Source organism: Gigantopelta aegis, chromosome 3, assembly GCF_016097555.1.
Source record: "Gigantopelta aegis isolate Gae_Host chromosome 3, Gae_host_genome, whole genome shotgun sequence".
NCBI classification, from domain to species: domain Eukaryota; kingdom Metazoa; phylum Mollusca; class Gastropoda; order Neomphalida; family Peltospiridae; genus Gigantopelta; species Gigantopelta aegis.
In genome coordinates this window covers 36,297,670-36,418,581 of record NC_054701.1, presented here as the reverse complement: position 1 = coordinate 36,418,581, position 120,912 = coordinate 36,297,670, and the positions used below count along the sequence as shown (strand labels likewise).

General features: G+C 38.4%; 1 protein-coding gene and 1 long non-coding RNA gene across 3 annotated transcripts; one reads left to right on the top strand and one right to left on the bottom strand.

Annotated features, from left to right (window-relative positions):
• The first annotated feature begins 36,485 nt into the window (after window positions 1-36,485).
• LOC121367961 (protein Wnt-7b-like) lies at window positions 36,486-97,812 on the top strand. The gene is made up of 4 exons (XM_041492431.1): window positions 36,486-36,684; window positions 41,420-41,649; window positions 61,522-61,793; window positions 96,240-97,812. The coding sequence occupies exons 1-4, from the start codon at window positions 36,611-36,613 to the stop codon at window positions 96,720-96,722; spliced, it is 1,059 nt and encodes a 352-aa protein (XP_041348365.1). The 5' UTR covers window positions 36,486-36,610; the 3' UTR covers window positions 96,723-97,812.
• On the bottom strand, window positions 84,462-109,154 carry LOC121367962. 2 transcript variants are annotated; one of them, XR_005957461.1, is made up of 4 exons: window positions 109,043-109,151; window positions 92,878-92,951; window positions 85,419-85,496; window positions 84,462-84,935 (listed from the first exon to the last, which is right to left on the bottom strand). It is a non-coding gene; the product is annotated as an uncharacterized LOC121367962 (long non-coding RNA). The 2 variants fall into 2 exon arrangements; XR_005957462.1 differs by lacking the exon at window positions 92,878-92,951 and having other exon boundaries at window positions 109,043-109,154.
• Window positions 109,155-120,912: the final 11,758 nt, after the last annotated feature.

The window sequence follows — 120,912 nt, the reverse complement described above, 5'->3', positions numbered from 1 at the left end:
TGTCATATACTTTGGAGGCTTTCACCCCTCTTGAAGAGTATGGCAGACGGCAGAAAACTGCATTTATTTTGCCCTATGCTATCTCAGCGAAGTCGACACTGGCAACATCGTTACAGTCTCATATTAGGAATCTGTGTCACTGTAATGGTGTTTTCTCAGCTTGTGTCTGAACAAAAGTTGGGGGAAATGTAACGGTAATTAAAGGTAGGAGAGTAATTTATTGTAGTTGTTAACGATTTGGCTCGGACTTTAGTAAATTTATACATTAGTTAAAGTTTGTTTTATTTAACGACACCAATAGAGCACATTGGTTTATTAATCAGAGAGAGAGAGAGAGAGAGAGAGAGAGAGAGAGAGAGAGAGAGAGAGAGAGAGAGAGAGAGAGAGAGAGAGAGAGAGAGAGAGAGAGAGACTGATTGCAAAGGTACGAGAAGGCTTACCATTGAAAAAGACCCAATTGATTTAATTATTTCACAATTACTAAAAGTTAATATGTGAACCACAACATATGTTAAAATTAGGAACTATAGTGGACCATTATGCCATGATGAATGAACTCTCACCCGGAAGTGAACTGTGTAGTGAGACCTTAGCTGACTCGCACTTTGTCTTATTTTTGGACTATCTTTGTGTCGCAAAATTTTATTATTACATCACACCTAATACCATATCTTACACCTTCGCAGCGTTTACAATAACTTAACTTTCAATTAAAATTACTAATAATTACATGATCATTTAGATAAATATAGAATACTAAACGAGCTTGCCTGTCATACCGTTTTTATGAAACGAGTGAACAGTTATGGTATCTGGCAAGCGAAATAAATTTTATATTGTTTTGATGTGTTACTCGGTGAATATATCAATGCATATTATTATCATTGTCAAAATTCTTTTTGAAGGCAAATTCCCTTTAAACTCTGCAAGATGTATTAATACGTGTTCAGCATGCGTTACTGGTCAGAGGTCGTGTGTAATGTACGCCTTAAAAACGTAAATGATTTTCAATGAAGGTTCAAGCACGCTTGGTCAGTGGTTGGTGGTTAGTGGTTAGTGAGAGAGAAGTCGGCGTAGTGGGCTTACACTTATAATTATAATTTATAATTACATTTATAATTAAGATGTTAAAACTCGCTCTAGGTGGGAGTCGGTTCTTTATGCTGAACAGCACATACCACTACCTTTTATAAACCACTAATTACCATGGGAAAACCCAATATCTCCATCGAGCGGAGATCGATCCTACGACTTATCGCTCCTCAGGCAAGAGGCTGTTACTGAACTACATCTCGCCTGTAGAAATCAGTGATGCATTAATTTAATTACTACCGGCCTTGGTGGCGTCATGGTAAGGCCATCGGTCTACAGGCTGATAGGTACTGGGTTCGGATCCCAGTCGAGGCATGGGATTTTTAATCCAGATACCGACTCCAGACCCTGAGTGAGTGCTCCGCAAGGTTCAGTGGACACGTGTAAAACCATTTGCACCGACCAGTGATCCATAACTGGTTCAACAAAGGCCATGGTTTGTGATCCTGCCTATGGGAAGCGCAAATAAAAGATCCCTTGCTGCCTGTCGTAAAAGAGTAGCCTATGTGGCGACAGCGGGTTTCCTCTAAATAACAGTGTCAGAATGACCATATGTTTGACGTCCAATAGCCGATGATAAGATAAAAAAATTCAATGTGCTCTAGTGGCGTCGTTAAATAAAACAAACTTTAATTTAATTTAATTACACTTCAGACCAATTTTCACAATTACCATATGTTTGGCACTCAGTAGTACTATTCTTCTCTTTGCGAGATGGAACGTAGTTCAGTGAGATTCGCTCGCCTGATGCGCGATCGATCTAACATATAAAACCGATCCCCATCGGTGGCCCCATTAGCCTATTTCGCGTTCCAGGCAGTGCTTCGCAACTGGTGAAACATAGGTCGTGGTATGTACTATCTTATTTTTGGGAAGGTACATATAAAATATCCCATGCTGCTAATTGAAAAGAATAGTACATGAAATATGGCGGGTGCGGGTTTCCTCTATCAATATCTGTGTGGTCCTTAACCATATGTCCGACGCCATATAACAGTGAATAAAAGTGGACTGAGTGCGTCATTAAATAACACTCTTTTTTGTTTTGCTATCCTGTTCGTGAGACTGTTTGCATAAGACTCCTTGATACCAAAAGTAGCTGTGTAGCACTAGCGGGTTTCTTCTCTCATTTTTTTTGAGACAATGTAGAATGTAGTTAGAAAGGAAACGTTTCTTTCTAAACTAAATTGCATGTCCGTGTCCGTGTCCGTGTCCGTGTATATCAATCGGTAGAGCTCTCGTCTGAAGAACCTTGCTTCGTAGGATCGAACCACCTTAGGGGCCCATTTCCTGATTGGATTTTCTTCCTGTCCCAGCCAGTGCCCCGCAACTGGTATATCAAAGGCCGATGTATGTGCTTTCCTGTTTGTGAGAAAATGCATATATAAAAGATCCCTAGCTGCTAATGGAAAAAGATAGCGGGTTTCCTCTTAAGCCTACCAAATTTATTAACTGTTTGACGTCCAATAGCCGATGATTAATAAATCGATGTGTTCTAGTGATGTCGTTAAACAAAACAAACTGTTTTATGTGTGTTCGTGTATATAGTGGTATCTCCAACCATTCATAACGCGACCTACCTGCTTGGATAATGAAACAAAGATTCCAACGCCAAGACACGCCATCATAAATTACTTCTCGTTAATATATCGTCTATTTACCTAAATGGTGGTGGGCCTAAAACACCAGGTCCTTTGAGAGTGCGGCTCGACAGTACTTGAGCAGGGCATATTTATTCTGTTAAGACGGATCTTGGCTTGAAATACAACTCAGAACTTTTCCCAGGATTCGAGAGATCACGCGAAGGCTTTACTCGTTGCATAGTCTTACAGTTGGAGACATCGGGTACTGAGTTTGTGGATTGGTCTTATGAAACGTCATGGATTTATTTGAAATTTGATTTGTTTTCTCGCACTCAGAACCTAGGTTTTCAGCTTCATAAATCAAGTCTTCTATGCGCTGATACAGAGTCTTACCTACTGGAAAGGAAAAAAAGTACAAATAATCCCCACGTGCTTGACAGGTAAGACTTTTGAATGGGTCATGCAGACAGGATGCGATTTGCATTTCGTAATTTCTTATATTAGGTGAATTATGATACAGACAGCGCAAACAAACATGTTTGAAATAATAGGCTATCGCAGTAATGAAACTACCAAACGGGAGCGCGGGAATCTTAGCGGATGTCGTCTGCTCGTCTTACAGAGGAGCGCTCATCACCAGGCACCGATGATTGGGCACAATTATTTCGATGTGTACCTGCTATCTTGGATTGCCCCCCGCAGACGTGTGTCATAAAACTTCCCACTGGCAAATATATTATGCGGATTCCGCGACTCGTGTTTGTGTGTGGATATAGGTTACATACAAATTGCCGGACAAGATATATATGTCGGGAATGACTTGTTTGTTCTGGAATGGTATTAGTATACCAGAAAAGTTAAACATTTAGATCTGTGTGACACTTCACAATTTAACATAAATTTAATCTCTTCATTAAGACAAGGTCGTTTCATCAACAGAAGTTTGTGCCTCTTCACTATCAACGCTTTATCAACAGATATGAAATTAATTTTTTCATTACAAGAAGTCTGTCCGCTTCATCAACGGATATTTTGTGACGCATTACCAACCGAAATTCGATTCGCATTATCAAGAAAAAAAAGAGTTCAATAAATCCACTAGCCCTCGGTCTTGTCTAGTGAATGTTTCGTCTGGGCAAGTGGAAATTATCAACTGTATTTCTATAATACACAGAACACTGGCCAAAGCTTCCTTTGAGGGCTAGTGACTTTCTCAAACATTTGTCGAACACCGAAGAAAACACTGGGGAAGCTTTGGCACAGATTTGTCGCTCTATCAACAGATACTGGGATGTTTCATCAAAAGACATTTTATGATAACTTCATAAAAACATTTATAACCAGTGCTGAATGAAAACCAACATTATGGTTATTAAATAAGGTCTTCAGAAAAAAAGGAGATGTTTTATCTTAAGAATCAATGTGATTGGATGACTCCGAGCGGATGTCTTGTAGATTCAGTTACTTCTCTTCCGTGGGAGGGTTCTAAGCCGACCCATCCAACAGCCAGGTAAAACCATCGATGTACGTAACGCTCAACATTTGCTACCAAAAACACCCACACTTAAAACGCTTTTTATATTCATCTTACGTCGGAATGATGACGTTTATGTTATTTTGCGCTGAATAAGGAATCATTCAAAGAAAATATCAACAGCAAATGGTAGTGAGAAATATTTCGAAACACTATCTATTATTTTACCCTGAATAAATACTTATTTTGAGAGAATATTACAAACTAATTCCGAAAAGGATTTAGCACTAATATCTCTTTTGTGTTCAACAGTGAATTATTAGAAGAAAATATTACCGATTTGTATCGACAATAATTTTATATTAAATATTCACATTTTGTGCTGAACAAATACTGATTTTGAGCGATACAGAACTGATTTCGAAAGGATTGTGCATTGAACAAAAACAACATATTCTGAAGGGGCGGGAAAAAGACATTGGTATTTGGTACCGAATAGGATTTGCAAATGATATTCAAATAATGTGGCGCTTAGTGGATAAATATTTGGAGAAAGATATTACCAGTTGGTACGGAAATGGATTTACGACAAATTTTCAGATTATTTGTGTTGCTTCTGAAAAACATTGATGCCAAAAAGTATATATAATTAACATTCAGACTAGTTTCTGCTGAACAGATACTTATTCTGAGAGTACATCACCAGCTCTACTGTTCTGCAGTGAATGATGATGCTACAGAATGTTCACATCGTCTGGATCATACTGCTCATCAACGCTGGAATAGGACGACTCTGTGGACATAGGTAAGGTTGTGTTTGGGGAACGGATGAGGGGGTTGAGGCGGACTTATGCTTATTCTACGATATTTAAACTCCCTATAGGTCCATGTGCTAGATTTTCCAGGAAAGGGTGTTTATATTTCTTTTCTAGAAAAGGGTTCTTGATGTTTCTTTTCCAGGAAATGGTGTTGATGTTTCTTTTCCAGGAAAGGGTTCTGGATGTTTCTTTTCTAGGAAAGGGTTCTGGATGTTTCTTTTCCAGTAAAGGGTTCTGGATGTTTCTTTTCCAGGATAGGGTGTTGATGTGTCTGTTCCAGAAAAGGGTGTTGTTTAATTGCTTTGCGAGTCACTGTGATTACACGGCCTCTCACTAACCACTATCAACAGATGGCTGAATTGTGTTCTTCAAGTTCTTTATTGCGTTGCGTTTTGCAACTTATCAGCTTTATTACAATGAAATACAATATTATGCACAATAGTGGGGAACAATGGTGGAGAATGACTTACATAAATGCATACACATATACCAATAAAAACAATCCATCTATATCTATATATAAACAATCAGCAATATGAGTCACACAAATATAGGTATATTAAGTTGTTTGTAGTAACAGCATATCCTTCATTTTGTTCGCCTGTAGTAAGCATTTGCCAAGGTTATTTATCTCATTGTTTGTAGTTGACAATAGCTGTATTAGTTTAAAAGCACTGGGTTTCTTGGAGTAGTATTTCTTAATAAATCTATTTCTTAACGTTTTGTATCGTGGACACTATAGAATAAAATGAAACTCATCCTCTATCTCATTAATATTACATAATGTACATACTCTTTGTGTTCTCTAGATATTTTGTACCTACCAGCTTCAATATTTAGCCTGTGTGCACAAATTCTCATTTTTGTTATTTCTTTTTTATTACGTGAATCATTTGGCTTCGTCAGATATGTCTGTAATTGATATTCCTTCATTAAGTGTTTGTATAGTAATCACTTTGGCGACGCTGTTATTATACTGCAGGACTTTTGTTTAAATACATCAAATATTCTTTCTTTAATTATGTTATAAAAACAGATATGGGTATGGGTCGATTTCCACATATAACTTAGCCCAAGCGTATCTAATTCCTGCTTAATATTCGTTAGCCAAATATCGCCATACTCATACATTTCCTCGTACACAGCTTTTAAAATGCAATTACTGGTACTACCAAGGTTTATCCAATATTTAAACATTCTCAGCTTTCTTATAATAGCTAGTGGAAATCATCCCAATTCTCTATAAACAAAGTAATTACAAGTTCTTTTATGTACACCCAATACACGTTACAAAATTGTATATTCACTTTTTCGATGTCGTGTGCTGAGTGAAAACCCCAGACTTCCGATCCATAATTAAGAACACTATTTACATAGGTATAAAATACCGCTAACTTCGTTTCAATATTAAAATAGTTCTTATTACAAATATTCATGATCTAGTATTATGCTTTACGTCCTTGTTCTGCCAGTCTTTTCTGTGCCTGATTAAATTTACCATTATAATTTAGTAACAATCCAAGATAGCTAAATTCGTCTACAACCTCCAATTGGTGACCCTCATAATCCCATTTCTCGTTATCTTTAAGTTTACCCCCATTTCTAAAGAATATGTAATATTCAAGGGTATTTAACATAGACTGTAACCTTTCTGGCGTCTCGGAAAGAAGTACCATGTCATCAGCATACATTAGTAGAAATATGTTTAACATTTGTATTTCAATATATGGACAACTGTCTGATATGAATTGCATTTCACAATCAGTTACATACATGGAAAATAATATTGGTGATAACACCTCACCTTGCAATAGGCCACATACTCAGAGATTACGTTATTATATTTCACACAGTATTTAACGTTGTCATATAAAGATCTTACAACTGCTAACATTTTGCCTTCTGTGCCCTGTTTAATTAGCTTGTACCACAAATTTTGTCTATTTATAAAATCAAAAACCTTTTTATAGTCTACAAAGCAGAAATATAATCGTTTCTTATTTTTCAGTGATCGATTTATCAAAAACTGTAATATAAAAATAGAATCAACTGTGGACAGTTGTTTTCTGAAACCAAACTGCGCATCAGAAATAACGTTATTTTCTTCATCCAATTTTAGAAGCCTGTCATTTAAAATAGAAGTGAACATTTTTCCTAAACAGCTGACCAGGGTTATACCTCTTTAGTTGTCGGGGTCGTTCTTAACTCCTTTCTTAAAAACTGGGACGATACAACCTACTGCCCAACTTTTGGTCAAATACCCCGCTTTAAAAATGCCATTGAACAATAAAAGTAAACATGGCATTAAAACACCTATACAATTTATAAAATATTCATTTAAAACATTGTCATGACCACAAACTTTATTCTTCTGCATCTTATATATTGCATTAGCTATTTCGTCATCCGTGATTTCACTATCCAGTACATTGTCATTAGTGTCACTAGTACTGTTATCAAAACTGGATAAAAATCGTCAATCTCATTATGAATATTTGATTCATTCGAAGCAAGGTTACTAAAATGTACGAAAAACTCGTTATTATATGCCCAGGACATCGCGCTTGTTTGAACCATATTTGGGTATGAGCACCAAAATCAAACTGAAATGAATGTATGAATGAATGAATGATGAATGAATGAATAATAATGTTATGATTAAATATGTTTGTTTATACATTATACGTATAATGAGTACTAGTAGCAATAGTAACACGTTATTATGATATACATGATTATGAACGAAACAAGAAGACGTTATTTCTATTAACGAATAATCATACAGATTAGGTAAAATAACATTGATGGGAAAACCATTACATATACAACTAATACTGTCAAACCTATTCTGTTCTCTTTTGTTCTGTTCTGTGGATCTTATGAGTAGTTGGGGGCTGGATCTATCTTAATTTGTAGAGCGCTTGTCTGAGGTGCTTGGGACATACTATGACTCATAGCATCGAACGCCTCAATGGACCCATTTTACGATTAATTTTGTTTCCATGTCCCAACTAGTGCCCCACGTCTGTTATATTAAAGGACACGGTATGCTGTCCTGTTTACTGATGGGGAAATGCAGCGGGTTTCCTTTAACACTGCATGTCCTAATTACAAGCCGACTATGTATTAAACAATGTGCTCTAGTAGTATCGTTAAGCAAAACCAAATACTAGCTAAGCCCTATGTACAGGTTAAACTATGTTTTGGCCTACTCGTATACAGAAGGAACACATTTTAAGTGTCCTTTATATTCAGGTAGTTGTTTTATAAGATGCCTTTATAAAAATTGGAAATAAATATTTATTCTATAGATCACCTATATTAAATTCTATTGTCTTTACTGTCCAATCTGCGGGAAGTTCACATAAAAGAGACCTTCCTGAAATATCTTATGTATATGTAGCAGTTTTCGTCTTTAACATTCTACACCACAAGTTAGACTATCGTTTACATAAAACTGGGAAGTTGCTAGAAATGCGTTCCTTTTCTTAATTTGAAACGAAATATTTCATGTATGAAGAAGCTAATGGTAACCTGAGAACAATTAGCATAATTCTTCACAATGGCGCCATCAGACTGGAGTTGACATTAGTTTAATTCACTGACAGAGTACAGCAGTAGAACAAGCGACAGCGAAAAGACATAAATAAAGGAAATACAATGGCTAAAATTGGCCAACATGTTACATTACATCTCTAAACATTTTAAAAATAAATGTGTCGCCTTTTTTTATTTCTTTAAATGAGTCACAATGTAAGTGGACATATATTTTTTGTACCAAATTCTTCACCTGTTTATCTGTTTTACCATCATAGGATTTTATGTTTTTATTTTTAAAGGTGTGGCATATTTATGTCTTAAGTCAGTCTGTCTGTCTGCCTGCCTGGCTCACTGACTGTGTGTGTGGGGGGGGGGGGGGGGCGTAGCTTAGTGGTACAGCGCTCGCCTGATGCGTGATCGATCTAGGATCGATACCTGACGGTTGGCCAATTGGGCTATTTCTTGTTCCAACCAGTGCTCCACAATTGGCCGTGGTCAGTCTGTGGGATGGTGCATATAAAATATCCCTTGCTGTTAATCGAAAAGAGTAGCCCATGATATGGCGACAGCGGGTTTCCTCTCTCAATATCTGTGTGGTCCTTAAGCATATCTCCGACGCCATATAACCGTAAATAAAATGTGTTGAGTGCGTCGTTAAATAATAATAAAAAAACATTTTCTTCCTTCACTGGCCGGCTGACTGATTGACTGGCTGGCTTGATGTTTACGGATGGATGGATGGATGGATGGATGGATGGATGGAAAGATGGATGGATGATGGATGGATGATGGATGGATGATGGGTGGCTGACTGGCTGAATGGATGGCTTCCTGTTTGCAAGGCTGTCTGTTCTCCTGGTTCTTCTGTTAGATACAATATAACATCATCATTCACTTATGATAATTGTTTTATTTTTTTACTCCCAAATGTTTTTTCCATATATGAAGCCTTTGGGACCACAAAACAGTCATCACACGTGAGTGATGATATTATATGAGCCTGGAAAGCGAAGACGAGAGCCATACAAATCTAAATATGACTTCTGAGTCTTAGTAATGCCAAATTATTTAGTGTTATCTTCTTAATAGCTGGTGAGTGGAAGAACTTGTTTTTATGTTGTTGTTTGGAGTGTGTTTTGGATTGATTATTTTAGTGTGTGTGTGGGAGGGAAGGGGTAGTGAATTACTTGATTTATTTGGATGAAGGACTTTAGGGATTTTGGAGTGGGTTGTGTTGGGTGCTAGTAGGTTTTTCTTTGTTTCCTTTTTCTTTTTTTTACTTTAAGTGTATTTTTTTTTAATTATCATGATACTAGTATAGTGTAATATTAAAGCTATTTTAAACAACAACAACCAAAACAACAACAACAACAACAATAATAATAATAATAATAATAATAATAATAATTATTATTATTATTATTATCATCACCATCACCATCATCATCATCATCATCATCATCATCATCTTCATCTTCATCATCATCTTCATCATATAATATAACCAATGTTTAAATCAATTAGTTGTCTTTTACACTAGAAGGGGGAATATCACCATTCTGCATGATAGAAGATTCAGACATACGATATGGTATGGTAACAAGTGTCTCTTTGTTTGTCAACTTCCACAGTAACCGGGTGGTTGCTACCTTGGGTCAGCTATAAGATTCTATTAATATAGAAATCTCAATTGCCAGGTATTTATTCATTAGAACTTAATGAAACACGCTGTGAAAATTCCCCGTGTATGATATGTTGCTAATATACTCACCTCTCAGATTTATTTTTATCTGCACTGTTTAAATATATGGATCTTAAAATTACTGGACAAGGTATTTAATATTCGTGGTTGTCTGTTTACAAAGATAGAGGGAATAACTGGTTTCTGTCTTAGTATACATGTATTACCATTCTACCTGAACAGAAGAAAACTGATAGCTTAAGACAGTAATCAGTTAATTTATTTATCTTTACTTAATACGAAAGTGGCATGACGAAATTGCATCAAACAGTTACTAATGGTGTTTTTCTGACTTCTGGATTTCTGAAGGCTGCACAAAGTAGCAATGATTTGCGACTGAATGTCTGGCTTTTTGTGGTGAACACTGGACAGCATTTCTCCCGAATATTCCATGTTTCTTGCACAAAGCATGCAATCGCTGCAACAACTGCTTGGTTGCATTTCTTTGAGCTGTTTCATGCACATTTTCTCTGGTTTACATCCATAAATCCATTCACAAATGTATTACTCCAAACAATCCATGTCACAATAACTTTTGCCTTTGAGTATATGTGTTGAGTGCGTCGTTAAATAAAACATTTCCTTCCTTCATTAAACACCAATTTATTAATTTACTAGTATTCATCCCTTCTATATTATAGTGGCAGTTCACATATCTTAAACTAGATCTGTACAAACACTGTCTGTCTAGTTTACTTCAGGATAAACTCTTTGATAAGTTTCTGGGGAGGAACTCATAACAACGTGATGTTTGTGTTTAATATCGTGAACAACCGCCCCACAAAGTTAACAATAAGATAAGACTACTTAGTACTATGTCTACTATATCTAACGAATATGGTCATTAGGATATTTAATACTGAATACACATGCACGTGTGTGGGCTCTCTCTCTCTCTCTCTCTCTCTCTCTCTCTCTCTCTCTCTCTCTCTCTCTCTCTCTCTATATATATATATATATATATATATATATATATATATATATATATATATGGATGGATGGATAAATGAATGAATGAATGAATGAATGAAATGATGGATAGATGGATGAATCGATGGCTACATTGGTGGATGGATGGACGAACAGACGGACGGACGGACGGACGAACGGATTGATAAATGGATGGATGGATGCGGTATGGTTGAATTGAATACTAGGCTATATCAGTTCAACTTTTCTAAGAGACAAATTGTAAAAATACTACGTATCCAATAATATGTCCACACAGAATAGTTTCCTCGTGTATAAGAATAGTTCCCTCGTATTAAGAACTCGTTTACAGGTTGTTAAATTCCTCGTCGTGTGCTTGTTGACTTTAGTCTTCAAGGAAACAATTTATGGCAAACGATTATAAATAAAATACAGCAATGTCAGAGAAGGCAAGCGGGATTACGAAGCAGTGTGTTGAGACAGAGTGGTTTGTACTCGCGTCCCCCAATATACTGAGCGGGCAAAAACACGTATTATGTGCTCAGCAATTTGTTCATGAAATACAAAAAGGCCTAGCTATGCATAAAAATAAGAGAAATAATTTACATGGTCAGCTTAAAATAGATTGTATTCTAATGTCAGAACCTAGTAAAAAAAAAAAAAAACAAAAAAAAAAAAAAACATTTTTTATTTAAAAAACATATTCAGACAATTCTCGGTCTTGGTATGTTTTTGTTGTTTGGAAGGGTTTGGTTTTTTAGTGGTTGGGGTTAGGTTTTTTTTATCGTCCCAACCAGCCCCATAACTGGTATGTCAAAGAAAAAAAGTGCATACAAAATATTCTTTGCTGCTACTGGATAAATGTAGCGGTTTTTCTCTCTAAGACTACGTCAGAATTAGGCCTGACATTCAGTAGACGAAAAGTAAAGTTTGTTTTATTTAACGACGCCACTAGAGCACATTGATTTTTATCTTATCATCGGCTATTGGACGTCAGACATATGGTCATTCTGACACTGGGTTTTTTTAGAGGAAACCCGCTGTCGCCACGTAGGCTACTCTTTTACGACAGGCAGCAAGGGTCTTTTATTTGCGCTTCCCACAGGCAGGATAGCACAAACCATGGCCTTTGTTGAACCAGTTATGGATCACTGGTCGGTGTAAGTGGTTTACACCTACCCATTGAGCATTGCGGAGCACTCACTCAGGGTTTGGAGTCGGTATCTGGATTAAAAATCACATGCCTCGACTGGGATCCGAACCCAGTACCTACCAGCCTGTAGACCGATGGCCTAACCACGACGCCACCGAGGCCGGTTCCAGTAGACGATGATCAATAAATCAACGTGTTCTAGTGGTGTCGTTAAACAAAATAAACTTAAACTTTGGTTGCGATGTGTGCCTTAAATTATAACCAGTGCATCGCGGTGCAGCATGGCTGACATTTCACATGTATTAGTCTCACGACCTTCACTGTTAACACTGGTGACACGTGTATTCAAAAGAATATGGAGGCGAGACGTAGCCCAGTGGTAAAGCGGTCGCTTGATGCGCAGTCGGTTTGGGATCGATCCCTGTCGGTGGGCCCATTGGTTTATTTCTCGTTCCAGCCAGTGCACCACGACTGGTATATCAAAGGCCGTGGTATGTGCTGTCCTGTCTGTGGCATGGTGTTTATAAAAGATATCTTGCTACTAATGAAAAAAAATATGTAGCCGGTTTCCTCTCTATGTCTGTGTCAAAATGACCATCTGTTTGACATCCAATAGCCGATGATTAATAAATCAATGTGCTCTATTGGTATCGTTAAACAAAACAAACTTTTCTCTTTTTTTAATCAGTATATAATCTTTTTTTTATGTATTCATGAATGCAAACAAAACGTTGTTGGTTCTGTCCTGCAGAATATGATAATGAGCACGTTACGTTATGCAGATTATATCGAAGGCCGTGTTATGTGTTGTCATGTCTGTGGGGTAAATACATGTAAAAGATCCCTTGCTGCTAATTCAAAAAATGTAGCACGTGTCAGTATTACCAAATGTGTATCCAATAGCCGATGATTAATTTATTATTTTGCTCTAGTGGTAAATGTATTTATGTGCAGTGAGTGTATATAATATTTTATATCATCATTCGTTTGAACTTGACTAAGGTTCAATCATGATATCTTGGAAACATTCCCTAGTTACCTGGGTTGTCTGTCCAACACTTGGCCGTTGAACATCACTCTAGGTGGACGCCCATACAGGGATGCGAACCTAGTTCCTACTAACCTTAAGTCATTGCTGTTTAATTATTTTAATGCCCCTCTGTATGTAACTGGTACCCATTCAAAAACACTTCCCTGCGTTCAGGGAAAGCTAGTGACGCTAATGTTCGCAAACTATTTAAGTGGTTCCCGATGTTGTCATTCGGTTTAGCGTGACGTATAGCAAACATTTGTTTCTTCTTGGTCTGGCTGAAAACAACCTGTTATGTGTTCAGGAGACCGAGCGCTCGCGAATAATTTGCCTGAATTTTTTTTAATTATTAACGACACCACGAGAGCACATTGATTAATTAATCATCGGCTATTGGATGTCAAACATTAGGTAATTCTGACACGTAGTCTTTAGAGGAAACTCACTACATCGTTTCTAATGCAGCAAGGGATCTTTTATGTGCACTTTCCCACAGACAGGATAGCACATACCACGGCCATTAATATACCAGTCGTGGTTCACTGGCTGGAACGAGCAATAGTAATTTGACTGATACCCATCGTCTTCTATCATATCACATTCGTCTAACGCTAAGCGCAAAAAAAAAAACAATCTAGCGAGCGACCGCGATCTTTACCCCCTTCCCCCCCCCCCCCCCCCCCCTCCCTACGTTCAGCGACAGAGAAAAACGCTAATGTTCGCGAACTATTTTATTATTTTCCAACGTAGTCATTCCAGACCTTCCCATGAAAACTATAATTGAGGGGTGTGATTAATTGCTCCTCTCACTTAAGCTTGTAGCCATTTAAGTTATTACCATATTGATACCATTTAAATTCTCATGCTAAGTGGAGCTAAAAATTACTCTCTTTGGACATTTTCCATGGGAGCGTTCGTTAGATGCGCGGTCGGTCCAAGATCGATCCCCGTCGGTGGACCCATTGGGCTATTTCTCGTTCCAGCCAGTGCTCCACAACTGGTGTAGCAAAGGCCGTGGTATGTACTATCCTGTCTTTGGAATGGTGCATATAAAAGATCCCTTGCTGCTAATCGAAAAGAGTAGCCCATGAAGTGGTGACAGCGGGTTTCCTCTCTCAATATCTGTGTGGTTTTTAACCATATAACCGTACATAAAATGTGTTGAGTGCGTCGTTAAATAACACATTTCCTTCCTTCCTTCTTTTTTCTAATGGAGTGGTGGGTAGCGAGAGCGATAGTCTTTTGATTTACCGTGAAGCGCATAAACCAGTCTAGCGTGCGTTTTTCTGCTCGCTCTGGCTGAACGCAGCCCAGGTCTCTGGTGTCCATCATACATACCTGCAGATCCACCGTGTGGTTGTAAAATGAGTCTGTGAAATAATGCGGCTCGTGAAGATTTGGACGTTAATAAGACTTCTTCATCTCACATTCTTCAGATGAGCAATTCAGATAAGCGCTCTGACATGCAATGTGAGATGTCCATTTCGCATCACGTGATTCCGTGGACATTGACGCCCGGGCGTACCCTTTCATTACACAATGACACACCCTTGAAACAGATCGCTGTGCAAATCGATAAGATTGTTCATTTCAGGGACGAGCAATTGTCATACAATCTTTGGTACTCCAAAACAGTATAAAGGGCGCGTGCAGAGTGTAGCTTGTCCAAGCTATTGTCGGTGACAGACAAGATGGGAGAGGGACACTCGTGTTTCTAAAACGACATGCTTAGGTAGATGCACGACTTGTCGGACACAATAGACACTACAGATGGCACAACAAGTAGTTTATGTGTGTTTAAATCTTTATAAACACGCCAAGGCCTACGAGCTTGACATCTCATACAAGATGCAATGAATTGCAAGACTGTCCAGTAATAGGATTGACGTAGGTGACATGCTTGGTTAAGGTATTGCAACTAGATTTGCGTAAGATGTGGAACTATATCCCTTTATACGTCCAAGTCATGTGTGGCCCATGGAAAGGGATGTTCCAAACTGAACTATGAATCAATCAATCAATCAAGCAAGCAAGCAAGCAAGCATTTTGACACGTGCTTACATCCACTGAAGGTTTAAGCACGTCTGCCTTAAGCATATTCTCCAAATTTCCCGGCGAATATATCTTAGACAGTTGAATGTACAGTGGAATTTGATTTGGTACTGTGCACTGTAACGGTAATTTAAAACTAAAGTTTTCTTTTGAACAATTCACAGCTTGTCTATTGGTATCCGAAATGTTTTTTGTTTGTTTTTGTGTTTTTTGTTTGTTTGTTTAATATGTCACAAAAGTGCTTTGCATTCTCAGGTAGACATACTAAAAGCGCTAGACAGGGCAATGTGCAATGGAATTTGATTTGGTGCTATACACTGTAAGGGTAATATAAAAACTCCTACGCTAACCAAACTTTTCTTTTCAACAATTCACAGTTTGCCTATTATAATCCGAAATGTTGTTTTCTGTTTAATATGTTACAAATGTGCTTTACATTCTCAGCTAGATATATCATAAGCGCCGGTCTTAACTCGATCACAAACTTCGGTTACTCCAGGATACATTATTCTTAAGAGTCCTTCAGGTAGTCACAGCAACTACATCAGGTCCTTCGGGGTCATCATCAAGTACCCTCAGCCCTCTTGAGAGGTGTCACCAAGTACCGTCAAGAGCAATAACAATCTAATATTCGCAGTGATTGGGAGCAAATCTCCCTGGCGGTCGTCACCTGTGTCGCTTCTACCCGTGTGATCGGTTAACTTGTGACGGTAATAATCTGCAAATCAACAGTTGCTGGTTGCCTAGAAAGTTGCTCTGTGCGAATTTGACGAAGCCTGATCTCCTACTGTGTCTAGACTCCCGTCAACCGATTGAGCAGATGTAATGTTGAGTGTGAAGAGCTGCTTATGATCCAGTTACAGTTCAAGCATGCTTTTTTGGATACACACTTCAGCTGTCTGGGGTAACAGTCCAGGACAGTTGGTTAATATATAGGTGCTGTTAGTGGTTAGAATTACCATTTGGTTTTATTAACGACCTCACTAGAGCACGTTGATTAATTAATCATCAGTTATTGGATATTAAACATTTAATAATTCAGAGGAAAGCCGCTACATTTTTGCATTAGCAACAGGGGTTATTTTATATGCAGTGTCAGCACATACCACGACCTTTGACATACCAGTCAAAAGTTTTTCCATTCAGATGCTTTTTGGTATACTACTACCAACAGCTAAAACTGGCAGACCAAATAGGTAATCATAGAGAATGTCGCATCAAATTCCATGCAGTAATTAAAAATGTAGATATTTACAGAATGTTGAGGTGGGTATAATGTCAGAGTACACTTTTAAAATAAATAAAATTGTTCATAAAACTATTCCGTACTTCTTCTTGTGCGTTCAGTTTCTTTATGCTCCTTGAATTCAAATCGTGAGTTTTACCGCCTCCGTGAACTCCACAGTCAGCAGCAGGTCGTCTCTTTCGTCTCAAAGTTTTTCTCCAATTGTTCTGGGTTGTGGCCAGATATTTCTCTGATACTGTCATATGTTGGACATTTTTGCAGTACATGCTCTGGAGTTTGGGGTTCATTGTTACAGTGGCATTGAGATGTTGTTGCCACTTTGAGTTTATAGAGATGTGCACCGAGTTTGCAATGCCCTGTCCTCAGTCTGAATATCATTGTTTGTTCTAGTCCGTTTAGGTGTATGATGGGGTCACTTGGATAAGTACTTCCTGTCCTTGTTTTCCAGGCTGTGTTGAACTTCCCTTTTATGAGAGTCATCATCTCTGGAAATTACATTCTGTGACGGTGTTGTTGACATTCAGATGCTTGTTTGGCTAGTTTGTCTGCAGACTCGTTTCCTGTGATTCCACAGTGTGCTGGAATCCATTGAAGTGCAGAATTGTTGGTTCTGGATATGATGCTGAGCTGGTGTTTGAAATTTCTGGTGGTATCATCTTGGAACTCATTTTGGACTGATTGAAGTACTGATTTGCAGTCGATAAGGAACGTGTTTGATGTGGCTTGTTTTATGAGAAGAGACATTGCTTGAGTGGCTGCTTGTTGCTGAGATCTGTAGTTTGTTGACAGCTGGCCTGTTGGGGCTGATAGTGACTTAATTGTTCCGTCTGGATAATGGAATATTGGAAGTATGCACCAACCCCTCCATTTCGGACTTCTGTGTCACAACTGATTGGTGTGCTTTTGTTTCGATGCCAGGGATGTTCAGGCAGACAGTGATGTCTTGGTTTTCCTTTTCATCTCTAATGTATGAAGTCAGGATTTCCCATTATTCTGGGTTTCTGGAGATGATGTCTTGATTTTCAGTTGAAAGTTGTTTTGATAGGTGTTTGAAGCTGCTGCGCCTGAGTCTGTTAAAAACTGGATCTTGTATTTTCTGATTCATTAGGTGCGTTTCTAGTCTCTTGTACAATAAGGTATAAGTACCTTTTCTTTTCTTCTTCTATGTAGGCTGTGCAGACCAGACATTGATTCCATGGCATTGATTGGTGTGCTTCACATTCCTTCAGTATAGAGACCCATATTCTAGATTTTTTTTCTAGATGTTGTGCATTTGGTTTGGCTGCAGTTGCAAAGGTGGATGATTCATATTCCATAACGGCGTACATTACCAATGTATACTTGTTTAAGGGTTTTGATGTCTGCTCCTCAGGTGGTCCCTGCAAGTGTTTCTTCAAGATCCTTAATTTGAGAAGTGCTTTTTTTCTGTGTGTTCTCAATGTGAGGTACCCATGTAAGGCGCTTGTCAAATGTGATTCCCAGATAAGTCGGGGTATCGTTCTGTGGTAGGCAGGTATCCTTTTAGGGTAGGCAGGTATCTTCTAGGGTCATTTTGTACTTTTCAGGCTTAGTGGAGAGTGAGAAGAGAGTTGTTGCCGTTTTGTTCTTGTTGATCTTGACTCCCCAGGTTTTGTCCCAGTTGCTAACTGCGTTGCTTGCTTCCTTACAAGATTAACATTTTCTTGTATGACTTTAGTACGTGTGTATTTGTGTAAGGGGTGGGGGTGTTACTAATGTTTGTACTCTTAGTACGCTTCTGAAAAATGTTGAACATTCACTAACGAGATTTTTTTAGAATGATTCAAAAGAAGCTTTACCCTCTTTGAAAGGAAATGGGTTTTTTTATTTAACGACGCACTCAACACATTTTAATTACGGTTATATATCGTCGGACATATGGTTAAGGACCACACAGATACTGAGAGAGGAAACCCGCTGTCGCCACTTCATGGGCTACTCTTTTCGATTAGCAGCAAGGGATATTTTATATGCACCTTCCCGGAAACAGGATAGTACATACCTCGGCTCTTGTTACACCAGTTGTGGTGCACTGGCTGGAATGAGAAATAGCCCAGTGGGCCGAGGGGAATCGATCCTAGATCGTTTGCGCATCAGGCACTGAGTTACGTCCCCCCCCCCCCCCCCCCCTTTGTCTTTGAGATGAAATTATTGCTGATAGAAACAGGTCTTAGAATGGCTTCTCGAGCGGAAAAAAAATAGCAAAAAAAAAAAATCTCAAAGCAAATCCATTCCCAAACACACTTATATGGTCTATTCCAAATGTTTAAATGTTACAAATGTACTCAAGATTACAACGTTAATTCGCTGTTATCTATTACCGTGGTGTTACAGTTGTCGAATCAGTACACCAGGCAGTGTTGTATTGCTCTGTGCACCAGGATCTGTTGAACAAGGTGTCGTGTTAACACCATCACCGGGTGCCAATCGATACAACTACATTTATAAACGTCGGGATTACTTGGGTGTGAGGAAATTTCGCAATGCAGCTGTCACAGTAATTAAACAACGTACTACACACCTACGCAGGGATCGAAATATTCTCTCAAAGCTTCTGTCTTAGTCCCGTGACTCTGAGATCTCCACAATATAGCAAAGTAAATCTGCAACATTGCATTCATTTCGTTTATAATAATTTTCGTACTTATATACAATTAAGGTTCAAGCACGCTGTCATGGGCACACACCTCAGCTACTTTCTGTCCAGGACACTGGGTTAGTGGTTAGTTGTTAGTGGATAGTGAGAGAGAGGTTGGTATAGTGGTCTTACACGTACTCACAAAGTCATTAAACTCGCTCTGCAAACGAATCACTACGCATTTTTACATGATTTACAACTAATTTTTAGGGTAGAATGGTGGAAACATATGGTAAAAAGGTCTGAATAGCTGTATTATTTTTGCTCGAACTTGAGGTTTTGCTTCAGCACTAGAGGGGAGACAGTTGACACCCCCATCCCTCCGCCCCCTGTCTCGTACGCTTATGTGTGTGAGCAGTCACACATCTATAACAATATTTCCAGCACTTCACAATCTAATTAAAATTAACTCCACTATTACATGTGGATCTAACAGCAGCCCGTTGAAGCTTATGTCCAGTTGGACCTTTCATTCGACCAATCAAAACCTTATTTGCAAAATCATGCCAGTGATTAGAAAAGAATTTGAAACATTCGGGATTATGCGAAATGATTCGGGTGAATTACGAAGTATGCCGGAAACTAATTGCAATATAAAACTTTATATAAAATTTGCATTCCCAGTCTGGAGCTCGAGGCGGTAAGACGTATTTTTGTGTGCTCGACTTGGGGATCCTTCATTTCGTTGTTTTTGTCAGCGAAATGACGTTTTCTACTGGGATGTATGCGGCCATTGGAACTGATTGAACGCTGGAACGCTTCTCATTTCGACAGCCTGCACCACCAGGTTGGATTCTTTTTTAGCGAGATTCCTTGCCTCCACGTCATTTCTCCGGTTGACTATGTCGACTTGTTTTTTCGTGACTCGTATGACGGCCATTCTGCAGAACGCCACGGTTGTTCGCGTTTAGTCTCTACATGTCCGAGCCTGTCCTAGCAGCACTGGAAGATTGACCGCCCCACTCTTAAGAAGAAATAGGAAGCGGGGTCAGTCCTACTATTCTTTTCTAGACTTTGCTTCATAGTGATACCATCTCGTATCCTCCGGAGCCGGGCCCGTCCGCACCACTATACCAACCCATGACGACTGGACTATACCCGTCTGATACTTTCTCTCGTTCAGACGGATCCGGCTTCTCAAGATCTGGACCCATATTCACAAAATATCGTAAGCCTAGTTTTACACGTAAACGTAAATCTACGACTGAAGAGCTATTCACGAAACAACGAAAACGTAAGTTACGTGTAAAGTTGGACGTAAATATAAGAGTGCCTCAGGTTGCAACTAACGCTGCACGTAAGTTGTGTACATATAATAAATCAAGAACTATCGCCGTTATTTACTATTATTTACGGAAACTAGCAGCATTTCCAATAAATGAAGCAGTTTGCTATGGCGAACGCCCACGGACTGAACATATTTTTGTTCGTGATCGAACGGATGTTTTCGACTTGGCCAATTTCTCCTGAGTTATCTTTTCCTTTTTAAGAAATGTCCTCAAGTTCGTACCAAAACGCGGATCCCCACCAATACCAAAATGCCATGGTTCACTGTTCGCAATGTTATTGTTAGCAGACGACAAACAAAATTGCGTTTTGCGCATTTGTTATTTACCCGGTAGCCATCGTTTCTAATATGTTTTTATTAATTACTCCAGTGAGAATGTTAAATCGTAGATTTACGTCCAACTAAGTTACGTTTACATTTACGACCATCTTTGAGAATACGGTGCTTCTTGCACGTAAACGTAAATCTACGGCACACGTAAGTGCTAGTCGTAGACGTAAATTTACACTTTTTTTGTGAATATGGGTCCTGTATTTCAGCACAGCACTACACCTTCAACGTCTAATGACTGTCAATCTAGGGATTTTCTTGATGGGATGCAACCCATCTCGTCCTTGTAAGCTGTGCACCCAAACGACCTTAACGAGACCACTCACGTGGACATACAGATCGGACATTAAACTTTTAGACCTTCGTTCAAACTTTTATGTCGAAATTTCTTTCTTTTTTAATATTATTAAATAGTCCGATCCTCTCTTCTTTCTCTTATTTATTTTTGGACTGTCCTTCTAAAATGCTCCAAATTATATAAATATTCGGCCGAGCAGTCAATTCTTTTTATTTTTGGCTTGTAACTTTTTATTAAAAAATTTTTTAATTCTATTAACTTTTTTACTAATTGCTATTTTCAAAATTCTGCCTATTTTCAACTCTACACACCCCCCCCCCCCCCCCCCCCCCCATCCCGAGTCAGGCCACCGATTTTATCGGAGGCAGGACTCGGGATGGGCGTTTTCGAAACCCTAGTGGTATATGGGCACGTTAAACTAGATATCTATCTATAAAATTCGTTTCCAAGACGAAAAAAAACCCGTGTTGGTATAGCCATAAAATCTGTTTATACGAGTATACAATCCAGTTTATTACTGCACTTTACCCCCTGTTTTCTCAATGTTGAAATAGACCAACAAGTTCATAAATAGTCTCTCCCGATATTTTTAGAATTTTTATGCTCCCGAATAACGCTATAACAGGCGAAGTGTAATTGGTCGATATTTAAATTGTTATTTTTAGATGAAATGTCACCTGGGCAATGCTGTTAGATCTACTGGTAGACCTAGAAGAGCTAATTTTAATCAGATTGAACACTTCACTGGGTTAATTGATAAAAAGGTGATCTTCGCTGATTGTCATAAGCTGCGTTCACACTTGCATTTTAACCTAGTATAACTAAACTGGTATAACTAAAACAAATTTAAAATGTAAGTTTCAAACCCATGTCAAAATGCATTGTGATTTGTTTCAAACCCAACATAGCTGTTTGGAAATAATGCAAATAATAAGAATAAATGTTGTAATCCAGATTCGGGCCTTTTCGTTTTAATTCGGACAAATATCAGCCTGCGCCATTACAAAAATGGGAGCCCGTATGCCTAAGCTTGGCACGTTTTAGAATGTTTGGATACGTTAACTGTTATCGTCCAACACGTTGTTACAGTAAGTGTGTTTTCGTGGAATTAGGAAATGGCCCACTTTGGCGTCTCGACGAACACTTCGCTCCGATCAGGTTGTTAAAAAAATACTTAGAATGTGTTTGTCGATTTAATGACATATAAAAACAAGTGTGTGAGAGAGAAAGGACTTGCTAATAAGGTCTGGCAAATCTTCGCCCACACAGCGTGATTGACGAAATTGTAAATACCCGACTGGGCAGGATGCCCTACAGATTTCTTTTATTATGCTCCTCTTTGAAATGCGGACTTTGATGAGCGTGGCTGTGAGAGCGAGAGAAAGCCGCACAAAGCGATAACTGTTTTAACTCATTGCCGTTTTAATGCCCTTATTACTTGCAAAATTGCTGCGCTGATCGGGTGTGTGTTTGGATCTTACCGAAGTCTCGCCGCCAGATGGCGTTGTTTTCCAATGCTCGAAAGCGATTGGATGATCCAGTGTTTGTAACAGAAACATTCTTCGCTTGCGGTTAATGAGAATGTTATACACTCATTTTGCAAATAATCACCTGTTATCGCTGCTAAAGAGAGTGTTTTCCAGGTATAAAAACCAAACAAACTTCCAGAAGTAGGTTGAATATCCTTGCATGTATAGACGATCTGCTCCAATATAACCAAAAACGAATCATGATATGTCGTTTTACGTCTCTCATTTGTAACAATGTGTACCAATTAAATAACAACATATAATGCTAATTTAAAGGGAAATAAAATTAACCGCGGCTATTTGGTGTCTAGCATAACGGTAACCACTACACATGAAAGAAAGAAGAGATAAAGACGGGGAGAGAGACAGACAGAGACAGACATAGAGACAATAGCAAAATAGAGAGAGAGAGAGAGAGAGAGAGAGAGAGAGAGAGAGAGACGAGAGAGGTAGGGAGGGAGGGAAGGAAGGGGAGAGAGAGATGAGAGAGAGGGAGAGACAGAGAGAGGCAGGGAAGGAGAGAGAGATAGAGAGACAGACAGAGACAGACAGACGTGGGTGGTATACGAGGACGTCACTGGCCACTTTCGTGTGCAATTTCTCCTAGGAAGGACATGACTGGCATTTGGTGTACCAGTCGTGGAACACTGACTGGGACGGGGTTAAAATCCGAGTCCATCGAAGGCGAATTATATTACAACTCATAACACAACCCGCGAGGTCTCACCCACTGACCTACATCACCTTCCTTAATTGATGGCATGCATTGTTGAAGTTTGTGATCATGGAGCAACGTTTATTGCTAATTGTTATTGTTGTGACTGGTGAGGAAGGATTTGCTTCTGTCTCGTGAACACCGGATATCATCACTATTATGACAGTGATTCATGAGTGCATGAAATCTCCAGTAAAGGATCTCCTCGGGAGTGGCTGTCCTGTTATATAGGAGGTACTAGATAGAGATTCATAGAATCAACCACTATGGTCTCACTACACAGATCACTTCCGGGTGAGAGTTCATTCATCACGGTCCACTATAGTTCCTAATTGTGGCACATGTTATGGTTCACATATTCACTTCTAGGAAATGGTGAAGAATTAAAACAATATGTATGTTTAATGGTAAGCCTTCTGGCTGTATTTTGCCCATGTTATTTTGTAATATTGTGCATCGACCTTTTGGGACATGGGTATATAGCGCAAGTCACAGCCGGAGTGAATCGGTTAATGAACCACCTGTTCGGACCGGTACTATAGCCAGATGCGGTTATATAGCAAAAAACTGAGACGGAAATGTTCACAATTTTGGAGTGAATATAAATGCTTATATAATGTATGTTCGCAATGGTGTATGTTGTTAGTGCCAACGAGAACCCGTTCTATGGGCAATCTTCGCTTGAAGTTGGGCAGTTTAACATGGGTTTCAATGGCAGATGACATCTGTGTAGTGAGACCATATGCTTCCAAATGCCCATTCGATTCTGTATTGTGTAGAGATACGACCCTAATCGTGTATTACAGTTTTGGCGTTCATGTTTGATGGCGACTGAGCTGGAAGCTAAATTGTTGATAGAGATGTAGATGGTTGCTGTGGTTCATGGTCATGGTGGTAGTGATGCGATGGTGGAGTGGTCATGATGGTAACAGTAGTAATGGTAGTCAAAAGGACAGTGGTGATGGTAACGGTAGTTTTTGTAGGTGGAGATGACTTTAAGTTTTGCGATTGTGTTTGTGATGGATGTTGATGTCAGCTGATTGTGGACATTGGTGGTCATTATGATAGCAATCAAATTTCAGCAATGTACTGACCAGGTGAAACAACGCCTTTTAACAACGGATCCTGTTATACATCCAAGTAATGACAGGCATACAAGTATTCGCTGCTCTGTTTTAAAGTTAGTGGCACTTCGAATTTTTGTTTCATCAGATAATATTTGGGCATAATATTTATTACAAAATACCCTATCACATAGCCAATGTCGAGATTGGAAATATCCAATGCTCTCAAGTTATGGTACTTCGAAACACTGATTCGGTCTAGCTACAAGGTCAAACTATTTATAACAGCATATCATGTCGCATAGATAACCCATGGCGTAAATGACAATATCCAATGTTCTAAAGTCATAACACTTCGAAACACTGATTCAGTCTGGTTACAAGGCCAAACTCTTTATGACAACACATCCTGTCGCATAGCTGAAACAAATGGCGGGCATGGCCACTATTCAATGCTCTAAAATCATAGCACTTCGAAACATTGATTCAGTCTAGCTACAAGACCAAGCATAGCTACAAAATTGCGGAAATTACAGTATTCAGTGCTCTGAATGCATGGCACTTCGAAACATTCATTCAATCCAATACTATTTGGTCTGCTGCTACCTACAAACAAAGGCACAATCTTATCCTGCAACATCCCAGTTTCTCCTCCAGTATCCCAGTCCACTTCTTTCACTCACTTTATACACACAACTCGAGCCTGCGACCAGGAACCTATAAACATTCTTGCCATCATTTTATTTGTTATTTGCTGGCACACGCCTTGGGAATACCCATCCATCACACGGCGTATTCGCTACACGGGCTCTCTAATGTGCTGGCTCATCTTGTCGTCCGGCTTTTAGTCCGTACTCTGTTATTATGCCACTTTCTTTAGTAAAACATCTCGGCTTCCTGTTGTAGCGCGCAGATTGGATGTGAGAACACGTGTACACGGTTACTAACAGTCGTCTTGTCGTACAGACTGGCAATTTGTTAAAGTATTAATCGCACGTCTGCATTTATCTAATTTGTTAGTTGTTGTTTTTTATTTGTAGCGAGTGTTCCTACCGGTTGTGAGTTAATAAGTACAAAGTGCAACCATTGGTTGTCACGGGGCAAAATATAACGTCAGTGCACCACAACTGGTATACCAAAGGCCGTGGTATGTGTTATCCTGTCTGTGGGATGGTGCATATAAAATATCCATTGCTACTAATGAAAAAATGTAGCAGGTTTCCTCTCTATGACTGTGTCAAAATGACCATATGTTTGACATCCAATAGCCGATGATTAATAAATCAATGTGCTTTAGTGGTGTCGTTAAACAAATCAAACTTTTTTTCTTTATTTTTTTAATGTAATGTAATACAAGTAATACTATATAAAATATCATATCGTATTAGTATCGTATTATACCATATCACATTATAGTGTTATATTTCATATCATATTATATCTTATATCATATATCTCACTCCATACCATACCACGCCATAGGCATACCACATCATACCATGCAGTACTATATCATATCATACCCTATATCAAAATCATATATATCACATAATAAATATATCTTATATCATATATCTCACTCCATACCATACCACACCACACCACACCCATACCCATGCCCATACCCATACCCCATCACTAATATTTTAAGATATTTCACTAAATGTTATATAATAAACCACGCATAGCAAACTTAGTGAAATAGTTGTTGTTATCGTCGTAGTAGTAGCAGCAGTAATAGTAGTTGTGGTAGTGGTAGTAATAGTAGTAGTGGTGGTAGAGGTAAGTGTGGTAGTGGTAGTAATAGTAGTAGTAGATGTGGTAGTAGTTGTGGTAGTGGTAGTAATAGTAGTGGTAGTCGTAGTGATAGTAGCAGTAGTAGTAGTTGTTGTGGTAGTGGTGGTAATAGTAGTAGTAGTAGTAGTAGTGGTGGTGGTGGTGGTAGTGATGATTGTAATGGTGGTGGTGACGGTGATAATGATAGTTGCAACCAATAGTTTGGTGAACGAAGTCTGTCATGCTACCGTTGCAAAACGTCTACTCAGATTAAGCTTCCGTAAAACTGATACGTAATTCCCCCACCCCTCTCCACACACACACACCCAATTTCGTCGCTAGGGCAATTTAGCTAAGCCCCGTAACTAGCAAGGGACGGCAAATGGACATTTCCACACTGGGGTTTTTTGGACGTACAAGATTTAGCTCGGTCAGTAGAGCGATCGTGTAATATATCTAAAACTGTGGTATGTGCCGTTATGTCTGTGGGAAGGTGTTATTAAAAGATCCCTTGGTGCTCTAAGGGCGGGACTATTAAGCCCAGTGGTAAAGTGTTCGCTTGATGTACGATCGGTCTAGGATCGATCCCCGTCGGTGGACCGATTCGGCTATTTCTCGTTCCAGCCAGTGCTCCACAACTGGTGAAACAAAGGTCGTAGTATGTACTATCATGTCTGTGGGATGGTGCATACAAAAGATCCTTGCTGCTAATCGAAAAGGGTAGCCAATATATGTGTGGTTCTTAACCATATAACCGTAAAATAAAATGTGTTGAATGCGTTGTTAAATAAAACATTTGCTTCAATGTGCTCTAGTGATGTCGTTAAACAAAACAAACTTTTAACTTTTCCTTCCTTTGCATCTTGTTTCGTTGTATATAATATGTAGATATGATGCTATTTGCATAACAAAGGGTTCCAGCGGTTGTCTGGTTCGAGACTAACTAGATATGTTTCGTTAAATCTATGGACTGGGACTTTCTGCACGAGATAGTTGCTTTAGTATAAGCTTAGCAAACTAGTTTAGTGAAACAGACACACACAGCGTACACTGGAACGTGCTACATGAAATCTACGGTGGTTTGGCTTTATTTTAATGCGTACGTAAAGAAAATGAGTTTTGAATAGATTATACATGTATATATATGGCAGGTGAAATAAGGGAATTGTTACGGTCTATTCTATTAATAAGGCAATATTGTTTTTGATATTACCGTTTTGTTTTTATGTGCTTTGAATGATCGATTGTATTATTTATTGGGGACCGCAAGCAATAGCGTAGCCAGGGGTTTATTGGAGGGTGGGTCATTTAAACAAAATACCACCCTAATAAATCCTGTTAGGATAGCACGCAGATCAATATATAAGATGGAGTGAACGCTGAACGCCCCCCCCCCCCACCCCCCACCCCCGGTGCCCATCTCTTGTGGTGCCTATACCTGTTTGCTATCAAACAAACTTAATCTATAATAAAAGAGACTATCATGAGTGTGTAATTATTAGTCCCCTACCGGTCCAACCGAAGGGTACTATAGGCTTCATCTCCGTCCTTCTGTTTTTTTATTCTTTCAGTCTGTCTGTCTGTCCGTTCGTCTGTCCCACAGATAGTTTTCCGGATGTTTGTTGTGTGTGTGTGTGTGCGGGGTGGGTGGGGGTGTCACAACGCTTTGAGATATTGAGCTGAAATTTCGTGTATATCTTTATCGTATGCTGTTACAGGTTTGACGTTAATGACAATTTACCCATTTTTTGCAGAGTTATGGCCCTTGAACTTTGAAGATATGACAATTTGTTTTCCGGACTTTTTTTGTGTGCGGTGAATGACAATATTGACATGAAATTTTGTATATAGTTTTATCATGTATTGTTATATATCGAATTTAATTTTCATTGCGAATTAACCCTTTGTTATAGTTATGACCCTGAATTTAGGAGATAAGAAAATAGGGGACACGTATTGCTTTAGCAGTACTCTCAGAATGCTTGTTCAAAGAAGGTTATGGACAGTACAAATCAAACAAGGAGAAGCGGTCAGAACGATTCGAAAAGGTTAAAAAGGTCTTGCGTATTATATTATAGAATATATTATAGATACTAAATTATTGTAAAAAAAACCCCACCAAAACAATATCAATGTTGAGCTACTACAAATGTTATGAGGGCCAGACATGCCTTAAATACATAGATGTTCACGTCCTAACCAAGGAAGTGCGAGTGCGAATAATTTTTACATGCTCATATACCACTTGAGTTTCGAGCATGTCCGTCCCGGGGCCTGTCTCTGGATAGCCAGGGGCTTGTCCCGGGACAGAACAAAATTAAGCGGACAATTTTGAAATTTACATTCAAAAATTAAATAGTGGGCCTATAAAAGTTTGATGCGCATCTCTAATATAATTAATAAAGAAAATTCTACTCATTAAATTTGGTCGCTAGATTAGTTCGGGTGGTCAAAAAGAAATTAGATAAGATCGGTGGCCTGACACGGGATGGAGGGTCGGGGGTAGAGTTGAAAATGGGCAGACTTTTGAAAAAAAGCAAAAAAAAAAAAGAATTGACTGCTCGGTCGAATATTTATATAATTTGGAGCATTTTAGAAGGACAGTCCAAAAATAAATAAGAGAAAGAAGAGAGGATCGGACTATTTAATAATATTAAAAAAAGAAAGTAATTTCGACATAAACTTTTGAACGAAGGTCTAAAAGTTTAAAGTCCGATCTATATGTCCACGTGAGTGGCCTCGTTAAGGCCTTTAAGGTGCACAGCTTGTAGGGACGAGATGGGTTGCATCCCGTCAAGAAAACCCCTAGATTGACAGTCAATAGACGTTGAAGGTGTAGTGCTGTGCTGAAATACAGATCTTGAGAAGCCGGATCCGTCTGAACGAGAGAGAGAATCAGACTAGGGTATAGTCCAGTCGTCATGGGTTGGTATAGTGGTGCGGACGGGCCCGACTCCGGATGATACGAGATAGTATCACAATAAAACAAAGTAAAGTCTAGAAAATAGGAAATTCAAGTATGTTTATATTGTTATTGTAGTCATTAAAAAGGTTATATTGTATTTGGTCAAAAACAAATTAAATTACAAGTAATTCAGCACAAACCAGTTAACGCACTCGATGACACTGTGAAGTGTCCATTCACTGACCAGTGTCCCTATAACACGGCATATTTGACATACCTCTCAGTGTTATTTTAACAACGATTAAACTTATCATATACAGTTTCAAGTAATCGGTCTACCCATGGACACCGACTGTTCGGGGTGACACTCGGTTACACTCGGTTACGTCCGCGCTTAAATTCGGTTAAGTCCGAGGTAACACTCGGTTAGTTCCACGGTGAAGCTCGGCGACACTCGGCCACGTCCGCGGCGACGACGGCCACACCTCTGGAATGATCCCTGTCAACATACGGGTCAGCACCCTCCAGTGGACGCCTGCCACCTGATCTTGTTTCACCGCCAATTTCACAGCGAGAATACGGGTATCACTCACGAGCTGGCACGAGCGATCTCTTCGGACAGTCCCGCGGGCGACGAAAGCACTGGCGCATGCCCACATGTCCATCACTGCGCACCTTGTTCAAAGACTTAAGTGCTTGGGTTAAGAATAAAAAAATTATTAAGGGGTTTCTCTCTTGGCTTTTTACGTAATATTATTTATATGACGTATTACATGCTTATACTGCTACGGTCTTAGAGATGATTAGAATCCATCAGATGCGGCCATGCGGGATAGAACAAGAACACCCACTGGAGTAGGAATTTCGACCTGGGACTTGGCTTGTTGTGTGTCTAAATTTCCACCACCGAGGGCGTACTTTTTCTATCTCATATGTCTGCATATGATGGATTATTTTCTTCGCATACATTCGGTAAATAAACTATTATTTTACACAAATAAAGATGCCTAAACAAGTAACTTTTTTATTTTACCATTTTATCATAAATAAAATATACTATCATAGTTACCGTGTTTGTTTCATGTGTTACATAAAATGCATAACCACAAATTAACACAAGATAACATTTCTAAGGCACGTTTTAAGAAATTGTTGTCTGATGACCACAGACATAACAATAGAGTTAGTTCCCCTTGTTAAGCAGGGGAAATACAAATATCTTTCATGACTTTCTTACATGGGACAGCTTTATCATAGACACTAAAAATTAGAGAAACTATTTTTTGTTAAATTGTATAGTATGATTAAAGTGTTTTCTTCTCCCATTACCACAAATATATTATCAATTGCAGAGGTGGATCTAAATTTTGCGACAGTTATAATTTTATTATATATTAATTTTCATTTTTTTTACGATCCCCTTCAAACCTCCCCCAAAGTTCCATTGCCATACCACCTCATGTCACCCCCCCCCCCCCCCGAATGATATTCTGGATCCGCCACTGAATTGACATTGCTTAGACTTTCATTTTAATTTAGTTCCATGCTTATATCCTATGAAAGTTCGAAGTTAAAGTTTTCTTTGTTTAACGACACCACTAGAACACCTTGATTTATTAATCATTGGCTATTGGATGTCAGACATTTGGTAATTTTGACAATTAGTCTTAGAAAGGAAACCCTGTACATTTTTCCATTAGTAGTAAGGGATATTTTATATGCATCATCCTACAGACAGGATAGCACATACCACGGCCTTTGATATACCAGTCGTGGTGTACTGGCTGGAACGAGAAATTGTCCAATGGGCCCACCGACGGGGACCGACAGCGCATCAAGCGAGCGCTTTACCTTTGGGCTACAGCTCTCCCCCCCCCCCCCCCCCCAATAATGAGCTGATCATTCGCTATACATCAGAGCCGGTCCTGAAATACGGAGCCAGTCTCTACGAGCGTTGACTGCATGCCATTACAGTTGTGTATATTCCATTGAGCTCTATCCTGTGTGCACGTTTCGGTTTTTCTAAGCTAGTTGTGGAAGTGGCAGTCCTCCTACAGGCAATGCAATAGGGATGAAACATGTTACATATCTCCTAGGGGAGTAGCGGTAAGGACGGGCACTTGATTGTGGATTATGCTAGCAATTACGCCTTTGCCTAACATCTTTTCGATACTGTCTTGAGCAGAGATGTGATTTTGATATGAGGATACGGTTTTGTCGTTCAGACTTAAATTCGTTTAACGTTTTTTTTATTAGTATTATTGTTCAAATGCGTTGTCTTTGACCCACCCATCTACATTCCTGTTTTTAATTGTCTTTCCATTTCATTTTAAATTGATTTTCGACTTCATATCTAATTCCATGACTGGTATATCAAAGGCCGTGGTATGTACTACCCTGTCTGTGGGATGGTGCATATAAAAGATCCCTTGCTGCTAATCGAAAAGAGTAGCCCATGAAGTAGCAACAGCGGGTTTCCTCTCTCAATATCTGTGTGGTCATTAACCATATGTCTGACGCCATATAACCGTAAATAAAATGTGTTGAGTGCGTCGTTAAAATTAAAGTTCAAGCACGCAATTCTGGACACGTCCCATCTATTTTTGGCTCTGTCATTGGTGGAGTTGCTGGTTAAATACTGATGACCAGAGAGAGAGAGACAGAGAGAATAGACAAAGAGAGAGACACACACACACACACACACACACACACAGAGAGAGAGAGAGAGAGAGAGAGACAGAGAGAGAGACAATAGCCGATGATTAATAAATCAATGTGCTCTAACGATGTAGTTAAACAGAAAAAAACCTTAACCACATACCCAATACTATATAACCGTAAATAAAATATGTGTGCGAGTGCGTCGTTGAATTACTTTTTCCCCCCTTTCTTTTCTAACTCAACGGAAGCGATTTAATCACGATTAACTATGAACGAGCGCATTGTTATCTCGTCTTTTGACATCTTCATTTGCCCATTGTCTCATTAAACCATCATAATTTGCGCGCTACACGATCTGTTTACCACACAATATTGTGCTTACATTTAGCCGTGTTTTCTCTCGGCCTCCAAACCATCGATGCATGTCAGTGCCATTTCCCTATGAATCATTCGAACCGTGCTGCGCTTTTCAGGGACGGATCTAGGAATTCTGATGGGTGGTGGTTGAACATTTTAAAAGGGATTTCTTGAACTTAGGAGTGGCAGTACGTAGCCCATTGGTAAAGCGCTCGCCTGATGCGCGGTCTGTCTATGATCGATCCCCACCTGTGGGCCAGTTGGGCTATTTCCCGTTCCAGCTAGTGCTCCACGACTGGTATATCAACGATCAAGGTATGTGCTATCTTGTCTGCGAATATCCCTTGCTACTAATGACAAAATGTCTGACATTTAATAACCGATGATTAATAAATCAATGTGTTCTAGTGGTGTCGTTAAACAAAATAAACTTTTTAAACTTCTGAGATCCGTCGGGGTTAACACAATACTATTTCACAGCGATAGTATTTTTGTCAAAAACAGCATTTCGGTGTTTACGCGATATACGAAAACTCTACTTTTAAAAGCAAATTTGAAAATGCCAATGCTTTAATGAAAATAAATTAGGAAAAAAAGGGGAACTGTCATCTCGAGGGGGACTGAACCCCCATTTCACTTTCTTTAAATCCGCCCCTGGTTGTCATACCTAATCTGACAATCAACTCCATTTCAATCCGGGCTCTTACATTAAAAAAAAATGGAAGGCGGCCAATCTCAGTAAGTGTGAAAATTGCTAATATTTCTCGAAATAATTTCACGCACTGATGCCAATACTTTTTTTCCATTGATGTTTCTTTTGCGTGAACGGGACTCTGTGTGTATAGTGGGCAAACAAAGAAAATAATTTCCTCCATATCCAAACACATAGAGCAAAGGGCGTATTACAGCCAAGTCAAATGCTTTAAGCTTTCTTGTCGCGGGTCTATTGAGAAAAGACATGTAGCCAATTCACTTCAAACAGCCGAGAAAGCACTCCGTGTTTATAAACCGTCTCGTGTACAGAAAAACTGTTGTCCTTTTCGTTTATTCTTTCTCTCTTTTTTAATAATGGGATTACAGCAATCTACACAGGGAAATGAATTAGCGTGTCTATATCAGTCAATATTTTTCCAGCAAACTATGATCATCAAACGTTTTCACTTTCGCAGTCTGTGTCAGTGAGGTCAACAATTTGGTGTCTAAAGAAATGGCAGAGCCGTGCCGAACCCAAAATAACCAAGGTTCTATCCAGTTAGTTCATTCATTCAATCATTCATTCATTCATTCATTCATTCATTCATTCATTCATCCATCCATACATCAATCCATTCACTGCACTGCACTGCATTCATCTATCCGTTCATTCATTCATCCATCCATCCATTCTTTTATTAATCCATGCATGCAATCATTCACCCATCCAGTCATTAATCCATCTATACATCCAACCATCCACCTATCCATCCATCCATTCATCCATCCATTCATCTATCCATCCATTCATCCATCCATCCATCCATTCATTCATTCATTCATTCATCCATTTATATATCCATCCATTCATCCGTCTATTCTTTCATTCATTCACTCATTCATTAATCCGTCCATTCATCATATATTCTATTTGATTTTAATTTGATGTTTTTGGTACCTACATCAAATCGAAGTTCAAGCACACTGTTATGGGTACGTAGTTTTTCCCCGTCCCCTCTCGTGTCCCATAACTGTTAAATTGCATATAAAAAAGATTCCTTGCAAATTTGCAGTAGGTGTAACCTTTGTGGAGGTAGCGGGTATCTTTCTGTCTCTCTTTTCGCTGTCTCTGTCTCTCTCTGTTTCTGTTTCTGTCTCTGTCTGTCTGTCTCTCTCAATCTCTCTATGTGTGTGTCTCTGTCTGTCTGTGTCCAAACCCTGAGTGAGTGCTCCGCAAAGCTCAATAGGTAGGTGTAAATCACTTGCACCGACCAGTGATCCATAACTGGTTCAACAAAGGCTATGGTTTGTGCTATCCTGCCTGTGGGAAGCGCAAATAAAAGATCCCTTGCTGCTAATCGGAAGAGTAGCCGATATAGTGGCGACAGCGGGTTTCCTCTCAAAATCTGTGTGGTCCGTAACCATATGTATGGGTAGGTGTAAATCACTTGCACCGACCAGTGATCCATAACTGGTTCAACAAAGGCCATGGTTTGTGCTATCCTGCCTGTGGGAAGCGCAAATAAAAGATCCCTTGCTGCTAATCGGAAGAGTAGCCCATATAGTGGCGACAGCGGGTTTCCTCTCAAAATCTGTGTGGTCCTTAACCATATGTCTGACGCCATATAACCGTAAATAAAAAATGTGTTGAGTGCGTCGTTAAATAAAACATTTCTTTCTGTCTGTCTGTCTCTCTCTCTCTCTCTCTCTCTGTCTCTCTCTGTCTCTCTCTCTCTCTCTCTCTCTCTCAATCTGTGTGTCTGTCTCTGACTCTCTCTCTCTCTCTCTCTCTCTCTCTCTCTCTCTCTCTCTCTCTCTCTCTCTCTCTCTCTCTCTCTCTCTCTCTCTCTCTCTCTCTCTCTCTCTCTCTCTCTCTCTCTCTCTCTCTCTCTCTCTCTCTCTCTCTCTCTCTCGCATGACCAAGTGCTGATGTGTTGGACACTAAATAACCGTAGTTCAGAATGTGCTGAAATGTTGTTAAACAAATATTCCATTCTTTATTGTTCGGTTGGAAACTGAAACTATAATTGGCTGATTGTAGTCTTTCGTACCAAACTATCTGACAAATTAGCGATCGTTCAAGCAGAATTCGACATATTAGGAGTTGAAAGATCAGTTGTAAGGTAGTAAACACGAATCGCGTGAGAAGTTCTAATCGTCAAAATGCTTGCTTCACTCTCTGTGCTATTCAGTAAATGAGGAATCTCTACCAACTGTTATATCAAAGGCCTTGGTATGTGCTGTCCTGTCTGGAAAAGAGCATATAAAAGATCCGTTGCTGTTAATGAAAAAACGAAACGTGTTTACTCTATATGTTAGAATTACCAAATGTTTGACATTCAGTATCCAATGATTAATAAATTAATGTGCTCTAGTGGTGTTGTTAATCAAAAAGCCAGTACTCCACAGCTGATGTAACAAAGGCCGTGGTATGTACTATCCTGTCTGTGGGATGGTGCATATAAAAGATCACTTGCTGCTAATCGAAAAGAGTAGCCCATGAAGTGGCGACAGCGGGTTTCCTCTCTCTACTCTCTATATCTGTGTGGTCCTTAACCATATGTCTGATGTCATATAACCGTAAAAAAAAATGTGTTAAGTGCGTCGTTAAATAAAACATTTCCTTCATTGTTAATCAAAACAAACTGTGACTCTTCTGTATTGAGGCGGAATGTAGCTTAGTAGTAGAGCGCTTACACGAGGTGCTGTGGGTCGCAGGATCTATCACCCTAGATGGACTCTGGTTTTCCCATCTCGTTAAGAGCTACACGCAGGCGAGGGTTCGGGGGAGAGAAGTCGGTGTCGAACATCCCCCACCCCTGCTCAAGCGAATTTTCATTTGTCTTAATGTATTTTACGACGCAGCATAGCTCGAGTCTCTGACAATTTCACTGATCACAATCTAGACCCCCACTCCCGCCCCCTGCCTATATTCCTGCCCACGCGCCTCACACGACTGGTACACCAAATGCCGTGGTATGTGCTGTTTTGCCTATTGGGAAGTACATATTATGTAAAAAGATCCCTTGCAGCTTTTGTTTTGTTTTTTAAAGCATGAATATCATGTGTGACAGCAGTGGGTTTCCTCTCTTTATCTCTCGATCCACCAGTGTCATCAACTGTCGAAATAAAATATATGACAGACACCAAAAATAACTGCAGTTTTAAGATTGCTGAGATATCTTTAAACAAATACGGATTTCGTTTCCTTTCAAGTTTTTAACAGTAAAATCCTTCACGCTGTATTTGCTACTGAAGCGGAGAAGCCCAGGGTAGCCTAAATAATTACGTGCGATATGATTTTCGCAGCCTTTGTGCAGACACACTATCACTATTACACGGGTTTTTTGTTGTGTATGTGAAAAGCCGTCAATGAGACCGAAGACAAAATGGGCGGAGTCTGACGGAAAATGCCGATTATCCACCAATCCAGTCGGCGACGACAGGAGGAAACACACATACGGTATGTGGCCCGCGGTCGTGACCAATCAAATCAATGCTTCTCGTCTCAGCAGAAGGTTATTTTGTGTTGTCCAGGTGTGATATACGGACTATCTTACTGGGTGTATCACGCGAAATAGATGGCGGATAAAAGAAATTTAGTCTAGGATTCTTATGTAGCCGTACAGTCTTTTTTTTTTCACCACGTGGGAAAAAACAATGTCGGCAGACCCGAAGCATGGGAGTTAGTAGGCATACTAAGTTCATGCTCGGTCTTGTGTACTTGTCTTACTGCGTTTACGGGAATTTTCTGTGAGTATATATACGTTACGTACTCATAACTACATTATTATCTATCTGTCTATCTGATGTTATTAGGTTTCTCGGCGCCAAAAAAAAAAAAGACTGAAGAAACCACCGTTATTTGTGTGTGTGCGTGCGTGCGTGCGTGCGCGCGTGTGTGTGCGCGTGCGTGCGTGCGTGTGTGTGTGTGCATGTGCGAGCATGTGTGTGCGCGTGCGCGAAAACTTGCATTAACAAACCACCAATATTTACGTTGTCTGTGAAGTTTGCAGTATGGCTCGAGTATGATGCTTTAATCTTTATTCTGCCAATGAAGTTTCGTGGTATGAGACTATATGGAATAACGATATGTATAGTATGTATGATATTTACATAGTTGTCTGTTATTTGTTATTAATTATGTTATGTATCTGTCTCATATGGTATTTTAGAGTGATGCCATAATATTATGAATATTATAAAAAAATAAAAAAAAAAAAAAAATATTTTCTTTATAATCTAGCTGGCTATATTTCTATTACGTTTCCGATTCATTTATATATTTACCACTGTTCAATACCCAATAGCCGATATACTTTTTGTGTTAGGGTGTCGTTAAACATTAATTCATTAATTCTATTATATCGTATCACAACAACGATATTTATGTATATACGAATTAATCAATGTTTAATTACATCCCAGCACAAAGAATACATTGTCTATAATTGGGTGTATATATATCATAGCCAATGTATTCTTTATGTTGGAGTGTCGTTAAACATTCAATCATTCATATAGATAATAAGATATATATATATATATATAATTCTATAACATAACATCAGGATATTTTTACCCTTTAAGTTTTGAAACATATATTTTATACTCCAGTCGATCGTCGTAGTCCTATTTAATGAGGTTTTGATATACATTTTGTTACATCATCTGATTGATTGCATAGCATTGGATTTTTGATCATATATGGCACAGCGTAACATATATTTAACAGTCTACAAATATTATATTCGTGGGTGGTTTGTTGGTTGTTGTTTTTGTTTGGGTTTTTTTTTTTTGGGGGGGGGGGATGGGTTTTGTTTGTTTGTTGTTGTTGTGGGGGGGGTGTTGTTAGGGTTTTGGGGGGGATGGGGTTGGGGTAATATTCTGATATTTATTTGTATCTAGCGATTTTAATATCCCTTTAAAAACCACTTACCCTAGTTGTCAGGAGTGTAAACTATTTCCCATTTACTTTCAACTTGCACAATGCTCACAGTTTGTTTACTTACATTATACATTTTAATAAATATAGCGCGTTCCTTTGACGTCCTTAATGTGTTCCACGCAAAACAGAAAAAGTACCGTAATACGAATAACCTTAATATTATTCAGGTAGAGCTACATTATTTCTGTTCGTGTAGACCTAATGTATAGTAAAGAGCGTGTGATGCATAACCGCAGAGAAGTCTACTGACTAATAGTTCGCAGCGAGAGATTTTGATGTATGGTGATGGCATCACTCGGTTTTGTGATATACAGTCACACAGCGTCATTATCTGCTATTAATCAAAACCTACAGCATACCACATGGAGAATGGCACATAAAAACCCCACGTGGTTTCTCCACTGAATTATAAGGTGTCAAACACACACACTCACACACACACACACACACACAGAGAGAGAGAGAGAGAGAGAGAGAGAGAGAGAGAGAGAGAGAGAGAGAGAGAGAGAGAGAGGAGAGAGAGAGAGAGAGAGAGAGAGAGACAGAGACAGAGACAGAGAGAAAAAGAGAGATAGACACGCACAAAAATACACCCACATATACACACACCATAATTATATACAGCACACACATACATACAACATAGCACACACACACACACACACACACGCACGCACACACACACACACACACACACACATTCTTAACAATGTTATGCATGTGTTAAGCACGAACAAAATAACTTATTTTTAATTTATAAATATGTTTGCTCTATGTAATGTGGTTGTATTCACAACAAAAATGGCAGTGCAACAACAACAACGATAATATTTTTATTATTATTATTATTATTACTATTATTGTTGTTGTTGTTGTTGTTGTCGTTGTCGTTGTCGTTGTCGTTGTCGTTGTCGTTGTTATTGTTGTATAACAGAAGAGTACAGATCGATAAAATAAATAAAAGATTTAAAAGTAAAATTTTACATTTTATTTCATTTAAAATTATTGATATTTTTATTATTATTATTATATTATTATTATCATCATTATTATTATTATTATTATTATTATTATTATTATTATTATTATTATTATTATTATTATTATCGTTGTTGTTGTTGTATAACATCCCGAAGAACGTTACTGCTGTTAATATATGATCGTTTGCTGATTAAAAGTTTATTCACTGCTTAAGATTGAAACAAAGCTATATAATAGTTTTGTTAACAAAACAAAGCGATGGTGCATTGGATAAGTTATAATTTTATAACTCAGTAAATACCAGTATTACACTGATTTAGGAAATGACATATAATTTATATCCTATCGAGTGATATATGTGTCGGTGTATAAAATATTTATTTTACCATATCCAGCGAATAATGTATTGAATTGATGGTTGAGATGCATAACACATATTTACACCAAGCGAATAACATAGACAAGAATATGTACATTCAACATAACTGTTTTCATAATACGATAATGTTCCAATACACACAAGGAAACAAACCACGCGACCGCTTGAGTTAGTTACAGATCACACAAAACGTTAGGCTTTAATTATTTTATTTTATTTATCGACATTTGTTAACACTTAATTTGAAGCTTTTTCTTTTTTTCTTTTTTTTATCTGAATATAAGGCATCTTTCATATTATTTTCATGTTACTAAGGCTTTGAGATATTTCAAAACAATATAATGTTCCAACATTCTTCGACCGTTTTCGTATAAATTAATAACATATTTTAAAATGTACGATACAGGAACCTTTTATATTCCATCATCTCCTAAACTGGCATTTTGTTCACAGAACGTCTACTAAGTAAAATGTTTCCAACTTTATTTCCTTAACAAGGAATTATTTAAACCAAACGTCTTTGATCCAATTACATTTTTAATACTCAACTGTCCCTGTGCCAAATCTTGCAATGACTTTCTCAGATTTATTATATCTATAACCTACATTTTTAATACTCAACTGTCCCTGTGCCAAATCTTGCAATGACTTTCTCAGATTTATTATTTCTATAACCTACATTTTTAATACTCAACTGTCCCTGTGCCAAATCTTGCAATGACTTTCTCAGATTTATTATTTTTATAACCTACATTTTAAAAAATATGTTTAATCAGTCTACTCTAATTAAGATATTTGATTGTCTCAAATCGTTTGATCTCTGAAAATAACATTATGAAATATAGCGTTTTCGTTACAATGTTTTCCATTTTGACATAGTTTTACTATTTGTAATATAGTCCCATCAAACGCCTCACTCTTATCAGTATTTTCTGTCAAATCAGCGGATTACTCTAAACAGCATTTTAATAAATGGAGATAATTTATCAATTATTAAAACCGTGAATTTCAATCATTCACATACTTACATTTCAGTTCAAAGACTTAACATAATGTAAGCTATCCCGCAGTAGGATCGCAGGTTGGAAATTTTAATAATATTTTTCACTTTGTAACATCATTATTTAACATATATATCTACACTAGAAAATAACAATCAATGGAAATTGTATTTCGTTACAAGATAAAAGCCAGTGGATATTTCACAAAAACCGCAATAAAACCACATATCCATGCTAAACATGTACATAATTTTACATCGGACAAAAATAACTCGACGTCAGAAATATGGCAGTAGATATCATTTTATAATGTATAAAATGTCCAAACCATAATGCTTTGAACAATTTAAATGGGATACCTCGAAAGGTCATAAAACTCCTTATGGATGATGACAATTTAAGATATTAAAATACATATTTAAAAATGTATTTGCGGCTGAGGAACTGAGTATACATTCTATACACACGTGTATGCCCAGTTCCATCACTGCTTTCTCCTAGACAGACTAAGGGCGGATCCAGAAGTTATTATAAGTATAGGGTTGGGGATCCAGTTTGGTTTGCGTCGTGAGTCGACTGAACTCTACAAAAAAATTTAATTTAATTATTTTGTTTTATTTTCTTTTGTGAATGGTGACAATAAAAACCATCTCTTCCCATCCATCTCACATACCCAAAATAATAATGTTAGACAATGGTTTAATATCATTAGTTTATATATATATATACATATAATATACATACATATATATATATATATAAATAAAAGCAACGCGAATGTTAAATGAGTTTTCTTTAATTTATTTAAAATTGTTCAGTTTGAATCCCATTTGTTTTTGTGTCTATTAAAATGATCAATGTCTTGTGAACATTTCAGACCAATTTTGACGGTATATTTACTGAATTAATGTTAGCATTAAATAAAAACATATACCTGTATATTTATTGAAATAGTCTGTTTTGCTTCTTCTTCTTTTTTTTTTCTTTTTTTTTTGGGGGGGGGGGGGTGTTGTTCGGTATACATTTATAATTTTTAAAAATATACAATATATTAAAATTGTCTTTAAAAACATCTTAATTTAAAATAATAATAATAATAATAATAATAATAATAATAATACACTGGAACATACTACTTACTTATATTTTGATATTTGTCTTTTCTTTTACATTTTACAGGGCTCTTTCTTCGGTGGTGGCATTGGGAGCTAACATTATCTGTAACAAAATTCCTGGACTGGCCCCAAAACAGCGAGCAATCTGCCGCGGCAGGCCGGATGCCATTGTCGCAATAGGGGAGGGGGCCAAACTTGGACATACGGAGTGCCAATTTCAATTTCGGAATTTACGTTGGAACTGTACAAATGTGGGGTATGGCGGATCTATGTTTGGATACGAACAGTTAACAGGTAAGACTATTTTGTTTGTTTGTCTGTCTGTCTGTGAGTGTTTCTTTCATTCCTTCCCCATGTTCTCTCAAATCTTATTTCCCTCCCCCACCTCTCTCTCCCTTCCTACTTTGACCATTTCTCCTCTCCCCCCCCCTCTCTCTCTCTCTCTCTCTCTCTCTCTCTCTCTCTCTCTCTCTCTCTCTCTCTCTCTCTCTCTCTCCCCCTCCCCCTCTCTCTCTCTCTCTTTTTTTCTCCTTTCGTTCATTCTTTCCTCATTCTCTCTCCTCCCTCTCTCCCTCGTTTGCTTACTCTCTCGTTTTCATTCTCTCCTTTCGATTGCTTTTTCTTCATTCAATCTCTATCTCCTTCGTTTCTGTCTCTCTCCATTTTTCGCTCTCTGCTTACATTCGCTCTCTTCTTACGTTCTCTCTCTCTCTCTCTCTCTCTCTCTCTCTCTCTCTCTCTCTCTCTCTCTCTCTCTCTCTCTCTCTCTCTCTCTCTCTCTCTCTCTCTCTCTCTGTCACACACACACATACACACATGAGGTATGAGTGTATACAATATTGTCTGCCTTCTTGTCAAACGTTTTCTTTGGACGTATACACAGACTGTCTTTGGTTACGAACAGTAATTTGGTTACCAACTAAGGTCAAACACACAGAAGTAATTAACACAGTGTTAGTGTATTATGAAACTTCCGTGCTATTACCCTGTTGGTTAAAGGGACTACCCTGAGTCTGTAGCCATTTACATTTTGTATTTGGTCAGTATAACCTTTATTCGTGTAGTTATAATAAATTTTTAGAAAACTTCAGTGCATTTTTGGGGCCTAATTCACTAAACTCTCGCAACTTTGCGATCTCGCAGTGCAATGCTAAAATACTTACAAAGAGGATGCTTTGTTGTCTAGCAGAGCCTAAGAGACCATTGAGAATTAGGCCCCTATAAGTATTTTAGCATTGCACTGCAAGATCGCAAAATTGCGAGAGTTTAGTGAATTAGGCCCAGGTCTGTAGTAGTTGAATATCATTTTGGATTTTTGTCTAAACTAATTTGTTAAGGTATCATTTTAAAATAATTGGGTTGAAGCAAATCTCGAATGCGTGTATCGATATGATTTATATTTCAAATTTTCTAAATTTATATTTTTATTACCAATATATATAGCATATGAGTATATTAATCTATCGTCTTTTTAAGTTTTGTTATTAAACACAGGATATCCCCCCACCCTAATATTCAACTCTTCACAAACTAGTATTACATTTTAATGCATGCAGTATATCTTAACAAATTGGTGCAATTACTAAATATGCACTTACCATCAATGGCGATGAAAGTATTACTACGCCTGGGGCGATGCTAATTTGATCGTCTGCACTACCTAAAATATTTTCTAGTTTTATTTTTAAAATCATGACCATCCCAACACGGCGCACATTTTCTAGGGCCTCCGGGCAAACTGCATCTATTGACGACCCCCACCCCCCACCCCACCCTTGATGCCCCTAAGGGTTACATCTGCTTGTTACATCTGCTTGTCACATCATGATGATTAATGGATTTTACAAATAATTGTGAAGTGTTTTTTTACTGTTTGGTGATGGGAGTGGAGGCCAAGTAAAGATTTATACAGGGACCCATGGGGCCTTATGCCCCCTGATTTTTTGTAAAATAATTAAGTTTAATTCCTGTTTATCTTACGTCAAGTTCTTGATGGATCCGCGCTTTGGGGGTGGGGAAGTTTTTGAATTATGGAAAGGTTTGTCTGGAAAAATATACCTTTAATATGGGATCCTGTAATGGTAGTGATGGCAGTTTTAGCAATAATGATGCTGGTGGTAGTAATCGCTATAGTAAAACTTTTACATTAATGTGTTTTAATTTTAAAAGGCTGCGATTTGGTTTCCAAGAATCCCATATTTTGGTTTGGAAGAGTAATTTGATTATGAGATAGAATCCCCAAATATCGATATTAACTGATTTTATGATTCCGGCTGTAATCCTAAAGAAAACAACTCCAAATTCAATGCTATGTATATATTAACATGTTCATTTAAAGGAACTGACCCTACTTTCAGCCCATGAAAATGCACACTACGTTTAGTTAATCTACAAACCTGTAACACATTTGAATACAGTTACAACTGAGTGAAACGATTCTGTGACTTTGAAATGATGAAATACCCTCTGAAAGCGGACTAAAACTCGACTCCATAACTCTTACTTCTCCGACGCACGTGCGTTTTTAACAATATGAGAAATGCATTTTGTGATGTTAAAAACACCAGGATGACCAAAAACACTTCGAATGTACGGAAATGGATAATCTAAACAATAAAATCTAAGTAAAGTATGATTTCAGTTATCAAAAACGGCTCTAATAGTAAAATATATGCCTTAGCGTTTAAAAACTAGGGTATGTCCTTTTAACGAATTTGTGACTGATATGGGAGGGTGTGGGGGGTAAATATAAACGATAGATCCATTCGCAAACTAAGACGTCTGTATTCGGTAAAGATTCAATTCGTAGTCGTTTAGGAAACTCTTAATACTGAAGTCATTGACTTTAGTTTTCGATGTAGGTACTTTTTCTGTTCAATATTAAATGCGTATGGGACGGGGTCACTATAACCACCAGGGGCCTAATTCACACATTTGCGATCTCGTAGTTTAATGCAAAAATACGTGCAAAGATGATGTGATGTTGCTAAAGCGAGCTTAAAAATAGCTTTCAGAATTAGACCCCAAGACGATCAGAAACACACTGGATTTGCTAAAAGTGATGATTTAGCAAAGTGTTTAACTAATGGTGTAAATTAACAACCCCTGCAATTAAGAAAATGTCTATGGCAAAAAAAACCAAAACTCATGCCATTGAACAAAAACTGAATATAGTCCAAGGAAAAAAAAGTGCTGTAGAGAATTAAAAACTCCACGGCAATCTCCACGGCATTGCCGATTGCCGTGGGCAATTGCAGGGGTTGAATTAAGGGAAAATCGCTATGGTCGTCGAAACTATTTTACACTGCTTAATAACTAGGATTAGTGCCTTTAATGATGGGTTTTCCCCGTCCCAACCAGTTCCCCACGACTGGTGTATCAAAGATCTGGTGTATGTGCTGTCCTGCCTGTGAAAAAGTGCAATTAAAAGGACCCTTGTTAATGGAAAAATGTATCGGGTTATTAATGAGCATATACTATTATGCCATAGTTATCAAAATTAATGTTTGACGTCCAATGTGCTGTAGTGGTGTCGATAAAAAGAAAACATGTTATAATGATCAATACACAAAACAAAACCCAGTTGACTATTTGGTTTTCATTTCATTTAATTCATTGATTTAATCATTCATTGTTTATTTATTTATTTAAATTTATATATTTTAGTTTATTTAATATACGTAAGTTTTTCATCATATTAGTTTTAATTCTAGAAATTAATTAATAACTATTGCTTATGGCTTTATTTATTATATGCTTATGTTTGTATAATGCCGAAAACTTATAAAAACATAAAGCAATATAAAGAACTTGATCTTCAAAAATAAACTCGAAAAACAAACAAAAAATACCCAAACAAAAAACAAAACAAAAACGAATTAACCTTAAGTAGATCATAAAAAAAAAAGATCCCTCCCCCCTTCAAATAATAATCCTTTTCCGTCTAAGCATCCCCGTGCAGGTTTTCAGTAAACTGACTTCTGTCAACAGACGTATTGTGCGAGTCCGGACTGAAAGGGGTAGGGATAAGATACCGTGGTGTTCCGCAAAGTCTACTCAGTGTTGTGTGCCCACCCGAAGTCTCGATAATCTGCGTTCTGTTTACAGACGAGCCCATCAGTTTCTTTCAAGCCATGTTGGAAAAACGAAATTCAATGACGACTTAGCAACGTCGGCTTAGCGGTGTGAGACGCGGGCGGACCAGTCGGTTATCCGCTTGGTTGCCGCTGTAGAAAGCCGTGGCTAATTGGGAGATGAATGATCCACACCCGGATATACACGGCTATTAGTGGCTGGATAACCGGCTTGACACCGCGGACACAAACACTTTAAACGGCTAAGTAGTGGTGGTGGTGGTGATAGTAATAATGGCGACGATGATGGTGATACACCCACGACAGCTTGTATATGACAATTTTTGTTACAGAGTTTACATGTTATTGAAAACCTCGGTGTGTGTTTAAAACAAGCTGGATTTCCAAACCAACCCCTTGGACAAAACTCTCCGGCTAAGTCGGAGGTTGAGGCTACGACAGGCGTGCTTGAACAGTTCTCTGATGGAAGAATGTCAAAAATTACCCACACTCACACACACCCAACCAACCCCTTTCCTTGTTTTGGACAAAACTCTGGCGAAGTCGGAGGTTGAGGTTACGACAGGCGCGCTTGGAACAGTTCTCTGACGGAAGAATGTCAAAACGTACCCACACTCACACACACCCAACCAACCCCTTTACTTGTCTTGGACAAAACTCTAGCGAAGTCGGAGGTTGAGGCTACGACAGGCGTGCCTGAACAGTTCTATGATGGAAGAATGCCAAAAATTACCCACACCCAAACCTCCACAACCAGCCCCATTTCTTTACTTTGTTATTCGTCGTCCTCTTCTCTAAATGAACATCAATTTGTTGCTCCAACCAGTGTCCCATGACGGATACAGCAAAGGGAACTAGGAACTGTTTTTACGTGTCCATATCCCGAAGGTTCAGGCACGCCTACCCCGGATTCAGTCTCTGACATCGCCAGTGGCCGATTCCGAGGCAAGTCCGTATGTATTGCCCTGTCAAAAGGAAAGCGCTTATAACAGATCATTTGATGCTTTGGGAAAGAGTAGCTTGTGTGACGGCAACGGACTTCCCATCTCTGTCACTTGACCAAGTTGTTAGATACTAAATAGCCATAGTTTAAAAAGTGCTGAGGTGTCATTAACCAAAAATTCATCTTTTTTCCCCCTGTCTTCATCTTCATCTTATTCACATCCTCTTCCTCCTCGTTGTTTCCTTCTCCCCTTCTCCTCCTCTTCCTCCTCCTCCTTCTCCTCCTGCTCCCCCTTCTCCTCCTTCTCCTCTTCGTCGTCATCCTCCTTCTCTTCCTCCCCTTCAACGTTCAATTTACCATTCCTTTGGAAGGAAATGTTTTTATTTAACGACGCACTCAACACATTTTATTTACGGTTATATGGCGTCGAACATATGGTTAAGGACTACACAGATATTGAGAGAGGAAACCACTTCTTGGGCTACTCTTTTCGATTAGCAGCAAGGGATCTTTTATATGCATCATTCCACAGACAGGTTAGTATAATACCACAGCCTTTGTTACACCAGTTGTGGAGCACTGGCTGCAACGACCATTCTTTAGGATGATGGTAATCATAAAATTGGTTGTCCGGTTTGAGTGAGCGGCAGATCCTTGTAGTTTGGTGGATAGGCCTGTACTTAACCACTATTCTTCCCAGGCCGAACAAGCTTCGATATGCCAGTCGTTGGGCAACTTTCATTTCTAGTTCTACAATATGTTGCGCTCACGCAAGTAATAACCGAGCTCAACGTTACATAGCGTCTGTGTTTCAGTGTATTTTAACGTGTGTGTGCGTTATAGCAGTAGTCTTCTTTATGTTTTAATGCTCTCGTTATTTTATGGGGAAAACCACTTCACGTAGGTGTGAAACGCCTCGCCATGAACTAGATTCTTGGTGTTTCACGCATGGGCAAGTTTCATTGCAAGCGACTGCTTCGGACTTAAAACTTCAAACTAACTTTCCACCACAAAAAAAAGACAAATTCGTAGCATGTCAAAGAATAATAGGTTTTTGTTGTTGTTTAACGACACTTCAGCTAAGTCTGCGGATACAATATATAATTATTGTAAGTGTGATTATCAGGGAAGAGTGGGGGCCCCGGGGGTGGGGGGTGGGGGTAAAGTAGAAGTTAAAAGTTTGTTTTGTTTAACGACATCACTAGAGCATATTGATTAATTATTCATCGGCTTTTGAATGTCAAACATTTGGTAATTCTGAGACGTAGTCATCAGAAGAAACCCGCTATATTTTTCCTAATGCAGCAAAGGATCTTTTATATGCACTTTCCCACAGACAGGAAAGCACATACCACGGCATTTGACCAGCTGTGGTGTACTAGTTGGAACGAGAAAAACCAATCAGGTGAATGGATCTACGGAGGTGGTTCGATCCTGCGACGCTAGCACCTCAAGCAAGCAGTCGGGTGGGGGGGGGGGGTTAAAGGAAAATAATGTTTGGTTATTCGACACCCAAAAACATTACGGCAGGACCCCAGTGGTAGTGTCCTGGACTAATGCGCGATCAATCTAGGATCGATCCCTGTCGGTTGGCCCATTGAGGTATTACTATTTGAAGCCAGTGCCTCACAACTGGTGTAAAAAGGCCGTGGTGTGCGCTGTCCTGTCTGTGGAAAAGCACTCGTTGCTTCTAATGGGGAAAATGAGTCACAAATTACTAAATGTTTGGCATCCAGTATCCGATGATTAATAAATAAGCGGTATCATTAAAGAAAAAAATAACAACAAACTTTGTCATAAAATGAAGTATTGGATTGAACTAGGGGAAAATGGGTATGCTCCCTGGGAGGGGATCGATCCTACGACCCATCGTATCTCAAGCAATTGCTCCACCACCACCACCAACAACCCACAACCTCGTTCCTACACCAAGTGATCCGCAGTCTCGGGCTCATCACTTGAAAATTGGATCCCAGAATGAAATCTTCTCTGCTATAATATTTCGATTTTTTACTACCCACCATCTTTTTAAAGTCGTCTCTGGTTTCATGTCGCGTGATTGCACGATATGTCCAGGCCATGTGTCATGTCTATAATTACGTCTTGGCGGGTAATCAGCCCGACTTTTCACCCCTACATACAGAAGCTGACTTAATGTACGGTGAAAACAAACTACAGAAAGCCAGATTTACCTGGGAACAAATAGACCCGATATATATCACCCGATCACGTTTCTACCAGTTTTGTTTTGTCATGTCACTCTTCGCCGTGATGTTGTTTGTGTTGGTTGTATGTCATGGGAGCCATTGGATTTTATTTATTTATTTTGGTTATACATGTAGTCAATTGGTCTTAAAGCTGGTGTCATAATCACTATGCCAGTGAAACTAGATCTCCTAGTTGTAAACGTTCACTATAAAGATGAACGTCCCAGTTCATGTTACTATAAAACAAACTAGAGAACAAACAAAGTTTCTTCTCTTCTTCTTCTTTTTCTTCTTCTTCGTCGTCGTCGTCGTCTTCTTCTTCTTCTTCTTCTTCTTCTTCTTCTTCTTCTTCTTCTTCTTCTTCTTCTTCTTTGTCTTCTTCTTCTTCTTCCCAGTAGCCAATGTATGCTTTGTGCTGGAGTGTCGCTAAACATTTATTAATTCTTCTTTTCTTCTTCACGTCTTTTCTTTCTTTCTTCATTTTTCTTCTTCTCCGTTTTCTTCTTCCTTCTCATCTTCCTCTTCCACTGTTTTCTTCAGCATATCCTTCTTCCAAGGAGGATTCTGCAGTGACTTCTGCCAGTGTCTTATTGTTGCTCTAGTATGACTTCAGTTTTTAATATTGCTGTTTTGTATAAATTGTTTTCTCGTAGTCATGAGAATTTACTGTTACGCAAGTTAGTTGTTTACTGTTGTCACCGACCTTGGTGACGTCGTGGTTAAGCCATCGGACATAAGCTGGTAGGTACAGGGTTCGCAGCCCGGTACCGGCTCCCATCCAGAGCGAGTATAAACCACTCAATGGGTAGGTGTAAGGCCACTACACCCTCTTCTCTCTCACTAACCACTAACAATTAACAACTAACCCACTGCCCTGGACAGACAGCCCAGATAGCTGAGGTGTGTGCTCAGGACAGCGTGCTTGAACCTTAATTGGATATAAGCACGAAAATAAGTTAAAATGAAAAAAATACTGTTGTAACCAGTGCTATACGACTAGTATGTCACAAACCGCACCATGTGCTATCATGTCTGTAGGAATATGCGTAATAACCTACCACTGATGACGTCTTTAAATGACTCACGCGTAATATCTTCTGACTGTCCTATTGCTGTGATACTATTAAACGAACTTTCTTCTTTCTTTCATTCTTTTCTTTCCTTTTTTTTCTTTTTTTTTTTCTTCTTTTCTGGTTTGTTTGTTTGTTGTTGTTGTTGGTTTCGTTTAAAGTAATGGTAATGACACAACGAAATAAACTATCATTGTATTTTAAACTGTCTTCTGTAATTATCCACGATGTAGAAAGGATTTTTACATATATATTTTTACTGTTAAGTGCATAGTTTATAAATTCAATTGATCTAATCTTTGCATAGTCTTTTTCTCCGGTAGACAGTAATTTTGTGCGTTTAAAATATATTTAATGCATTTTTGCGCTTATTTTTGTCCATTTTATAGTTTATGTACATAAAAGATCTTTAACACGGTTTTACAATTAAACTTAATAAATAAATAAAAACGGCTTGTTTATGAAAGTATAAAGGCATTGCAAGCATTTTTGTGTATCCTCCCCTCCCCACTCCCACCCATGTGCGGTCTAGGTACAGAAAGGATCTTTAGTACAATTTTCACATAAAAGTAAAAACCGTGTGAATGTATAAACTATACAGGCATTGTAAGCATTTTTGTGCATATTATTTTCTATGTACAGAAATGATCTTTGATACAGTTTTAAAATAGAATTTAGAAAATCACAAGTACTAGATTTGCTGAAGCGTGCATGCCATAAACTTGTTTTAAGAGTGCTGTGATGCATGGCTGCACCGGGCAATATTATTGAATTAATGCAGATTTCGTTTATGTGCGCTATGTCAGTGGTATTCAGACACTTTTAACTTTATCGTCTGCGTTTTCACCTAGACGGCCACGGGATATAATTCAGTGGTACAGCGCTTGTCTGAGGCGCGATGGGTTGCAGGATCGATCGCCCTCGATGGACTCAGATTGTCCCAATCAGTGTTCCATGACTAGTACATGAAATGTTGTATGCATTGCCTATAGAAAAATCTATATTAAAGATCATTTGCTGCTTTTCTCGTAGAAGCATTTTATGAAGAGACGCTCTCTCTCTCTCTCTCTCTCTCTCTCTCTCTCTCTCTCTCTCTCTCTCTCTCTCTCTCTCTCTCTCTCTCTCTCTCTCTCTCTCTCTCTCTCTCTGACGCATTAACTTCCGGTCCTCGGCAAACACCACAGGCATTAGTAGACTTGCGTGCCATAGATGGATATAGGTACGACATTAAATTTTAATGTCATCATTATCGTCATTTACATAGTAATAATGGTTTAAACGTATTTGTTCTCTTCAGTATTGACAAGAGATTTGTAAACATATAAAACATCACTGCAGATGCTACCATTATAAGAAAATAAATATGGTATATACTGTATTTTATCTGTATACAATATATGAAGTGCTTGCGTCACAGGATCGAACCACATCGGTGGATCAACTCAACTGATGGGGTTTTTCTCGTTCCAACCAGTGCACCACAACCGGTTAAAGGCCGTGGTATGTGCTTTCCTGTCTGTGGGAAAGTGCATATAAAAGATCCCTTGGTACTAATGTGGAAATATAGTAGGTTTCCTTTGATGACTACGAGTCAGAATTACCAAATGTTTGACATCCAATAGCCGATAATTAATTAATCAATGTGCTCCAGTGCTGTCGTTAAACAAAACAAACTTTAACTGTATGCGTTATATTAAAAATTAATGTAGAATATATTGTATGGTGTCATCTATATAATAGATAACATAGCATTTGAAGACATTCTTTTTTCACAAGAACAATGACGACATACATACAGTTTGTATTACAAAAAAAACCAATATCTATGTTTGCAAGTTGATAATGGTACGAACTTAAATATCACATTATGAGGCACACAATGACAGCTTCGGGATCTTAAAATATTCAAGCATGGAAGGAAGGAAGGGATTTTTTTTTAACGACGAACTCAACACATTTTATTTACAGTTATATGGCGTCAGACATATGGTTAAGGGCCACACAGATATTGAGAGAGGACACCCGCTGTCGCCACTTCATGGGCTCCTCTTTTCGATTAGCAGTGAGGGATCTTTTATATGCACCATCCCACAGACAGGATAATATACACCACGGCCTCTGTTACACCAGTTGTGGAGCACTGGCTGGAAGGAGAAATAACCCAATGGGTCCACCGACGGGGATCGATCCTAGACAGAACGCGCATCAAAGCGAACGTTTTTACCACTGGGCTAGAACGCGCCCCTTCAGCGTTCCCTATGCCCACCAATTTGTTTTGAGAATCTCCAGATTTCTGTTACGTTAGTTTGGTTCTTGAACGACCCCTGCTCCGAACCCATCCCCGCCCCAGAGAGGACTGTGTCGTGTAATCGTAGATCTTAACATTTACTTTCACAATTCCCGGATCTGCCACTGATATAATCCGAAATCCTCAAACAAATCCAGTGTAAGGGGCGGGACGTAGCCCAGTGGTGAAGCGCTCGCCTGATGCGCGGTCAGTTTGGGATCGATCCCCGTCGGTGGACCCATTGGGATATTCCTCGTCCCAGCCAGTGCACCACGACAGGAATATCAATGGCCGTGGTATGTGCTATCCTGTCTGTTATATTATGCATATAAAAGATCCCATGTTACTAATATAAAAATGTAGCGGTTTTCCTAACTAAGCTTTTCCTGTCCTGGACGGAGGAGCTGGCCGAGGCTGGCTCTTGTGCCCAGGACAGGCGTGCGCTACAACAGCCTGCTCTGAAAGTGCACGTAAAGACCTATGACCTGACCTGACCTGACCTCACTAAGATAATGTCAGAATTACCAAATGTTTGACATTCAATAGCCAATTATAAATAAATAAATGTGCTCTAATGATGTCGTTATAGGGTGTATACTACCAAATCAAATCCCATAGACGACAATAGTAACATATGTGGCTAAAACTCCTACCTGCAACGTATCAACCGACATAAACTCCACAGATATAAATACTACCACCCCTCACACTTAAAGTGAATCAGAAAAAAATGGGGGTCAAGCTGCTCGTTTCTGAGATTAACGGGTAGCGTCTATGACTACCCTAGTTCCGCACAAAATTCTAGTACTTTTTTTTACAGGTACCCCATACATGTTTCAAGCACAAGGCTACTTGACACATTGGTACTAGATGAAATAAAATTGCATTTTTTTTTAACCCAGATAAAACTATTATTTTTTACAACCAACACACTCACATTTATAACCAATCACAGGACTTGTGGTGTTCACTTCTCTATCAAAAGTTCGGTGCACCTCGAACTTTGACCCAGCCGGAAGTTATTTGGTCTAGTACTACCTAAATAAACTTTGACTTGTTTTTAGTAAGAAACATGCAATACCTTGCTCAGCTTGATATATCTATGGCAGCTTACCATATACTTGTAGATAATACATGTACATGTTAGTGTATTTTTGAACAAAAAATGTGTGCCCTTTGTCAGCGTTGCATCCTCTAACTGAATACTGGAGGTGCCCTTTTTAAACATTGTACCCGTCTTTTGAAAAATCCTTTATTCACCCTTGGACTTACAATTCATATATGGTGGACGGCATTCCTTACGCTGTTAACCATAGATAGAGACTTAAATGACATACGATTTCTAAATTTCAAATATAATGTGTATATCTTCTCAAATACAACGTGCCGTTATGGTGTATTATTAAGGATTCTACATGACAGAATTTTGTCATATTTGATTCATCTGTTAAATCAACGACAGCCCATAATTTTCAAACCCTGCCCGCGGTAATGATGGAATCGCAAACATAGACCCTACAAATTTGTTCGCATAGCATAAAATTGAAGCCCACGGCATTTTAACCGCATAGTACGGATCCCAGTGGGTGGTCATACCATAGAACAATAAAAGAGAAAAAAATGTCTGTGTAAATTGTTCATATATATATATCCAAAAAATGCTATGTGTTATTGTGTTATTACCATATATCTGATAATTTGTCCCTAGCTTATCTCAATTCAGAACTATGCATCAGAACTAATTTCCGTAAAGTCGGCCTAACTATGACAATATTAGAACGGCGGAGTCGCACGGCGTAGTGATACAGCGGCATTGTCGATGGATATCAGAGTGTAATATTTCAAATATCCAAAGGCGGTGTTCTACATCGTGTGTTATTATCAAGGTGACATTGCTTTATTAATACCTAATCGTCTGTCTCTCATCACTCGAGGCACTGGATGTCATGTATATTGTTAAGATGGTGCTGGTATATTGATACGCGTATAGTGAAAACTGTTAAAGGGACTGTCCTGAGTTTACGGCCATTATAATGCTAGTGTCAGACTACTAACTATCACGACGGAGTTAGCCAACTCGCCGATCTCTCGACTTCTACGACTGTCCAGTTGCTAGGCTGAGCGCTCGATTCTCGTCGTATACATCTCCTACGACCGATTAGATGTTAATCTGAGCGCACCCGTCAAAAGTCGGTAGTTGGGAGAAATCACAACGCAACTGTCGAGTTTGCCAACTCCGTCGTGACAGTTGATAGTCTGACACTAGCATTAGATGTTTCCAACTGACAGAGTATTTTTAAAGATTAAAATTACATATTAAATGAAATTTTGTTTAATAGAATACCAGTGTCTATATATCCAGTGTGTTTGCGGTCATGAGCTAACGTTTGAAAAAGTAGTTTTTCATTTAAACTTCGTAATTGTTTTTATTTTATTTTATTGTACGTATGAAATTACTGAGAAGTAAAATCCTGCATTAGGACGACGACCATCACCTTCAGTCACTGATATTCTAAACAGGAAAATGTATTTAATATATTCTAAAAGGCATAAACAACACAATGGGTATTTCACTGATATTTTCTAATAGAAATGTCATATATATTATGCATGCGGACAAATGAGATATTGGTAACAACTGAAAGCGAAAGAGAATAAAATGTGTTTGCAATCAAATATAATTTTTCAGCATTATTTATAGTGCCATATTGGAGAAGAAAAAAAGACAGGACAACGAAAACAAAGGATGTTTTTTTATACGGAGACCAGTACAGGCAACGCATGTGCACATTTTGTTTTCATATGCAATGCTGTGTCGTTGCTATATACAGCAATTTATGGTTTTTGTTTACTTCAAACACATTTTATTCCAGTTTTTCCCCAGATTTGAAAAGAAAATGTTTCTTTCAGTTACCAATTGTTAGCAATGTGTCAGTTGTTCGCATGTTTATGATATGATATCACATTTCTATATAAAAAAAATATTTATTGACATACCAATTGCGTTATTTATGCCTCTCAGTATATACTTTTAGTCACCAAAAAGGCTCTGTTAGTGAGGGGACGGGACGTAGCCTAGTGGTAAAGCGTTCGCTTGATGCGTGGTCGGTCTGGGATCGATCCCCGTCGGTGGGCCCATTGGACTATTTCTCGCTCCAGCCAGTGCACGACGATTGGTATATCAAAGGCCGTGGTATGTGTTATTCTGTTTGTGGGATGGTGCATATAAAAGATCCCTTGCTGCTAATCGAAAAGAGTAGCCCATGAAGTGGCGACAGTGAGTTTCCTCTCTCAATATCTTTGTGGTCCTTAACCATATGTCCGACGCCATATAACCGTAAATAAAATGTGTTGAGTGCGTCGTTAAATAAAACAGTTCCTTCATGTCCTGTTAGTCAGAAACATCTTACAAGCAAACTCAGGACAGTTCCTTTAAACCAGCAAACACTAAAACAGAAGCCTAATATAAACCAAACCAACAACAAAATTATAAAATTGGTTTTAATTTTAAATATATACTTTAACAGACCGTTACTGCGCCTACCGCACCACTGGCGAAGACTCTTTCACTGACCATCTCTTCGCCGCTTTGCAAGGAATTTGTAGAACAAGTAAAGTTAAAGTTTGTTTTGTTTAACGACACCATTAGAGCACATTGATTTAGTAATCATCAACTATTGGATGTCAAATATTTGGGAATTGTGACAAGTGGTCTTAAAGGGACAGTTCTGAGTTTGCTGCAATTTTTAAGATGTTATCGACTAACAGAGACTTCTTAACGATTGTAATTACATACCAAATATATTTTTCTGCATAAAATATTAATGGCTGTATATTAAACGTGTTTCTGATCGTTCTAATATTTGTACTAGGTTAAATTCCATTTTATTTCCAAAAAATGTTGTTTTTTCGTACATACGAAATTATTTGAAGACAAAATCCAGTTTGGGCTTCTTACAAATATTAAGACGACCAGAAAAACATTGGATATACAGACACTGATATTCTAAACAAGAAAATATATTTAATATGTAAGTTTAATCGTAGAAATATTTTATTAGTCAGAAACATCTTACAATGCAGCAAAATCAGGAATGTTCCTTTAAGCGGAAACCAGCTACATATTGTTTATTAGCAGTATGGGATTTTTATAGGTACTTTCCCACAGACACGATAGCACATATCACGGCCTTTGATATAGTAGGGCACTGAGTGGGTTCGATCCCACGAGCTAAGCATGTCAGTCGACAGCTCTACCGAGTGAGTTAGATTTCGCTATTCATGAAAAAAGAAAGAAATGTTTTATTTAACGACGCACTCAACACATTGTATTTACGGTTATATGGCGTCAGACATATGGTTAAGGACCACACAGATATTGAGAGAGGAAACCCGCTGTCGCCACTTCATGGGCTACTCTTTTCGATTAACAGCAAGGGATCTTTTATATGCACCTTCCCACAGACAGGGTAGTACATACCACGGCCTTTGATATACCAGTCGTTGTGCACTGGCTGAACGACCGCTATTCTGGAAGAACTATTTCATGAATTTTGTTCATTCATTATCTACATTGTATTTAACCCTGGTATTTTCATGTATTCAATATCTGGTATCCCAAACTGAGTTATCGAATTGCCCCATAATCTTTGTCGTATTAAGTAGAACCCTATTTAATATATATTCTGTAGCTTGTAATGTCATAAATCTAAGAACTAAGAATATTTTCATACGTTTTTGATTTTATTCACAAATTCATTAAACTTCCATCTGATCCTGGTATTTTCATTTATATTCAATATGTGGCAACCGACACTGCGTTATCTGTTATATCAAGATGTCATATCAAGTAGTGTGTCAATACGAGTTATATCACATACTATTTACCAACGAAACGGCGAATTAACGCGTCCCATGCCCTGCTATCGTATCAGATGCTCGGGCGAAGTCGGGTATTTACCGAGTATTTAATATTTGTTTCGGCACCGGTCGTAAATTACCGATACCAATTAATACATCGATTAGCCGACTTTGATCGTTGGAGAGCGTTCTCTGGCAATGCGTGTCGCGGCGTTTGTTAGTGAGTGCTGGGGCTCCGTGTTAAATATTGGTAGTGGACGTAAATAAACAGCGTGGGCCACGCCACTTGAACTGTGAAACTCTAGTATAGATAGATATATAAGATAGACTCCACAACAATTGTACATACTATGTAGGCAGTTTAAATGCAGTAAAACCTGTGGTAAGCAGTCACCTTGATAAGTAAAACAACAAAACAAACTAATAACACGATTCAAGCTCAAAACATGCGACTGTATCTATCTATCTATCTATCTATCTATCTGTGATACAAAATAATTTTTGTACCTCCACCACCCATACCACCCTCCACTACCCACCCACCCACCCACCCACCCCTCCCCACACACACATACACACACATACACATCCACATCAAATATCGTATTGTGAAATATAACAGTTTAAAAGTATTAAACTGAAAAACGAACGAAAAGAAATGTTTGTTTAACAACACCTCGGCGAACTTTATAATACGATTATTTGGTGTGTATCTAGCCAATGAAAGAAGAAACCAACTGCCGACATAATAGTATTTTAATAAGCACTTTGCCGCAAACGGGACAGTATATACCATAGATTTTGGAATGCCAGTCGTTGGACTCGAACCAGAAGAAAACCTATTTAATGAAAACGTTACATACGTTAACCTACACGAAAAAGCTGCTGATGATGTTGTTGTTGCTGTCGTTGTTGTTTTCTTACTGACACGATAGTACAGCGTAACAGAGCCTGTCAACCTAATACCTACGGGCTTTTGGTTGACACATTTCGTTACTACGTTAAGGACATTCGATCGAATAGTATAACAGCAAAATTCCTAATACTTTGGTGACCTGCCGTAGGACGTTCAGTACCGTTAATACGTACCATCGGGTCATGTGTGATGTAAAATTGCACTTTGTTATTGATGTCAAACATGTTACAGTCTGAATGACAAAACCGTTATGTTCAAAAATTGTATTTTTGCTCAAGATGGAATGAATGAATGAATGAATATAATTGAATAGAATAGTAGATGTTTAACGGCGAATGAATGAATGAATGGAATAATGAATGAAAAAAATGAATGAATGCTTAACGACACATCAGCACAAAAATACATTGGATACTGGGTGTCAAACAACGGTAAATGAATGAATGAATGAATGAATGAATGAATGTACAAAACAGAGTCAAAATGATATTTTGACAAGGGTATGACTGCTCCCAAGAACCAACCACTGCCAATGTTTCCTCTATAAGAGGACTGCCAACCCTAGAATGATCAATATTTCCTACTGTATAGGAAGGCTGCCATATTGAGCTGAACATTGTTACTGTTGTTGTTTGGTACATACAGGAACTCAGTCGGTATAGCTCTCGCCTAAGGGTGCTTTGGACATAGGATCGAAGCCCCTTGGAGAACCTATTTTCCGACTATATTTTCCAGTGCCCAAACGGATTCTGACATTTGTTTTATTGTTAAATAGGCAGATACTGCTATCTATAGCACTACTGGCGAACACTCCTTCGCCGAGTATCTCTTCGTTGTTATGTCTCGTTCCAGCGAGTGCACCACGGCTGGTATATCAAATGCAGTGATATCTGTTGTCCTGTCTGTTGGAAAGTGCATATTAAAACAAATCATTTGCTGCTTATAGAAAAATATAGCGTGTTTCCTCTGAAGACTATGTATCAGGTCTATCAAATGTTTGTTGTTAAATAAAACAAACTTTAACTTTTTTCTGATATATTATTTACAATCCACAGGTACTGGAGTGCGTGTGCACATTTATTTATGATCCACATTACGTATGTGCATTTGTGTTACAAATGTATGATATGTACAGCGGTGATTCACGGATCCCAGTCCTGAATTTGCTTTGTTTTGTGATGATCTACGACAAGTAATTGAAAACGAATACAATAAAGTTTAATAAATAAAGTATTTAAGATCCACTTCACATCTCTCCGACAGATATTCACATACGTACGTACTGATACAGATATATTTTGGCTTGAAAGTAAATAGAGAAGAATCAAACAATTCAAATTAAGGATGACTGTATCAGTATAAAAACTAACAATCTCTCTTTAAAGGGACATTCCTGGGTTTGCTGCAATGTTTAAGATGATATCCACTAACAGAGACTTTTTAACGATTGTAATTAAATATCAAATATATTTTCCTGCATAAAATATTAGTGGCTGTATATTAAACATGTTTCTGATCGTTCTAATATTTATACTGGGTTAAATTTCGTTTTATTTCCTAAAATATATTGTTTCGTACTTACGAAATTAATTGAAGACGAAATCCAGTTTGGGCTTCTTACAAATATTAAGACGACCAGAAACACATTGAATATACAGACACTGATATTCTAAACAAGAAAATATATTTAACATGTAAGTTTAATCGTAGAAATATTTTATTAGTCGGAAACATCTTACAATGCAGCAAACTCAGGAATGTCCCTTTAACGTCGCTGATCCAAGTCTCAGCTCGTGAAATGTACAGAGTGTGTTCAATGTTCAAACCTTTAACACATCTGAATACAGTTAAAATAATGCGAAACAAGAATCTGCGATTCTGAAATGGGGAACACCCAAAATAGACTACAGCCCGTCTCCGTAACGGTTACTTCTCAGAGGTACGTGTGTTTTTAGATTTATCACAAATTCATTCCGTGGTATTGCAAACAAACTGGAAACACTTCAGATGATTGGAAATGGATAATCTAAACAGTAGAATCTAAGTAATGTCTGATTTTAATTATAAAAACAAAAGGCTCTAATATACCGGCCTCGGTGGCGTCGTGGCAGGTCATCGGTCTACAGGCTGGTAGGTACTGGGTTCGGATCCCAGTCGAGGCATGGGATTTTTAATCGAGATACCGACTCCAAACCCTGAGTGAGTGCTCCGCAAGGCTCAATGGGTAGGTGTAAACCACTTGCACCGACCAGTGATCCATAACTGGTTCAACAAAGGCCATGGTTTGTGCTATCCTGCCTGTGGGAAGCGCAACTAAAAGATCCCTTGCTGCCTGTCGTAAAAAGAGTAGCCTATGTGGCGACAGCGGGTTTCCTCTAAAACCAGTGTCAGAATGACCATATGTTTGACGTCCAATAGCCGATGATAAGATAAAAAATCAATGTGCTCTAGCGACGTCGTTAAATAAAACAAACTTTACTTTAAAAGGCTCTAATAATGACAAATATGTTGTAGTGTTTTAAAATCAGGGTGTTTCACTTTAAAGGAACTCCAGTTCAAATTTCGCTTCAGGTTCCACACCACTATTAATTACTCCATGCAGTTCAATACAATTTCTATGTCAGAATGTATTCTGTGAAAAATTCAACACTATCGAGAGTGTCATGTGACTGCTAATTATAGGGAGTGCACTCAACTAACACGTACTGTGTGAAAACATCAACATGGGTCGAGCACGAAACGTTTCAGTCAGACAGCCTCATGTCAGAGTACCGCCTCGTGTTTGCTGTTATATAAGTCACACTATACCACTTGCTGTAGCCCAGTGGTAATGCGTTCGCTTGATGCACGGTCGGTCTAGGATCGATCCCCGTCAGTGGACCTATTGGGCTATTTCTCGTTCCAGCCAGTGCTCCACAACGGTGTAACAAAGGCTGTGGTATGTGCTATCCTGTCTGTGGGATGGTGCATATAAAAGATCCACTGCTGCTAATCGAAAAGAATAGCCCATGAAGTGGTGACAGCGGGTTTCCTCTTTCAATATCTGTGTGGTCCTTAACCTTATGTCTGACGCCATATAACCGTAAATAAAATGTGTTGAGTGCGTCATTAAATAAAACATTTCCTTCCTTCCTATACCACTTGCACAGTTGTTATCAGTTAGTGCTACATTATAACAAGTAACTTCAAACCAATGAGTTATTTAAATACTACAGAGGTCAACCTACTTGTAATCATCAAAGAAAGATTTCAAACGGCAATTCAGAATGGTTTAGGGTTTTTTTAATCAGGAATTATTTTCTAAACCGGCCTATATTAAGCTGCTACAGCAAGTAACGACACGACACCTGGTGGTGTGTTGCCTTCACTGACAACACCTTCGCATGCTCTTCAATGTCTGGATTGGGCTGCTCGGGCAACTTTTCGCTTTTTGGTTTGAGTGTGCGATCCCTTCCTTTTCTCTCCACATCTTTCCCCCTGTCTTAGACAAAAAGTTCGGTGCACGCCATAACAGCGCCCAAGACAGGCATGCATTATATCAGTTTGCTGGGAATGTGCACATTAAACTATTAAAAACGGCTCTAAAAGTAAAACATTTTTTAAAATATGCATTACTCTATAAAAACTATGTATGTATGCCACTTTTAAAAGCCACAAAGAAAAAGGTTTCCAACGCTTCGTCAAGCAAATGTTGACATCGTCGTATTATTGTATCAGTTGCCGGGTTAGGTTTTGAAATATGGACAAAAAAGATAACCTTTGACCTTATTTTGTTTTTATCATTTTCAGGAAGCAGGGAAGCGGCTTTCATGTATGCTATTAGCTCAGCTGGCGTGACATACGCCATTACCCAGTCGTGTAGCCTGGGAAACCTAACGAACTGCAGTTGTGATAAAGACAAAATGGACGGTAAACTGGCCCCAGAAGGCTGGAAGTGGGGCGGGTGTAGCGCCGATATTAAATATGGCTTAAAATTAGCCAGGAAATTCATGGATGCCAGGGAAATAGCAGAAAACGCAAGGTCCTTGATGAACCTACATAATAACAGAGCTGGAAGAAAGGTGAGTTTCGTATTCCTCACATGGTTGTTTGTATTTAGTATTCCTCGTGTGGTTGTTTAAGTTTCGTATTCCTCATATGGTTGTTAGTGTTTAGTATTCCTCGTGTGGTTGACCGGCCTCGGTGGCGTCGTGGTTAGGCCATCGGCCTACAGGCTGGTAGGTACTGGGTTCGGATCCCAGTCGAGGCATGGGATTTTTAATCCAGATACCGACTCCAAACCCTGAGTGAGTGCTCCGCAAGGTTCAGTGGGTAGGTGTAAACCACTTGCACCGACCAGTGATCCATAACTGGTTCAACAAAGGCCATGGTTTGTGTTATCCTGCCTGTAGGAAGCGCAAATAAACGATTCCTTGCAGCCTGTCGTAAAAGAGTAGCCTATGTGGCGACAGCGGGTTTCCTCTTAAAAAAAAAAAAACAGTGTCAGAATGACCATATGTTTGACGTCCAATAGCCGACGATAAGATAAAAAAAATCAATGTGCTCTAGTGGCGTCGTTAAATAAAACAAACTTTACTTTTTTTCCTCGTGTGGTTGTTTAAGTTTCGTATCCCTCAGATGGTTGTTTAAATTTCGTATTTCCCAAGTGATTTTTAAGTTTCGTAATCCTCATGTAGTAGTTTAAGTTGTATACATTACATGGTTAAGTGTCGTATTTTTCACATGGTTTTTTAAGTTTCGTATACCTCATATATTTGTTTAAGTTCCATATTACTCATATGGTTATTTTTGTTTAGTATTTCTCACGTGGTTGTTTATGTTCAGTATTCCTCATATGGTTGTTTAAGTTTCATATTACTCATATGGCTATTTAAGCTTCGTATACCTCGCATGGCTGTTTGTTTCATATTCTTCACATGGTTGGTTAAGTTCCATAATCCGCACACTATGGTTGTTTTATCCTCACATGGTTGCGGTTTTATTTGTTATATATATATATTTTTTTTTTTGGTGGGGGGAAGAGTGGGGTGATTGTTTTTGTTTCTTTCTTTCATTTTGTGTGTGAATGTTTGTTTTGCTGTGTGGGGTTTGTCTTGTAGGGAGTTTCTCTCTTTAGGTCTCTTTTTCGACAATTGCAACTTAAGTTGGATATACGATAAATACAGCATAGTCACGGGCCCAAACTACCGCAAAAAACCGGGCCCTAAAAATAATATGAAAAAAGGTGTCATGTAACTTTAAAAATTTAATATCCTGATTCCTCTTTTACTGCAAATAAGGTGGAGTGGGGTTTTTCTTTCTTTTTCTACTTCTTCTTTTTAGCTAGGTACAGCCCTTCTCGTTTATAACTAAGTACGTGTAAACTGTGATAATAAAAACCGATATTCACTCACTCAGTCAGTCAATCCAGGTAACACTCTCACACGCTGACAACTGAACTGATCCCATTTGAGGAAATGTTCAGCATTACAAGTATTCTTTACTGCGCGGTTGTAAACAGCATTTTTATTTTCTTTCTTTGTTAAAAAGCTCCATTACGCCCAGAAAAGAAATAGCAAACACTGAATACTGCACAATCTCATGGACCCAGTAACTTCGCAATAAAATCTGGTGTCATAGAAATAAAAATAAAAAAACCTTTGTCATGTTTTTTTTCCCTCTCAGAGTCCAGTAATGCAAACATACCTTTTAATGTACAGGCTAGGGTTACGGGGCATTTAGATCGGGGTTTATTGCCCATATTGTGTTTGTGAACATCACCAGATGAGGTGCGAAGATTTGGGACTCTTCAGCCGAGATGAATACAACGATATGTTCGAGTTTACTGCTTACAAATTTGATTTAGACGCCTCAAACGTGACTCTTTGTCTCGTGTCCCTCTCGCGGTGACATTGACAGGTGAAACCCGTAAGCTGAGCAGTTTTAAAATGTGTCAATCAGTGTTTTTGGTGGAGGCCTGTCAACACGGAATGGAATGTTTGATGACATCGTGACATATTGTTTATCCAGCGCCTACTGTAGGTGTCTAAGATATTAGTAACTGTAGCGATTGTTTTTTGTTTTGTTTTTTGTTGTTTTTAAATCGATTCTCCTGCGAAGGTTCAACCAAGTTGTCCTGGAAAAACGCGTTAGTTATCAAAACGATCATTCACAATTTTTAGCCATGTATCTAACTTCGTGCTTCAAAATGTACTTCAAAATGTGAGCCAAGAATCTTGACACTTAAACTCGAACCATGGGTCTAGACTCATAACATTGAGTCATGAGTCCAGATCCTTAAACGTGAATTAAGAGTCTGGACATTTAACCCTGAGCCATGAGTCCAGACCTCTAAACGTGAATCGTGAGTTCAGATCATTAAACGTGGATCCTGAGGTCAGAAACTTAACACTGAGCCATGAGTCCAGATCATGAAACGTGAACCAAGAGTCTGGACATTTAACCCTGAGCCATGAGTCCAGATCTCTAAACGTGAATCATGAGTTCAGATCATTAAACGTGGATCCTGAGGTCAGAAACTTAACACTGAGCCATGAGTCCAGATCATTAAACGTGATTCATGAGTTCAGAAACTTAATATTTAGCCATGACTCCAGATCAGTAAACGTGAATCATGAGTTTAGAACCTTAACCCTGAGCCAAATTACAGATAATTAAACATGAATTTTGAGTTTAGATCCTTAAACCTGAGCTACATTTCTGTTCATTAAACCGTGAATCATGAGTTCAGATTCGTAACCTTGAACCATGAGTTCAGATTGTTAAACATGAATCATGAGTTCAGATCCTTAAACTGTAGCCATCATTCTAGTCCCTTAAACACGAGCCTTGAGTTCAGGCCCCTAAGTTCGAGCCTTTAAATTAAAACTCGGTTTGGACTGAGCTCATACACAGACGTTCAACCTGTGATTACTACTCAGATACTTTCTTCCATTAAAACACATGTCATATCGTCCAACTTCAAATCCAGATTATAGAAAAGGTTCTTGTTGGCACTGATGATATAATACTATTTTGAAGATGTCTTCCAGTGTGTGTAACTGTATAACATTTACATCTACACTTTGCTACATGACTCCATCTGGCTGTATGGCGATATGTAGCTCAGTGGTAGAGCGATCGACGAGGTGCAACAGGTCGAAGGCTCGACCGATCTTTGTGGACTCAGTGTTCTATGTTGCATACCTTTAACGCTATTTAACTTTAAAACTGGGATTTTTTTTATGATTCACCTGACGTAACTGAGCCATAATGTGCATCACAACACATCTAGCTGTTACGAACTATGATGGATTCATTGAATGAACTCTGACCCGGAAGATAACTGTATAGTAATTCCTTCAATGGGAAATTTGAGTCCAAGCCTGCGTTCAGCCAACCTATTTTCGCTAAACGTTAGCATACTATTTTGACTGGTTCTCGATGTGGATATTCGGTTTATAAATGTGTAGTGTACAAAAAAAATCAGTCTACCAAGTGTTAGCTACAGGCGTATGGCTGAATTTGCCCAAGATTATAAATCTGCAGATCTTCAATCCAGACTTGGAACATCATCCATGGCTGTACCCTGATCAAAATCCTGAGGGAGGCACTACTTTTTATGAACAAATGCCATCCCCTACACCCCACCCCACCCCCCATCCCCCGGAGAGTACGGCCCCTGTCATCCTGTCATCGTTACGATCGTGCAATACTTGTCAGTCCTGAGATGAGGGAAGCAGAACATACAACGTTCGTTTTACGCTAGGTGCATCCATGCAGAGTACACGAAAAAAAAAAGAGAAAAAAAAGGATAACACAGACGAGGGCAAGATTTATAGCTCATTGACATGCAAGGCAGAGCAGCAGGTGCGATTGCGGACTATCATCCTTCCATTACGTCCACGGAAAGGAGACCACTCCGGGTCGCAAAGTGTTGAAGCGTCTAGTCATTACATGATACGCGATGCCTCCGGATCACCGGCGACCTAATGGCCGCTTGTCATGCAAGCGACGGCGCTCGACCCCTTTGATTCTCACCTGTGGAATGGAGTGTCGGTTTCCCTCGACCTTTTGTTGTTAGCACATCTGCGAACAATTCGCAGATTCGTCTCAGTCAAAACAAACATGTCTTAGCGCTAATGTTCGCTGAAACCGATACATTTTAGACTAATTTGATAGCGTATTAAATGAATTGCAAAGAAAAAAAAAGAAGTTGGGGGAGAGAAAGACAAGTCAGCGACGTAGCAGATGAATTGCATGCATGTTTACGTAGAACACAGAGCAGATTGGTTGGATTGAGCTTGTTTTTGTTTGTGTTTTTTTGTCTAGGGGTTTTTCGTTTCAACCAGTACTACTTAACTGGAATATTAATGACCGTGATACACAACGTCCATTAATTACGCTCTATACGGATAGATAGATACTACTATTATTACTATAGCTAGATGGGGGTCATGGGGGAGAAAACAAAATAGGGGGAAAGAAACATTAAGATGTAACTGGTCTCCAATTTTGTTTTTAGTAACAATAAATGAAGGGGCAAAAAAGCTATTAAATGGTATACATTACCACTGCCAATTAGAACCACTCATACTCCACGTGATAACGTCTAGCACAGTCATAATGATACCGTGTGTATCTTCTCAGTACAGGTACCTTGTGGTTTGTTTCATTGTTGGGTTGTTGTTTTTTAAGGTTGTGTGTGGGGTTTTGGGGGTATTCGGCTGGTATATCAAAGGTCGTGGTATGTACTACCCTGTCTGTGGGATAATGCATATAAAAGATCCCTTGCTACTAATGGAAAAATTATTCGGGTTCCCTTTTTAAGACTACATGTTAAAATTACTGTTTGACATCCAGTAGCCAATGATTAATAAATCATTGTGCTCTAATGATGTCGATAAACCTTTTTTCTATTTGAAAAATGTTGTCTTAGGTGAATTACTGGTGAGTTGTTTAGTCGTCGGCTTTAGGCTGTTAGGTGATGGACTCGCATTTTAGTACCGGTGTAACAGTATTTTTACCCCCATAGAATACTGACCGGGGGTCTTACTGCATCTATCTACTGTGTTAGTAAGGTACTGCTATACCAGCACTCACTCAGCGTGAATCTTAAAGGGACTGTCCCGAATTTGCAGCCACTATAAGATATTTCAGACTAACAGGGCCTTTTTGGCGACTAAAATCACACATTAAATATATTTTCTTGTTTAGAATACCAGTGTCTTCATATCCAAAGTGCTTGCGGCCATGTGTTTATGTTCGAATCAGTCATTGTTGATTTTCTTCGTGATATATAGTTTTTCGTACTTACGAAATTACTGGAAGGTACAATCTTGTTTGGGCTGTTAGAACAACAACGCCTTGTTTATACAGACTGATATTCTAAACAGGAAAATATTTTGAACATGTAATTTTATACATTAAAATTGACCTGTTAGTCGTAAACATGTTACAATGCCAGCAGACTCGGGATAGGCCCTTTAATGTTTCAATTGAAAAAAAAATTCCAGACTTCTTTTTCACTTAACACCGGATAGACAGCACATATAGCCGAATCTAAATTTGACATAAACACGAAAATCAGTTGCAACGAAATGTGATCATTTGGAGAACAATACCACTTGCGGGTTTATCAATTTAAATGTCTACCTGCACGTTTGATCGCCGTGTTTTGCGATCCAGAAAGGTTACTGCATGATACGTTGGGTAATGACTTGACGCCTTCAAATCGCTGACCTTTGGTGACCCGTGTGCATTTCCTTGTATTAACTTGTTGCCTAGATTGGTGTGTCATTTTCACACTCAATCATATTTGATCGATTGCTTATTGGATAGGCACCTGCCGTCGGCGCTTTCGCTTAATGTGTGTTAAATTATCGCAGGAATGTCCTGACAGTTTCCTATAATTATGTTAAGACATGGGGAAAACACCTTCGTGTTTTAGCCGAAATTTTGTTGAAAAGGGGGAGTGCTGTCGGGTTTCTTCCTGTAGCGTGTGTATTAGTGATAAATATGTGAAATATTTTGTTATCAGCGAACTCGAAAATGCACAATGTAAAGGTATTTAATCTCAGACATATGATTATTGTTGTATTTGAGCGGGAATGATATGTTTGCGTTCTCTGTGGTAGGAAAAAAAATCACGTGTTTCGTTATAGCGTTGTGTCTGATGGCAGAGAGTGGTTATAACCGTCCAAATGTCTGTCTAGTTCTTGAATGGCATCACCACCACCACCATCACCACCATTATCATTATCATCGTCGTCATCATCCTAATCGTCATCATCACCATTATTATTAGAGTCATTATCATCAGCATCATATATTTGTTTATTTTAGTTGGTTGTTTGGCTGGTTGGTTAGTTGGTCCACCAATTTGTCGCATTGTCGGTAAGTCAGTCGTTTGGTTGGTCGGTCGGTCGGTCGGTCGGTCGTTTGGTTATCATCATCATCATTATCAAATTCATATATTTGTTTGTGTTTGTTGGTTGGTTGTTTGGCCGTTTCTTTGGTCGGTGGGTAGGTCGGTCGGTCAGTCGGTCGGTCGTTTGGTTTGTAGGTCGGTTTGTTTATTCACAATGGACACATATTAAGGGCACTTTATATAACCGTTAGCTGTCAATAAACGGAACCTCCAGATTTTTTATTTTAGACTTATGTTTATAGCAATCCAACCCAATAAAAAGGGCATCTTATATGACTACCTAACACCTGTATATAAAGGACACCTTCTTTTATTACGTCCCAAAAGGGCAGCTGTTATAACTAAATGTCTAATAACGGAACCTTGCATAACCTACTAATTATAAAGATCCTGTTTAACTACTTATACTTAACTTCTGTTTATGAAAAGTACTGTGTTTAAAGGGACATATCCTAGTTTTTAAACACTAAGGCATATTTTTTACTATTAGAGCCGTTTTTGATAACTGAAATCATACTTTACTTAGATTTTATGGTTTAGATTATCAATTTCAAGTGTTTTGGGTCTTCCTGGTGTTTTTAATATCACAAAATGCATTTATTTTATTTTTTAAAACGCACGTGCGTCTGAGAAATAACAGTTTTGAAGTCGAGTTTTAGTCTATTTTTAGAGGGTATTTCACCATTTCAAAGTCACAGACTAATGTTTCACTCAGTTGTAACTTTATCCAAATGTAGATTAAATAAACTTAGTGCTAATTTTCGCGGGTTGAAATTAGGGTCTGTCCCTTTAACAGTTTAATTTATTCAAAACCATATTGAAATTTGCTATCTGTGGCATTGAAATTCGTTGTGCCTGGAAAAACTTGCAAATAACTGTAATAAACCATACAAAAAATATATACTTGTATATTTGTGAACAACAACAAACTCACGTTATGACTCATGTGTACTCTTAAAACAGGAGCACTGACTCCTTGCTTAAACGGGCAAGAGTTAGCGATTTTGTGAAATGTACGTCTGAAACAGACAGACGTGTCTATTGCCAGGTGATTTACACTCACAGTTAATTAAATACGTCAATAGATATCACCGTGAGTCGTACGTTACCGTCCGTCCGTTACTCCCACTCGGTAATCGTCGGTCGTACATCATTGCCGTTTGTAGATTATCGACGCCAGGAGAAACTATACATATTATATGTCCCATTGTCAGAAACAATTTAAATATGTATGTGTGTGCCTCTGTCTGTCTGGGGCGGGCTGTAGCCCAGTGGTAAAGCGCTCGCTTGATGCGCGGTCGGTCTGGGATCGATCACCGTCGATGGGTCCATTGGGAGTTTTCTCGTTCCAACCAATGCACCACGACTGGTATATCAAAGGCCGTGGTATGTGCTATCCTGTCTGTGGGATGGTGCATATAAGAGATGCCTTGATACTAATGGAAAAATGTAGCGGGTAGACTATTTGTCAAAATTACCAAATGTTTTACATCCAATAGCCGATGATTAATCAATCAATGTGCTCTAGTGGTATCGTTAAACAAAACAAACTAACTTTTTGTATGTATGTATGTACGATAGTCAATGGATGGATGGATGACCGTGTTTGAACGAATGTATGCATGTATATATGCATGCAGTTAGGTAGTGGGTAGGTAGGTAGGTAGGTAATAAATAAGTAGGTATGTAGATAGTGAATAGGTTGGTAGGTAGTGGGTAGGTAGGTAGGTTGTTGGTATATAGCTATGCAGTGGGCAGGCAGGTAGATAGGTAGGTAATAGGTAGGTAGGTAATAAATAAGTAGGTATGTAGATAGTGAATAGGTAGGTAGGTAGTGGGTATGTAGGTAAGTTGTTGGTATATAGCTATGCTGTGGGCAGGCAGGTAGATAGGTAGGTAATAGGTAGGTAGGTAATAAATAAGTAGGTATGTAGATAGTGAATAGGTAGGTAGTTAGTGGGTAGCTAGGTAGTGGGTATGCTGGTAGGTTGTTGGTATATAGCTATGCAGTGGGCAGGCAGGTAGGTAGGTAATAAATAAGTAAGTATGTAGATAGTGAATAGGTAGGTAGGTAGTGGGTATGTAGATAGGTTTTTGGTATATAGCTATGTAGTGGGTAGGCAGGTTGGTAGGTGATAGGTAGGTAGGTAGGTAATTAATAAGCAGACAGTAGGTATTGATTAGGTTGGTGGTAGGTAGTGTGTATGTATGTAGGTGTTCGGTAGGTAGGTAGGTAGGTAAGTAGGTAGGTGGGTGTTCGGTAGGTAGGTAAGTAGGTAAGTAAATAGGTAGATAGGTAAGTAGGTAGGTAGGTAGTCAATTATATATAGATAAATACAAAACCTACATGTCTGCAATAAACTGGAACAACAATCTTATCTGAACGCTCATGTAATTTCAAGTTTTTAAAAATATTTCATTTCCCCCCTAGGCTTTCAAAAACAATTTTTAAAATGTACTTCCTGAGAAAAAAAAACCCACACACACACTTGATAATATCATGACTATGCCCACTTTCTCAAATTGTTCGGCCTTTCGATCTGCTAACACTCCTCTTACTGAGATCAGTTCGACTCGGGAGGATTTGAATAAATCATACGTTTACACCTGGCTTCACGACTTCAAACATATTGGTCACGCTCGGCTAGGCCAGTTTAGTGTGACGTTATTTTATACACCGTGGGCTACATGATTATTAATTCTTGGCTTATAACTCATCGGGGTATACCGTGACAGTGCCCGCTGTGTAACGGAGTCCTGGGTACACCCACTGTACCCATGGGCTTCACACGGACATTACCTAACTTGGTTTCACACCAACACAAATAAATAAGGAAGGAAGGAAGGAAGGAAGGAAGGAAGGAAGGAAGTAAATGTTTTATTTAACGATGCACTCAACACATTTTATTTACGGTTATACGGCGTCAGACAAATGGTTAAGGACCACACAGATATTGAGGGAAGAAACCCGTTGTCGCCACTTCATGGGCTACTCTGTTCGATTAGCAGCAAGGGATCTTTTATATGCATCATCCCACAAACAGGATAGTACATACCATGGCCTTTGTTACATCATTTGTGGAGCAATGGCTGGAACGAGAAATAACAAATGGGGCCACCACTAGGCTACGTCCCGCCCTTCATGTCTATATATATATATATTTAATCAGTTGGTACAGGATAATGTGGATAAGCAAACGTTTTGTTGGCTCTAAAATATGATGAAATATGTCATTACACATGATGAAAAGTATTTACTTCTAGCACATGTCGATAGAAACACTAATAGGTCTAAATATTGGAGATATAATGAAACTTGTGTACCAAAATTGGAGGCTGAAACATTCATAATCAACAGAGATAAACCATTTCTGATTCTGAGTTCAGATTCTGAAGGATTAGCAAGTGTATCTTCATATCTCTTCTGGAATACGAGATGCTAAAACTCGAATAATTTAAACGCGAGTACGAAAACAGGGCGTGGCACCCATTCTTTATTAAAAGGACCATAACTTGGAAAACCATTTTAATTATTGGATTATTACGTCCAGGATTCTTTCTTCTGGTGTATACGGGTATTTTTATATAGTGTTCAGCCAAATCTGAGGTGGTTGTGAATTGACATGGAAGTAAGTAGGAAGTAAATGTTTTATTTAACGACGCACTCAACACATTTTATTTACGGTTATATGGCGTCAGGCATATTATGGTTAAGGACCACACAGATATTGAGAGAGGAAACCCACTGTCGCCACTTCATGGGCTACTCTTTTCGATTAGCAGCAAGGGATCTTTTATATGCATTATCCCACAGACAAGAAAGTACATACCACGGCCTTTGTTACATCAGTTGTGGAGCACTGGCCGGAACGAGAAATAGCCCAATGGGCCCACCGACGGGAATCGATCCTAGATCGATCGCGCATCAGGCGAGCGCTGTACCACTGAGCTACATCCCGCTTCGAATGACATGGAATGACTATCAAATCAATATATACGAATATAAGACATTACATATCACAGCTTTTGAAATTTCTGCTATATAAGCATTGCTGGACCGGTAAATACAATTAAATTAAAACATAATAAAAAAAAAAATTCATATATTATACACATAATTTTACTCTGCAATCAAATAAACACGTCATATCTAGAATACATACACTGAAACATTATCTTGTATATCCTAAAATAAATTGTTGTTGTTCTCTGTCTTTCTCTGTTTGTCTCTGTCTCTGTCTCTCTCTCTCACTCTCACTCTCACTCTCACTCTCACTCTCTCTCTCTCTCTCGTATTTTCTAACCCCATCCTGTCCTGCGAGTAATAAGCATGCTGAAGCCACCGTTTTTAATATTTTACAGGATTTGACACCGGTTTAGCGTTTGTTCTGTTTGATGAGTCTTTAAACGAAAGCCCCTAAAACATGTCATTAGTAGCAAGGGATCTTTTACATTCACTTCCCCACAGACAGGACAGTAGATACCACGGCTTTTGATATACCAGTTGTCGGGCACTAGTTAGGACGGTAAAAATCAAAAGCAATATTCAGAGAATGGGTCCACCTAGGGGATTCGATCTTTCAAACCCAAACACTTCACTTGACACAACGATACATTAACCGTGACCTTATTTCTTTTCTTTTTTTTCTTTTTTTTTTAAACTCGTCTGGACCACAGCAAACTAAAATAGAGACCCCTATGTATGGTCGCTCCTGAACCAGGGTGCATAAATAATTTACCAAGACTTTCTGTTAGCACCCTTAGAGCTTGTGAACAGACTGAAAAGTGGGTATCTGGTTTCAGCGTATTATGTTTGTGGATATCTTGTGGCATTCTAAAACCCACACAGTCAGGCACCTACCGCGCGATCAGAGCGCACAACATGGGTACACGGTCGTTACTGTATCACAAACACGCGGCCTTCACAGTCGGCGTAACCCGATTCAGTATTAGTTTATGTTTATATCTCTTAAACTGGTGTTATGTTCTCTTTAAAAAAAAAATCTGATTTAATTAATTTGTTTTGTTTTGATGGGTTTTTTTTTTTTAAGGGGGGTGGGAAGGATGTTTTGTTTAGTTTTTTGTGTGTTTTTGACTGTTTATTTTCTTTCTTAGGTCCCTACTGGTCCAATCGTAGGGGACTATCGGTGCCGTAGCTAGCGGGGGGGGGGGGGGGGGGGGGGGGGAGGGTCAAGGAAAAAAATCCGGAATTTGTTTTCGAAACTTAAATAAAATTCTCTTCTTAATCGTCTATGGAGTTTTAGACTATTAACCACTCAGATGTCCCCCCCCCCCCAACAAAAAATCCTAGTTACGGCCCTGACTATAGGTTTCATCTCCGTCCTTCTATCTGTTTGTCTGTCTGTCTGTCTGTTGTCTGTATGTTTGAAATTTTGTGTATAGCTTAACATATACTATTACAGATCAAGTTTGACATTCATGACGATTTACCCATTTTTGACAAAGTTATGGCCCTTGAACTTAGGGGATATGGCAATTTGTTTTCGGGGCGTTTGTCCCCCAATACCTCAAGATATTGAGCTGAAATTTTGTGTTTATTTTATTTATTTATTTTGTTTGTTCGTTTTGTTTATTAGTATTTATTAATTTATTGTTGGGTGTTTTGTGAAGGGTGTGGTAAATATTCCATCATTTTCTGATTTATTTTTTCAATTTTCTCTTTCACCTTTCCTTACCTTCGTGTCTCTCTCTTTCTGTCTCTGTCTCTGTCTGGATCTCATTTTCGTTCTTTCTTTCTCTTTCAACCTCTCTAAACTTAAATTCGCCTTCCATATAAAGTTACAGCAAAACAGAAAGACAGACGCAGACAGAAAGATGGCAGAAAAAAGCTATAGATATGTAGATTATAAGTGTGTATTTTTTAATAAATACAGCTGATATTTAATTTATAGTACTTAAACTTGTTTAAAATCGTATACTAATATTTAAAGTAGTTAATTATATTTAGTAGCAATATATTCATTGCATTTAGATCTTCTGTCCGTTTGCAATCAATGAGGAACTCATTACAAACTTTAAAAAATAAATAACATTATTGAACATCGAAATCCCAGCTTTTGCTCTTTTTATACCAAATTATCAGCTCAAAACAGTTAAACGATATTGTAAAAGCATATAGTAACATCAAACATCATTTTATGCTATTTTAGAGGATATTGGGATTAAAACGTTGAACATTTAAGTTTAATTTTTAATAAATTAAAAACAAAAAACTTTAAAAATTATCTTAAATTTAAAAAAATTAGTTTTGACATTCCTTATAGTATCCACAATCAGTCTGTATACTGTCACCTCACTGGCTTGAATACTTTCAACAGAATCAAGCTTTTAACCGGTATAGTGCTTTTCATGCAAAAACTATACATTTTTGTTCTTTCTCTTCTTTCATTCATTGTTTTTCTTCTGGGGTTTTTTGTTCTCTCTCTCATTCTTTCTCTCTCTCTCTCTCTCTCTCTCTCTCTCTCTCTCTCTCTCTCTCTCTCTCTCTCTCTCTCTGTGTGTGTGTATGTCTGTCTTTTTCTTTCCCTCCACTTTGGTTTTCTTTGTCTTCCATTTCTATAGCATTTTATAAAACACTTTCCCTATATTTGTTGCTAAATATTTCATTTGTAACATTAAAGCCTCGAGTTGTAACGGTCGTCTTGTCAAAGGTAATCGCGGTAAACGTTAAAAGCTACGAAAGGAAATGTTTTTCTAATTAATCCATTTTTTCTCCAATATGAGTAACACCAATCCCGTTTGAAGTGCTACGCTTAGAAAGCATCATATTGCGCGCAATATTGACGAGGTTGAGTGGTCCAGTCTACGACAATATTTATGGAGTACGTCTTTTCTCTGTGTTTATCATTAGTTCCTTTTTGAAATTTGTTATCTTTATAAACATAAACTGTCTGGTACTCAAACACTCTTAACGCAATCCGCAGACTTAACATACGCATCAGTGTATGGTTGAAAGAGAGAGAAAAAATCGAGTGATTAATTTAAGCGCAGACCTCAATATTTGTTTTTATTTTGCACACGGATTTCCCGAGTTATTCCACATTAAACGGTTTATGATTTGAGCGTCATTAAATCGGTTTCGCAGGATCGAAGTTTCCAGGTGGTTTCGCTAGTATGCGTCAGAGCCGAGGCTTCTGAAACTGTTGGCTAGACGTGATAAAGCTCATACCAAGAGTCTGAGCTGCAACTGCATACATTTGCTATGGCTTTAGTAGTGCAGTACCTATCCTAAAATTACACGCTAGGTACATTGTTTTGTTCTTTCTACTACCCGTGTCGTTGTCCATGTTGATGAGGACAGTTCTGTATTTTTCACAAATATATTAGTTTAGTGTCGTACACGACAATGTATTATTTTTTATATCTGTTGCTTTATGTAAGGTTGTTTTTGTTGGGTTTATTGTGGGGGGTTTTTTGGTAGTGTTGTTCATGGATTTCTTTTCGTACATTGTTCTGTACTTTCCATTACACGTGCACTTGTACATGGTGGTGAGAACTGTTCTCAGGGCCGTAGCTAGCGGGGGAAGGGGGGAATCCGGAAAACAATTATAGAAACTTAAAGAAAATTCTCTTCTTAACCGTTTAAGGAGTTTTAGACTATTAACTACTCAGATGCCCCCCCCCCCCCCCCCCCCCCCCCACCGCCCAAACAAAAATCCTGGCTGCGACTCTGGTTCTGTACTTTAATTGTATAGTGTCGTACAAGATCATGTCTTATGATCTGTATGTTTTGCTGAATGTAACGTACGTTTTTGCAAAGTGTAGTGTTATCCATGTTGTTGTTTCTTTCGTACACGTTAGGTTCACTGTTCTGTACTTTCTGCTACACGTAGCGTTGTACATGGTGATGAGGACTGTTCTGTACTTTCTGCTACACGTAGCGTTGTACATGGTGATGAGGACTGTTCTGTACTTTCTGCTACACGTAGCGTTGTACATGGTGATGAGGACTGTTCTGTACTTCAGTTATATAGTGATTACTACAAGACGATGTATTATACTTTATAGGTTTTCCTCTATGTATCGTACGCTTTTGCTAAGTGTAATGCTGTCCATGTTTTTGCTAAGTGTAATGCTGTCCATGTTTTTGCTAAGTGTAATGCTGTCCATGTTTTTTCTAAGTGTAATGCTGTCCATGTTTTTGCTAAGTGTAATGCTGTCCATGTTTTTTCGTACACGTGGAGTATATTTTTCTTACTTACCACTACAGGTAGCGTTGTGCACAATGGTGAGAATTGCTCGGCAGTTTTCACTAATATATTATGTTATATTCTCGTACAAGACGATCTGTTATGATCTATGTGTTTTACTGAGTGTAACGTACGTTTTTACAAAATGTAGTTTTGTCCATAGATTGTTCGTACATGCTAGGTACATTGTTCTGTGCTTTCCACTACACGTAACGTTGTACACGATGGTGAGGACCTTTTTCGTACTTTTAATTGTATAGTGTCGTACAAGATCATGTATTATGATCTATATGTTTTGCTGAATGTAACGTACGTTTTTGCTAATTGTAGTTTTGTCCATGGTTTTATTCCATACACCATAGGTACATTGTTCTGTACCTTTCCACTACACGTAGCATTGTGCACGATGATGAGGACCTTTTTCCATACTTTAATCGTATAGTGTCGTACAAGATCAAGATCATGTATTATTATCTATATGTTTTGCTGAATGTAACGTACGTTTTTGCTAAGTGTAATGTTCCCCATGTTTTGTTTTTCTTCATACTCGCGGGGTACATTGTTCTGTACTTTCCTTTATACACAGCGTTGTACATGGTGATGTATACGTCGTGCTCTAAACAGTCTTGTCAAATAATGTCGTACAAGACGATGTCTTTGCACTACACATTATCTCCCAGCCAGTGTACACTGTACGACACGTCGGGTTTGCATAACATACAGCATGTTGACAATAGTCGGGTATCGAAATGAAAGCAATCTTCCACAATGGGCCGGATAATTGAATTGCCCCCCTTGTGACATTCTTTTCACTGGCGGCCCCGTTGTTTGCTTATCGTATGTACACTGTTTATACACGGGGGAAAAGAATCGCTTGCTCTTCTTCTTGGCCGCACTCGCGGTTCAAATATCGCAGAATTCGTGTGTGCAAGATTCCAATGTTCTACTGTTCTCAGTGAAAATTATATGATGTCTGACTATATATTGTCCCCAGTGAAAATTATATGATGTCTGAGTATATATTGATCCCAGTGAAAATTATATGATGTCTGACTATATATTGTTCCCAGTGAAAATTATATGATGTCTTGACTATATATTGTTCCCAGTGAAAATTATATGATGTCTGACTATATATTGTTCCCAGTGAAAATTATATGATGTCTGACTATACATTGATCCCAGTGAAAAGTATATGATGTCTGACTATGTATTGTTCCAAGTGAAAAATTATATGATGTCTGACCATATATTGATCCCAGTAAAAATTATATGATGTCTGACTATATATTGTTCCAAGTGAAAATTATATGTTATCTGACTATATATTGTTCCCAGTGAAAATTATATGATGCCAAAGTCTTCATTTTAATATATAAATTTTTTCTCTGTGTAAAGTATACGATGTCAAAATGTAGACGTTTCATATTTTTGTTATCAATGCAACTAATATGATGCCAAAGTCTTTATTTTAATATATATTGTTCTCAGTGCAAATTATGATGCCAAAGTCTTTATTTTAATATATATTGTTCTCAGTGAAAATTATGATGCCAAAATCTTGATTTTAATATATATTGTTCTCAGTGCAAATTATATGGTGCCAAAACATACTTTTGTTCTTTGTGCCAATTATGATGCCTCAATGTAGATGTTTCATACAAGTGTCCTCGATGCAAATTATATGATGACAAAGTCTTGATTTTAATATACAACTGTTCTCAGTGCAAATTATATGATGTCCGACTGTTGATTATTATACAACTGTCCTGAGTGCAAATAATATGATGCCAAACTCTTGATTTTAATATGTGACTCTTGAGATGGTAACCTTGAATGATGCCAATATGTTGAGTCGATATAATTTCGAACAGAATGTAAAGTGAGATGCCAAACTGTTAATTCAATACACGGCTTGCCCAAATGCAAATTTGCATGACAATCGTGAATGGTGCCAATATGTTGAGTCGATATAACTTTTATCTGAATGTAAAGTGAAATGCCAAGCTGTTTATTCAATATAAGGCTCGACCTAATGCAAATTTACATGGTGCCAATCTGTTGATTTGGCGTACGAGTTTTCAGAATTCAAAGCTACGTGATGCCAATCTGTTTATTCAATATCTGATTTATCATAAATGTAATTTTGCATATTGCCTACATGTTGATTCAGTCTGAACGACAAAACAATAACCATAGTCGAGATTTCTGTACAACGAGTAAAAATAATGTTTAGCTAATACATATAGAACTGCACTTAATTCAAATCTAGGCGTTACGTTTAGGATGTGGGGGTGTAGGGGGTGGGGGTGTATTAGTATCCCATGAATTATTAGATGCCAGGTTATAAAATGTAGTTTTGTTGGTTCTAAATGTGTAAAATCTTATTTAGTTACGTACGCCAATTGGTTTACTAGACAATGTACATACACGCAGGCACCATTCTTACTGTCTCTCTCTCTCTCTCTCTCTCTCTCTCTCTCTCTCTCTCTCTCTCTCTCTCTCTCTCTCTCTCTCTCTCTCTCTCTCTCTCTCTATATCTATATATATATATATATATATATATATATATATATATATATGTACGTATATGTGTATACATTAAGACATTATATAAATGTGTCTGGCTGGTGTGTGTGTGTGTGTGTGTGTGTGTGTGTTTGTGTGTGTGCGTGTGTGAGAGAGAGGGAGAGAGAGAGAGAGTGTGTGCGTGCGTGCGTGCGTGCGCTTATGTAAGTATCTAGGTACGTATATCTAGATATCTGGGGATGTATGTATGGGTGAATGGATAGATGCACGTACGTACATTGTGCGTGTGCTTTAGATTTTTTAAATAGTTTGTTGTTGTTTTTTTGTTGTTTTTTGTTGTGTTTTTTTGTGCTGTTTGTTAAATCACTGTCACATACATGCAGCTGAAACTAATCTAATGGTTAGCGTGTTCGCGAAAAAAACCTATTTACTCTTGGGCGGTGGGTAATATATGCATTGCACTTTTATTGCACATATCATTTACTTACATATATATTTATTTACAGACATTCTTGTCAAAGAGATAGGTATTTAACAGTCTTTATGGAATATTTATGCAAATTTTTTCAGTCATTTATCAATTTTTCAGTTGCTAAAGCAATCTGATATTGACGTTAAAACAGTATAATGTGTCTGACATGATAATAAACGCGCATAATAAGAACTTGGGATTTCCCCCACATCTTTTGGGATTAAACTGCCATTAGCTGTATGTCGAACTGACTCAGGGTGCGGAGAACCTGGGACAGAAACGTAGCCAATCATGTCACCACAAAATCAGTTGTCACTGGTGATAATGTTAACGTTTTTCGCAGATTTCCTCTGAATACTATGAGTCAAAAGACCGGCCTCGGTGGCGCAGTGGTTAAGCCATCCGACTGCAGGCTGGTAGGTACAGGGTTCGCAGCCTGATACCAGCTCCAACCCAGAGCGAGTTCTTAAGGGCTCAATGGGTAGGTGTAAGGCCACTACACCCTCTTCTCTCTCACTAACCACTAACCAACTAACAACTAACCCACTGTCCTGGACAGACAGCCCAGATAGCTGAGGTGTGTGTGTGCCTAGGATATCGTACTTGAACCTTAATTGGATATAAGCACGAAAATAAGTTGAAATGAAAATGAGTCAGAAGTACCAACTGTTTGACATCCAGTAACTGGTGATTAATTAATCAATGTGATCTAGTGGTGTCGTTAAACAAAACAAACCGTTAATTTTGTACTGGGTATAGATAATATTGTTTGTACTCAAACCAGAGCTAGTGTTAAACATGACAGTACGTACTTCGTATTAGGGTCCGGCCTCAGTGGCGTCGCGGTAGGTCATCGGTCTACAGGCTGGTAGGTACTTGGTTCGGATCCCGGTCGAGGCATGGGATTTTTAATCCAAATACCGACTCCAAACCCTGAGTGAGTGCTCCGCAAGGCTCAATGGGTAGGTGTAAGCCACTTGCACCGACCAGTGATCCATAACTGGTTCAACAAAGGCCATGGTTTGTGCTATCCTGCCTGTGGGAAGCGCAAATAAAAGATCCCTTGCTGCTAATCGGAAGAGTAGCCCATATAGTGGCGACAGCGGGTTTCCTCTCAAAATCTGTGTGGTCCTTAACCATATGTCTGACGCCATATAACCGTAAATAAAATGTGTTGAGTGCGTCGTTAAAATTAAAGTTCAAGCACGCAATTCTGGACACGTCCCATCTATTTTTGGCTCTGTCATTGGTGGAGTTGCTGGTTAAATACTGATGACCAGAGAGAGAGAGACAGAGTGCGTCGTTAAATAAAACATTTCTTTCTTTCTTTCATATTAGGAAGGCGGGATGTAGTCCAGTGGTAAAGCGTTCGCTTGTTGCGCTGTCGGTCTAGGATCGATCCCCGTCGGCGGACCCATTGGGTTATTTCTTATTCCAGCCAGTGCATCTCGACTGGTATATCAAAGGCCGTGGTATGTGCTTTCCTGTTTTTGGGATGGTGCATATAAAAGATCCTTTGCTACCAATGGAAAAATGTAGCGGGTTTCGTCTCTAAGACTATGTCAAAATTACCAAATGTTTGACATCCAATAGCCGATGATTAATAAATCAATGTGCTCTAGTGGTGTCGTTAAACAAAACAAACAAACAAAACCAATAGCCGATCATTAATAAATCATTGTGCTCTAGTGGTGTCGTTAAACAAAACAAACAACCGGGATGTGTTTCGTATTGGGAGTCATGACCTTGTCAAAATTTCCCTTTGACTCTGTCTTCTGCTGGTATACGATTTTTTTTATATTGCGGTAACAGTTTTGTCGTCCAGTTTCATTTCTGGTAGATTTGTCTCAGCATTTCGAACCATGGGCTTAAAAACCCATGATTTGGTGTTATGCATCCCATATCGTCAAGTAACTATTATACTTGGGACCGTGTAAAATGATTCACTATATCACAATACAGCCATGTTGCTTCACCATCAGTTTCACATTCATTGCGATTGTGACGCCCCCTGGTGTTTAATACTCTTACCATTGTTATCAAACAGCATTTTCTACCTGTTTTGGTTGTAAGTACAAGACATTTTCTTTGCTGGAAACACTACGTGTCCCGTAATGTCTCGCAGAACAAACATGATGGATTTCGTGTCACTACACGTGTCAATAACAGAATAGTTTATATCCAGGGCTGGGCCGGAAATTATCACAATGAGTGGGTAGAGGTGGATGAGGAAGATGAATAATTATAATTATTTGTTTGAATTTTTGTGCACGGCCGTAACTTGCGGAGGGCATGACATATAAAAATGTACCCTTTAATTTACAAATGTCTTCTCTTTTTTTTTTTTTTTTGCCCTCTATTATACTAAACAATTTACTGCTTAATTACGTTAGTTTAGGCAAGGCCCTGCTTTGGGGTTTGCTGGAATTATAATAATTGAAATTTGCTTTGAAAACGTCAACACGAACATTAGTACATTAATTTTGTAACTGGAAAAACTATTTGAAGTACTATTCTAGGCACGGCGGAGCAGTTCTGAATCACAAATATTATTGATCGTAAATATTAAGGCACAGATGAATTTTACTTGTAGAATGCGTTTCAGGACATCTAGATCTAGTTTTCAAACCTTTAGAGGAGAGCTTATCCACCACCCCACCCCACACCCAACTCCCTAGAAACCTTTCTTTGCACTCGCGATCTCAGTCAGCCCCCCCCCCCCCCCCCACCCCCTTTTCAATGTCTACTTGCTTCCACCGTGTCTGGTATCAATGTCATATGCGGTGTCCTCTGTGCTATTCTGTATACATCAGGCTGTACGTCGCATTTCATGCATGCTATAAGGAAGAACGCACTCAACACATTTTATTTACGGTTATATGGTGTCAAACATATGGTTAAGGACCACACAGATATTGAGAGAGGAAACCCGCTGTCGCCACTTCATGGGCTACTCTGTTCGATTAGCAGCATGGGATCTTTTATATGCACCATCCCACAGACAGGAAAGTATATACCACGGCCTTTGTTACACCAGTTGTGGAGCACTGGCTGGAACGAGAAAAAACCCAATGGGTCCACCGACGGGGATTGATCTTAGACTGACCGCGCATCAAGCGAACGCTTTACCACTGGGCTACGACACCACACGTCGCATGTAATTTCTCAATACTTCGAACAGATTTCTACGTCGTATTTCACACAATTCTACATGTTATTTTAATAACAATTTACCTGTAATTGTACATCACATTTTCTTGTAATTTTGCATATTTCACATGTAATTCTACATCGTATTTTACAAGAAATTCAGAAACACAATTTACATGCACCTTCGCACTTTGTATGCATTTTTACACAGCACTTCACACTTTGCAGGCAAATTTATATCGCACTTTGCACTTCGTATACAATTTTACACCGCACTTCACATTTTGCATGCAATTTTATATCGCACTTCACACTTTGCATGCAATTTGATATCGCACTTCACACTTAGCATGCAATTTTACACCGCACTTCACACTGCATGTAATTTTATTTCGTACTTCTCACTTCGTATGCATTTTTACACCACACTCCACACTTTGCATTCAATTTTATATCGCACTTCACACTTCGTATGCAATTTTACATCGCGCTTCACACTTTGCATTCAATTTTATATCACACTTCACACTGCATGCAATTTTACACCACACTTCACACTTTGCATGCAATTTTATATCGCACTTCACACTTCGTATGCAATTTTACACCGCACTTCACACTTTGCATGCAATTTTACACCGCACTTCACACTTTGCATGCAATTTTACACCGCACTTCACACTTTGCATGCAATTTTACACCGCACTTCACACTTTGCATGCAATTTTACACCGCACTTCACAATTTGCATGCAATTTTACACCGCACTTCACACTTTGCATGCAATTTTATATCGCACTTCACACTTCGTATGCAATTTTACACCACACTTCACACTTTGCATGTAATTTACATCACATTTTATGCATGGCATTCGTATTTAACAACGCATTTTTACATAACAGCTCTAGATAGAAATTCCATGTGTAATTCTATATCGCAGTTTTTGCATGTAATATACATGTACTGGAATGCCTCGTTAGTATGTTTAACATAATATGTTTGTTTATTTTTCTTTAATGATGATCAGACATATTATATGGAATTTGTTTTTTTTGTTTGTTTTTTTGTTTTTTTACGCCATACATTTCAGGTAGCACACAGCATGATTTCTCCGTGCAAATTTACCGTTACTTAATGGTTGTCGGGCACGGCTACTGCGTTGTGCGTTGATATTTGAAATTAACAATAAACTATATATGAGCGGCGAAATTTTATCCATACGTAGTCCATTAGTAGTGAGTTAATTAGCTGATGTTGTCAACAAATATCGATGCACGTGCAATAATGGTTTTCACATTTGATATTAGCACTGAGCGTCTGAAAGACTTTCAGTTTTGCCCTGTCACTGTCTTCTTTCTTCTTCCCCACTCCCTGTATTATTAATATTTGAAAAATAAAATGTGTAAATAGTGTATGTTTTACAGAGTTCAACTATTATCATAGGTGGGGGGTTTTCCTAAATACTTTAAATATATCTTTAGAAAACTAAAATACAGTGTACTTATTTTCACCAGATGGCCATGCCAAAACGTCATGGTCAATGTATTATTAAAGAACAAAAAAATAAGAAGAAAGTAAAATAATAAGACATGCAGAAAATGTAAATAATATTTGCTTCGCTCACTGTTTCTCCATAGACAAGACAGCATATACCACGACTTTTGATACCACGCTCGTGGATAACTTGGTCACGGATGTTGTAAAATGTGTTACATCTTTTCTTTTTCTTTTCTTTTTTAAGCCAGCATGCTAGCCGTACCTAGCTTAAAATAACTGAGAATGAAGTAAATATTGAAAGATGTAAGGCATAATATTATCGGATTTTCTTCGGGGAGACAAAATGGGTACTTATAAACTAAAAGGGTTAATTTAGAGGGGTGGGGGGTGGGGTTGATCTGTGCGCAATGTCCTTGCCCTTCCCACTAATTGCGGCCATGACCTATTAACGAAGGCTAAATAGTGTATACTAGTTTCATTTATATCAGGTCTATAAAACACTTAAACAAATCGTGTGTTGGCCTACTCTATACCGTTTCACTCTATCCCACTCGTACCAGCAAAGCCTTTTCGTCTGTCATCTCGGTGTAAAACAATCGTTTAGCGCGAAGTAGAGACTTACTTTTGTGTTAATATTCACGTATGCACCTTGGTTCGGAGGTTAAGTTTGCTATGCGGGTCCGTGCGGCGTTAAAGACGCCAGCACCCTTTGTACCGAGTCTCGAGTCTTCCCAGCTCCCACAAAACAGATGTCTCTTCGCAAGCAATCCACGTACGCCACCGACATTCTTGTACTTAGAGTGGAGAGAGGCCTTGGCCTTGGTGGAGCAGTGGTCGAGTTGGCCGGTGTGACGGTTTGATATTGTACCCGGTTTGAGATTGTCCTTTGCTTATTGCACATGCGTCAAAATCGAAGGGCAATCCGAAACCGCTGCTGCAATAAGCAAAGGACAATCTCAAACCGGGTACAATCTCAAACCGTGACACCGGTTTCAAACGCTGGCAAAGAGAATATTAAATGAAAGAAATGTTTTATTTAACGACGCACTCAACACATTTTATTTACGGTTATATGGCGTCAGACATATGGTTTAGGACCACGCAGATATTGAGAGAGAAAACCCGCTGTCGCCACTTCATGGACTACTCTTTTCAATTAGCAGCAAGGGTTCTTTTATATGCACCATCCCACAGACAGGGTAGTACATACCACGGCCTTTGATATACCAGTCGTGGTGCACTGGCTGGAACGGGATATTAAATGAGTGCAGACCCGTAGGAATGATATCTGGAGTGGGGGACAAAACCTCTAGTGAAGAGGCTAATGGTTCAAATGGGGGAGGGGGGAGGGGGGTTACAAGCCATACTTTCATCTTTATATAGAGTAAGTTAAAAAAACCAAAAAAAAAACCTGTACATTTTCGTCCTCAAGTTGGGGTCCACAGGCCCTAGCTTGGAATAGCCATAAGATACCATTTATCTTGCAACGAGTTTTCTAAAAAAAACAAAAAAAAACGTGACCATTAAAGTCTAATGAGCAACGGTCTCACTACACAGTTGTCTTCCGGGTGAGAGTTCATTCATCACGGTCCACTATAGTTCCTAATTGTGATACATGTTATAGTTCACATATTCACTTCTAGGAAATGGTGAAGAATTAAAACAATATGTATGTTTAATGGTAAGTCTTTTAGCTGTATTTTGCCCATGTTATTTTGTAATATTGTGCATTGACCTTTTGGGACATTGGTGTATAGCGCAAGAGACCGCCGCAGTGAATCGGTTAATGATTAACCTGTTCGGAACGGTACTATAGCCAGATGCGGTCATCTATCAAAAAAGTGTTCTCAATTTTAGAGTGAAAATAAATCTTATATAATGTATGTTCGCAATGGTGTATGTTGTTAGTGCCAACGAGAACCCGTTCTATTGGCAATCTTCGTTTGAAGTTGGACAATTTAACATGGGTTTCAATGGCAGATGACATAGTGTAGTGAGAACTAAAGCAAATTGGATATGTTTTTTAAACAACGAGTTAAGAGAAAAGGGTTCATGTAGTGTTCTACTTACACATCCTCAAAAACCAGGTTTAAAATAGATCTAAACGTTGTTTCCAACTAAGACTTATTCACAACACTCGTGGGAGTTAACTAATGCGTCCCCCGCAGTTGTCAGTTTCAGGTTAACTTACACGTCATAGAACAATCAATTTTGGACATCCTTATTTTATTGGATGGTACGACCCTGCTGACTGTCATCGTTGTGTCTCAGTCGATATTTATCTCAAACGGGTCATCTCCTACACGGGTGTGTAAGTAGGTAGCAGTAGTAATGGCAGTTTTCCATGTTAACGGTTTTTGGCGCAGCGCGGGTGTGACGGTACATGCTCTTAAATTTGTTTCGCCTGTGGCGATTTTAATTGTGTTAGAGGGCCGTGTGCAGTTTCATTGCACGTAGCTAGCTGGGCAACTTGTTACGTAATACTTCGCGCGATCGGGCATTCCAATATGCACTTAGTCCAGCTGTGGAGGCCATGTGGCGAGTAGTTACGTAATACCTCTGCGAGTGCGGGTTTTTACAATCGTGATTTGGCGACGATGGCGTCAGTAAGTCTGACGATCAGAGAGAAATATACCGACTCCAGTAGAGTTGGAATATCAGATGATAGGGGGAGGTACCGCCTTGTACCCCCAGGCGAATTCTGATTTATAATAAATAGCTATTTTTTAGAGATATCGAAGAGAACGAAAAGGAAGCTTCGCGGGAACGTTAGTCCGTTTGGACTTTGGTAAATATCTTTTCTGCTCTGTGTATAACCTTGATGTGATTGATGTGACTTTAAATATTTGATACTGTATTATACCAATATTCTTTAGACAGTGTCTTCGGTCATCTGACGAAGTAAATCGTAGACTTTTTGTTCTAACATTATATGAGTATTTGGTAATATAAAGCTTAGCCAGTCATCCTAGTGGACCTAGGTAAACTGTAGGTTATTATCTTTATTGTGATAGGTACCAATATTAATTCTGTGTCACAAGGTTACTGAATGAGTAGTTAGGGTTAATTAAAAATTAACCCGTTAGGAATAGAGCTGTAATTCCTTTATTAATTAAGTTCCCCTGGAAGCGTTCCTAAATTATCACACGTTACTGAACGAGTAGTAAGGGTTAATTAAAAATTAACCAGTTAGGAATGGTGTTGTAATTCCCTTATTAATTAACTTCTCCTGGAAGCGTTTCTCAATTATCACACGTGTGGGTGTGGTGTAACGGTGAAGTGATTCGCATATTGTGTAACTAGACACCTAGAGATTAACTAATTAAGTGATCAGTTCTGGGTTGTTATTATTGCTGTTATTAATTAACTACTACGGCTGTACATTTGTCAACGTAGATTAATACAGATTCCAAAGTGTATTGTGTTTTTGTTGTGTTTCTAGAGAACTAACGTGCTATATTAATATATACTTTATATAAGATGGTATCTCTGATCATACCTAGAGACGAGCCATACTAGGGTTTAACAGCCTGTTACAGAGAGATCTAATAGATATACAGTTAGGAGAGATATTTTCATAATCGTGTTCTATTCAGTTACGGGAATTATAGAATCCCCGTGACAGCGGGCGATTTGCTCGGAAAACATATATGAAATATCTGCTATTGATAACCATAGAAATAAGTTTTCTGTTACATCCCTCGTCACGTTAAAAACCACGCTATCCATTTTAGGTTCTACTATACCAAATAATAATAAAGTTAAAATGGTGTTGTTTATTAACCATCGGCTATAACTTTTAATAATTTAGACATACAGTTTGATGAAACCCATTTTTCTGTTTGCAGTAAGGGTTCTTTTAAATACACATTCTCACAGAACAGTACATAACACGACCTTTGATATACCAGTCGTGGGGCACTGGTGTGGCCGAGAAGAAATTCAATCAGAGAATGGTTTCACCGAAGGGGGCTCGACCCCACGACAAAAGCACCTCCAGCGAGCGCTCTACCGACTGAGCTAGATCCCACCCACAGTAGTGACAGTGGGTACGCCGTCCGCTTTCAGGAGGGTGTCCCACGGACTGCCACGTTTGAAACCATGCCATATAACAACATATAAGTGTTTGTATCGGTAAAGCCCCAGTCACACTGTCCCAGTGATGGCCACGGTATCCCACGGTAGGTCCCGGTGCTATGAACCGTAGTTCGCCGTAACTCTGGCTCCAGTTTTGTCCAAAAAGACTGTTTGCCACGTTGGTGCTACGGTTATTATACGGTGACTCACGGGCGTTTTAAACAGCTTAAAACAACCGTGGCGATCTACGGCTCGTCACGAATCACCCCGGGTGGATACGGTTTGCCGCCAGTTACCCACGGTTCCCCCCGATTTCAAGCACCGTGGGTCACCGTAGCGGTACATCGTGTCAGTGTGAATGAGGCTTTAAACAGACCAGGTTTCAGGTTGGGTAATTAAGATTATATACAGGTTCATCATTATTTTTACACTTTCTGACAAGATATTATCATACTTAGTATAAATATCTTCTGTGATCCGTCTTGTACACAGATGCGACTTCATGATATTATTTAGTTAATTGTTCTGAAATTTTGATTTTACCAAGAGATATTAAATTTGTTTAAAAATGCAAATTATAAACTCTCGTCTTTCAGGAAAGTCTTAACATTTTGAGCTATTTGGGGAAATATATTAATATTGTGGTTCTGTTAGTTCAACTACTAGACTAAATTATAATAAAACTACATATAAATTTAATGTTGTTGACTCGTCTACCTAAAGTATTTGTAATATGAACTGTCATCTTTAAGGATTAAACGTGTGTGGTTTTGTAAACACTATCTCCATAGGTATCAAACTGTGACCGTATCTTTTTCCTTCAAAATGCAACTTTAGATTATGAATGAACATTTTGGAGAGAAAAAAAAAAGACTTAAAAAAAAATGACCCTTCAGTAGTGGAGCAGGTGTTTAGAAACTAGTATTTTTCTAGAAGGCTCGAACACACCAGAGTAGCTGGTACCAGGACGTATCATCACAGTTTAGTTAAACTGTTGATTCATGCCATTCGTAAAATATGTACAACCATGTCTGAAATGTTAAAGAAAATAAGGATTTCCTGAACACTTCATAGAAACATGAGTCTAACTCAGTTTTTAAACTATTGCCTTTGCTACACAAACATGGAAGTACCAAAAAAAAACCCACCTATCAGTATCCAGATTAAAGGCATACTGTCACAGATTTAAGGACCTTATTTCTCTAAAAATGGATAATAAATAAAAATTACATTAATTGTTGGAAACCAAATCTAGCTATTGCATCACCTTAACTGAACCATGATGGGGTGAAATCCATGTCATCCCTCTCGGCAATTTTAGGTTTTGAATTATGGACCATTGCCATAATTCAATTATTTTTACAAAATGTCATTAATAAATGGAGTATGGTGGTTATGAAGATGGTTGAATAAAGTACATTTAGGGACAAATCAAATTATTTTTGTTCAGGTAATACTTTGTTAGACCATTGAATAGGTCAGTGGTCTGTGACAATATGCCTTTAAGGAAATTACTTAGAAATAAATGTAAATTAAACTATGTTTATACGGCTTTAGTGGCGTGGTGGTTTAACCATTGGCCCTAAGGCTGAAAGATCTTGATTACACATTCCTGTGTCAGCTTAAAGGCATAAGAGTATGATAAGGGTGTCTGGTGTTTTTTTATTGGGCGGGGTGGGTTCAGGGGTCAACTGCCCCCTTCCCGTTCTGGAGCAGATATTCGCATTCGGGCAAAAATGATGGAGACAAAATGAGTTACCCTGACACTTTTCACCATGGATTTCCATAATTCTACTCGCAATATTAGTTGTAATCTATATAACAAAAAAAGAAAAAGAAATGGTTTATTTAACGACGCACTCAACACATTTTATTTACGGTTATATGGCGTCAGACATATGGTTAAGGATCACACAGTTTGAGAGGAAACCCGCTGTCGCCACTACATGGGCTACTCTTTCCGATTAGCAGCAAGGGATCTTTTATTTGCGCTTCCCACAGGCAGGATAGCACAAGCCATGGCCTTTGTTGAACCAGTTATGGATCACTGGTCGGTGCAAGTGTTTTACATCTACCCATTGAGCCTTGCGGAGCACTCACTCAGGGTTTGGAGTCGGTATCTGGATTAAAAATCCCATGCAAATGTCAATGCCTGTCTTGGATGCATCCGCCGGGAAATTAGAATAATGTGCCCAAGACAGACGTGCTTGAACCTTCATTTGAGAAAGGTGTCAAATGGTTGATTGATTGATTGATTGATTGATTGATTGATTGATTGACTGAACTATAAATACACGAACTGTTCTTCATAATCGGGGATTTTTCCCGTTAAATCGGGAAAACATCAGCATGCCCCCCCCCCCCCCCCACACACACACACCTATATGAATGTGAGCCCGTACGCCTATGCTTAAAGAGGGGGAGTGTGAGTCTACAACACCAACGAGTCTGCACTAACCATTAACCTCTGTTCTGAATAAGCAGGACAAAGTGTATTAACCTTAATAAGTGCCAAAACAACATTTCCTCAAACTTGTTAAAAGTGGTTTATTCATACCTGCTATATTTGTGTTATAATGTTTGGAGGGGTTGTTTCTAGCGTGGGTAATGCGCAAAAATAATGAAACAGTGATACAGATCAATAAACAACAATTTAATCAATGGCTGTATATCTACATCTACATCTACGTGACCTCTTGATGGTGTGCTTATTCAGTCGAGGAGTTAAGATTTTAAAAATTATGCCAAGATTCCAACGATATTAGCACCGCAAGGAAATACATACAAGTGACGCATTGCCGCCTCCCACCAATGAACACACATTTACAAGCAATGGGACTTATCTTTAAGATATTTTAAAAGCATACACTTCGCAGTGCTTCGAAGGTAAACACTACTTGTCACAATAAAGTCATTTGATTTACAACACTATAATTAGAATTGCTTTGTCACCTAGGCTACCGTTTTCTGGGGATATTAGAAGATACTATCAAGATTAGATTATGACCAATATCCAAGGGCAAGTAATTGTGTTTCGCCAAAAGTGAAACGGAACATGAAATCGTGCCATAACTTTGCCTGTAAACTGATAAGGACGGGGCATTGTTGAGTGCAGTACTAAAAGCATTTGAAACACATACGGGATACTACTAGCTCGCATGTTTCATTGTTTGACTTCTGTTGTCGAGTTTGAATATATGGAGCATGCCGTAGATGACTTTAAAGCTACACTGATGGATAGGTTGTTTCCTGAATAAACAAGTATTATGAGAGAGTACCGCTAAGGCAATACATATCCCCTACATGGCCCAACACATTTCTGTATCTCCTAAGTTCGAGGGTCATAACTGAAAAATGGGATAATCGTCATAAAAGTTAAACTTGATCTGTAACAGGTACCGCCATTACTCGATGTATTTTTCGTGCTAGGGTATCGTTAAACATCCATTCATTCATTCAGTCTGTACCAGTAAAACCAGCCTCGGTGGCGTCGTGCTTAGGCTATCGGTCTACAGGCTGGTAGGTACTGGGTTCGGATCCCAGTCGAGGCATTGGATTTTTAATCCAGATACCGACTCCAAACCCTGAGTGAGTGCTCCGCAAGGCTCAATGGGTAGGTGTAAACCACTTGCACCGACCAGTGATCCATAACTGGTTCAACAAACAAAACAAAAAAAGTTTTATTTAACGAGGCACTCAATACATTTTATTTACGATTATATGGCGTCAGACATATGGTTAAGGACCACACATATATAGAGAGAGGAAACCCGCTGTCGCCACTACATGGGCTACTCTTTCCGATTAGCAGCAAGGGATTTTGTATTTGCGCTTCCAACAGGCAGGATAGTACAAACCATGGCCTTTGTTGAACCAGTTATGGATCACTGGTCGGTGCAAGTGGTTTACACCTACCCATTTGGTTCAACAAAGGCCATGGTTTGTGCTATCCTGCCTGTGGGAAGCGCAAATAAAAGATCCCTTGCTGCCTGTCGTAAAATAGTAGCCTATGTGGCGACTGCGGGTTTCCTCTAAAAAAAAGGTGTCAGAATGACCATATGTTTGACGTCCAATAGCCGATGATAAGATTAAAAATCAATGTGCTCTAGTGGCGTCGTTAAATAAAACAAACTTTACTATACTTTACAGTAGCAGCTTCAATAAGTCATTGTAAACGCCGCTTGGAGCTTGAAGCCAAGGCCACCCAAGTCACTTGCCCAGAAGAGCGTGCTTGAATCTTTGTTGAAAAATGAGTCGTCGTTTTTGTTTTTTTCTAAGAAATAAATCTACTGCTGTTTACACATGCACTTTGTGACCTTTATCGACAGTCTACTGACTTTATATACTAGCATACAAGTCGTTTGTCCCCGCGTTTGTGAATAAAAGAATTCGATAATATGGCAAAATGATTTAACATGTCTGCGTTTACGCTTTAAGAAGCAACATGTAAAAATGTGCGCTGGACCTTTAAGTGATCTTTTTATACAAGATTAAAATGGAAATCATGTATATTGTACCGAATATCTCGTTAAGCTTCCACACCTTTACGCCTATCCCGAATGTTGACTTTTTTAAAAAGGCCTGTTGATAAGGTCAAAATAATTCAAAAAGCTAAATGCAGTATATGTAACACCTTTAGTAATAAGCCAGGGGTCATATCATAAGCTGTGAGATGAATTATTTTTGAATAGTCAAGTTGTACTTGCTGGCTGGTTACGAGATTGAGAAATTCACTGGAGCGGGATGTAGTTCAGTGGTAGAGTGTCCGCGTAATGTTTGTTTGGTTGTAGGTTCGATACCTTTTTGTGGACTCATTTGAAGTTTTCTGCGATTATGTAGTTCTTCTTTTTTTTCACTCGTCACATACGCTGTCCTGTTTGTGGAAAAATTAATATGTAACAGTTATATCCACAGTTTACGAGGTGTATTCAATGTATTGGTGAATATCACTACAGTTATTTTTAATTATAATTGTACAACCTTATCCTCATAGACACTCAGCCCCGAAGCAAGTACAAAAAGTAGGATATATTACCCTTACTTCAGCCCATGTCATTGCCTTATTATCATTTCAAAAATACAATTGACCCTGACTCCATTTCTCTACACTCCTCCCTTTCTCTTTTTTTTCTAATACTTATTTTCGTGCTTATATCTATTTAAGGTTCAAGCACACTGTCCTGGGCACATATATCAGCTCTTTTGGACTATATGTCCAGGTCAGTCGGTTAACGGTTAGTTTGTTTGTGGTTAGTGAGAAAGAAGTTGGTGTAGTGGCCCACTGAGTCGTTGAACTCATTCTGGTTAGGAGCCGGTACGGGGATCCGAACCCAGTACCTACCAGCCTTAAGTCCGGTGACTTAACCACTACACCACCAATACCGGTCTTTCTCTCGGCCACGTAAAAATTATTAAAAACTGTGGGTGCCTTCGACGTCAATACACACAAGTATTGTCGTGCCGTCTGCTTTGCTTGCCCGTATGACTCCTGTATCATGAGGACGATTTGTTCATTCGGGGATACTAAGGGCCGCAGGGGGCCCGATCCGACAGGCCCGCTCGCTTCCACTCGGTTTAGCAGTCCGCCACTTAAACCCGGGACTTTCCGTGAAGAGAAAGCGACCAGCATATTTCGAATGGCGCATCGCACTACATGGGGGCGCTTAACTTGAAAATTGTTCGCTGAATTTGCAAAAATTAATTTGGTTTCTTTCTTTGTTCCCTGACGGGTTCCATATTCATCGTGTTTACCTCGCATTTATAACTTGATAAAAAATGCTATCATGTCGGGACGTATATTAAGACAGTTTACGCTCGGTGAATTTTTTTTCAAAGCAAATTGTCGTTTCACGAATTGAACTCTGTGGCAGCATGGAATTCCAAATGTCACGTCGGAGAGAGAAAAATTGAGGGACATAGACGGACAGAAACACAAAGATATAAACCTGAGAGACAGAAACGGGGGCTAGGAGATTGTAGAGAGACAGACAGTCAAAACAAAGACGGACAGAGAAGAGAAAGACATACAGACACATAGTAACAGACAGACATACAAGACAGACATGCAAGTGAGACACTAAGAGAGAGAGAGAGAGAGAGAGAGAGAGAGAGAGAGAGAGAGAGAGAGAGAGAGAGAGAGAGAGAGAGAGAGAGAGTACACCATCCCGATGAAATAGCTTAACTTGAACTTTAAAAGATATTTTGAGATTTTGGTGCAAAAGGAATGCAGACACCTGCATTTTACCTTAGTCACTCTTAAGTTACAAACAAAATAAACCATTAATGCATTTTTGCATTTTCAGTTGGGTTCCAATATGTTTTTCTCTTGCATGGGAATATCAATACGTTTTGTGCATGCTTTGAATATATACTGAATAACAAACAAAACGTGACTATTTATATTTAAGTAAACTGTTAAAATGGGCCTAAGACCTCCACAAGCCATTGATAATTTCAATAGATACAAAACCTAATGGAATGGCAGTTCTTTTGTTGTCCAGGACATTATAAAAAAAAGTCCCAGTAACAGACGAGATGTTCAAGGAATTATTATTATTCTGTTATACTAGCTGGCTTTTGCCATGTTTGTTGAATTTGTTAAACAAGATTGTTTTATTGTACTATAAAGAAATCAGATATTGTCATAATTACATTTCAAGTCAAACACCCTGCCCAGGTGCCCACTGCCATCCTGTGCAGTAATGTCTGAACAGTCATCCGTGTCTTAACACCTGGATGGTCCACACCTGTAGATATGTCGAGTTTACGTGCACTGGGTGGTATGTTTTGTTCCTGTACCACGAAGGTGTAAATGTTACTCCACGTGTACAATGTTCACATATTTGACATGCAAGTACATTATAAACCAAGGAATTATAAACCCACACGGTGGTTCATGCAGTCTAACGTCTCATGGTTTATTAATATTATTATTTGATAATTATAGTTTGACTCCCCCAAGAGTCACTAACCTTAGTTTCCAGGAAATGTAAAATATTTTAAGTTTTTTTTTCTCCTGACAATGTCAACATTTAGTTGACGAAACGTTAATATTTTAAACTTGTGGATTTAAACAGAGACTTTACTTTTATTATAAAATGTTTTAAACAATTGTTTGGTTTGGTTGTTTGTTTTTGTAAGCTGTGTAAGATAACTTTAAGTTTAAAACAATTAATTTAATTTTATATTGTTTGTCTTGTAGGCTGTGAATGATAATTTTAAAATACTCATTAATTTTAATTGTATATTGTTTATCTTGTGCGCTGTAAAAGGTAACCAACTGACTCATTAGTGTCATGTATATTGTCTGCCTTGTGGACTGTGAATGATAACTTGAAAATACTTATTAATTTAATTGTATAATGTTCGACTTGTAGGCTGTGAATGATAACTTGAAAATACTCATTAATTTAATGTTATACTGTTTGTTTTATAGACCGTAAAAGATAACTTTTAAATTCTTTGTTTTGTAGGCTGTGAAATAACTTTTAAAAAGACTCACTAATTTAATTTTAAATATTTATCTTGTAGGCAGTCAAATATAACTTTAAAAGACTCGTTAATTTACGTTTACATTGTTTTGTAGGCTGTGAAAGAACCACTTGTAAAACACTGACTAATTTAAGTTTATATTGTTTGTCTTATAGGCTCTGAAAGATATCTTTAAAAGACTCATTAATTTAAGCTTATATTGTCGATCTTGTAGGATGTGAAAGATATCTTTAAAAGACTCATTAATTTAAGTTTATATTGTTTGTCTTGTAGGCTCTGAAAGATATCTTTAAAAGACTCATTAATTTAAGTTTATATTTTCGGTCTTGTAGGATGTGAAAGATAACTTTTAAACGATTCGTTAATTTAATTGTAAATTCTTTATCTTTTAGGGTGTCAAAGATAACCAAATTACTGATTAATTTAAAATGATATTATCTGTCTTGTAGGCTGTAAAATATAACTTTAATAGACTCACTAATTTAATTTTAAATTGCTGGTCTTGCAGGCTGCGAAAGATAATATGGGCATGGTACCCAGAGATACCCAAAAGACTCATTACTTTAATGTCATATTGTCTGTCTTTTAATTGTATATTGTCTGTATTGTAGGCTGTGAAGGATAATTTTAAAAGACTCAATAATTTAATGTTAAATTCTTTGTCTTGCAGGCTGTGAAAGATAACATGGGCACCGACTGCAAGTGTCACGGGGTGTCTGGATCCTGTACAACGAAAACCTGCTGGACAACACTGCCGCCGTTCAGAAAGATCGGAGACGCGCTCAAAAGACGCTACAGAAAGTCCAAACTCGTTGTGCCTTACTTGGGACGAAGGGCGAGAACTCCAATCTCACTAATCCTCAAACGATCGAAGCGCCCTCACCGGAAGCCGCGGAGAAGCCATCTTGTGTTTCTGGAGAAGTCTCCGAACTACTGTGATTATGATCAAAAGACCGGGTCCATGGGCACGGCGGGTCGGTCATGTAACCGGACGTCCCTGGCGCCGGACGGATGTGACCTGATGTGCTGCGGCCGGGGTTACAACACGCACCAGTACACCAAGACGTGGCAGTGTAACTGTAAATTCCACTGGTGCTGCTACGTCAATTGCAACAGGTGCAGTGAACGGACCGAGGAGTACACATGTAAATAAAATTTAAAAATGACGTACGGATGTGTAAACGGACCGTGTTTTACGATTTTCGAGATGTTCGGATGTTACATGGGTACCAGAGGTAGTGCACATACTATATAGTACGTTTTGGCTGATAGGAAAGTAAATTAAGTTACGGATGTGTAATGGGACGTGTTACGATTCTCGTGATGTTCGGATGTCACATGCACATGCTATACAGTACGTTTTTGGCTGATAGGAAAGTAAATAAAAGTTACGGATGTGTAAAGGGACGTGTTACGATTCTCGTGATGTTCGGATGTTACATGGGTACCAGGCAGTGCACATACGTTGGCTGTTAGGAAAGTGGGGTAAATGCATTTAAAGAGGATTTCACGGATGCAGTAAACGGACCGAAGACTTATACGTGTAGATGATACTTTGTTTTTCAAATAAGGAGAATGTGTAACGCATGTTACGGTTTCAAGATGTTCGAATATTACATGGATATGACCACACACGTACCTTTTCTGTTACGAACGTGAGACAAAATGCTTTTAAAGACGCAAACAACAGACCAAGAAGTACAGACGTTAAACAAATAATACAGCATGAAAATGTGTCATGTGTAACGGATGTTCCGATTTCTAAAGATGTTCGGATATCACGTGGGTACGAGTACACATAAGACTGCTGTTACACTGTTAGGAAAGTGAGGTAAACGTATTTAATGAGTTAACGGAAGCAGAGAAGGAAGCAAGGATACATGGAGAAAAAACAAACACTTAAAAATCATATGTTACATGTAACGTATTTTTAATATGTTCCGATCTTACATGGGTGGGAACAGACATACACTTTTTGTTAGGAAAGTGAGGTAGACGTATTTAAGTGGCTGGCAGATGCAGTGAATTGACCCAAAGGTACACATGCAAATTATAATGATTTCAGAAAAAGAAAATTATCTGTAACGTACATTACTCGTTATACTGTGTTATTGGCATTTCAAATACTGCTAAATACACATTGGTATCAGCGCACATATGTTGCCCAATTGACAACTAGGGTAAATGTTTTCAAACACAAATATCAACAAATGTATGATAGCGCACATTACATTAAAAACTAAGTTGTGTGTTTCACATTTTCATATCTATATAAGAACAAAGAAACCAGTTGACTGAACAAACGCGTTCTGACACTGGAATTTCATTGGCTGTTGTAGTGGCAGATGCGCATTGAGCATAATTAAATGTATTCGTATGTATATATATATATATATACACACGCGTACTAATGTTGTAGACCTGTCTTGGACAGAATTCTCTGCCGAAATCAGAGGTTGCGCCCACGACAGGCATGCTTAAATATTTATCTGATGGAAGCATGCCAAAAAAAAGTAACCACTTCCACAATGTTGCAATTGCTGTCGCTAAGCAACCATCTTATTGCAAGTCATTGTACGTAATACTGACCCAACTGGGTTTTCGTGTCCGTTCTCGGAAAATGGTCTTAGTTCAGCAAAGGTGAACATGATTAAGATATTTACTGTATAAAATGTAACATCAATTAGTAAAGCACAATGTCCGTATATACATATGAAAATATGTAGTAGTGTTGGTATAAAGTGATCGTAGTAGCTAGTGGCAATTTCCCTATTAGCTCAGTTGGTAGAGCGCTGGACTCTCGTACTGAGAGTCCGTGGTTCCAATCCCCTCAGTGAAGGTTGATTTGTGTGTTACAGATAAATCGTGTTTACATGACATTGTGACACGGGGGGAATCTAGGGCCCAATTCGCATATTCCTCGCAAGTCGTGTTGGATTGTAGTGTGAGATCGTAAAGTTGCGAGAGTTTTAGTGAGTTAGGATCCTGGCATGTACAACTGAAGGTGTTTGCAGGAAAAATAAGAAAACAGCAACTTTTTCGAGTTTATTCCGTGACTAGACAACAATTACTGTCGAGGCAATCTTCATGAAAACGTTCATGAAAACGAATGTGTAAGAAAACGTTTATTAGTGCTACTGAATCTGACTTTAATCATATAATATGTCTTCATCCGCTGTCATTTAGTTACAGACAATAATATACTGTCGAGCACCGTTGTGTCGATATCGTGGGGACGACATACAAATATTGACACAAACGTAATATCGACTCAACCTAGACAAAAACATGATAGTTAATACACGTTTTGGCTGGGACCGGCTAGTCATATCGACACAAACGATATATCAACTCAAACAAGTTCGACACAACGGTGCTCGATTGTAATAGTTCCCTGTTTGTAGGCCCTGACCTTCCATTTTAACACGAAAAGGTATAATAAGAAACCGTAATCTAAACGTATTCTATTCTACACAAAGTGCTACTGAATATGACTTTAATCATATTAATATGACTTAATTCGCTGTCATTTAGTTACGAACAATAATATAGTAGTTCCCTCGTAGGTCCTGATGTTCTATTTTAATACGAAAAGTTATAATAAGAAACGTATTCCGTTCTACACAAAGTGCTGAGTCTGGTTTTAATTATATTAATATGACTTAATTCGCTGTCATTTAGTTACAAACAATAATATAATAACTCTCTGTTAGTATGTCCTGACTTTTCATGTTAACAAACAAATTATAGTAAGAAACGTATTCGTTTCTACACAAAGATGAATTGTGTCCTTTTGACACGAATAAAAATATCTGTTATAAAAAAAGGTTTGTGGGGTTTTGTCCTTTTTTTTTCTTTTTTTTTTGTTGGGATTTTTATTTTATTATTATTTTTGTGTGTTGTTAAGCGCTCTCTTTTTTTTTCTCTTTTTTTTTTTTGGGGGGGGGGTAAGTGTTTTTTTGTGGGGTTGTGGGTGGGGCGGCATGTTTGGATTTTTAAAAATTATTATTATTATTGTGTATCCCAGTTATCGTATCCATAATTACACGAAAACATATCCCTTTGACACGAAAACCTGGTGGATAGTTAATTACAATGTGTCTCTAATTATTTCATTGGTTCGACAAACATAATCGCTGTAATGCGTGTTATTGTATATATTCTCTGAAACTTACGACAAATAACTAAATTGATTAATTTATAAGTAACAACGTGTGTGTATGGAAAACACAGTTCATGGGGTGAGGTGTGTTATTGGTCTTATTTTAAATGGTCTAAAATATACTGTACGAAAGAAAGAAGGAATCACACAAACACTAACGGGAAAACAGTTTTGTTTTGTTTAACGACACCACTAGAGCACATTGATTTATTAATAATCGGTTTATTAATCATCGGTTATTGGATGTCAAACATTTGGTAATTTTGACGTCTTGTCTTCGAGACGAAACCCGCCAGATTTTGTGTTTTCATTAGCAGCAATGGATCTTTTATATGCACTATCCCACAGACAGGATAGCACATACCACAGCTTTTGATATACCAGTCGTTGTGCACTGGCTGGAACTAACAATAGCCAAATGGGCCCACCGACGGGGATCGATCCCACATTGACCGCGCACCAAGCGAGCGCTTTACCACTGGGCTACGTTCCACCTCTACACTAACGGGAAATAGTGACTGCAACATTCATTTCCACATTACTGACATTCAGTCTCCACTAACGGGAAATAGTGACTGCAACATTCATTTCCACATTACTGACATTCAGTCTGACAGTACAATGTTTTATTTTACACAAATATTACAACGCTAACAGTGACTATAATTTGGTCTAAAATGCCACGTTTTCCTTTATTTTTCCAAGTGATAGATTAAGTCAATTTAAGCTTCGAGAGCGTAGTCTTAAAATAGTTTAAAGGGATATTCCTGAGTTTTAAGCGATTGTTAAGATGATGTGAATCAACAAAGACTTTTTAATAACTGTAATCTAGTTAAAAGTTAATATATTTTTCTAAATAAAATATTAATGACTATATATTAAACGTGTTTCTGGTCGTTCTAACGGTTGTACTAGGTCAAACTTAATTTTATTCCCTAATATATATTTTTTCGTACATACGAACCAAATCCAGTTTAGGCTACTTTCAAATATTATGACGACCAGAAACACACCGAATGTACAGACACTGATATTCTAAACAAGAAAATATATTTAATATGTAAGAAATATTGTATTAGTCGGAAACATCTTACAATGCAGCAAACTCAGGCATGTTCCTTTAACAGAACTTTATGTTATTACTGAATACCATACAGCATGTGAATAAACTTCGTTTTTACCTCAGAAACAAATAAAATTGATTTATGCTTGATGTTACGAATGAAAGCCATCCCAAAATACATTATTGTTTTATTTCTTCTTATTTATTTCTGCATATACACTGAACAACAAAAGAAACGCAAAAAATAATTTTTATTTTTATTTCATTTATTTAATATAACCGTAAATAAAATGTGTTGAGTGCGTCGTTAAATAAAACATTTCCTTCCTTCCTTCCTTCATTTATTTAAAATTATTGTTTGAATCGCATTAGCGTTTGTTTCTATTAAAATTATTAATGTCTTGCGAACATTTTAGGTCCATTTTGACAGTTTATTTACAGATTTAATTTTATCATGAAAAATAAATATTAAATATTGGCGTCACTTTTGTTATTTAGTATACGTTATACACATATTGGTATTGTCAGGGTTGAAACCGCAATGTTGTTCATCGGCCATTTTCTCACTGTGATCTTTTGTTTCAACAGAAAATAAGGTCTTCTGTCAGACTTCAGTTTTTGTCAGTGTTTTGTTAAATAAAAATTGCAAAACAGCTAAAATATCAAAAGTCTTAACTCTCTAACAGACAAGTCCATGAGATATTTAAAAAAAGAAGAAGAAGCCATGACATGATTACATAATTCATGCAAACGTGTATCTACCTCTACTTCGCAAGGCAACATACGACCACAGTATAACATTATAAATAATTATAACCCAAATGACGAAAAGGCTATTTTAATTATCATGATGAGCGATCCAAATGAAGAAAAAAAACTAATTAAAATTAATAATGAAATTTGACCTATTGAAAAAAAAGCTGTTAATAATTGTAATGAGATCGACCCAAATGAAGAATTGGCTATTCTAAAGTATAATGAAAATAAATGTTCTGATTTATAATTAAACTGATACAATGTAAAACAAGAAAAAAAAAAAGAAAAAAAAAAAGCCTATTCTAAATTATAATCCAATTATGTTCGATCCAAATAAAGAAAACACCATTATAAATTATTATTATTATTACATCGAACCAAATGAAGAGAGTGACCATTATTAATTATCTTAATTCTCTGGGGTGGGGTTTTTTAAAAATATTATTCGTCGAGACGTTTCATCTTTATTCCATATTATCTTTGCAAAATACGATTTGAAATCTTGCATCGGTTCTTTATTTTTGTGTTAAAAATTAAAAAGATGTTTGTGACCGAAAGCTAAATATCGGTAGGGAATGAATGTGCTTTAAAATATATCTAACTTTGCGATGGACGAACTAAAGCATTAAAGGGGCATTATCTCATTTGAAAAATAAGCAAGGACTTATCCCATCAAGCTGTTTTCGTGTCTCAAATTTTAAAGATCACGCTAAGAAACCGACGGCCTAATTTCAGTTTATTTTTATTATTATGTTTTTAATTCTACTGAGAAACCCTATTTAAAAAATTGCTGTATTATTCTATTTGTTAGAAAGATATAATAACACTGACGTATTGTATAATAGGAATATCCATTGTGTGTAAAAAATACATCCATTACAGATCGTTATTGATATATTATCTATAATAAGACTGTGTATAGCATTCCCCTCTTGATTATGGAAGCAAGTCAACACAAAGGAGTGTTATTCATAATTATAAATAATATTTTGACAGAATACCCGAATCCCACCCTACTCTATTCTCCGTCTAACACACTTTGCTTCGATGTCCCTGTATTGTGTTCAAAACTAAATACATGTACAGATATATTATAATATTTATATTAAAACCGAAAGTGTTTAGATGACTGCCATTTCACATACAACCACGCCTGTCCTGCGTTCAGTGATATATCGAGCGATGCTAACGTTCGCGCCCTATTTGACTGGTTTCCAATGTGGTCATTCCGTTTAACGTGAAGCGCATAAACCAGTCAAGCAAAAACAGTTTTGCTACCGTCTGGCTTAACACAGTCCTGCTTAGCTGAACTCATCCATAAAAAAAACACCTGTGTTTAGCGACCACCTTAATATTCCAACAAATTATCTTTCCGAGTTAAGGCGAAGCCACACCATACGAGTGCTTCGTACAATAATAGCTACGAGAATAACTGATTGCATAGCAACCGATGATATCATAACGTTTGTCTTGTATATCAGCTTTTCTTGTGGCCATTCTTGTACGAGGCGGTCGTATCGTATGGCGTCGCATTTATGAATGTTGTATAAATTTTCAAAAGGGGTTCTTTTAGTGAACTAGTAAAGTTTATGCCTAATATTTTTGGTCCATGTGAAAAAAGGAAACACGTCGCCCAAAAAGGATCCCTAATCATCCACCTTCATTACGACAAGCCAGATAGTACAAAATCTGACCTATATTAAACCACCTGGCCCGTGCTTATAAACCTTAAAGTCTAGACTTTAATTAATAAAGTCCAAACTTTAACGTCATGGCAACGCCATTCAAATAGCATTACGTTAAAGTCTGGACTATTAAAGTCTAGACTTTAAGTTTTATAAGCACGGGCCCAGGTCACCGATTTATGAAATGATCTTCGCGCTAAAAGTGCAAAATTATTCAGGCATATAAAGTGATTTTCGTCCTAAGATCGCTTCATAAAACGGGGCCCATGCCTATATAACTCATTTATTTGTACTGATTTAGGTGGTTGCTTGACACTGGTTTGAACGTAAACTTAGAGTAAACGTGTAAACCGAAACAATGTCATCAAGGTTGTAGTTTTTGTAGCACGTGTAATATTTTGTATATTCATCACATTGTTTACATGTTTGTACCATGCTGTATATTTATGTTCTTTATTTATCTTAATCTGTATGATATTTTGTGTTGTTCCATGCACTTATATATGAGATGGTTACAATCTTTCATCGCTGTGATGTTAATAAAGTCATGCATTTATACATCAATGTGTGATTTTTGTTTTGTTTTGTTTTTGTTATATTGATTCTTTCTGTCTGGGGTATTTTTCTTTCTTTCTGCATTTTTCTTCTCTTTTTTTTTTCTTTTTTTTTTTCTTCTTTTTTTTTTCTTTCTTCTTCTTTTTTTGGGGGGTGGGGGGTTATTTTGTTTTTTGTTGTGTTTCCTTTTTCTTTTTCGTTTCTTTCTGTTCGTTGTTGGTTTTTATTTATTAATTGTAGGCTTCTTCGTGTTAATTTGTTATAGCTTTAATTAAAGAATTATTTTAGATTATACATTTTAAAAGAATCGCAAGCAGATGAAATAATTCAATGTTGAGAAACATATTTACAGTATTACTGTTAGTTTATTTGTCAAAAAAAGATGAAAAAATTGGGGCGGGACGTAGCCCAGTGGTAAGGCGCTCGCTCGATGCACGGTCGGTGTGGGATCGATCCCCGTCGGTGGGCCCATTTGGCTATTTCTCGTTCCAGCCAGTGCACCACGATTGGTATATCAAAGGCCGTGGTATGTATTACTCTGTCTGTGTGATGGTTCATATAAAAGATCCCTCGCTGCTAATCGAAAAGAGTAGCCCATGGAGTGGCGACAGCGAGTTTCCTTTCTCAATATCTGTGTGGTCCTTAACCATATGGCTGACGCCATATAACTGTAAATAAAATGTGTTGAGTGCGTCGTTAAATAAAACATTTCTTTCTTTGTCAAAATTAGTCGCAGAACCGAAAGGGCCGTTCCAGAACTGAACACATAGTGGGGAGGCGGGGAACAGTTTTTATATACCCATTATTCTAAAAAATAAAACTGCTTACAAAGCATAGTTCTAAGAAAGTATATTGAGACCAGCGAAATATAAAACAATAATAATGGCGTCCCACTCATATATGATATATCTTGTAATAGCCATAACCTAACTAATATATTCATTTAATTAAGACATATTTTAGTATTAAGTGGCTGTGGCCGCTCGCTGTTCATTTAGTACAGTTAATAAACTCAATTATAAAAATCTTACTTTTATTACGTAATTAAATGTAACAGCTGATTTTATTTTACGAACGCTTATTATACAAAACCTACATCTTACAATTTGGGAATTATTTTTTAGAGAGAAAGAAAACAAAATGGTTGTATTTCTTCTCCTTTTTTTTTTTTTTTCTTTTTTTTAATTGTGTGATCGTTAAACAAAAATATCCAAATAAAAATCAAATAGCAATTTTCTCATCATATGGTTTAACATGCTTTTCCATCCACAGCGCATTCGATTCTGTTCACTGAACTGGAATCTTGCACCGAGACTCGATTTAATATCGTCTGTTGCAATCGCTGAATATTGATCCTTAATTACTTTAAACTGACCGACATGCGAAGTTTATGCCAGTAATAGCGGAATTGTACTTTTTATCTTGCAATAATATTATCTCATTACTTCTGAGTTCACACCCTGTCCATATCCTCCACGCATAAAAATAGTCCGCATAATGGGCACGTGCTGCTTCAAAACCAAGCCGCGTTTTTATTGTGCGACGGTCAGCCAGTTGGTGCTTTGATTTCATCGATGCGAGATAGTGGCAATAATTGAATTTATTACACTTCAATTGACGAAATATTTGCGCAATTGAAACTGGATTGTAACCATCCTCTAGTGGAAGTGTTTTTTGCCGGATACGATCAGGCGTGCTCAAGCATTCGGTAAAACGCGCGTCAATTCGAGCGAGAGGCCTTCAAAATATGACATAAAAAAGGTATTGTATATAAATGCTTATGAAATTCAAGGCGATCATTTTTAAATCCGCTAGGTCGCCATTTTACAATTTAAAGGGACATTCCTGAGTTTACTGCAATTTTTAAGATGTTATCGACTAACAGACTTTTTGACGACTGTAATTGCATAACAAATACATTTTTCTGCATAAAATATTAATGGCTGTATATTAAACGTCTTTCTGATCGTTCTAATATTTGTACTACGTTAAATTTTATTTTATTTCCTAAAATAATAGTTTTTGTACGTACGAAATTATTTGAAGACAAAATCCAGTTTGGGCTTCTTACAAATATTAAGATGACTAGAAACACTGAATATACAGACACTAATATTCTAAACAAGAAAATATATTTAATATGTAAGTGTAATCGTAGAAATATTTTATTAGTCGGAAATATCTTACAATGCAGCAAAGTAAGGTACGTTCATTTTTTTGCTAATGCAAAACACAAACATGAGCGTATGAGATATGGGGAGAGGTAGGGATTGCAACTGCCTGCCCCCCCCCCCCCCCCCCCCCCCCCCCCCCCCCCCCGTCTTGGAGAAAATCCTCAAATTCGGGCAAAAACGATAGAACAATTCGGCCAAAAATAAGCTGCCTGAACACTTTTCACCATGTATTTCCATAATTGTTCTTATAATATGAATTGTAATCCATGTGCAAATGCGTAGTGATTCGTTTGTAACTCTATATAGCTGTTTGGCAGTAGTGCTATTATGAAAAAATTTGGCTATCCAGATTCGGGCACTTTCGTTTAATTCGGTCAAAAATGAGCCTGCCCCCTCCCCCCACCCCCAATTCTTTTTTTTACAAAAATGAGAGTCCTTTATGGTTACAAATATAATGAACTCCAATGTTTCCTGTGAGAAATTGTTACGCTAACCTTTTATTCGTTTTTCCAGTGTTTCTTTATAATGGAGTTACATAGGTTGTCAAAGCCGTTTTTTAAATACTGGTACTTAACTGTCGCCATTTTGAAATACATTTTTTATTTGTGGAGGTCGAAGAATTAGACATTATAAGACAAAACAATGCCATTTGTCAAAAATCTGCCCGCTCAGATATATTATGTCTGTTTTGGCGTCCAATATTTGATCGGTCATTAAAAGAAAACTTCAATGTTAAAGTTTGTTTTGTTTAACAACACCACTAGATCACTTTTATTTATTAAATCATCGGTTAATGGATGTCAAACATTTGGTAATTTTGACTCATAATCTTAGATGAAATCCGCTAAACGTTTTCATTAGCAGCAAGGGATCTTTTATATATACTTTCCCACAGACGGGACAGCACAAACTACGACCTTGACATACCTGTCGTGGTGCACTGGTTGGGACTTAAACAAAAACAATCAGAGTATGGGTCCACTGAGGTGGTTCGATCCTACGGCGCAAGCACTTGAGACAAGCGCTCTACCGACTGAGCTAAATCCCGCCCCTCTGAAGACAGCTCTAAATGAAAAAATAACCAAACCCAAAATCATTTCCTGGTTCACTCTTTAGCTGTGTCACCGTGGTAAATTCTGTCTCTGTCACGGCTGATTTGTGATGTTTTTGTAGTATTTGTCAGGTTTGACGTGAGTTTTGTGGGATAACTGTACTGAAGAACTGTAGAAGCGTGTTGAAATGTTGCATGTTTGTGTTGTGTTGGGCGAGGTCACTGAGTGGGATTTCTTTTCTATGGCCGTCCATTGTTGTTTACAGGTACACTTCATAGCCATACCAAGTGGTAAGGTACGGGAAGTCAGCCCCTAAAAAATACGAACAGGCCTTTTTTGTCTTCCTGGACAAGACCCTATGTTAGATTATAAAGAGTGGCGTAGGAAGGTGCCAAAAAGTGGAGGAGGGGGGCGTGCGCGCACGCACACACACACACACACACACACACACACACACACACACACACACACACATATATATATATATATATATATATATATATATATATATATAAACCGTCGCTGCTGCTACTGGATCAAGAAAAGTTTGGGGCACATGCCCTCTTGCCCTCCCCCAACCTCGCTACCTACGGCAGTGATACATTATTCAATATATCACAAAGCACCTCTCCCTTACCTCCGTATACGGTATTTATCATCAGCAAGTCTGTTTTATAATAATCAGCTAGCAATATATTCAAGTTTTGTAATTATTTGTATATAGAACGCCTGTGTGTGTGGCATTCAATTGTATGGCGGGTGCTTATTTAATTAAGGCCCACAATATGGCTAAAGTGTAGTAAATTCAAGAGAGGAGTACTTGTAGATCTATATGTGCATCCATGTAACTAAATATACAACTGTCCAACAATAAAAAATAAAAAATAAAAAACCCCCAGAACAGAACAGAAACAATTAAAACAAAACAAACAAAAAACACAAAAAGAACGAATTAAATACAAACAACAATAACAAAAGAAGAAAAAGAATAGAAAACTTGCCACTGTATCAGTCATAAGGCCAAATAAAAAAGTATAGAAAACTTGCCACTTTGTATCAGTCATAAGGCCAAATAAAAAAGAATAGAAAACTTGCCACTTTATATCAGTCATAAGGCCAAATAAAAAAGTATAGAAAACTTGCCACTTTGTATCAGTCATAAGGCCAAATAAAAAAGAATAGAAAACTTGCCACTTTATATCAGTCATAAGGCCAAATAAAAAAGAACAGAAAACTTGCCACTTTGTATCAGTCATAAGGCCAAATAAAAAAGTATAGAAAACTTGCCACTTTATATCAGTCATAAGGCCAAATAAAAAAGAATAGAAAACTTGCCACTTTATATCAGTCATAAGGCCAAATAAAAAAGAACAGAAAACTTGCCACTTTGTATCAGTCATAAGGCCAAATAAAAAAGTATGCGTGTTTCTGTTGTAGTTGTTTTTTTGTTTGTTTGGTGGTTTTGTTCGTTTGGGTTGTTTTTGTTTGTTTGTGTTTTGTTTGGGTGTTGTTGTTTTGGGGGGGTGGGGTGGGTTGGGGGGGTTGGGGGTTGTTGTTTTTTATTCCTAAAATCTGTTAGACTGGTCTTGCAAAGAGCAATCTTAAACAAAATGCTGCTTGCTGCCTGGTGAGTCCTTTCACGGTTTTTGAAGATCAGTAGGGTCGGCGAAAATGGACAAAACAATTAGGGTCGGTCGGAACCACGGGGTTATTTTTATTTGGTCTAACGTAAGCATTCATATTAGGCACATCTATAATACAGAAACCCAGGATATTGCGTCTCGATTCACTACGTAAATTTCAGAGATTGCTTACACAATTCTAACAGTATTTTCTAATCAATTTTTTTATGACTAACAGCTGTTGCTAATAAAAATAAAACAAAAACAAAAGGTTTCCTGAATTCGTCTGAACAATTATGATCGTATCCATTCTTAATCATTTAATGTGTTAGTTATATCGTGGATATGATGTTGCGGTGCCTTTGACAATATATACAAACATATAATAAACAATTATTGCTTACCTTTGCTTTCACGGAAAACCACAACAATATTGTAAATCCAGAAAGAAAACAAATTAAAATTATTCATAATTCCACTAAACCTCACAACACTATTAACGTTGCGATGTAAACGTCATGTCGTCCTGCGTTTATGACGTCATGATACTGTGACCTAGCTACGTTGCTGAAAGCGGATGGTCAGGCCCATGCCTAGTATAGCATTTCCTACACCTGCAGCTGATTTGCAGTGACAGCAGGGGCATAGCGTGGTGTGGACCGGAAGGATGTCCAATATAAACCTAGCGGACTCTTTAGTCTACAAGTTCCCTGGATCACGTATATGAATTTAGAGAATAACTAACGAGCTACGAGGAATTATGAATTATCTGTCCGGAGTGAATGAATGTTGTAAACCCGAGCCTTTGGCGAGGGCTTTACAACATTCATTCACGAGGGACAGATAATTCGCAACTCCTCGTAGCGAGTTGGTTATTCTCTCTATTACCCATTGTCAATTTTAACTGATTTTTAATGTAAAAATTCCTCTGCAGTCTACAACAAAGCCATCAGCCATTACGTCATATACTCTTACGCCCATTACATGACGTAATGTAAGTGACGTCATAGCATAACGGCGTTCTTTTTACAGCCAAATTTTTTTTATAGTACAAAATAATACAAGTGTATTTGCATTTGAAAATAATTATTTTTATATATTACTAAAGCCGCTGCTTATGAAAATATACCAAACAAACGAGTCCATTTGTTTTTGTAAATCTTTGTAGATCGTATAACGTATGTGTAATCTGACTCATGAATGGAAACATTATATGAATGAAAGTGAAGTTCCGGCCATGGCAAGCAACCAACCAAACGTCGTGATTTTTAAGCCAGCCAATCAGTGGCTGTAGAAGCAATCTGCACACTGTGCAGAGATCGAAAAAATATTACCCCGTATATTTGAGCCCATATGGGTAATAAAACCTAATATTGCACTGGATTGTTTTAGCCTGAGCGGAAGAGGGTCGTCGGAATCCCCGACCCCCACCCCCCACAGCCTGCGCCGCTGCTTGATGAGTCCATCCTAGTAAGTTTAAATTCGCTGTATTTAAATGTGTCAAATAATTCTTGTTGACATCTTATAAAAAAAAAAAATTTAAACTTTCGAGGAGGATTTGAAAATACTTGTAAGCCTCAATATAATACACCATTTTCAGTAGTTTACCCAACGTTAAATAACATGACCAAAATAATGAATATCTTGACACATGTATTAGATGTGGTCAAAGATCGCCTATTTGCGTTTTTGCTTTGCTATAATATACATGTATTTGTGTTTTTTTCTTGGAACAGACATTGAATTCGGAACAAAAATAAGAGACGGGAAGGTTGCAACCAATGCCCCCGGGAAGGAAATAATATTTGATCCAGAGTAGAGGGCCGATATGAAGAACCACAAATTCGTCTATGAGTTTTGCATATATATTGTGAGAACATCAGTTACGAGTTTTTAATTTTAGTTTATATTTTATTTTATTTGTTTTGGGGTTGTTGTTTTTTTGTTGTTGTTTTTTGTTGTTGCATTTTTGTGTGTGTGGGTTTTTTTTTGGTTTTTTTTTGGTGTTTTTTTTTTTTTGGGGGGGGGGGGTTAACCGTCCCCTGGTTAATTTAGGCTAGGCACGGCTGTTCGGTTATCTATAAACGTATTATTAAACACAAAAACAAATTTAATTCCTTGATATATTAAACGACATATAGTTTGTTTTGTGTAAGGACACCACCTGAATACATTGATTAATTATTCATCTGCTATTTTAAAAAAAAAAACCTGTACTATTTGCTATCCTGTCAGTGGGAAATGCATATAACTGTAAAAATGTAGTGGCATTCATCTGAAGACTATGCGTCAGAATTACCAAACATTTCACATCTAATCGCCAATGGTTAATTGATCGTAGGCATATTTTTCACCTAAACCCTAGTTTCAACCCATAACAATGGACACTAAGTTTGGTTAATTTACAAACCTGTAACAAATTTGAATACAACAGTCTGTGACGTTGAAATACCCTTAAAAATAGACTGAAACGCGATTCAATAATCATTGCTTCTCAGACACACGTGTATTTTTAAAAATATGAAAAATGCATTGTGTGGTATTATAAACACCAGGATGACCAGAAACACTTCGATTGTACGGAAATGGATAATCTAAACAATAAAATATAAGTAATGTTTGATAAACCGCTCTAATAGTGAAAAATATGCCTTAGTGTTTAAAAACTAGGGTTTGTCCCTTTAATGTGAGCGCACATTTTTACACTGCAAACCCTGGTTAGAAAACTCACGCAGCCGCCCCTTTGGACTTGGAGATTGTGGCTCTACCCAAGCTAGGGTCGAGCACGTTCATTCTGACAGCCGTGTAACATTGTATCTAAATATTCGTTCACATCAATAACAAATGTTCCTTTAGGGGAAAAGCGAAAATAAAATGACAGCAATCATTTATTGGCAAAAATCTGACGTCTGCGACTGACTTGAAGATACTGGGCGTGTCTGTTGACAGCCGACTGTATCACTGGAGACCCAGTTGACAGTCTTGTTTCTCTCTTTGTGTCCTCCTTTATTTGTTGGAGCAATAAAGAGATGTCAATTTTATTCCATAGGGATAAACACCAGTCATGGAGATAACCCGGGGTTTGTTTGTTTAAACGGAACTCCGCAAACGTCGAGCAGTGTTCGAGGGAAGATTGCAGTCAAGACACAACCACGTCTGGGCCGGTATGGCCGACCACGCGTTATGTCCATGGCGCAAAGGTTTCCACAAATCCGATAATCTCCAGTGATGCCAGGATAAACCCTCGTGCGTGACTGGGATGACGGTTCGTCCCTGGCGATGCTGACTCCAGTCTCGTTTCACCACAAACTTGGTTTGCGGAAGGCTAAAGGAAAAGTCTGGCGTATGAAGCACGTGGGTGTGGTCGGCTTCCGTAGAACAATGCCAAAAGAAGCAGTGTCGCCCCACACCGAAGTTGTCGTCTGCTCGGGCTTGGCCAGGAATGCTGAAAACAATGGAGACTACAAGATCTCTGCGACTTCTTCTTTTGTGTCTCTCAAATCCTCTGTATTTCGGTTGCTTCCCTTTGTTTTTCTCGAAACTGTTATATATGCGACAATAACTGATTCAAATTCGCGGTGCCACCCAGACTATCGTGCGTGTCTCTTATTCTTATACATTGATAGGGTGGAGCATGAAGAGATTAAACATGAAATGAAAAAAGGAGAAATAGGACCTATAATATTACTGGTCATGACCATGGCTATGAATACACACATACGGTAATCCTGCCTTGAAAATAAATAAATAAATAGTCAAATCAAAGGTTGTACGACAGTTTTCGGTGGCAGCACACAATATTTACCTACATACAAAATACAGTAGCTTCATTTTATTTGTAAGATGCATAAATCAAGTTAATATATTCAGGATATTTGAGAACTGTAACTTTTACTGCGGTCCGTACAGGAAGTCTGTTACATTAAAAAAAAACGCATGTAATTTGTATGGCGTTGCCATGACATTAAAGGCTCAGACTCTGTTAGAGTCTTGAGACTAGACTCTAAAAGTCTTATAAGCACCAGGCCTGGTCCTAAGTGCAAGTAGGCACCACAAATGATTTACAAAAATACAGAATACTTTGTCATGTTTATTATTTTAGTTAGCCGCACTGCAGCTTCGCCAACAAAAATGCAATTTTCGTTTTTGTTGTATTTCAATTAAGGCGTAATTTGTAATTTACCTTTTATAATTTATTAATAATAAACGGGTTGCATGACATATCACGACTCGGTGATATTTATTTTGGAGGTTATTCCTTGTCCGGTTACAAAGCTAGACAAACATGTGTCCGCCGCCATGTTATCCATCCACTGCAAAGTTATTCCACATACCACAGGCGCGGATCCAGGATAGTTTAATAGAGGGGGCCCAAAACTCGTTGTTTTTGAAAATAGAATTTAAAGGTCCTTAACTGGTGGACGGGAAAAGTTAGCATTTTTTGTGTATTGTGTAATACATAATGATTGACCTAAAAATAGGGGGTCCCGGGCCCCTTTGGGCACACGCCTGGATCCGCGCATGTACCCCGTGGCCCCTCACAGGAAAAACAAACCCCGCATAGTACGACTTCAACCATTTGGTGCAACAACAAACGGTCGTATAGCGTGTCGCTTGCCTTATTTTTCTTCAAGTAATTACTCCCCGCGACCATTGTTCTGTGTTTGTAGAAGCCTTATGCCTTTCACTACGTCAGAATACCAAGTGAAAAGAAGAACATTCTTCCCATAGTCGCCGTATGTCTGCTCAAACAACGGTTAAAGTGAAGAATTCTATCGCAAACTTGATAGACAAACACAGACAACAACCATTATTGCGCAAGGCTCTCGTCCCCCGTGTTCTTCCTGCCTTGTACTTTGTTGATTTTAGTTTCATTTTGTTGTCGTATTTGTGAACGTGTTTAAGTTATTCTTGTTTGAATACAAGATTTTAACTACAGTGAAAATACTCGAGTTATTTTATTACAATGTATTTCCCTCTCCATCTTTATTTTTTCTTTCAGTTCAATGTATATTATTATACGAATGTATGGGTCATATAACCGATAAATAGAAGAATATGAGATTTTAACTACAGTAAAAATACCGCTTGGTTCGGGTTATTTTATTACAATGTATCCATCTCCATCTTTATTTTTTCTTCTTTCGGTTCAATGTATATTGTTATACAAATGTATGGGCTATATAACCGATAAATAGAGGAATATGGATATTTTAGTGTTCTATATAAAAGAGTTCCGTGTGTTAAATCATGCCGAAAGTAATCGATTTTGTAGAGGTACTTGCCGTTTTAAAAGAAATTATACGGTCCTTCTGGGTTGAACTTAAAGTTACTATCTTAAAATTGTCATTTCTCTTTTACTATCCGGTCTGTTGGTGATTGTTCTAATGTCTTTAAAAGTAAGAAAGAAAACATAACTTAAGGCAACGTTTTGATGTGATCGTTTGGCACGTGCCAGAACTTTGATGATTCTAGCTTTTTGCAAGTTCCTTGTAGAAACACAACCACTGAATCATCATGATATTGTGATGACTCAAGACACTTCAAATCATGGGAGGATCCAAGTGAGAGGACCAGGTAGTCCTCCCTCTCCACCCTAAACAAAATAGTGTCAACTTTTTAAACCATTTTTCAGGAATTTTGTTCATGTGCATGTTTGCCCTTGCCCCCCTCCCGCCATCCTAAATATTTCCTGGGTCCGCCCTTGCATATAAGTTATATGGTTATAATAACCATAGAAATACGTAATGACTTGTCTCAAAATAAGATTTGATATTTTTCGTCTGTGAAGTGTGCTGGGACGAATTTGTAAGTTATGCACCCAGAGATAAGTTACTTGCGACTGGATGTGAAAACATTAATATGTCAAACAAAGAACTGAGTTTTAAAAGTACCATTCTTTGTTGTGTGAGGAACAAATACCTTCGAAAGTGTCTTCTTGTTCTTGTTCTTGTTCTTAATGTCTTCTTCTTCTTTAAGTATTTACTAGCCCCAGATCAAACTGACAATGGCAAGGTTATCTTTTGAAAAGGTTTAATGTCATATCCTTGGCCATCTTATTCAATTTATTGCTATCAGTAGTATGTAAGCGTGGTGCAGAGGATCGGAGATTTATTTATTTATTTATTTATTGTTGCATTAGTTGCCGTTGTTGTTGTTGTTGCTTTTGCTGCTGGTTTTATAATGGGGCATTTGTTTTAATTTTTCTTAACGGGATGGAGCTATTTTGTTAATAATAAAATAAAAAAACATTTAATTAAATACTACTACTAAATGTATTTTTATTTCCCACCCTAGCTATATAACATTTTATTTGTAGTATAACTTCAAATAATATTCATCCTCATGGCAGAGGATGGTATATTCAGTGACTCACTTTGTGATCGGGTAGAGTGTCTTGTGTGTGTCAAATAGTAAAGAAAGATAGCCAATCCTTGCTCTTCTTGTCATAACATGTCTGTGTGTGGTGAGGATAACCACAATCCTCAGAGCAGCGGTCAGCAATTAACAAAAGATGAAAGACCGCTGGAATCCAAGAAACCTGATTTTGTGCAAGCATTCATGCCGAAATTTGTGCCTTTGTGAAAAATGTACATAAACTTTATGAACGTTTTGTGAAAAATAATACACGTTTTCATCCAGAAAGAAAAAGAGAACAAGAATGAATAAAATTAAAATTTTATGTTTACGGTGATTGTAATGGAATAGGACCACACGCAATTTCGCTTTAGGAGAGATATTAGAAATTTCCACTCTGTTCAAGTCAAGAACATAAATATGGTGTCATACCGTTTTAAACCCTGGGTTGAGACCACATTCCTCAATTTTATCATCTTCGGTTTGTGTAGACATGCTAACAACAATGGAGAATTCGTTTTACCTGTAGTATCCTACAGCTGTTTTCAAATTAATAGATTTTTTATCTTAATTTGAGTAGTAAACCAAACCACATATTATAAATACTAGAAATAGTTTATGAATAGCTTTTTGATTTCATGCTCGTTTTTTATGGTCCCTAATAATTGGGGGAAAAAATCCAATATCGTCAAACAGTTTTGTATCTTTTATATTACAGATACTGGTATATTAAATTTATCTCTGTTTTGTTGCAGGCTAAATGGTGGTTTATTGCTTACAGCGAGTTCACACAGTAATGTATTTTACATTCAAAACGAAAACCCTCCAACATAAACCTGGCAAGGGCGGATGCAGGTGGGGTTTTTTTAGGAAGTAGATGCGGCTTAAAAAAGGAAAGGAAGTGGTTTGTTTAACGACGCACTCAACACATTTTATTTACTGTTATATGGCGTCGGATATATGGTTAAGAATCACACGGATATAGAGAGAGGAAACCCGCTGTCGCCACTTCATGGGCTACTCTTTTCGATTAGCAGCAAGGGATCTTTTATATGCACTATCCCACAGACAGGATAGCACATACCACGGCATTTGATATACCAGTCGTGGTGCACTGGCTGGAGCGAGAAATAGCCCGATGGGCCCACCGACGGGGATCGATCCTACACTGCGCTTTACCACTGGGCTACGTTCCGCCCCCGGCTTAAAAAGGGCGCCTATAGTGTTGCAAAACACACTAACATGTATTATACGTAGATTATATATATATATATATATATATATATATATATATATATATATATATATATATATATATATAAAAATGTGTTAGGCCTACTTTCACCTGCATTGGGGGAGGGGGGGGGGGCATTTCTAAGTTGGGAAGCTGCGTAGGTCCAGAACACATTCCTTGTGTATTAAAATCTTCTTCTTTTTTTTTTTTTGTAGAAACCAGATTAGAAAATTATATCTCTTGGAAAGAAAGAAAAAATCTTTCGGGAATTTTGTTTAGTTTTTATCTAGGTTTATCTGTTGTTGTTGTTGTGTTTTTTTTGTAGTTTTTTGGGGGGGTGTTTCGGGTGTGGGGTGTATGGACACATTTGTACACTGTGTAATAAGCGGATATTTGGGAAAGAAAGGAATGTTGTAAAATATTAAACTGCCATAATTAGCTGTCTTAATATTATAGTGGGAGGGGTGGAATCTAGCTCGGTCGGTAGAGCGCTCGCCCGAGGTGCTGGTGACGTAAGATCTAACCACCGTAATGGTCCTAGTGTACCACGACTGGTATATCAAAGGCCCTGGTATGTGCCGTCCTGTCTATAGGAAGTGCATATAAAAGATTCCTTGTTGCTAATGGAAAAATGTAACAGGTTTCTTCTTAGACTAGTAAAAACTAATTACCAAATATCGTACATCCAATAGCTAATGATTAATAAATCAAAGTGCTCTAGTGATGTCGTTAAACAAAACAAACTTTTAACTTTAACATTATAGTGATTGTCGTGACACTTGGTCTAGAGCAAGAGATGAAATCAGCTATCGCCAAATACTAGTATACTACCTTATCGATTAACAGGGACGAGTTCTTTGTGCGCACATACCAGTCGTGGAGCGCTGATGGCTGGAACAGGAGAAAAGCCAGTGGGTTTCCAACGACTTACCGCAGGTTAGACCTCTACCTGTTAGGTACATCTACACATTATATAAAATAAACTCGTTAGCCGTCTGAGGATAACAAAAAAGTTCGTTTTGTTTAATGACACCACATTGATATATTAATCATTGGGTGTCAACCATTTTGGTAATTTTGACATATATTCTTAGAGAAAAAACTCGCTACATTTCTAGCAAGGGATATTTTATATGCAGAATCCCATAGAAAAAAATGTATTCTTCCACAGACAGGATAGCACATACCACGACCGTTGATATATCATTGGTATATATGGCATTGGTGACCTGGGCCCCGTTCCACGTAGCCATCTTAGCCCTAAGATCAACTTAAGTGCATAGGGTAGCTATACGCTTAAGGTAATCTTAGGGCTCAGATCGCTTCGTGGAGCGGGGCCCTGGTCATCACCTAGGAGCCCCCTGCGCGTGCTGTAACCTCAACGTGGTGCAGGGGTGTAACATTCTCTTTGAGAATGGCTAATACAGCACACATCCCCTTGTTTTCTTCGAGACACAATTAACATTTTGAATAAAAGTCAGTATCTATCTGTGATATTTGTATTTTTGCACGGTTCTTTACATTGTGTTTTTGTTTAAATCTTGAATTTTTATATTGATGTTGATCATCACTTTATTTGTTTGCATTACCATAGTTTGACACCCAATAGCCGATGTATTTTTCGTGCTGGGGTGTCGTTAAACATTCATTCATTCATTCATTCACCTAGGAGGAGCAGCCAGTCGTATGTCTTGAAATTTGTTAACACACGTACGTGTGTAAACAGGGTATGTGTTACCATAAATAACGCATGATGTTCTCACCAACGGGTAAGAAACATTCTTAAACTACACAAAACAAATCGGTTAGCCCTCCGAGGGTCTACCACTCAACCTACAGCCAATAGAAACCCTACAGACAACAAATCGGTTAGCCCTCTGAGGGTCTACCACTCAACCTACATCCAATAGAAACCCTACAGACAACAAATCGGTTAGCCCTCTGAGGGTCTACCACTCAACCTACAGCCAACAGAAACCCTACAGACAACAAAACGGTTAGCCCTCTGAGGGTCTACCACTCAACCTACAGCCAATAGAAACCCTACAGACAACAAATCGGTTAGCCCTCTGAGGGTCTACCACTCAACCTACAGCCAACAGAAACCCTACAGACAACAAATCGGTTAGCCCTCTGAGGGTCTACCACTCAACCTACAGCCAACAGAAACCCTACAGACAACAAATCGGTTAGCCCTCTGAGGGTCTACCACTCAACCTACATCCAATAGAAACCCTACAGACAACAAATCGGTTAGCCCTCTGAGGGTCTACCACTCAACCTACATCCAATAGAAACCCTACAGACAACAAATCGGTTAGCCCTCTGAGGGTCTACCACTCAACCTACATCCAATAGAAACCCTACAGACAACAAATCGGTTAGCCCTCCCAGGGTCTACCACTCAACCTACATCCAATAGAAACCCTACAGACAACAAATCGGTTAGCCCTCTGAGGGTCTACCACTCAACCTACAGCCAATAGAAACCCTACAGACAACAAATCGGTTAGCCCTCTGAGGGTCTACCACTCAACCTACAGCCAACAGAAACCCTACAGACAACAAATCGGTTAGCCCTCTGAGGGTCTACCACTCAACCTACAGCCAATAGAAACCCTACAGACAACAAATCGGTTAGCCCTCTGAGGGTCTACCACTCAACCTACAGCCAATAGAAACCCTACAGACAACAAATCGGTTAGCCCTCTGAGGGTCTACCACTCAACCTACAGCCAACAGAAACCCTACAGACAACAAACGGTTAGCCCTCTGAGGGTCTACCACTCAACCTACAGCCAACAGAAACCCTACAGACAACAAATCGGTTAGCCCTCTGAGGGTCTACCACTCAACCTACAGCCAACAGAAACCCTACAGACAACAAATCGGTTAGCCCTCTGAGGGTCTACCACTCAACCTACATCCAACAGAAACCCTACAGACAACAAATCGGTTAGCCCTCTGAGGGTCTACCACTCAACCTACATCCAATAGAAACCCTACAGACAACAAATCGGTTAGCCCTCTGAGGGTCTACCACTCAACCTACATCCAATAGAAACCCTACAGACAACAAATCGGTTAGCCCTCTGAGGGTCTACCACTCAACCTACATCCAACAGAAACCCTACAGACAACAAATCGGTTAGCCCTCTGAGGGTCTACCACTCAACCTACATCCAATAGAAACCCTACAGACAACAAATCGGTTAGCCCTCTGAGGGTCTACCACTCAACCTACATCCAATAGAAACCCTACAGACAACAAATCGGTTAGCCCTCTGAGGGTCTACCACTCAACCTACATCCAACAGAAACCCTACAGACAACAAATCGGTTAGCCCTCTGAGGGTCTACCACTCAACCTACATCCAACAGAAACCCTACAGACAACAAATCGGTTAGCCCTCTGAGGGTCTACCACTCAACCTACATCCAATAGAAACCCTACAGACAACAAATCGGTTAGCCCTCTGAGGGTCTACCACTCAACCTACATCCAACAGAAACCCTACAGACAACAAATCGGTTAGCCCTCTGAGGGTCTACCACTCAACCTACATCCAACAGAAACCCTACAGACAACAAATCGGTTAGCCCTCTGAGGGTCTACCACTCAACCTACATCCAATAGAAACCCTACAGACAACAAATCGGTTAGCCCTCTGAGGGTCTACCACTCAACCTACATCCAATAGAAACCCTACAGACAACAAATCGGTTAGCCCTCTGAGGGTCTACCACTCAACCTACATCCAATAGAAACCCTACAGACAACAAATCGGTTAGCCTTCTGAGGGTCTACCACTCAACCTACATCCAATAGAAACCCTACAGACAACAAATCGGTTAGCCCTCTGAGGGTCTACCACTCAACCTACATCCAACAGAAACCCTACAGACAACAAATCGGTTAGCCCTCTGAGGGTCTACCACTCAACCTACATCCAATAGAAACCCTACAGACAACAAATCGGTTAGCCCTCTGAGGGTCTACCACTCAACCTACATCCAATAGAAACCCTACAGACAACAAATCGGTTAGCCCTCTGAGGGTCTACCACTCAACCTACATCCAATAGAAACCCTACAGACAACAAATCGGTTAGCCCTCCCAGGGTCTACCACTCAACCTACAGCCAATAGAAACCCTACAGACAACAAATCGGTTAGCCCTCTGAGGGTCTACCACTCAACCTACAGCCAACAGAAACCCTACAGACAACAAATCGGTTAGCCCTCTGAGGGTCTACCACTCAACCTACAGCCAATAGAAACCCTACAGACAACAAATCGGTTAGCCCTCTGAGGGTCTACCACTCAACCTACAGCCAATAGAAACCCTACAGACAACAAATCGGTTAGCCCTCTGAGGGTCTACCACTCAACCTACAGCCAACAGAAACCCTACAGACAACAAATCGGTTAGCCCTCTGAGGGTCTACCACTCAACCTACATCCAATAGAAACCCTACAGACAACAAATCGGTTAGCCCTCTGAGGGTCTACCACTCAACCTACATCCAATAGAAACCCTACAGACAACAAATCGGTTAGCCCTCTGAGGGTCTACCACTCAACCTACAGCCAACAGAAACCCTACAGACAACAAATCGGTTAGCCCTCTGAGGGTCTACCACTCAACCTACAGCCAACAGAAACCCTACAGACAACAAATCG

What these genes read in the sequence shown, in the direction of transcription:
- LOC121367961 (XM_041492431.1), top strand. Translation starts at nt 36,611, where the DNA reads ATGGGAGTTAGTAGGCATACTAAGTTCATGCTCGGTCTTGTGTACTTG. An exon ending in TGCGTTTACGGGAATTTTCT is followed by an intron (nt 36,685 to 41,419) that starts GTGAGTATATAT and finishes TACATTTTACAG; the next exon opens with GGCTCTTTCTTCGGTGGTGG. An exon ending in TGGATACGAACAGTTAACAG is followed by an intron (nt 41,650 to 61,521) that starts GTAAGACTATTT and finishes TATCATTTTCAG; the next exon opens with GAAGCAGGGAAGCGGCTTTC.